This window comes from Panicum virgatum, chromosome 4K (assembly GCF_016808335.1).
Source record: "Panicum virgatum strain AP13 chromosome 4K, P.virgatum_v5, whole genome shotgun sequence".
NCBI lineage: Eukaryota > Viridiplantae > Streptophyta > Magnoliopsida > Poales > Poaceae > Panicum > Panicum virgatum.
In genome coordinates this window covers 37471043-37611016 of record NC_053139.1, presented here as the reverse complement: position 1 = coordinate 37611016, position 139974 = coordinate 37471043, and the positions used below count along the sequence as shown (strand labels likewise).

General features: G+C 48.8%; 10 protein-coding genes and 1 long non-coding RNA gene across 17 annotated transcripts; 2 read left to right on the top strand and 9 right to left on the bottom strand.

Moving 5' to 3' along the window:
- Nucleotides 1-16171: 16171 nt before the first annotated feature.
- Nucleotides 16172-19843, bottom strand: LOC120703831 (26S proteasome regulatory subunit 8 homolog A-like). Its single transcript, XM_039988019.1, has 8 exons — nt 19547-19843; nt 18840-18937; nt 18080-18304; nt 17934-17996; nt 17680-17843; nt 17264-17519; nt 17044-17154; nt 16172-16662 (listed from the first exon to the last, which is right to left on the bottom strand). Exons 1-8 carry the CDS (start codon nt 19758-19760, stop codon nt 16522-16524), a joined length of 1272 nt encoding a protein of 423 aa, XP_039843953.1. The 5' UTR covers nt 19761-19843; the 3' UTR covers nt 16172-16521.
- A 12987-nt stretch (nt 19844-32830) lies between these two features.
- LOC120703829 (serine-threonine kinase receptor-associated protein-like) lies at nt 32831-39453 on the top strand. The gene is made up of 7 exons (XM_039988018.1): nt 32831-33212; nt 35546-35681; nt 36458-36539; nt 37155-37330; nt 37440-37577; nt 37665-37804; nt 38743-39453. Exons 1-7 carry the CDS (start codon nt 33095-33097, stop codon nt 38967-38969), a joined length of 1017 nt encoding a protein of 338 aa, XP_039843952.1. The 5' UTR covers nt 32831-33094; the 3' UTR covers nt 38970-39453.
- A 1450-nt stretch (nt 39454-40903) lies between these two features.
- On the bottom strand, nt 40904-43174 carry LOC120703828 (3-ketoacyl-CoA synthase 11-like). Its single transcript, XM_039988017.1, has 2 exons — nt 42980-43174; nt 40904-42816 (listed from the first exon to the last, which is right to left on the bottom strand). Exon 2 carries the CDS (start codon nt 42813-42815, stop codon nt 41250-41252), a length of 1566 nt encoding a protein of 521 aa, XP_039843951.1. The 5' UTR covers nt 42816; nt 42980-43174; the 3' UTR covers nt 40904-41249.
- A 9815-nt stretch (nt 43175-52989) lies between these two features.
- Nucleotides 52990-66122, bottom strand: LOC120703827. Of its 5 annotated transcripts, none has more exons than XM_039988013.1 (10): nt 65575-66122; nt 65353-65490; nt 56682-56750; nt 56521-56592; nt 55829-55911; nt 55603-55734; nt 55186-55396; nt 54787-54906; nt 54558-54610; nt 52990-53252 (listed from the first exon to the last, which is right to left on the bottom strand). In XM_039988013.1, the coding sequence occupies exons 1-8, from the start codon at nt 66031-66033 to the stop codon at nt 54859-54861; spliced, it is 1212 nt and encodes a 403-aa protein (XP_039843947.1). In that variant the 5' UTR covers nt 66034-66122; the 3' UTR covers nt 52990-53252; nt 54558-54610; nt 54787-54858. The 5 variants fall into 5 exon arrangements, with proteins under 5 accessions (XP_039843947.1, XP_039843948.1, XP_039843950.1 ...); XM_039988014.1 differs by having other exon boundaries at nt 52990-53220; XM_039988016.1 differs by having other exon boundaries at nt 52990-53209.
- Nucleotides 66123-66298: 176 nt separating this feature from the next.
- LOC120703826 (protein FAR1-RELATED SEQUENCE 5-like) lies at nt 66299-70012 on the bottom strand. Its single transcript, XM_039988011.1, has 2 exons — nt 69467-70012; nt 66299-68819 (listed from the first exon to the last, which is right to left on the bottom strand). Exon 2 carries the CDS (start codon nt 68748-68750, stop codon nt 66735-66737), a length of 2016 nt encoding a protein of 671 aa, XP_039843945.1. The 5' UTR covers nt 68751-68819; nt 69467-70012; the 3' UTR covers nt 66299-66734.
- Nucleotides 70013-88084: 18072 nt separating this feature from the next.
- On the bottom strand, nt 88085-89105 carry LOC120703825. Of its 2 annotated transcripts, none has more exons than XM_039988008.1 (3): nt 88817-89105; nt 88633-88729; nt 88085-88555 (listed from the first exon to the last, which is right to left on the bottom strand). In XM_039988008.1, exons 1-3 carry the CDS (start codon nt 88837-88839, stop codon nt 88229-88231), a joined length of 447 nt encoding a protein of 148 aa, XP_039843942.1. In that variant the 5' UTR covers nt 88840-89105; the 3' UTR covers nt 88085-88228. The 2 variants fall into 2 exon arrangements, with proteins under 2 accessions (XP_039843942.1, XP_039843943.1); XM_039988009.1 differs by having other exon boundaries at nt 88633-88719.
- Nucleotides 89106-90027: 922 nt separating this feature from the next.
- Nucleotides 90028-90938, bottom strand: LOC120703824. The gene is made up of 4 exons (XR_005687268.1): nt 90848-90938; nt 90606-90772; nt 90186-90511; nt 90028-90090 (listed from the first exon to the last, which is right to left on the bottom strand). It is a non-coding gene; the product is annotated as an uncharacterized LOC120703824 (long non-coding RNA).
- A 4535-nt stretch (nt 90939-95473) lies between these two features.
- LOC120703823 (aurachin C monooxygenase/isomerase-like) lies at nt 95474-98364 on the bottom strand. Of its 2 annotated transcripts, XM_039988007.1 has the most exons (5): nt 98087-98364; nt 97684-97994; nt 97390-97600; nt 96759-97307; nt 95474-95541 (listed from the first exon to the last, which is right to left on the bottom strand). In XM_039988007.1, the coding sequence occupies exons 1-4, from the start codon at nt 98330-98332 to the stop codon at nt 96771-96773; spliced, it is 1305 nt and encodes a 434-aa protein (XP_039843941.1). In that variant the 5' UTR covers nt 98333-98364; the 3' UTR covers nt 95474-95541; nt 96759-96770. The 2 variants fall into 2 exon arrangements, with proteins under 2 accessions (XP_039843941.1, XP_039843940.1); XM_039988006.1 differs by lacking the exon at nt 95474-95541 and having other exon boundaries at nt 96653-97307.
- A 69-nt stretch (nt 98365-98433) lies between these two features.
- On the top strand, nt 98434-100184 carry LOC120703822 (pentatricopeptide repeat-containing protein At1g31430-like). The gene has a single exon (XM_039988005.1). The coding sequence runs from the start codon at nt 98468-98470 to the stop codon at nt 100025-100027; it is 1560 nt and encodes a 519-aa protein (XP_039843939.1). The 5' UTR covers nt 98434-98467; the 3' UTR covers nt 100028-100184.
- A 3046-nt stretch (nt 100185-103230) lies between these two features.
- LOC120703821 (protein argonaute PNH1-like) lies at nt 103231-123075 on the bottom strand. The gene is made up of 23 exons (XM_039988004.1): nt 122859-123075; nt 109947-110444; nt 109574-109785; nt 109297-109443; nt 109056-109189; nt 108847-108956; nt 108580-108686; nt 108146-108284; nt 107908-108024; nt 107058-107165; nt 106869-106940; nt 106660-106782; nt 106395-106554; nt 106184-106305; nt 105951-106088; nt 105691-105833; nt 105498-105560; nt 105162-105225; nt 104948-105083; nt 104595-104668; nt 103941-104035; nt 103816-103847; nt 103231-103667 (listed from the first exon to the last, which is right to left on the bottom strand). Exons 2-23 carry the CDS (start codon nt 110364-110366, stop codon nt 103498-103500), a joined length of 2886 nt encoding a protein of 961 aa, XP_039843938.1. The 5' UTR covers nt 110367-110444; nt 122859-123075; the 3' UTR covers nt 103231-103497.
- A 14442-nt stretch (nt 123076-137517) lies between these two features.
- On the bottom strand, nt 137518-139068 carry LOC120703820 (auxin-responsive protein IAA23-like). Its single transcript, XM_039988002.1, has 4 exons — nt 138696-139068; nt 138272-138565; nt 138122-138183; nt 137518-138020 (listed from the first exon to the last, which is right to left on the bottom strand). Exons 1-4 carry the CDS (start codon nt 138854-138856, stop codon nt 137998-138000), a joined length of 540 nt encoding a protein of 179 aa, XP_039843936.1. The 5' UTR covers nt 138857-139068; the 3' UTR covers nt 137518-137997.
- Nucleotides 139069-139974: the final 906 nt, after the last annotated feature.

Here is a 139974-nt window from a genome sequence, read left to right as displayed (position 1 = left end):
CCAACTGCTCCAGAACCGCCACAGTGGCGGAGGACTTCCCCCACGGCAAAGGCTCCTGGACGTCAGACATCTCTTCGAGTCGGGGGGGGGGGGGGGGGGGGCGGGAGTGAAGGCTCCGGGATGGCTAAGGTGCGCTCTCTCTCTCTCCTTCCTCTTCCTCCTTTCGCTCTTAGCTGCGGGCTCAGGATGCAGGGGAGGCGGAGAAGGCAAAGTGAGACGAAGGCAAACAGCCAGGTGAGCCCAAACAACCCCCTTCTCTTCGTTTTTATTCACCACGACGGGCGGACCCACCGCTACAGCCCGAATCTACCGCATTGAATGCAGTAGATTTCGCTGTCGCTGACGGGTGGGCCCCACGGCCGCGGAGTCTCACACGCGCGCACGCAGCAGTAACTGCAGCACGGTAACCGGCGGGCGCGGCGCGACTGTTGCGCTATCCCATCCGTCAGCCGCCGGCCACACCGCTTCGTCTGCCCGAGGCAGCCGCCTGAAAAGGCGCACCCACACCGCACCGCACGAATCGGGCCACGTCGCCCATAACCAGCGGAAGACCCGCGCGTGTGACTCGCGACTCCGCACCGTTCTCGAATCATGACAGAATATTCCTTCCGTGGTATCGTTACCCTCGAAGGAATCGCATTCAGAGGCCTTACTGATCAGGGATTCGAAGCCTGGCCCATCGAGGGTTCGACAGGCGCCCCAGATCGCCAGAGTCAGGGACTGCATGGATGTGCCGTACAAGCTACCCTCGAACGCGGAGTTCGAGACATCCTATGCAGTGTTCAAGGCCAGTCGAGGGTGCCTAGAAGGGGGATCCCATCGAGGGAGAGCATCGAGCCCTCGGATCCTATCGAACGGATCCGAGCCCCGACTAGCAAACCCTCGCGAGTGCTTTATGAGACGTGTCCATGGACCATGAGCCGACCCTTATCGAACGGGGCACAGACGTCCGCTTGAACTACCCGCTAACAGCTCACCGAAGCAGCCATAGCTCGCGGCCCGGGCATGGGTAGCATGGTGCGCTTCACCCCTCCTCCCTGCGGAAGGGCGACGAGGGTCGTAATCAAAGTCGAGGGTTCCCCTGAACGCCTTCACACGGGCCTAGGCTCGGGGGTTCCTCGCATACCACGGTTCAGACCGTATCCTCGAATAAGTCGACGACTGTCAATTGTGAGGCTCCACGTGTATGACCAAATCTCCCGCTATTTAACGCACGCTCTCCTGATGGTTAAGCTGAACGCCGGGTCGCTGTACCAGCACGGGGAATGCCGAGGGCGGCTGAAAGAGTGCCGTTGCCAGCTAAAAAGATGATGGACGGCCACCCCGGTGAGGCAACCCAGTGGGACAACATTTATAGCCCTTGGACGAGCACAAACTCTCCTCCAAGGCCTCGGGGGCTACACCCGCGGGTGCGCTGACGCGCCCCCGCGAAGGAGACTTCACACATATTCGAGGACTGTAACCCTCTGCACATCCCTATACCCTCGATCATACTCCCCGTAAAGAAGAAAGGGGGACTTTATTGCTCAATGCAAAGAAAGATTACAAAGGGTTACCGGCGCGAAGCCGTCGAAATGTACAAACACATTGCCACCTGCGTGGCAATTTTCCCTGTCTTGGGGAGGAGTGAGTGACGAAGAAAGGCACCGAGCCCCTGGCTAACGCGACGGCCAGGCTGCTAGGGATGCGAGGAACAGCACCCAGACCGCACGGGTCCGGCGGGATGCTCTCCTCGCAAGCTTTCTTCTAGCATCTCCTCCACCGAAGACTACGCGGGGGGTCGAGCTGGCGGACAACACCCTCCGCACCGTCTCCCCGAGAGCAACCTTGTTGCCGGGGGGACGATGCGAAGAACAGCCGCCAGACCGACCTGGCGCCAGCGCCACGGTCAGGCGTCTCCACCCCCCTTCAGGCTAGGGGATATCGCAGGAGCAGGACCCCACGGGCCCAATGCTCTTCTGCTGATCCCACTGAAACTGAGAGATGGTGCGCACGCCCTCTCCGGTCTTCCCCCGCCAATCGCAAGCATTCTTCTAGCACCAAAGCCTAAAAAAGCCATGCCACCCCATCTGGGGGCCGGACACAAGAGGCAAAGTAAAACATTACAAGACTTGGACAATGCTAGAAGAAAGAGCTGGGAAGTTGGAGAGGAAATGGAACCCAACGACCACTATTTATAGTTGCGTCGAGCACCAAGCTTCAATCCTGTCAAAGGGCAAGGGCTTGGACCGCCCGTGACAGCGCGCCGCTCCACGAGCAAAGGATGCCCTCGGTTACCGCGCCGAGACATGACCGAATGAAATAAAGCGAAGCTGAGCCCCTGGACGCTATGCGGCGCAACATCGGCTCAGGCCGACCGCCCTCGAACGGTGCGCCACAAGGCAACCAGGAGAAGCGGGGCCAAGGCCCTGAGCGCGGGCCAACGCGATGAAAGCGCCAGCTGCCGAGTAGCAGGCGCCATCGTCGCCCTGGCCCCCCCTCAGCGCGCGGACACGTCTTGTCCCCGGAACAAACAAACAAAGAGGCGCGCGCCTCGAAGGACTCCCCCCGTGGACGCAATACCCCAACCGACGAGTTGTTGCATCCGCCGGGCTGGCGCTTAGGCGCGCCTGGCGGGTGCACGACATTGACCGATCACGCTAAGGGAGAAATTGCCGAATTACCCTTTGGCCGAATCTCTTGACTCGACCAAAGCCTCGGGGGCTACTGTCGGGTACCACGATTAGTGATACCCTAATCGGGGTACTAAGATCGCTTTAAAACGCAAACACATATTAGAGCGATTGGGCCCACGAAGGCCCATGGCCTCCCTCCGATCTGGAAGAAAGGAAAGGACTCAAAGAAACCCAAACACGCGGCCCACCAACACGGTGCGGCCCATCCACGCTCACCTCGGACCGCGGGGTGGTTTTCGCCTCGCTCGAGGGCTCACGTCGAGACTCCACGACTGTGCCCCACATCTCCACCTCGCTCGAGGGTAGCGAACCTACCCTCGAGCGGGCGGCACATCTCCGCCTCGCTCGAGGGTAGCGAACCTACCCTCCAGTGGGCGGCACATCTCCGCCTCGCTCGAGGGTAGCGAACCTACCCTCGAGCGGGCGGCACATCTCCGCTTCGCTCGGGGCCACCCCTCAGCGCAAGGGACAAACAGCCCTGCTGCTCACCTGCCCGTCGTATGGAGGCTTTAAGTGCTAACCACTCCTCCACAGTGCTCAGGACAGACGGTGTCAGACCGCCATTTCCCACGATGGCTGTGACCGGAGTCCCATCCGCCAACTCCGGTCACTGCTCCGCCATCCCGGGCGCTGTGGCGATACTGTGGGACCTGCGACGCGGGATGGAGCGTGCCCGGCACTGCTCCCCGTACTATTCTGCCAACTCTGGTCGTCCGAACTCTACATCATCACACGTCTGGCCTCGGGCCCACCTCCTGCTTGGGAGGAGGTCCGGTGTCGCCACGGGCCCCTCGAAGAGGGATGCCCCTCACTCGCAGCCGGAGTCCCGGACCTCCCACCTCGGGGGGTCCGGGACCTCCACGTGTCTCCCGGACCTCCTAGTGTGCACATCAGCACTCCGTCCCCCAGGACCGCCGCGTGCCCCGCCGCCGCTGGAGTACGCAAGGCCCTGACCCGCAGGGCCCGCGGAATGCCACATCTGGAGAACTGTACACCCTACAGCAACGACCACTCCGCCTGCAGGGGTTGGCAGGACGCCGGCGCGATCTCCGCGAGACCAAGGACGATGGCCAGGACGATCGCCACGCCCAACGCCATGCCCCATAGTGTACTTTCTACAGTGTTTGACCACTGCACCCCCACGACTCGGGGGAAAACGGCGACTTCCATGTTCCCCTACTCATGTACCCCGTCCCTCCTTGTGTCTATAAAAGGAGGAGGCGGGCATCCCTTAAAAAGGTCGGTCGACTCTCTAGACACCTACCGCTCAGAGCACACGCACTTGCTCCTAGCTCCGACATCGCCATTCGCCACGCTCAAACCCCTCTTCTAGCAGAGACCTGGGTGCTTCCCTCCCTCTCTCGCCCCGCTTGTACCCCCTACTACAAGCACTCCGGGCGTAAGATAATACAGTGCACTCGCACACCTCCTTTGCTGGACGTACGGCCCCATGGCCGGAACCAGGATAAACCCGTGCGTTACTATGTTGCCTCTTGCATCACCATCTGGGACGAGAAAACACGCGGCATTTACTAGTTGGGATCCAGACCCCCGGGTCAGGACACCGACAAGTACTGCAATGCTTAATTAGAATTTGGTAGAAGTCGAGTGATTCCTGTCACTCGCGAGTTATAGGTCCTTGATTCTAATGGCAAAGTTACTTGAGAATGAACGAATGAGAAAAAGAGAAATAGAGACCGGGCGGGAATGAGTTGAATTATGTTTATGGAATGGATGAAAAGAAAATCTCCGCCTGTGTCGATTGAGAACCATACCGTTGTTGGCAGTGTTGATCAAGTTTAAACAATACTAACCACATGCCGGGAGTAGGAGATAGTCGAAACCGGTAAGCTAATTATCTGAATTGCAATGATACTTTGAATCGCGACCTGCTACTCTGGGAGTGGAACGATGGCGGGTGTTGGAGTGTATGTCGCCTCTGGGTTCTCTGGGAGTTCACCGTAAGGGGCCCTTCACCCGGGCTTTGGCAGGCGTGATTCAGACGTCGGGGTGATGATGGGAACAATTGACGTGTGTGGCCTGATGGGGTTTTCATGTGTCGTGTGCGTTAGGTCCACCTTGGAAGGTTAAATCGGATCGATTCGCCGTCTCTCTCGGTTAAGAGAACCTTGGTCACTTTGTCACATCGTAGTAAAAGATTGAGATAAGATTTGAAAGGTGAGCATATGAGATGTCTTCTGTTGTTTGAAAGATAATGAGATCAACCATGTGTGTTCTAGCTGTTCAGGCAAATCTAGTTGATATTTGTCAAAACTAAATGGAGATAAAATATTGAAAGTAAGGATCCAATATTAGTAGGTTTTCAGCAAAATAAACCCCAGAGCCAAAAGCCTGCATGTCTAGGAGTCGGCTAAGTATATACCATAGTCGGGTAAGTCTTGCTGAGTATTAGTATACTCAAGGTTTGTTGTTACCCTGTTTTTAGGTATTTGTTACTGGATGGAGCTAACCTGGATTCACATCGGTGGGCTTGATGTGACATCCTTACGCCTTCGTAGTTATCATTGTTTTCAAACTAAACTTCTATTTAAATTCCGTTGCATGTTGAACTCTGATAATTTGTTTAAAACTCATTTTGTAAAGCTCTGCTGTAAATTAAATTTGGGAATTTTTGTCTGCTTGTAATCATCTGTGCTAGTCTTCGTGTGAGACTTCCAGTGTTTTTCGATCCTTAACCCGACAGACGACCGGATTATACCGTTTTAAGTGTGCGGTAACTTGATTAACCATTAAGATGATAGTTAGCGCACTTAAGCCGGTTTAATTTGGGCAGTTCTGTTATAGGGCGTCAGCCATCCGGGTCGACATCATCCGCCTCCCCTCGGCGTCGGCGTTCCGCGAGGCCCCCGCGTTCCGGAACGGCGACGAGTGCCCGCCACGGGGCTCCCCGGAGGGCCGCGTTGACGTCGCCATGGCGCTAGACCCCAACTACCTACGGGGCACCATGGCGGCCGTCTTCTCCATCCTGCAGCGCCGGGGCTCCGCCGCGGACCTCTGCCCCGCCGCGCTCGCCGAGCATCTCCGCTGGCCCGGGGATCGAGGAGAAAGGAGAAGGGAGGAGAGAAAAAGAGAGGGGGGAGGGGGAGGGGGATGGTGACGGGTAGGAGAGAAGTGACTTATAAGTCATCTACAACCAAACAAACATGACTTATAAGTCACTAGTTTTAAGTCACCTGACTTATAAGTAGGTGACTTATTTGGAACCAAACAGGGCCTAAGCAGCTCTACCCCAATTTAAAACTTATAAGTCACCAATTTTCGTGTGGGGCCCACACATTTTCCCGTGTGGGGCCCATGGCAACCCTATCCCCCTACCGAAGTCCCCCCTATCGCGCAGACTCTGCCGTCACCACGGGCGCGGCGCGTGGCCGCACCTCGCCCGCCACCGCCACTGGCCCTCTCCCCCATTTCCCACTTCCCCACCTCCAGATCTCGGCGGCGCCGCCGCCCCCCGCCACCATGGCTGGCACGTCGAGGAACTTGCTCAACCTATTCCACGATTCCCAGGCCGGAGGAGAGGAAGACGAGTTCTTCGGTGACGGATCACAAGTCAGCACCTACTCCCCACCGACTGGATTCATCCCTCCTCCCGCGGGTGGAGTTCGTCCGGGCGCGTGCGGGTTCTTCACGCCGGCGGCCCCTGGAGTCGTCTCTCCGGCGGCGGTGCGAGTCCTCCCTCTGCGCCAGGCTAGATTCGTCACCGCGCCCGCTCCTCCCTTCATGGATCCGGCCACGCCGACAGCGGACGGCCTCGATCTCAACACCCAGGCGGTGGCCTTTCCCGGCCTCGAGGAGTACCAGCGCGTCCTGCGGCCCGATGAGCCCCATGCTCCGACGTAGCGGCAAGCATGTCGTGATGACGCAGGGTCACGGCAAATCTGCGGGCTGGGGGGCAGGTGGCTGTGGATCGACAGCCAGCGCCACTGTTCCTCCTCTTCCGGCAAGGTCAGGGACTGCACGCCGTGGAGGAAGTGTTGGGCATGCCAGGTCCCTGACCAATGCCGCACGCGCACAGAGGGCAAGGCCCATCGACATCCACGACGACGATGAGTGCTTGTACGGGAGCAGCAGCGCAATGCCGACCGGTGGCTCCAACATGTTCTTGAACTCTGATGAAGATGAGGCCAACTCCGATGAGGTAATATTTACAGCCTTTCAAACTTGCAATGTAGGTCATAGATTGCATAGTAATCGAGTTGCAATGCATTACAGCGAGGGTATGATACTGCTAAATGGAATGAGCAGAGGCTAGAACTTTTTCTACAATTAGTTGTGCAAGAGATTAATGCCGGGAATCCCCGAACAAACAAATGAACTCTGATGGGTGGAAGAACATATGCAAGAAATTTGGTAGAGCTTGTGGATACAACTATAATGTCAAGGCTATGAAGAATAGGTACACCCAAGCAAAGGTTTTGGCAACTTTCTGGAAAGAGGTTCAGCTGAAAGCAAGTGGATTGGGTCGAGGTCCAAATGGTGAAATCCAGACAAGCGAGACCTGGTGGATAGACAATACCAAGGTAACTGAAATCGTTCTTGTCCATAGTAATATGTTGTTGCATATAAACATGTGCTGAAACTGAGTGTCCAAACTGAGACCTTTTTCTGGCATTTCAGGGGAAAACTGAGTGTTACAAAGTGTTCAAAGACCGAGTGCCCTCCTACCTGAATGATTTGATGCTGATCTTTGACCATGTGGTAGTAGATGGGTCTTCTGCATTCTGTCCTAGATTTGAGGAGGAAGCCAATGTGCTGAGCAGAGAAAAAGACATCTATGGTCTCACTAGAGAAGAAGATGACCCAACAGCCCCATGAGCTATGGTTCCAGGAGGCCTAGCAGCAGCAATGGAAGCAAGAGGCCCAGCAGCACTGCCACAACAGGAGAGAGTCCTACCAAGAGAACAAAGAGCCCCATGGTCAAAGCTCTTAGGGGACTGGTTGCTGAAATCAAGATTAACAGGGAGGAAGGGAAGAAGAAAGAGGACAATTATGCCAAAAGAGAGGAGGCTCAGACCAAGGCCCTTTTCAATGCACAAGCCTAGATCATGGAGCACAATTAAGCGTCAAGCAATTCAAGCTGAGATGGATGAATGTGTAACTCTTGCTGAAGAGTGTGGGGTAGCTGAAGCCTCCGTTGAGATGTTTGTGGCTTCAGAGTTGTTCATGCATGAAAACAAGAGGGCCTTCTTTAGAGCTATCAAGACTCCGGAAGCCCAACTTGTGTGGCTCCAGATGCACTGCAAGCAAAGAGGACTTGTGTAGCTGTTAAAATCATATGTTATGAGTCATGTAGCTGTTAAAAGAGACTTGTGTAGCTGCGGATGCACTTTAATGTCGTCTTGTCATGTGAACTTTAATGTTGTTATGTCGTTTGAACTATTTGTGTTCAGTCAAGTATGGATGCCATGAGTAATATTTGTGAGCCTGTTCTGTGCATATGAGATTTGTTTGCTAATTTCTTTGCTGCATATTTGTTTGTTGTATATTTGTTTGCTAATTTCATTGCTGCATATTTGTTTGCAGCACTGGATTGCTTCCGCCATGGAGCAGTGGGCACAGGAGGATGAAGAAGAGGAGGAAGAGGAGGCCGCAACATCAAAGCGGAGGAGGAATCTGATAATCAGCGCTGCACAAATCATTGGTACGTACCACCTAGAGAACATGGCAAATAGAAAACCGTACCGACAAGCTAAAGAGTCTGGATATGAGCGAGTAATCAGGAACCTCAATGATAGTACTGAATGTTACGACATGTTTAGAATGGAAAAGCCAGTTTTTGATAGCCTGCATAATTTGCTAGTGCAATCATATGGATTGAAGTCGACTAGGAGAGTGACATCAGTGGAATCTTTAGCAATGTTTTTATGGATGGTTGGTGCCCCTCAATCTATTCGACAGGCTAAAAATCATTTTACTAGATCAATGGAGACACTTCATAGGAAGTTTGATAAAGTGTTGGAATGTTTGATTAAGTTAGCAGGAGACATAATTCAGCCATTAGATCCAGAGTTTAGGAGGCCACACAAAAGAGTACAAAATACAAAGTTTGCTCCGTTCTTTGACAATTGCATTAGAGCAATTGATGGGACACATATAGAGGTGGTCGTGCCAAAAACAGATCTCATTACACATTTGAACCGAAAGTCAACAACCAGTCAGAATGTGCTAGCAATTTGTGATTTTGATTTGAGATTCACCTTTACGGTTGTTGGGTGGCCTGGGTCGGTTCATGACATGAGGGTATTCAAGGCAGCACTTGACAAATATGGAAGCCGCTTCCCACATCCTCCCCAAGGTACATTTGGATTTTGCTAAATATTTCTTTGATCAATTCGATGTTTGTCACTTTTGTAATAGTTAACATTACCATTGTAGGGAAATTTTATGTGGTGGACTCGGGTTTCTCTAACCAGCCAGGTTATCTTGCACCTTACAAAGGAACAAAGTACCATTTCAGGAGTACAATCAAGGTCCCCCACCAAGAGGTAAAAAACAAACCTTTAATCATAGACATTCCCAAGTTCGCAATGCAATAGAGTGTTCCTTTGGTGTACTGAAAAACAAGTGGAGGATGTTGTTACACATGCCCTCTTATCCAACACAAAAACAAAGTAAAATTATTTCAGCATGTATGGCTCTGCATAATTACATTAGAGAGAGTAAATTGGAGGATAGAGATTTCGAAGAGTGTGACGAGGATGAGGAGTTCATTCCAATGGTGGATGAGCCCAGTCGGCTACGGCGTCGACGGCATAGGGCACAAACACTAGTGATGATCATGACATGAATGTTTTCCGCGATTGGATAGCCGATGGATTGCATAGAAGAAGGTAATTTGGCATTTGTTTCAATGCCGAACCATGTCATTTGTATTCCTGTGTAAGGACTTGTATGGATTTTCGTATGGACATTTGTATGCATATTTGTAATGGATTTCTAATCAACAATATGAGTTGTACGGGCTGCTGTTTGTAATTGGCAGGAAATGAACCAGGAAGCAAAAGAGGGTGCGGGAAGCTAACCAGAAAGGAAAAGAGGGGAGGTGGGAAAGTGGAGTCATTAATGAACTTATAAGTCATCTAGAACCAAACAGTCCTGACTTATAAGTCATTGGTTTTAAGTCACCTGACTTATATAAGTCAGGTGACTTATGGAAACTAAACAAGACCTTAATTAGACGACTGCCTTATTACTTTAAGTTCTATACAGAGGTACAAACAGCCTGGTCGATCGGATCTACAGGGTCCAAACGAATGCACATCTGAACTCCGCTCGACCGGCCGGCCGGTCTCCAAATGGCGACGACGGCGTCGACCGTCGTCTACGCGTTGCTTGGACTTTGGCGGGTCACGGTCGAGGGATAGAACGCCCTCCAGCTAGCTAGCGAAAAGTGCGTGCGCGTGCAGGGACCGAGCAGCTCGCCGCCGTCGTCGTTGCTTCCGGCCGTAACCTGGCCTGGGCGCCTGGCGGACGGACAGGAAAACACGCGGCGCGTCGTGCGAGAAGCCTGACGACAAGAGTGCCAGGGGCTTTAGGGGACAGCGACGCGACAGGGCGGGTAAACTACGGGATCAGAGCATGTGCGGATGAAGAACCAGTGGCCGCGCAGATGTGTGCTCCTCGTGGATCACAACTTTTTCGTTCCGTCATGGACGATCGAGTCGTCGAGTAGTGCTAGGGGCTAGAGTAGTTTGGTGGCACGATCGAGCTGATGAAGGTGTAGCTAGCGCCTGTAGCAGCCAAGAAGCAGGGAGACGTGGAATGCTTTCCTCCCCTTGGATCTCGATCTCAATTTCGCTTTCGTGTGATGAGATAGTAGCTAGGGTACGTGATGATGTACTCGGAACAAAAGGTCGTATTCTCGCGATGGCATCTTCGTTTATTTCGAGAATTCAGGGACACGAGCAACTAACCCTCCAACTGTGGTGTGTAAGCAAAACACAATGGAGAAATGTGTACATGTGGGTTGGGTAGTGGGTACCCATGGAGTACTACACAAGAGTGTCAGTGCACATAGATGCGATTAGTTTGGCTCCATTGTTACATGTAACAGTGGACCTTCTAGGCTTCTACACACAGTTCAGAAGGACACACGGATCATATATAGTTAACACAATTTTCTTTCGATCCTTCCATGGTGGTACATTTGTTAGGCTTCATGTATAGTAAGAGTCTGCAAATAAAACTTATTTGTTATTTAGTTCAATGCAAAATACCATTTCTAAGGAATAGCGGAGGAACAACGCGCTAAACAATAATAATTCACCACATCATCTAAAAAATAAGGCGATATAGTACAGCAGCAAACTTGGAAAAGTGCACCGTGATAAAGTGAGTAATCGTCTTTCAAAAAAAAAATAAAGTGAGTAATCTGCTGGCTTCGGCGGGCAGGCAGCCACTTGATCAGCAGCTGCACTGGCTTGCGTATGCTTCCACATTTGCTTTCGGGGCCGGCCGGCACATGGCTAGATCAAATCACCCAGCGTCTGAAAGGCCAAAGGAAGAATCGACCTTATTTTCAAAAAAAAAAGGGGGAAGAATCGACTGCTTGGGCTTTCTGCCCTGCCGGCTGGACACCAATACGCATGACGCCATGGATTTCGAGCTCTCTCTCGCGCGACCTATCTGCCGACTTTCTGTGCTAGCCAAGTTTGCTCCGCGTCCCACATGATTTCGCTGTCGGTTCGGCAATACCATCCGGCGGCAGTGATGGTAACAACCGAAGTATACTGGTGGCTATGCTTGCTGAATTGTGTGCTCCTCGTGGATCACAGCTTTCTCGTCCTTCTTCTTCTTACACTAGAGGATAGAAAAAGGTTTGGATTAAGCAACGGGCGCAACGTCAAAATCGTGTTAGTTGGTGGGTACTCTGTGTAGGGAAGAACAGATAGATCCAGGGGAGTAGGAAACGTGGATTCTTTGGTCACCTTTGGTTTTATCTAATCGATCTTCAAATAATGTACATGATACTTGCATGTCCCGTATTATATTCATCATGCATGCATGACTCCTACATTGGAAGAAATAATTCTCAATTCTCAATTCTCATTCATGGCAAGTAAAATAGAGACATTTTCATCTCTTCTTATGTAGAGAAAAAGATAGAGAAAAAAACAAATTTGAATAATGTTGTGTAAAAATGACAAAAACGGATTTTGAATTAACAACTTGACGACAGATACGCATATATCGATACTTCGGTTACATATCTTGTCCATCAATGCCATATTATTTTGCTTATTAATCCTGACGATTTTGAGATCATGCACGCACGCACGCAATCTTTTATATCGATCCATACACATAAAAAATTTGACCCCCCTCGAATGCAAGTTTTGACTAATTGGCCACCCTGACGCTATGGCTCTGACTCTGTCACTGCATGTAATGCCCGATCTTCTTCCATGGCCGGCGGTCGAGATGCACACTTCGGGCTGCAAGCGAGGCAGTTTGCCCTGCATTTTTTCCATCGTGTAGTAGCACTTCTCAGGCTGCACGCAGCAGCAGCAGCAGGGCGCCGAATGCACACATATAAGGCTGGATATCAAGCCGGCTCGGCTCGGCTCGGCTCAACTCGAGCTGACTCGATATGCTAACGAGCTAGCTCGGCTCGGCTTGATACCAGAGCGAGCTAAAACTTTGGCTCGGCTCGGCTCGTTTACCAGAGCGAGCCGGTTCGTTTAGCTCGTGAGTTAGCTTGAGGACAGGAGCCGCACGCGGGCTTGGGTGCAGGAGCGGCGCGCTAGCCGCCGGCTGCGGTGCGGAGCTTGGGGGCGGGGCGCGCGGCGCTTGGCAAAGGCGGCCGCTTGCCCTCCTGAAGCGCTGGAGGCGACGAGGATTGGGGCGGGGACGCTGGCCGCGGTGCCGAACGGGGGGACGCTGGCCGCGGTACGGCGCTTCGTGCGCGCTGGGGTGCCTGCCGGCCGCCGGCCAGGGAGTGCAGGAGGCGTGGAGTTTTGGATCTGGGGCCCCTGGGGTGCGAGCAGCGCCATGCGCCTGTGCAGAGCCAGAAGGAAGGGTGGGGAGATGAGCGACGGGTGGTGTGTAGTGGCCAGGGGTGAGACCACGGGTCTAGGGGCATCACGGGAGGGAGATGAGGGTGGTGACAGACCGAGAGAGATGTAGAGAGAGCTAGACCGAGACAGAGAGCTTAGGGAGAACTACAGCTCGTTTGGGCTCGCGAGCCAGCTCGAGCTGGCTCGCGAGCTGGCTCGTTAATGAGCCGAGCTAAATACTTGGCTCAGCTCGCTAATATTTTCTAACGAGTCGAGTCGAGCCGAGCCACTAACGAGCCGAGTCGAGCGAGCTACCGAGCCACGAGTTTTTCGTCCAGCCTTACACACATATCTGTGGCTGGATGCAAAATACCAGTGTTACCTTGCTCTCATCTGGAGGTGGCTACGGTAGCATTAATTAGCACTTGTGTTGGCAAGACCATTGGGGTAGTCGTTAGCTCCTTGCTGCTGTCTGTCTCCTTGTGTTGGTTGAGAACAATACATAAAAAGGACTTGGATAGGTGAATCAGCCACGAGCGTACCCATAAAGAACTTGGCATTCCAACTCTACCCAACCCATTTACTTGTAAAACGCCCAACTGCCTAGTCTTTTGAACTCGCTCCCAGTCCCAGCGTACAAAAGGAGGAATTCATCTTACAATTCAACCCCGGCAACCCGCTTATTAAACCCAAACTGTTAGCAAGCCTGATCTGCTCCCAGGGTAACCCACCACATCCTTCATCAACGGTTGCTGAATGTAGCCCACCACATGACTCACCGAGTTGAACCGAGAAAACCCAACAAAACCAGCACCGGAACACACAGATCTTAATTAGAGGAGGATGAGACGTTATACAAATAAAAAAAATTGTTTATTTTGATCCGCTGAGATCATGCATACAACCTCTTATCAGTACACATAGCATCAATTACTGATGCAATGGCCGACCTTCCACAGCTGTTTGAGGGGGGCATTTTGGGTTGCAGACAGGGCAGTTTAGCCTGCAATCGGTCTCTGTTGGCCAACATGTTTCACGACTCAGACAGCAGAAGCAATGGATAAAACAATCGTTGCCCGGTTTTTTCTCGCAAAAGATCAGTTTCAACTTGCTCCTATCCAATGAGGAGTTTACTGCAGTAGCATTACTACTTGTGTTGGTAAGACTATCAGGAGAACTCCTCCTTGTGCCTTCGGCTTTGAGAGGCTGCGGACGACCTATTAGTTTGATATTTTTAAGTTCATCAGTGAGATAATCCATGTAAATTTATCACAAATTTAAACACACAAGGATAGCTTTGCAAGAACAAGATGGTGGTGTGTACTTACATTGTGTTGGCCGAGAGAGGCATCCAAGGAGCACAACGAACATGACGATCATCATACATGCTAGACTACCACTGCCTACACCCCTCATACTGGATCTTAGTTTACTTCTTGCTCGAACTGTATCTAAATGTCTAAGAGTAAGATAGGAGATGTGAGAAATGGCCTTGTGCTACAATATATAGGGAGAGGAATAAAATATTCTACGTGAGATCTGTTGGATGACATGTTTATGAACATTGCTTATTACGTGATATATTGTGAGATATGGTAGATAATTCGAGATTACACATTAATTGTAGTATATGCATACTCCTTCCATCACATGAAAAATGCAATCCTACGTCTTAAAAAAATCCACGAAGAGTGCAATTATAAAAATTGGATCTCAATTACCTGCCTAAATAAGTAGTCAGAGTTGATTTGTATATCAAAACTAACCGCATGTGGCAAACAAATGAGGGCATAAGAGTCTTTTCATGCTACCATTAATCTGTCTAAAAAAATTGGAATTGCACTTTTCATGGGACGGAGGGAGTACATAACATGAGGGTTCCTCATGATATACTTCCTCTAATCCCGGTATATATGAGTCATTCAAGACATAAAATTTTGCCAGATATTTTTTAAATTTTTTGTTTCTATAAAGTGATTGTGTGTCATAAATGTCAATTTATGATGGACCTACCTGGCACCTATTTTGTGAACTCGACGTAACCCTGTTGCTATGTTCTTGTACATTTTGCACCAGTGCATGCATTTTTTTAGGTTTATTTTTAGAAATTAACAGTACTATTCTTTTGCCTATTTTAGATACCGGTTTATATATAAAAAATATATATAAAGGAGTTTGGCCAGAAATTAACAGTACTATTCTTTTGCATTCTTTTGCCTATTCTTTTGTTGTATTCCTCCAGAAAAATATATATAAAAAAAGAGTTTGACCAAAAACTCATCCAAAGTATGTCCTAGAGATGGAATCTCAACAACCATTGAAACAGACGATAGCCAGCTACTACAGAATTATAAACCAGCTTCACCTGACGCAACGACAGTAATTCTGAAACAGAGATAGATGTCTCTCTTGAAACCGTGTGCTAGACCTAGAACTAAAGTAGGGCAGCCCGACACAACATCTGGCTGAGCTCAAGCCGTGCAGGTAACCATGTTATCTTCATGCTCGTCCGGCAGGGGCACTGCCCCTGCAGCTGCAATTTCTGCCTCAGTCTTGCATGCAACAAAAAACATTCCAGAGTCAGAATTCAGAAGGCACTCAACATTATAAACTGTATATATTCAACAAGGGCACTATCACTGTCCGGTAGACATGTTTTTTTTTCTCTCGAATAGTCGGATAAACATGCTGGCTTGATTGTTGACTTACTTTTGTTGCACGGCAAGGTCAATGATCATGAACTTGAGGTCTATGTGTTCTGCATTTACAACCATGCATCAAATTGTTAAATGTTTGGTGTCTCTATAGCATTGGGATCGGGAGGTGGTCAGGCAGATTGGGATCGAGGGGTGGTCAGGCAGATGTACAGGGTGGTGCGATGTAGTAATAGAGCACAATGGTGACAATATCCACCCTGCGAGCTTCCTTGCAAGGCAGAGGAAAGATTTCTCAAAGTTGGTAGTTGCTCTTTTTTTTTAACAAACAACACTCACAAGTGTGTTTCTATTGATATAGCAGAAAAAAAATACAAAATTATGTTACTGGGAGACCAGAATCAGGCAACAAAGGGGGAAAAAAAGGAAAAACACCAAAACACGCGGGTTGGATTGGGACATCAACGCACTCTGACCACAACTCAACTCCGGCCAGTTGGATTGGGACATCGACGCAAGCTGCATAATGCATCTCCGCGAGACAACTCTACCCAGTAGTTGCTCTTGAAATCGCAAGATCCCGTTCTTTTTTCAGGAAACGACCAAGCTGTAATTAGAAGCACCTAAGATTGTTTAGTTCATTCTTGCTTCTTTTTAATGTGTATTTCTTCTGATCACCACTTGTAACCTTTCATTCATATGCACCTGTAATGAAAATAGGTAGGTGCATCCCCTATCGATTTGCTTCAACAAAAAGAAGCCTCCAAAGAAAATAAAATAAAGTAAAATAAAATCCAGCTCCAGCTTTTTCTTAAACCCAGTCACATAACGCAGTCGCTAGCAATCATCACGGTCAGTTTGATAATGGAAAATAAGCAAATCCAAAATCCGGGATAGCATTTGGACGAATCCCAGTTTTGATGATGGCAAAACAGTGGAAGACTGCGACACGATAAGAGCACAGCACCAGAGGCATGTGAAAAACTGATTTCCATCTCCACTCCTCTTTGATAGACCAATAAACGAAAGAGAACTTCAACTAGTAAAAGCTATTACAGGTTTGACAAACATTTTCAGAATCTCACTACAGCTAATCTGACAACGCACGGCCATTCGCTTCAGGCCTTCAATTGTTTCGGCATGTAAACGTTGACCATGGAGCGAAAGGTGAGCTTCTCACTTCCACAGTTTCCGCAGGGACATGTTCTTCTCTGTATCCTTCTTCATCACCTTCGCCACTGCCATCTCGAAATCCTCCTGGGTGACGTGCACCCTTCTCTCGCGAAGGGCAAACATTCCCGCTTCTGTGCAAACAGCCTGCAAAATACAGTCAGGATCAACTTGAGAAAATCATATATACACGCTATGTATCTGTTGGTTTCAGATTTTCAGTACATAAATGGTTGAGCAATTGATGGCTGGGACACAGGACTTAAGTTTTACCTAATTGCGCAGCTGAAATGGTGTGGATGAATCAGGAAAACTGCTAAATTTGCACTCTTTACCCAAACCAAGTCTTGCTGGGATGGCATTTTTTAACTACATGGACTAAAATGGTACCTAGAACTGCATTACTGAAGATGCTTAAAGTATTTTTGTGTTTACTGTGTGCTGTCCAATTGCGAATGTAATTTTTCTATTCTTAAATGCATGCTTTGTAATGTATGATGTTGACCTATTAGTGACACCAATACACACCTTCAGCTCTGCTCCTGATGCTCCATTCATCTTCACAGCGATCTTTTTCAGATCAATGTCACGCATCAAGTTCATCCTTCTGGAGTGGATTTTCAGAATATCAACGCGAGACTACAAGAGCAAATGGTTACAGTTAAGTCAAAATAAGAAGCAGATGATTAGGCCAATACAAAGCTAACTGATCGAAAACTAATAGCGTGCTGAGTACTGTGCCACTTACAGTTTCACTCGGATTTGGAAATTCAATCTTCCTGTCAATGCGACCAGGCCTCAGGAGGGCTTGATCCAATATGTCCATCCTGTTTGTTGCCATAAGAACCTTAATCTTGTTTGTTGATTCAAAACCATCAAGTTGGTTCAGAAGCTCAAGCATGGTTCGCTGAACCTCACTGTCACCACCGCCACCTCCTGACCCCATCCTAGCAGATCCAATGGAGTCTATTTCGTCCATAAATATAATGGATGGTGCATGTTCCCTGTCAGAATAAAATGAGGTACTTAAAATAAAATGAGGTACTTAAGTATCTCAGACTATGTTTCTATGCACGCATTTATCTCAAAGAAATTATCTTAGAACCCCATTGAAGTAACACTGACAGCAAAGATTTGATTGCAACATAAACTGAGAGTGGTTACCTAGCCATCACAAAAAGTTCGCGAACCATCCGGGAACCCTCTCCAATGTACTTCTGAACCAACTCAGAACCTGACACCCTAATGAAGGTGCAGTCTGTGTGATGAGCAACCGCACGTGCAAGTAAAGTTTTTCCAGTACCTGGAGGGCCATAGAGAATGACACCCTGAAAGTGAAAGGAACATTAATATTAGTGTCATAAACAGAACAATAACTAGAAATAATGGCATCAAGGGGCTGGTAGACAAATCCTAACCTTTGGTTGGGCAATCCCAAGACTCTCGAACAACTCTGGATGCTTAATTGGAAGCTCGATTACCTGAAGATTGAGTTTTTATACAGAGTGTTAACAGTATAGTAGGAAACAACAAAATGTACTGTGCAATGAAATTCTTTGCGCACCTCCTTGATCTCTTTGATTTGCTGATCAAGACCGCCAATCATATCATATGTAGAATCGGGAACCTTCTCAACCTTCATAAGATTAACTAATGGATCTACTTTACTAGGCAGGATAACATGAAGCATATAGCTGCCGCTTCGAAGAGCAACTCTTGTGGAAGGCGTGAGCTTCGTAATATCTATACTTTTATCAACATCTACGACATATTTGCCTTCTGGATGCACCTGAAGATTGCCATAACCAGTTACATACAAGAGGATGAGTGGGAAACTCTAGCTCCATTATGAACACACATGCAGATATAAATACATCTGCTATAATAATATTCGTATTCATACTTTGAGCCATTTAATGCAAAACAAAACGAGAAGGAAAACAGAAAATAATTCTGTTAAAACTCCCATGGAATTCTGTGACTATGTACCAGATTTAAATTATGGATAATTCCACAGAAATTATAAGTAGTATGTCGTGTCGAGTCATGAGTGCCTAGTTCTGAAATCTAAGATGGATTCCATAGATACAACATCATTCCAGTTCTTATGCTATTCCCTATTTAGTGACATCACCAAGTACTACTAGATACTCGTGTAATATTTGAAATAAGAAAACTCACATCTATCCTAGTTCGTGTGTATTATTTTTTAACAGTATATACTTAGGAAGTTGGAGAAAGGAAGCGATTTTTCTTTTCCACATAAAAATAATATAATGCTCCATCAAGTAACCAGACAAGTAAAGCAAAGAAAGGAGATGTACCTTCACTAGAACCTTTGACGTGCTCATCACCTTCACAACCTCACCAACATGTGAAGCCGGTTCTTGAAGCAGATTCAACTCTTCCCGGCAAAACTTAACTGCAACGAGAATTTGCAAGACAAAATTTGAGAGTGGTCAAAAATTGTAAGAACTAACATAGTGCATTCCAAAATCCCCATTGACAATTTATCTACACAGTAACGTCTAGCATCAGCAGTTCAGCACCTCATCTAAAGAACGGATCGTGGGTGCTCGGCACAGAAAGCAACAATCATGCTAATATATATAGATACCAATATACAACACAACAGTCAAATTTATTTAACCATGGAAGCCTCTGGGAATTGTTAAAATTAGAAGACTTTCAGCAGTTGATTGGACCGAGTTCAGTGTCCTAGCAGTTGGTAACTTTAAATTCTGAAAGGATATGAAACGATCTTCAGGACAATACACTAGCAAAATTCATCAATACCATTATTCAAAAAAAAATCATCAATACCCAGCATGAAACACAAACAAGAGAACAGGACCAGAAAATTCCCCACGGCAAGGGAGACCCATATTTTAAACCTTGACGCCGCGGATGGTCTTTGGGGTTTGGGTACACTCCACACGCCCGAATTAAACCAAACGAGGAGCCCGACCTACGCGCTACGGGGTTGAGAGAAGAGGGTTTAGGGTTTGGGGGAGCCGGCGCGCCTCGATACCTTGGGAGTTGATGGCGTTGCGCTGGGCCTTCTGGCGGCCGAGGTCGTTTTCCCTCTGCGGGATCGCGAGGCGAAGGTCGTGGATGTGATGCTTGTAGTACCGCCCCAGCCCCTCTCCCACGCCACTCCCCTTCTTCGCCGCCGCCGATGCCGCCTTGGCGCCGGCCGCCGGCAGCGCCGAGGGCTGCGAGACGTCCATCGCCACCGTCGCCATCGCGCGATTCGGTTCGCCGCGGCTTGGATTTTTGCTTGCTCGAGTTCGGTTTCGACGAGGAGCGCTGCTGCTGCTTTCGTGGGCTGGTGGGCTGATTCTGTTCTGGGGCCTGGGCTCGTAGTCGTATGGGCAGGGGTATATATATCGGAGGGGACTGGAGGAGCCGACTCGGATGTGCCCCCACACGACCTTCTTGTGGCTGAAGTTGAAGGTCGTGTTTAGTTGTAACAGTAAAAATTTCGCGAAAAAGAAATTTTATATATATGGACTACTAAATTTAGTCTATGTGTAAAATATTTTTAGAAATTAATATAATTTTACGAGTCGAATCTAATGAGTCTAATTAATACATAATTAGATACAGTAATGCTACAGTGATCATGCTCTAATCATCGTCAAATCATACGGTCAAATGTCTCGTTAGGTACAAAATTGCTACAGTATCTATGGTTGAGAAGGTGCTTTTATAATTAGACTAAATTTAATATCTCTAATTAGTAGTCAAAATTACAAAAAATTTGCATCAAAATTTTTTCACCCCTAACCAAACACAGCCGAAGTCTCGGACCGGATCACTGGATTCGATTCAAACTGACTTTGAATGCTGATCCGATTATTCTGGAAGTCGAAGCTGCCTTTCGGGTCGCCTTTTTATAGTGAAGCTGAAGTTAATCTGCGACTAGAAGCCAACCAAATTCTGTAATAACAAACTAATTATGGAAGAGCTCAAGATCGCGTAGCCACTCAGCCAGGACATCATTGTTTTTTTTCACCTTTTTTATTTGCTTCTTTTTCTTCAACGTAATCCTGTGCAAAAAAAAAGTAATTTGGAAGTCCATAATTTCGGCTAGTGCGGGAAAAAAATCATGCATTTTTCAATATATTTGAAGCTTCTCTAGGAAGAGAAATAGACAAAAATCATGCTTTTTCTCACTACTAAAATTTTTTTTTAACAATGTCTCGATTTTTTTTAGAGGCGGACCAATAGGTCACCTGTTTCTACAAATGGGACGCAGGTACTGTAGATCGGAGCCGCCCCTAGAAATAAAATTTGTAGGGGCGCTCACCCCTCAGCCACCCCAGAAAATTGGTGAGAATTTTAGGGGCGAGGGGGGTGTTTGAGCTGCCCCTACAAATGACACTTTTAGGGGCGCCTCACCCCCAACTGCCCCAGGGCCCGAACCGCCTCCGCTCCAGCCCACGCCGCCCCGCCACCTCCTCCTCTTCCTCTGCCGCCGCGCCGAATCCGCCTCCTCTTCGACGTGGTCAGCTCCCTCCCCTTCCTCTCCCTCCCCTTCCCCTTGCTGAGCCTCCCCACGCGCGCAGCTTCGGTGGGCTGCCCAGGCCGCGGGCCCCCACCGTCGCACCTTGATTCCGGCATGGCGCGCCCCGGTGAGCCAGCCATGGAGCGCCCCGCCGAGCCGGCCATGGCGTCGCCGTGCCTCCGAGCCAGCCATGGCCTCCCATTGACATGTGGGCCCTATTGTCGGTCCCTGTTAGGGTTAGGGTTTGGGTTAGAACTTTTTTCATTTCAATGTGAATGGGAGTACGTGAATTAGTGAATTTTTGTTGTACTATAAATTTCATTACTCATATGTTTCATATTTATTTTGTAGTATTGAATATAGCCTTTTCTTAATTATGTTGTACTATTATTGAATCATATGGAATCGATTTATATCTGCTAGATGTTCCTTGGTGGCGGTCGTGACCGTATGCACGATTGTGATACTCAACAGCCAGACATACACTTTCATGAAGCCATTGCCTTGCCACCGGGCAATCGAACGCGCGGATCAATTCCAAATGTTGTAAGATTGATTTGTTATTTTCATATAGTTTTACCTACACTTCAATAATTTCTAAATCTGCTCACATACAATGCAGCATATCAACCTTATTAGATGGCTTAAAGATGTTGTCAAAGATTTGAGTGGTACTACTCCTGTGGTGCGATTCGAGCTTGTTCGACAACCGGATTTTAAAAGAGTACATATTTCTTTTTAAGTATATGTTCGACATGTAGAAATCTTCTCGATGGAACCAGGAGATGATCCAATCTCCTCGACGATACCTATGGTTTCAATTGCCACAATGGGTGGAGAGGCACAAATTTGGACAACTCATGGGTACTTGATGCTCGACTTTTCATATTTTCAAATTAACCAGATGCAAATGTTGAAAGCATGAATATGGGAGGGTTCACAGAGAGGACGAGAGAAGCTGATTCGGATCTCTTTAGTTCTCTTTCTTCTTGTTCTTCTTGCTGTGTTGTTTGATGGATAATAATAACTGTATTAGAATATTGGATTGTTTAAGTCTGTCCACTCAGGAGTCAGGATCGGGGTCTCCGCCCTGCCTCCGGCGGAAAGTTGACCCGTATTGCCAACAGGCCTCTATAAAAAAGCCCCAACACGTTTCGGTGCAGCTCACATCCGCATTGGTTGTCAACCACGCTCACGAGAAGATCAGAAGAGGCCAGGCGTGGGCCACGATGGACGGCCGCTCCCCCGCGATCTATCGCCACCACCAGCTTCTGCTCGCCGACTCCGGTCGTGTCCTCATGCTACTCGGCACCATCGTCATCACGCACCAGCAGGGCCTGAGGAAGGCCACGCCCGGCACCTGCTCCTCGCCTTCATCCTCTGGCTGCTCGGCGTGGCGCTCGCCACGCTGTCCCTCGTCGTCCGGCGGTTCCCCAGGCTAGCCGCCGCCGCCGCCGCTCTTGCGAGGGCGCTGCGCAACTACTTGCTCGGCGTCCTCTGAGCCAGAATGGCAGCCCGCAGGGCCAAGGTGGCAGAGCACCGGCGGACTCTGTTCATCAGTTATCAGTTATCGTCGCGTCGTTCTGCATGCGGTTGCATCCTGCAACCTACATGGCTACATACGACATGCAATTTCTTTCAACCGTCACGTTCGAACTTCTTCACACTTAGATCTGTTTAAACGATAATACAAATTTCTTAATCTATGATGATTTTGGTTCTTTTGGAAATTCTTTCCACGATTTCGTTTTTGCCCACTAACACGAATACAGGAGTTAGTAGTTCTCTGAGTGCGGTGAGGTCAGTCCTGAGGCCCATCCGCCCAGCCCAGGGAAAGATGGATTTTTTTATGAAACAGGAAAAGGCCCAGCCAATATGTCCTCCACTTCCGGACACTACCCGGCCAAAAGGCCCACAGGATGGCAGTACATCTCGGCCCACCAAAACAATTACGGAAAATCCAAACCGTCAAATGATGATCCAGCGGCATAGGCACTAATTAGTTTATCTTCAGAAAGTTTCATTGGTCAGGGCATAGGCAGAGCTAGTGGCACATTGGACCGTGGACCACCTTAGAATTCGAAGAATGTTAAAAGTAGAGTAGATATATTGTCTAAATTATTTTGGGGTCGCTGCTGAGGTAATGCGCGTGACTGTGTGCTGCCCAGCCTATTGTTGCACGTGCAGAGGCCAACGGCCGCAAGCGCATTAGCAGCGCATGTGCAATTAAAATTCGAAAAGAAGTTATAGTTCACATACCAAGCGTTTGAATTAAATTTTAAATTTTTAATGTATTTGTTTCGATGAGATCTTGAAAACGAAACCGTAATTCAATCTATTTTGATGATTTTTTCTAGTTGGAAAAATTTCATGGTGAAGTTAGAATATACAAGAGTGGAACAGCTGTTTCAACTTCAAAAGCTGAAAAATGTTCAGGAACAGTGTCCCCAAAAAAGTATTTTATATAAAAATACAAATATTTTGTTAGAAAATAGAAATGTAAAAAAGCAATTGTTTTAGAACAGATGTACATGTTTATCCTATATACCTTATCATCACTTAGTAGTGATAACAATCCCACAAATTTCATATTTATGTATGTGTGTGAGTTTAAAATCAAATCTCTTGAGCACACATGTAGGGAGAGTTATCACTACCAAGTCGAATTTTTATGGTGCTTATCCAATCTTTTACAAGTGGTCTTAATGGTGGATAAAAAACATAAAATCCAAACCAAGTTAGCTATTTACACGTGTGTGAAGTGCTAGCTTGGAATATGCTTAATTTCCATATCTTTGTAGAGTTGTCATCAATTACCAAAAAGATGGAGATTGAAAGGCCTTTGTTTGGTTTTGGTAATTGAGTGACAACTTAGGTGGACTAATAAGTGTTTATGTTGAGATATACGGGAGATTAGTCCACACAAAGACACTAGTATGAGCAACATGTGCCATGGAGGAGAAATAGCTAAGGGTTGATGCTATGCTCATACAGTGTGATCGAGGAGCTCATTGCATATGAGACATGACATGGAGTTATGTGACCAAAGTGGAAAAGATCAAGACAAGGCTTGACTTGATGGACTGGTTGTAATGGAGAAGGGCAAGTCAAGGCTTTGAAGCGAGGGACCACGAGGTGGTGAAGCTTGGGCAAGATTTGGCGCCGATGGACCGAGGCAATGGTGAAGAGCAAGTAAGGTCAAGATCGATGGACCAAAGAGGTCATGTAATGATATGGAGTGGATCGTATCATTCAAGAAAGATCAAGCCAAGTGTTGACTCATGATGATGATCAAAAGGCTTGATGGAGTTTAGTGCTTGTGTGGCATCAATATTTGGGAAAATGAAATGGAATGCGCAAGGCAAAGGTATGACTTGTAGGGCATTTCATTTCACCGGTCAAAGGTTGTGTAGAGAAGTGCATGACCAGATTTAGGATAGATGGCCATACTATCAAGAGGGGCAAACTTGTTTGCATATCGGTCATCTAGTGCCACTTGAGCGATCTAACATTGTGATGTTGCTAGGATCGAGTGGCGTGGTGAGATCAAGTGAAAATCCTTTGAAAATGTTTGTGAAATGCTAACACACATGCACATGGTGTTGTTCACGTGGTGTTGTTGGCACATTTGTAAAGGAGAAAGAGTTGGAGTTGATGTTTATCAACTTGGGGGAGCAAGAAAGGATTTTCGGTGTTCTTCGGAGATTAGGTTGGCTCTTGGAGTGAAATACTGCTTTGATCTATTGTGTTTTGGATCAAATATTCAGTTGGGTTGTGTAGCCCTCTGAATAAGCTTTCCATAGAGTCCAAGATCACTAAATTTGGACATAGGAGCTAAGAGTTATGGCCGTTTTACCGAGATATATTTCTGCTGGAAATAGACCTGCGGACGGTCCGCCCCTGGGGGGCGGACGGTCCGCCGTTATCTCGGATGAGCTCGAACAGAGCCGTTTTTTGCTCTGTTGGTGGTCCAAAATGAACTGCGGACCGTCCGGTCCATGGGGGCGGACGGTCTGCCTTTAAAAGCTGAAACGGCGCATAAACTTGGTAGTTCTGTCTTGGGTGTCCAAATTGTACTGCGGACGGTCCGCCTCCTACTGAAAATTCTGGGACAGAAACACTGCGGTTTCTATGTGTGTTCACTTTTTGACCGGCGGACGGTCCGCCCCTGGGGAGCGGACAGTCCGCCGGTCACTTCCAAATTTAGTCAGAGACGTTTGCAAATCGGTTAGTTCGAAGTTTTGAACCGCGGACGGTCCGCCCCAGGGGTGCGGACAGTCCGCCCGGGGCTCTAACGGTCGACTCTGACACATAATCATTGCAGTTCTAGCCGTTGGTTTTGAATGGCGGACGGTTCGGTCTCTGTGAGGCGGACAATCCGTGAAAACTCTGTTTTCACGGGTTTTGAGTGTAACGGCTAGTTTGGGGCCTCCTTCTATAAATAGAGGGTGTGGCCGGTCATTTGAGGTTACTGAGCACTTTGGGAACTTGGTGTCCATGTGTGAGAGTGCTTGAGAGCCCTCTACTCACTCTAACTTGATAGTAATCATCCGATCGAGTGAGAGAGCGATTCTAGTGCGATTGTTTTGAGAGATTGCATCGAGTGGCACTAGGTGATCGTGTTGCAAGCCGGTGTGCTTGTTACTCTTGGAGGTTGCCACCTCCAGACAGTTTGGTGGCAAGAGGCTCCGTTGAAGCCCGCAAAAAGATTGTGCGGTGCTCCGGAGAAGAGATTGTGAGGGGTATTGTGCTCACCCTGCGGGAGTCGCGAAGCGCAACTCTAGTTGAGCGAGACGTGAAGAGCAACAAGTGGTCCGGCCGGATCGTGTGCTAGAGCTCGGTGTGAGCACTCCACGTGGAAGAGTGTGACTTGAGAGTCACCACTAGCAAGAGGATCGGCGGCAACCTTGGAGCTTGTCTCAACGGGGATTAGCTTGGTAGCAACCAAGTGAACCTCGGGATAAAAATCACCGTGTCAATTTTGTCTACTCTTCTCGGTGGTTTGCATTCTCCAAATCATAAGTCTTGTATTTACATTCATCTATATCTTGTGTTTGTGTAGTTGCTCTCTAGTGATTAGTTAGCTTGTGTAGCTTGCTAATCATCTTTTTGTTTGTGTAGCTAGAAGTAGAGATTCTAGTGTAACTAGTTAGCTTGTGTAGCTTAATTAGTTGCTCGTGCTTAGATTGTGTAGCTAAGCAAGTTGAGCTCTTGGATTTGGATTGTGTATCCTTGTCCTTGAGCATCTAGTGAGCTTAGGTTTGGTTTTGTGCTTTTGCTCATTCGAATTGTGTAGGAGCTCCCCCGGTTTGTGAAGTACTAGTGCTTAGGCTTGTGTGACTTGGCATTAGAATTGTTAGGATAGCTCTTACTAGCTTGGCACTCCATTTGCTTTGTGTAGGATCTTTTTGGAGGTGCCTTAGAGTCATAGTTAGAGGGGTGAAGTCTTGGCTAAGCGAATAGTTTCAATTCCGTATAAGTTTCGGTTAGCTGGCGCAATTAGTTTTAGAAAGGACTATTCACCCCCCCTCTAGTCCGCCATCTCGACCCTACACTGTCGCCGTGGGAGAGAGAGCAGGGAGATGCCGGGGCGCCGCCGCCGTGTGAGCAGGGAGACGCCGGGGCGCCGCCGCCGCTCGAGCAGCAAGGTGGAGGCCGCCGCCGCCGGAGTGCAAGCAGGGAGAGGCCGCTGCCACCGCGCGAGCACGAGTAGGAGGCCGTGTTAGTGGAGGCAGGCTACATGCTGTTTGGCAGGTCGCAGGTATAAACTCACGCCAACTCCATGATGTTATCTGAGTGCCATATCTGAGCCACCAGCTAGATGATCAATTCGATCAATGATTTATGTCTAGAGTTCTAGATGGATGATGTGTGCTTGATTCTGGTTCATGTGCTCTTGATTAATGGACTTTTCATCGACCAAGTATAGCATACAAGATTAATCATGAGCACCAATAGGATAGTGCCTTTTGAATCTATCATTGCTTATTTTAGTTTGAACTCCAGGGCTTACATTACTGCTTGCTGCTTTGCTGCTTTTATGAAACATGATTTGTGTTGTTTCAGTCTTCCAATGCTATTTCTGAGATGATGAAATAGGTGTTTCTGATTATTACAATTGGGATTTTTTTTCAGAAATTCGAATATCAAGCATTTCATTGTTGTGGAAGACAATGGCAGAAGTTGATAGGAAGATACCTGAACTTGGTTTGAGGTTTAACAATCCAGATGAGGGTTGGTTGTTTTGGGTGGCATTTGGTGGCCGTATTGGTTTTGATGTGAGGAAAAGATGCACAAATAGAAGCACAATGGATGGTAAGGTGACTTCATACATATATGTTTGTTCCAATGGAGGTCATCGAAGAAAAAAGGAATCAGAACATGTGACAAAGTGTTTCAGAGATGAAACAAGAACTGATTGCAAAGCTCGGATGGTTATTTCATTGGATCGAGGTGCAGGAAATTATGAGGTCATTGATGTTGTGCTTGAACACAACCACCCACTCCACTTACCACAGACTTTCCACTTGATGAAATCACAACGAAAAAATTTCATAACTCCAAGCTTTCGAAATAGAAACAGCTGATGATTCTGGTATTAGGCCAAAAGCTGCCCATGAGTTAGCCACTCGTCAAGTTGGTGGACCGCTTAACCTTAGCTACATTTGCCGTGATCGCAAAAACTATTTGCAAAGCAGACGTCAGAGAGAACCGGCCAACTCACAATCAGTTTACAGAATCAATTTGCCCAACTCTAAATCAGTTTACAGAATCAGTTTGCACTGTAAATTCTACTTCCAATTAAGTCTGCTTCCCAGATCAGTTTACACTAGCAGCAGATCACCACGCGGCTCGACGGCCTGCACAGCACTGGCTCGATGGCCTCCAGCGCCGCCGGCGGCGGCAGGGCTACCACGGCCACCTCCAGGCGCACAGCGGCGTCCCAGCGGCGGATTCAAGCGCCAGTGGCCCCGACGGACTCTCGCGGCGCCGTCCCCAGTCCGTCAGGGGCGTCCTCGGCGGCGTCCTGTGTGGCCTCCCGCGGCGACGAGCCCGGCGGAGCCCCGCGCCAGCAGCCCCGGCCTTCCACAACACCAGCCATGGTGGAGTCCCACGGCGGCGGCGGCAGCTAACCTCCTAGCGGGTGTGGCGGCGGCTGTGGGGGATGACGAGCGGCGCGTGGACGCGCTCTGGCGGATGTCCCCGCTGCGCAATTAAAACGGAGGTGCCGCCTGCTCACGATGGGATAAACCGGGGCGGCGGGTCAAAATGGAGGCATATGTGAGGGCCAGCACAGCGGAGAGTCCGATGCTCCTTCGACGATTTAGATTTCCTAAATGTTACATGGTGACATGATGTGGCAATGTCACTGAATCCAGGTCCCGCTGTTGAGTGCCGCCGCTACTGCCGCGAGCCGGCCCGCCGCTACTGCCGCGAGCCGGCCCACCGCTGCCACGCTCTGCCCTCTCAGCATCTCCTCCCTCCCTCGTGCTCAGCTACACCTTCTTCCTCCAGACGCCATTGACACAACTCGAGCAACTCGCCTTCGCCCGCCAAATCCGCGTGGTTCCATCCATGAATTTCAAATCCCTCCCCAACCCCTCAGACCCGAGCTCAGCCCACTGCTTCACCGGGAATCAAGGATTCCCCGGCTTCCAGCCTACAGTTCAACCCGAGCTCCACCTCCACATCGACGACCTACCTCCAGCCTCTCTCCGATCGACCGGTTCCTTCACCCTAAATCTTTTGGATCGTTGATTTTAGCATAGGATTTTATTTCAATCAGAGGCAGTTTAGTCATTACATTCTCATCACAAATAAACCATTGCTGATTTCTTGCGTCTAATTCCCAATCGGCACCTGCGTGCGTTTCTTCCCCATACCATACAGACTCTTCTCAACTAGTATTTTCAGAAGCCTAGTGCTGCCACCGTTAAAAGACAAATCAGAAATCACATTATGCATGATGTCCGGTGATGTTCGCTGCAGGATTCATATCTTCCAGTCATGTTGTCCGATCGGAGGTTCTGAACATTGCTGGACTCTGACTGAATAACTTGTGTCCGCGCAGCGGCAGAACTGGGGGGGGGGGGGGGGGGGGGGGCTGGAAGGGCCATGGCCCCTCCCCCCTAACAACAGAATTTTGTTCAGCCCCATCTAATTTAAGCTTAATAATAGTTCAAGTTTTTAAGAATTCTTTAATCTTAGCTTAATATTAATTTAAGTTTTTAAGCCTCTCTTAATCTTAACCACTTCAGCCCACGACAGAAGCCCACGATATCATTCGGTTCCTCAAAAATTCACAATTCACCCTGATCTCTAGCCCGGGAAGTTCTCTCCGTTCTCCGCGCACGGCTGCTCGCTAGTCATAGCTCATCAGTGCCTCAGCGGAGGGTGCCAAGTGGATTCACGTCTCACGATCGAATGCATGACAAGGTGCCGACGCTAAGCAGATAGGCGACCATAGCCGAGATGGACGGAAACAACAAACCCACATGCTCCACTAATGCAATTGCATTAGCCATCACAGCCAAGTCATGGCTTCTGTCTATACTTCTCCAATTTAAACCTATATAAATATATTATTGTTGATACGGTATGCTCTATTAGCATTGTTGATTTCGTATTGCATAGTAGAATAAATTTTTAAATTAGCTAGGAAATCGGAAAAACAAAAATGAACAAGATATACGGACTCCCTCTTCTATTTTTCTTTGTGATTTTTTGTTGCATGATTAAATAATATATACCGTGACTAGCTAGTGTATATTAGTGCGGTTAATAAAAAATTAGTGCAAATTGTAAAATTCTTGTATCTACAAATATTATCAGAGTTTTGAAATTTCTTTCTAGTTCCGCCACTGTATACGCGAATTCGCTGGTGTGCTGCTGCATCACAGATGCTGAAAAAGTCTGGGAAGGCCCGGAGCAAGAATAAGGGCAAGAGGGCGAAGCTCAAAGATGAGATCGTGCCATCGTGGTGGTGGGCAGCTGCACGTAGCGCTGGATTGCGTCATCCTCGTCATCGTCCATGCTGGTGGCCCCCTCTTCCTCTTCGTCGCCTTCTCCCTCGTACTCACCGTGGTGGTCCCTCCCGCTCCTGTTGGCTTGCCGTGCTGATCATGGCGCGTCGCCTCCCCCCAGCCGGGAGCCCGGGAGTGGTTGGCGCAAGCCGGTGGCACCACCTGCTCAAAAAAAAAAAAAAAGCCGGTTGCACCACAAACCAACACGTCCAAGTCCCACAAAGCAACCACGGTCAAGTTCCGGTTGCACCACAAACCAACACGTCCAAATCCCACAAAGCAACCACGGTCAAGTTCCGGTTGCACCACAAACCAACACGTCCAAGTCCCACAAAGCAACCACGGTCAAGTTTTTGATAAGGGAAATTTGTGTGTGACATACCGTGAAACTGTGGTTTTGTGCCACACACATTGTAAAAGCTAATTTAGTCTTCAACACATCGTGAAAGAGTTGTTTGGTCCGCAACACATTACATTGAATAAACTAACTATTTTCAATTGAAAGGAGGGGCAAAAATACCAATTTACCCTTGCACCCACTTGTCACCTCTCCCTCTCATTTCTTTCGTCCTCTAATTCCCTTCTACCGGCCCCTCTCTCTTCTCTCTCTGCCTTTTTTTTCCTCCTCCATCGACTGCTATGCTGCAACTTCACTTCTGCTGCCGTGTGTGCTTCTGCAGACCAAGAAAAAGAAAAGTTGCAAACACAGAGAGCAAAAAAGAATAAGCTAGTAATCAATTTGAAAATGAGATAACAAAAGCCTTGTTTAGATCCCAAAACACAAAATACAAAATTTTTGTAAATCGCTTGCATGGTGTACTAAATGTAGTCGAAAAATAAATCGCATTACACAAATGGATTGTAAATCGGCAGACGAATCTAATGAGCCTAATTAGGACGTGATTAGACACTAAATTGCTACAGTATTACTACAGTAAACATGCTCTAATGATGGATTAGTTAGGCTCATTAGATTCGTCTCGTAGTTTACAGACGAGATCTATAATTAGTTTTGTGATTAGTCTACATTTAATACTTCAAATGTTGAAGATTTCCATACAAAAAAATACAAAATACAAAATGAACTGAATAAGACCTGAACTGAGGGCACGGTACGAGAGCTTTGACATGCAGTGCTGTTGCTGAGTTGCTCACTGCTAGTATAGCTAGCTATCCGATTCACTGCCTGGGCTCTCGGCGTCGTGTCCCTTGCTGGCTGCTTGCCTGCTTCTGCACTCCCGCACCGCCGCCGGCCAGGAACTCGGCCGCACGGCACAGCACTGCAGCCACAACGTTCACGAGTACTCCCAGGAGTTACCGTTGCGTGGAGAGAGGCAGAGAAGGAGTGCGACTGTGCGAGAGCATTTGGTGAGTTTTCGATGGTCATCAGGCATGCAGAGCAGAGCTGGACGGGGGGAAGAGAAGATGAAAGAGCACAGGAGGAATATGGTAAAGATGATATGAGGTCTAAGGGCAAAATAGTCTTTTTATAACTCTTCTCTGCTGAAAATGATTTACTTATGCAGACCAAATCGCGTTTTTATGATGTGATGGAAACTAAATTTGTTTTGGTGGTGTGTGTAGCACAAAACTAAGTTTTCATAGTGTGCCACGGATAAATCTCCCTTTTGATAAACGTCCCCAGACCTGTATAAAAAGGCCACGCTTTTGGGGGGAGTTCCCCGCATCCGCATTGGTTGTCCACCAGCACAACACCCACGAGAAGCCCGCGATATCGATGGACGGCCGCGCCCCCGCGATCGATCGCCACCAGCGTCTGCTCATCGACTCCGGGCGTATCCTCATGCTACTCGGCACCATCGTCATCACGCACCAGCTGGGCCTGAGGGAGGCCGCGCCCAGCAACGCCGAGCACCTGCTCCTCGCCTTCATCCTCTGGCTGCTCGGCGCGGCGCTCGCCATGCTGTCCCTCGTCGCCCGGCGGTTCCCCACGCTCGCCGCCGCCGGCGCCGCTCTTGTGAGGGCGCTGCGCAACTACTTGCTTGGCGGTCTCTGAGCCGGCATGGGGCCCACGGGGCCGAGCAGGAAGAGCACCTGCGGAGTGAACTCTGTTACTCAGTTATCGTTACGTCGTTCTGCACGCAACTGCATCCTAATTCCTACATGCCATATGCAATCTCTTTCAGTCGTCACGTTCGAACTTCATCACACTTAGATTTTGTTTAAACAATAATAAAATTTCTTAATCAATGATGTTTTTGGTTCTTTTGGAAATTCTTCCGACGATTTCGGTTTCGCCATAACATGAATGAATCTTCACTGGAGTTCTCTGCCGAGGTGAGTCCTGAGGCCCAGCCGTCAGCCCAGGGGAAGATGAATTTTTTTTTTATGAAATAGGAAAAGGCCCAGCAAATTATAATACGTCCTCTTCCGGACACTACCCGGCCCACCATCATCTCTGAAGCAAACGGCCCACACGATGGCAGTACATCTCGGCCCACCGAAACGATCACGGAAGAAAATCCGAACCGTCAGACGATGATCCAGCGGCTCACGACGACCCCAGCCCGACAAGGCGACAGCTTCCCACTCGCGCAGTCCGCGTCCCGCTGCGACCGCGCTCGAGCGCGTGCCGCTTCGGAAAGGGATCCGCCGTCCGAACGAGATCCGCTGCAGTTGAGTGGCTTGCAGTGGTGTCCCAGATACGTGGGTCCCACACATGCAAGCCCACCTGTCAGTGGTCCGCTGCCGAACTGCAGCGGATCTCTTTCCCCGTATATAAGCACGGCGCCCGGGTTCCTGACCCCTCCCCCACCCTTCTTCGCCCAAGGATCCGGACCCGCCCAATAAAGCGCCTGTACAGATCCAACCCTCAGGATCCGGATCGCCCCGCCGCGTGCCGATCCGCGCGATTCCATTCGATTTTTCCTCCGGTTTATCGCCCGAATTTTTTTTTGCGGGTTCTCTCTCTTCTTCGATCGGAGTGCTAGGGTTTGGGCGCGCGAGGGGCGGCGCATTCCGGGGCCATCGTCGCCAGGTGCTAGGGTTGATTTCTCACCGGGTGGAAGGGGACCGGACCGCAGCGATGGAGAAGAAGAAGGTGGCGATCCCGCTCGTGTGCCACGGCCACTCGCGGCCCGTGGTGGACCTCTTCTACAGCCCCGTCACGCCCGACGGCTACTTCCTCATCAGCGCCAGCAAGGGTAAGCGAGTCCCCTACATCCACTCCCGAGCGATGTAGTTTCGTTTCAGTTTTGTGATTGGTTTGGATCGGATTGTTGCTTGTGACGCGATGGCCTCCTGTTAGCTATATGCGTTTACGAGATGTTGGTTAGACTGTATATGTCTGCGTGTGCTTAAGTGATGATTTCGACACCATTAGTTTTAACTTGATGGATCAATTGGTTGGTAACTTGGTATGCAGTTTGTGGCATAATAGTTCCATCATGATTTACCCGCGTAGTTTGGTTGGCTCGTGGTCTAAATTTTTCTAAACTATACCTCTAGTCCTGCATGAATTGGACACTGATCTTTTGAACTGCTTCACTAAATGTGCTACATACCTGTCTTGATCAATTTAGTAAGGAATCCATCATTTAAGAAATGGAGAGTTCAAACGACACAACACCATAGTTTCCTTTTTCTGGAAAGCATCCACAGTCAAATGGGCAAAATCGATTGCCAATCTAGGCATGTCCGAGCCTTTTTTTTCCTTCTAGCCATGTTTTAAAGCGCTAGGTGGTCGTTGGGTTGGCGTGTAGTGTTATTCGCTGATTATTTGAACCTGGCAACCGCTTTGTCGTTTAGGCACAGGGCACTTGGTGGTATGGACTGTAACGGCTAGACGTGCTATTTGGTTGACTTCTGGAGAATAAGACATTTTAAGTGTTTCTGTTATCAGCCCCACTCTCTGATTTTCATTGTGATTTTCCTGCTCCACCTATACCCCTATACTCCACATTATGTTGGTATATCAAACCTCTACTTGTTCCTTCCATTCATCTGCTCAAGTAGCCTCCAATGGGTTATGTCTATGAAGGGTGCTGATATTATGTAATTTGTGTTGCTGGTGTGGTGACAGCAATACGCAATTGAAACCTTATGTTTATGTGCTTTTGATGTGTAATGTTAGTTATCCGATGCTATCATTAAAGGTATTTGGGTTGGTGTGGTGCAATTTTTCTGAACTTCTGAAGTTTGCAGTATTGAACTCAATTGGAGGATGAATTAGTTATGTGTGAACTTGTAGTTTATACAATATCTTGACAATTCCTTTTAGAAGCCCTATTGCTGGGTGCTGGCCACTTATGAATCATAATTGCACATGGGTTCCTCTTTAGAGCTTGTCAATGATATTTCTGGTACTAGATATTTGCATGAATAGTTAATTTATGACAGTTTAAATGAGTATTATTAAATCAACACTATGTACAATTATTAAATCAACACTATGTACAAGTCAGCATTTTTTATAGCTTCATGTTTTGAACACCACATTGACAAGGGATGGGAAACAAAATGAAATGGTTAGATATTCATGGACAGAATATTAAAAGCTTGATACAGAAACGGATATGGGTATTAAGTACCTTCTAGGATTCAAAATTTGTCCCAAAAAACAAGTCATCTTACACTATTTAGAAAGTGCATATGCATGCAAGAATCAATTAATGCCTAATATGGATAATAAACAGGGGCAAACATGGTCATTTTACCTTGTTAATTTGTCCTAAAATTCCTAGGGTGACTTATTTTTTGGGCCGGGGGGAATAGACATGTGTGTGCATCTTGGTTGTGGATAACAATACATGGATTACCAAATGGCATCTTGCTTTATAGGTTCATGGTGAAGATAATACATGTTTTTTTTTAATTTCTGAACCCTATACAAGTAGGAAAACAGATTGCATGCCAGCTTTTGCGTACCAACACCCTGCCCCCATATGGGTAATTTTATATTGTCATATCGTATCATTGCCATATCATATTCATTGGGAGTATTCTCACCTCATTTAAGGTTTACATTTGAGCTTCCTTACGAAATACCCATTTCCCTTGTGATATTAGATGCACCCCCATTTCGTAAGGATAGAATTTATGGTCTACATTTGAGCTTCCTTGCAATTGCTTTTTGTAGTAGGCATTGGGATTGATTTATGAATGATATATTGAAAAGTATCTTAGATGAAACATTAGTAATTAGCTTATGTTATGTGTTCTTTGTTGTAAGCAACTAAGCATTATATAGCACTTTGCCTCAACTGGATATTATGCATTGGGGAAGAGAATGGATAGATACTACGCTAGGTCATGGTACCAAGCAACATTCGAAAAGGAATCAGACCCACGTGTCATGAGAGAGGGAGCTGGTGGACATGTTGAAGGTTTTTGTTTCCTCGGACACGTGTGCATGTCCTACGTCAGCCAGCATTGAGTGTTTCTATACTAGTGAACTTTGCAGTAGGACAATCATATCTGCCTTTTGTTATGTTGCTAGCTATTGAATGAATATTTTGCCATTTGGTTTGTTCTGCAGATACAAACCCAATGCTTCGTAATGGTGAGACCGGTGACTGGATTGGGACATTTCAAGGTCATAAAGGAGCTGTTTGGAGCTGTTGTCTTGACAGAAATGCTCTGCGTGCTGCATCTGCATCTGCTGACTTCTCAGCGTATGGTTTTCTTGCCTTTCGAAGTTCAATTTCCTTTTGTAGAGAGTTGGATCCATCTTGATTACCATATCAAATCATGTTTATTTGATGGATAATTTCTATAAATGCATTCTTGGTTTGCATTAAGACATGTATTACTGTACATGAAGTTAGATTCGTTTTCATCGTGCTAATCTGATATGCTAGTAACTCTGAACACAATCATATGTATACAGTGCATGTTTGTACCAAAATGTGTTTGGTTAGGACAAATGATTTGTCATTAATTTGTAGCCTGTACTAGACATCCTTTTTTGCCCAACTATTATATGAACATAGGTTACAATGAGTATGCGGAACACTGCATCTTTGTTTTGTTCTTGTTTTGCATCTTATAAGATCAGAAGTATATAATAGCTATATAAAATCTCGCAACAATCGATTAGGATTGCAGAATTTTAGTGAAAGGACCATGAAAAATTATTGGGTGTAATCTTTTCTTAAGATTTAGGTGGTAAGTGATTTACCATTTTAATTACCATAATCTATTGAGGAACATTGTGGATCATACACAACTGGGGTTAGCAAATATGGTGGTTCTAAATAGGTTTTTGCTAGTTCAATATAATATCCTTGTTTCATGCAAAACGATAACTGCCTAATTGGGAAGCTTGCATGAAAGTGTGTCCATGGGCAGGTGTACGTTCTATACCATATCCACTACAAGACATGTTTCAATGTCCATTCCCACTATTAATTTTCTCTGTTAGTAACTATCATTTATACCGTTTCGCCAGTAAAGTATGGGATGCACTGACTGGTGATGAGCTACATTCATTTGAACACAAGCATATAGTACGGGCCTGTGCCTTTTCTGAGGTAATGCTTGTTACTTGTCCCCAAAACATGATTGTCAGTTTTAGTCTTAAGGAGTGTTGTTTCACCCTAGAAATGATGTGCAGAATTTTTTTATAGAATTTCTTTAATATGATTAGGCATTGTGCTTTAAGTTAACTGTTGGTCAGTTACCTTAAAGCTTGTTCTAATATGTTATGCTTACTGCAATTATTGACCATCTGAAAAACATAATGGTAATATGGTTTGTTTATATCCTTGGGCGCATCTTACTTATCAGTAGTATTTGTTCGCCTGCTTTACTTTATACTCCTGTTCCAAGTTAGTTGCCATTTTAGTTCCATGTTTATAGAGCTATTTGTTTTCACATGGCCTACCCTTTTAATTCCATTATCTGGCACTGCTACCGAAAAAGCACAGGGGAATTTGCTTCATCTTTTTTCTTTAAAGCCAACAGATATGTATGTACAAATTGAAATCAATTTGTGAAATCATATGGTTTTTTGGCTTGGGGCAACTGCTTTACATCTGATTCTTCGAGATGTATTTTTTACATGCTCTTCTACACGATTAGTGCTGCCCTTTATGTTAATAACTTTGAACTTGACCTCAAGTCCTCAATCGCCAAATACGCTGCAGGATACCCACCTGTTACTCACTGGAGGCATGGAGAAGACTTTGCGTGTGTATGACATGAACCGCCCTGATGCAGCTCCAAGAGAGCTTGACAAATCACCTGGTTCTGTCCGAACTGTTGCTTGGCTTCATAGTGACCAAACTATATTGAGTTCCTGCACTGATATGGGTGGAGTAAGGTGTGTGCACAAAAGATATGCCTCAGTTAATAAAAACATGTACACTGGTTGGCCGTTTTGGTTTACTACAGCCTTGTTCCTCTTAATTAATTTGTATGGCTCTATGCAGGTTATGGGATGTGAGAACTGGAAAAATTGTCCAAACTCTTGAAACCAAGGCTTCTGTCACTAGTGCAGAAGTAAGCCAGGATGGCAGGTTCATCACTACAGCTGATGGCTCAAGTGTAAAATTTTGGGATGCAAATCAGTAAGTTCTTGAAGTCATCATTTTTCTTAACAACTTTAATTGATCGATCCTTTTCCAACAGATATTTTTATTTTATTTTTTCAACAGCTTTGGTCTTGTTAAAAGCTATGATATGCCCTGCAATGTGGAGTCAGCTTCACTTGAACCAAAGTCTGGGAGTAAATTTGTCGCTGGAGGAGAAGATTTGTGGGTTCATGTATTTGATTTCTTCACTGGTGAAGAAATAAGTAAGTTTATTTATTTTATTTCTTAATTATTCACAATACCTGCGCCATAGTACCCATGGTGTAGTATTGCCCTATACAAATAGAAAGATCAGCATATAACATAGCATGTTTGTTTAGCTTTGAATGCTGTATTGCTGTGTTATCAATTATGTTCTGTTACTCTGTCTTTCACTGTTTTGATGTAATTGTCAGTTATATTCCGGTATTTTTAGCCTCAACGCCATTCCTAGCCCACAAGTCAGTAGTACAATAGTGCTAAAAAAGGGCGTACCCAGTGCCGTAGGCTTCCCGCACTGTGCGGGGTCTGGGGAAGGGTTGTCTTTAAGCCCCAAGCCTTACCCACACAAATGTGCAGAGGCTGGGGCTCGAACCCGGGACCTTCCGGTTACAGACGGTAGGCTCTACCGCTGCACCAGGCCCGCCCTTCAGTAGTACAATAGTGCTGTGAAGCAAAAAATTGTGTGCTTCTAAGTAATCCAAACTCGCCCTTTGATTACCACTGGCACATACACTCATAGATTAATGTGGCAATGATTAACTCTGGGAGTGTTGCAGGAGTTTTCAACAGTTGACACCCTGAATCACTTAGTATTTTCAAATAGTTTTGATTATATTCACTTGATAATAGCTTTAATTTTGGTTTATTGAGAAATATTAGACAGTATCTTGATGGCATTTGTATTCTGTTTTATATTTTCCTTAAATTGCAATATTTTTTATCGGTAAATAATTGTAGATAGTATCTTGATGGCATTTGTGTCCTGTTAATATTTTTCTTAAATTGAAGAGCTTTTATTGTGGTTAAGGTTTGTCTTTAGAAATGTTCTTTGTACATTAGTGATTTCTCCTCCGATCTCTGGTATTTCTAAGGAAGATATTTATTGTTTCATTTCATTACATTTGCCAAATGAATTGATGAATGTTCTTCTAATATGCAGCTTGTAACAAAGGGCATCACGGTCCAGTCCACTGCGTCCGGTTCGCACCTGGTGGTGAATCATATGCATCAGGGTCAGAAGATGGCACCATCCGGATCTGGCAGCTTAGCCCCCCTAATGCTGATGACAGTGAGGCGGCCAATGGCAAGGCAACTGCTGGGGTGAATGAGGTTACAACCAAGATCGAAGGCTTCCACATCCCCAAGGAGGGGCAGACCGAGGGGTAGGACTGTATCGCATCTCTGGCGTGCTTAGCGGTGCTTGGTTCGTATTGGGAAGAGATTGCCATCAGAGCCGCCGTGCATATTCAGTTTCTCCCTTCCGAGTCATCATCAAGGCCTGTTTGCAATCCAAGGATAGCCTGGCTTCTCGTGTCATCATCACAGCACTGGGGGAAACCATATCTATCCCTTCGTGAGCAATTGGTGGTGGGTTTTTGTATGGAGCCCTCGCTTTGATAGGACAATATCAGCATAGCGCATTTAGTGTTGGGAATAAACCAAGAGAAAAAGCAAGTTGGGTAGCTTAGGTACCGTGTCTGCGTTCAGAAAGGTTTGAGTATTTTGTACTGCCGCTGGTAACCGTGGTTGTGTTGACCCATATTTTCCTCGCCGTTTTTTAGTCCGTACAATACAATGCATGAGGGCTTCATTGACCTGTAAGTTTTGTGGCCTTTTTAGTTTGAATGCCGACTTCCGAGGTTGCCGAACATTTCCTCACCCTGAAGTGGCTCAGTAGCGTCGTGCTGCTCGACAAGTGAGATAAGGTTCCTCCTGTTCTGATGGCTCTCTCTATTCGTGACATGCTCTTGTTATGGTTGCTCGGAACGTGCGGCGGTGCTGATCGGTGACCAGATCCGCGAAACCTGCAGCAGTATTTGCACGCATGTTACTGGTCTCGCATCTAAGGTCGCAATTGGTTCCTGTATCGCATAAAGATACTTTTTCTCGGGGTCTTCTAGAAGATGGCATTGGCGCATGCATGTTGTGCAAGAATGGTACTCCGTAGCAGTCCGTCCTCGTCACGGCGTTTCGCAAAAAGGAATCGCGTCACATGCCCCGCCATGTGAACCGGCCCATGGCTGCGTGTATCTGATGGGCCTTTTCTCCGGCCGCGGCGTGCATGTGGAATCACTGTTCATGGCCATCTCATGATTGGCGCCAGACCACCTGTTGTATGCGGTACCCTGGTACTAGTATTGGACCATAATGGTCTACAGCTTCAGTTTTTTTCCCCCTTTCCTGAAAGAAAAGAACCTCAGATCTGAGTGTCTAAACTAAACGCACACAGCAAATTGTTTCTAAGAAAAATGGGCACTGCAATGGACAACCTTGCAGTCATGACCTTGTCTCGGTGCCTCGTCTTGTACTGGCCTCACGTGGTGCCAGTGTCACAGGACATTGTAGGCTTCTGCGTCGCCCCCTGCACCAAACAGCAGACGGGAAGCGCCGCTGGATACCGATCCCGTTGCCTGCGGCGCGCCTGGACGGCAGCCTGGCCAGCACCGCTTCCACGAGAGGAGCAGGAGGGGGCGTTTCAGGATGTCAGGATGGGGTTGGCGGCCGGAGCTGGGAGCTCACGCCTCTGCAGCCACAGATGCAGGCGCGCGCGCCAGGCAGCAACAAATCGGCTGGATGCAGATGCCGGGCACGGGGGACCTAGAGAGCGACGAGAGCCCGGGGTCCGAGGACCTCACCGAGGTTCTGACTCCCTGTGTAGTGCACGCTTGGCTGCAGGCTGGATTGATGTGCGTGTTCCATGCCCAAATTCCTGTGCCACGAAGATGAAACGCATTGTTCTTAGGTGCTACTGGGCTCTGACAGAGCACGAATTTCCTGTGTAAACGTAAAGAGCATCCAGTGATGCCAAGATCACGTGGTCAACTCCGGTTTCATTTTACTTCAAAATAGTGCAGAGACAGGCCATCACGCAATAGTTCGACAGCTTGGACAATTGATTACAAGCATGAGTGCATGATTGACAGGCGCTTCCACCTAAAACCACCCGAGCAAAGCTCAGATCCACATCACAAACAGCTGACGGGGGATCGCTTCTTGGAAAATCATCGCATCCTCCACGCACGACTGGCACATCACGCTCAGCACCTCCCCCACAACCACCTTGGCAATGCCAAACGATGATAGTCTAGAAGGTTTTCATCAGGACAGAACCGATCAATCAATTGAACAGGGGAATTCAAGTATCAGCTGGGCCTGCAACTGAGACATCTCGATCAGGCGGCAAAGAATGTGATACCGATACTGAAAAGCAATTGCTTTCCCCAATCTGAATAAACTGGACATATCAGACATTCAGGCAACCCTAGCGAAGAAACCACACCCTCTACCTAATCAAATCGTCTACTTCAAGTGCTCCACACAGATGCCATGCTACTCAACTGAAACCAATAACTGACAGCGCGAACGATGGGATCATAAGCTTAAACCTCTGCCTTGGCAGCGGACAATGACCAACTCCAATTGCCACCTGGGAACAGCCAGTGTTCTTCACGCGTTGCCAACCTTTGAGATCCTTGGAACATCCACCGGGAAGTTGTCGATCTCATCCATCCAGGGGTTCTTCTCCTTGGCCGGGTTCACGGTCCGGAGAGCCTTCCAGACGGCGCTGTTGCACTTGAACCCGGACCCGAAGGCGATCTGCCAGATCCTGTCGCGCTTCCTGATCCTCCCCTTGGCCTCGGAGTACGCCAGCTCATACCAGAGCGAGCTGCTCGACGTGTTGCCAAACCTGTACAGGGTCATCCTCGATGGCTCCATGTGCCAATCAGTGAGCTCCAGGTTCTTCTCCAGCTCATCCAGCACCGCGCGGCCACCAGCGTGGATGCAGAAGTGCTCGAAGGCCAGCTTGAAGTCGGGGATGTACGGCTTGATCTTCATCTTGAGCAACTTCTTGGCAACCAGTGTGGCCATGAAGAGGAGCTGCTCCGACAGCGGGAGCACCAGTGGCCCCAGCGTGGTGATGTTGGTCTTGAGGGCATCGCCAGCGACCGCCATCAGATCCTTGGACAGGGACACGCCGATCTTGCCAATCTCGTCCTCCTCCTGCGTCACGCAGCCGAAGCACTTGTCGTCGGCGCCCTTGTGCGTGCGCACCGTGTGCACCAGCTCATACTTGGACCTCCGCCTGTCGGACCGCTTGTTCGAGAGCAGGATGGCGGCACCACCCATCCGGAACAGGCAATTCGACACGAGCATGGACCGGTTGTTCCCAAAGTACCAATTCAGCGTGATGTTCTCCATGCTGATCACCAAGGCGTACGAGTTGGGATGCACCTGCAGCAGATCCTTGGCGAGGTCGATGGACAGCAGCCCGGCGCTGCAGCCCATCCCGCCGAGGTTGTAGCTGACAATGTTCCCCCTCAGCTTGTAATGGTTCACCACCATGGCTGACAGCGACGGCGTCGGGTTGAACAAGCTGCAGTTGACCACGAGGACGCCAATGTCCTTGGGCCTGACCCCGGTCTTCTCGAGCAGCTGGTCGATGGCGCCGAACATGACGGCGCGCGCCTCCTTGCGCGCCTCGTCCATGCACGGGTTGGGGGGCACCCGGAGCACGGCGGCGGGCAGGTAGGTGTCCTCGCCGAGCCCGGAGCGCTCGAGGATCTTGCGCTGGAACTCGAGGTTGTCGTCGGTGAAGGAGCCGGTGAGCTTGGAGCAGTGCATGAAGGTCTCGCGCGTGCACTTGCGCTCCGGCTCCGGCTTGTAGCAGGCGAAGTCGAGCAGGTACACGGGGCGCGGGCGGGTGAGGAAGTAGACCGTGGAGAGGAAGACGAGCAGCGTGGAGCAGGCGACCACGGAGAGGAGGTTGAAGCGGAGCTGCTCCCACAGGTCGGCGAGGTCGCGCGGGGAGACGGTGGAGAGCTGCACGGCGACGAGCGCCATGAGCGGCGACAGCAGCAGGTACATGCCGTGGGAGATGAGGTAGTGGTACCCCAGCTTCACGTACTTGAGCCGCACCGACTGCTGGAAGTCCGGCATCCGCCGCCGCGGCTGCGCCGGCTCCGCGGCCGGCGGCGCGGGCGCGGCATTGGGCTCCGCCGCCGATGTCCCCATTCTGAAAAGAAAAACAAAGATGCCCGTCAGGAAATCCCAAATGCCAGGATCTCAGGCAAGAAACTCTGGATCTCCGGATCGAGGTCTCAGATTGGAACGCCCAAGAGAATCTAAATCTAACGCGGCTGGCTAATCAGGAGAAAGAGGGAGGCTTTCGCGCGTACCAGGCGAGGGATTAGTTTCCGGGGGTGGAGCAGGGAGGCGGCGGCGGAGGGGAGAGGAGAAGGCTTCAGCCGGCAAAGCCGCCGCCCTTCCCTCTCTTGTCTCTCGATCTCCGCGCTAATGCGGCCGCGAGCGCCACGGGGAGGCGCCCAGCTCGGTGGTTTAATAGGGGGCCAAAGGAGGCCACGCGAAATGAACAAACGGAGAAGACAAGGCCGGAGAAGAGGAAAAATTTCCCTTGCCCCTCTAAATTGTTCAATTCCAATCTCGATCATGAAGGATCATTTCTTTGCAAGCTAATTTCTGAGCTGGCAACTGAGCATATTTACCAACTTCTTTTACCAAGGCATGTTTCCATAAGGAATCATTTTCTAAATGCACATTTGTCTTTGTATAAAAAAGTAGCTCGCTTAATTGTATAGAAATCTCCTTTACCAAAATATATATATATATATATATAGAAATCGTTTTCTAAATGCACATGTGTGTTTCTTTAAAAAAAAAATAGCTCGCCCAATTGTATAGGAATTGTTTTGTAAATGCACATGTGTGTTTGGTTAAAAAAATAGCTCGCATAATTGTATAGGAGGCGATCACTTCGTATTCACGGCACTGATGGACCAAATCTTGTTCATCTCCCTAAGATGAATCTTGTTCATTTAGTAAGCCTTACAAAAGTTTCGATCTCGATTTTAGTCTTTTGAGTGTATGACTTCTAAGTAAGAACAATTGCTTTTTATATACTTTTAAGGATTTTAGTCGATTAAGCTATCAAATGTAACCATGCTCTTCTCACCTCAATGATAATTGACAGCTATACTAAACTTAAATTACCGGATAGTTTGTAGTTTCGCTTGAAACAACAATAAATAAAGCAACCTAGACACTTCAACTCCAATTCATCAAATTTCAAACAAAATAATATTTCAAACAACTTAAATTCCAAAACAGGTAGGACCGATTGCCAAAATTGCAGGGAATAGCTTCCCATAATTTGGCACAAGTTCCATGAAAAAAGCGTGTCTTTCCTGTTTGTTCCCATGCCACAAAATTTTCTGCAAAAGTGGGGGGCCAAAGTGCGAAGCAGACAACCCTTTACGCAACGGTTTATGCAATTATGCCTGCACAAATTCTGCGCGTTCTTTGGCAAAAAAAGACGAAGAAATTCTGCGCGTGCAAGGATCAACGGCTGCCAGTGCGGCGCGGGCTGATACGGACGGCTGGATCGGGGCCCAGACCGGTAGCAGGCGCCCACTTTGCGCAGGTTTCCCATGGTGCCCGTCCACACCCTTTTTTCCCATATACCCGTAGCCTTTTTTCCTTCTCACGTGCATGTGGGGCCCACGTGGTGGTGCCAGTAGAAGCAGCTAGGACCGGAAAAAAAGCTCGTTAAGCTGGCTCGGTGGCTCGTTTCAAAATTGCTCCGATTACGTTCGTTCTTTTTTTAAAATAAAGATTAGTTGATTTGGAACAAAAGTCAATTTTGGCAGGTTCGGCTCGGCTCGGCTCGTTATGCTCGATTTGAAGTTGCATATCAAACAACGCGGGAGACTATAATAAATACGAATATATTGATTTCGAAGAAAGCTCCAAAAAAGTCGAGGCTCGGCTCAATTCCACCCCTAGAAGCAGCTGTACTGAACAACTGGGCTAGACGGAACGGTCGGGCCCCTCTGGCTGGCTGTGCTCAGCAAGAGGAGATAGATGACTCAAAAAAAAAGAGGGGATAGAAGTGTGGCATTTGAAAATGAAGAAAGATGTTTACTTAAAAATGGTAAAATAGCGAATTCGTCCTAGATCTATCATATTGGGCTTAATTTCGTCCATCAACTATAAAAACGTTCAACTTAGTTCTCGAGCTATCTAAATCCAATTTCATCCATTTGCTGAGGTGGCACACCATGTTGGCTCGTCTTGTTACCTGCTCAGTAAACTAAGGTGTAAAATACTCTTTTTATCCTCCATAGAGCGCCAAAGGGTGCTAGACCGGTTGATCAAGGCACTCCGGCGGCACCCAACAGACCTGGGGTTCGAACCCTAGCTGGCACAGATGTAAGATAGTTGGATGATTTTCTAAATTTAGCCTAGTTCTTTGAGCTAATGTAGTCGTTTGCAGGTGTGCAAAATGATAAGATATTCTGCATAATTTTGGCCTACTGATTGGAGCTAATGTAGTACTGTGATGACTCGCATGATAATAATTGTAAAGTTTAAAACATTCCTAATAATTAGGGTTCCAGTTGACATGGCTGCCGTGATATGCCTGATGTGTTCCCAAATTCTACTCCGTGTGGTCTCCCATTTTAATTTTTACAAGTCAAAGAGTGGCAAGGTAAAGTGGAATTATGTATGGCCAAAATCGGCAATAGTTTTTCACGAGCACACTTGGTTTGGATGCTATTTTTTTAATAAATATAGTATGTATATGTATATGCTTACACATGTACCATACAGACACACCCCTACCACTATGAACATTTATAGCAGGCTAGTAGAAAGATATTGAGGTTGGCAAAGGTTCCGTTTATTTCAGCTAATAATCGATTTTGAAGGCTCAATTATGGAAAATTTAAAAGTCAGATAACTCCTGGAATCGAGAATCGAGAATACAACTGATTATGGATTCTCAATTTCTGGATTCTTGGAGTCCGGACTTTTGGATTTCTCAAAATCGAGCTTTCTCCGCCATAAGCTGAAACAAACAGAACCAAAGCCTTACATGAGACTTGTTGCCAATGGATTGTTTCCCACTATTAAGGGCATGTTTATTTGAGCTTCTGAATAGCTTTTCAACGTGAACAAATAGCGAACTTCTAACGCAGCTTCCTAAAAACCTAAAGCCTAGAAAAACTAAAAGGTGAGTTTATATAAAAAGCTGAAAATTAAAGCTCAGTTAAGTTTTTTTAGCCTTTTGAGTCCAGAAAGTTAAAAGCATCGTCTAAAACCTCAGCACAACTTTTCAGAAAAATTTCAAAAACCGCCATTCAAATAATAAATAGGCTATAAATTAGATCACAAAGACCCTAACACGGAAAATATTTTAATCTCAATGAAGTGCTCTCATTTTCTATTATATTTTTTTAAAAAAACTTGAGAACCATAGACATTAGGGTTTTATATATGAATATTTTGTGACTTAGTATCGAATTACAAAATTGATGTGTTTGATGCCGTATCACTATCTAAAACAAACCTATCCAACAAGTAAAAAGGAGATGGGGGCATCAAGTGTGGAAATTTCTGCATTCAAACCACCAAAATTTTAATCTACTGGCGTTAGTGACGCGTACTCCGTCAAACGACATTTCCGGCAAGGACACGTCGCGCAGTGAATTAAGACGGAGCCCAAGTACCAGTGGACGCGGCGGCGGTACGGTGCTTTCCGTGCCGAGGACGCTCGACAAGTGTAGAGCCATCACAAGCCTCCAGACTTTGAACCGAACGGAGACGCGCGCCACGTCTCAGCTCGCCACGGCCGGCACGGGCGCCGGTGGTTGATGAGCCTGCGCCCTGCGAACCTGAAGGTGATCGAGTACAAAAATCGATCCATCATATCGATCCGTGGTTCCTACTTGCCTGCGGCACCTGTCCGTTCATCACGGCCTCCATATTTACCGGGGGCGTCTATTCATCGCTCTCTGCGAATAGATTTCAGACCTACCGCCCCGTTCGCCCCCGCCCTCGACCGCCTCCCCCGGCCTCCGCCGCCGCCCTCCACCACCGCCACACTAACCAATCTCGCCGTCGTGCTGTCCGTCCACCACCGCCGCCGCCTTCTCTCTCCCCCGCCGCCGGCCACCGCCCACCAGTTGTCCGGCCCCGCCCGGCCGGCGGCGCTCCCGCGCCGCCTCGCCCTCCGCCGGCCGCCACCGCCGGGCCGCCGCCGCCCTCCACCACCCCGGCCGCCGGCGACCTCGCCGGCGGCCGCTCCGCTCACCAACCACCCCTCCTTTTCCCCTAGCTCGCAACCCCCGCCGGCGGCCGCGCCCCCCTCCCCTGCTCGAGGAAGACGATGAGCAGTAGCGACCGGCGCTTTTGCGATGGGTTAAAAAAATATCGCATATGCAATGAATAGAAAAGCCACATTTACCTCGCCCCTGGAGGTAGGTGGTGATGAGGACTTGAGGAGGTGTCCCAAGCGAGGTCCTTGCAGTTAGTCACGACCGATTGGTTGGTGCGCCTTGAATGCCAGGCACCATGCATGACTTTTTTTTTTCTGTCCACCGAACCACGGTAAATGATTGGGTGGGTGTGTACCGCACTGGTGCCTTGTGAGACCAGTTTCGCGGGAGTTTTATAAATTTTTTATAGAAATCAAATTTTATACCGCACCAGTAAAATTTGCTACAGAAACATTAAATTTTATATACCATATTAGCAAAATTTGCTGAGATAGCAGGGTCGTTATAAGAGAGGAAGAAAAAATCCATAAGATGAGAAAAAAGTTTCATTCCTATTTAAAAACAGTGAAACCATGCACTGAGATGGACCATATAATTACGAGCACCTCTATGTTGACGAAGTCACGTGGAATAATCGCAATAGAAGGGAGATAGTTACTCCATCCATTTTAAATTATACTTCATTTTATTATATATATAATATTTTCTATATATCTAAAATTATATATATCTAAAAAATTAAAATAATATTTAATTTGGAAGGGAGAGAGTAGCATTTAATAGACTGTTGTATCCGCAATTCAATGATCGATATCGAAGTTTTGAAAAAAATAATGATCGATGTAGAAAGAAGTTATTAAGGAAAGAGAAAGAAATTGTTTCACAAGCAATGAAGAAAGTGGTACCTATGTGTTGGGGGCAAGCAGTGGTGTTTCTCACCACTTGTTTTCTGGGTCCCACGCTTTGAGACCGTAGCGCCTTGTCATCGCCCCTACCCTAGAGCTCAGCGGCGTCCCGGCATGCGCATGAGAGAGTTTCAAAGGATATTTGGTGAGATGATAGCTATGGAAGCTGTATTATTTTAAGTTAGAATTGCTCTAAGCTCATTTTGAGAAAGTGTTTGGTAGCTAGGAAGAACTTCTTTTGATTTGGGGAAGGCGATATACATATATTTTAGTTGGGATAGTTTTAGAGTTCGGTTTCCTTATATATATAAACCTTGTGTCACTAGGCAACAATCTCTCTCTCTCTCTAATAGTCTAATGACGGCCGCAACTCCAGTGGAAGAAAACCTTTGATGGTGACAATAGTCCAGGTGACCAGGTGAGAGTATACAGGCCTTGTTTGCTTCGGCAAGATTCCCAGCGCGCACGCTTCTCGGAAAAAGAATTTCACATGCATGAAGCACTAAATGAAGTCTATTTGCAAAACTTTTTTAGGGATGGGTGTAACTTTTCGCGACGAATCTAATGGCGGTAATTAATTGATGATTTGCTACAGTGATGCTACAGTAACCATCCTCTGATCGCGCGGTCAAAGGCCTCATTAGATTCTTTATGGTCACTAGCGCAGGGGTTCTAAAGTTGGTTTTGTAAACTGACTTTGTTTGACACCGTAATTAGCTGTCAAAATTGTTACTATTCCTAACGCGCTACAATTCTAGCATCAACCAAATAAGGCCACAGACCGAGACTCCATAGTCCAGACACTACCATAGTACTAGTGTACAGTTCGGCCGCTATTGCACAAATCACCCAGAGCGCGACGAAACCGTTATGTTTTTTTTTGAAGATATGAAACCGTTATGCTGCCAAGCAATGCAAAGGATCAATCCGCCGTGGGTTGGTGGTGGTCTGTCCCTTGTGCTGCAGCTGCAGGCCTGCAGGCTGCAGCGGCACCCGCATGCCACGCCCGGTAGCTCATGTAAATGCGCCCCCGCCCGGCCACCGCGGGCACGCCGCACCGCAAGCGTGAACTGGCTGGCACATGACGCGGCAGCCCATGTGACCCCTCTGCCTGTCCCCGGCCTGTTCTCCAGCATCTTCTTCAGTTCTTCTCCTCATCTCCGTTCGTTCCCCGCTCTTCAAGCTCAACTGAACCACCAACAATGGCCACCTACGGCATGGTGTAACTCCAACGTAACCCAAGTCTTTGGTCCACGAGAATTGAGACCCCATGGCTGGCAACGAGAAGGCGTGGCGAGTCATCACCACACCAGAGATGCAGTGCTACCAACCATGACTCGAGTTCTGGTTTAATTTCTACACAAAGAGGAACCATATGGCTGAAAAGCATTTAGCAGTAAAAAAGTGTAGAAAGTACAGAGAGACAGAGGGGCAAGCAATGCGATGAGCAAGATCACCAAATCCTAAATGCAGTGGTCATCTCCCTGATGGAGGGCAAAAGGGAAGGTAGTACAGTGGTCAGTAGGGCTGGCTGGCAAAGAGGGAATCCATTTCACCATTTTGCCTCGCATGTGCACTGCTGTACCTTCATCCCGGACCGGACCACCCGGGCCAGATGGCAGGGAATGGCAGTATGGCACTGCCTTTGCCTCCAGGGAGGCCCATCTTGAATTTCTCTCTCTCTTTGATAATTTTCTCTGGAGATCCGGCCCGTAGTCAGTGACCTGGATGGTCCTTGAGGGTACAATGTACAGGCTACAGGCGTACGTACGCCGCCTATAAACACGCATGCCGCGCGTAAAAGACATACAAGTTGGTGCCTTGTGATGGACATCAAATTTCAGACCACTGTGCAGCTGGGTATGTCTCGCTGCAGCACCAGGGAGGCATGGTGGTGCCCATCCCAACTGCCCAACCACAGGAACTACTCCACCCAGCAACCACAATGTATATGGACTAAGAGGGTGTTTTGAAACAGGGACTTAAAAAAGTATCAGGGACTTTTTAGTATTTAAAGTATTAAATAAAGATTAATTATAAAACTAACTGCAGAACCCTGGGGCTAAACTGCGAGACGAATCTAATGATGTATCTTAATCTATGATTAGCAAATGGTTACTGTAGCATCACTGTAACAAATTATGAATTAATTAGGCTCATTAGATTCATCTCGCGAAAAAGCACTCAGCTGTCAAAAAACATTTATAAACAGATTTTATTTAATAATATAAAATAGTAAGATTCCTTTTGATGTGATAGGAATTTCTGAAAAAAATTTGGAACCAAACAGGGCCTAAGTAGTCTATATGGACGGCTTTTGTGTTAGTAGTCTATAGCTATTGTTGTTGCCACAATATATATGGATATGTCATGATGGAATCTATAGAGTGAGAGAGGAGATGGAAGAAAGAGTAATATTTGTTTATTTCTTATGGGTAGTCCATAGCACTATGAATACCTTTTGCTATGGACTGCTATATGGATCACTTCTACTATATTTCAGCCAGCCTGTAGTGAATATTTTAATATTATGGACTATCTCATGGCAAACATTGCGGTGGCTAGCTCTATAGATGTCCATGTAGCCCGTAGCCCGTTAGCCCGCCCGAAGCACGGCCAATTTGGCCCGGCCCAAGCACGGCCCGGCCCGGTCCAAACCGTGCCCGAGCTGGCCCGGCCCGCTCCCCGTGCCCGGGCTTGGGCCGTCACCCCAGCCCGTGGGCTGGCACGGCCCGGCACGGAATTAGCAGGCCGGCCCGGTAGCGGCCCGCTAACTCCCAAGGCCTACCGAAGTATTAAACATACAGCCCAGCCCACAGCCAGTCAACCCTAGCGCCCCCATCCCCTGACACCGTCCGACTCCTCTATACCCCGACTCGACTCCCCGCCGCCTCCTCGCGCAGTGCTCCTCCCCTCCGCGGCTCCGGCGCTCCGCCCTCGCGCAGCAGGCCCCGCCCCACCCGACTCCTCGACTCCGTCGTCCGCCCCGCCACCTCCTCTGCTCCGCTGACTCCGCCCCGCCGCCTCCTCCGCTCCGCCGACTCCTCGACTCCGCCGCCTCCTCGGCTCCAGCCCACCGGCCGGCGGCGGCGGGCTTCCTCGGCTCCGGCCCGCTGGCCGGCGGCGGCGGGCTTCCTCAACTCCTCGACACCGCCCCTTGCGCAACCCTAGCGGGCTCGGCTAGCCCCTAGATCTAGCGCCGCTTCGTGGGCTGCCGTCGCCATGGCCGCGCCTCTCCGCCGCCACCGCCGTCGCCTCGCCGGTCCCGCGCCTCCTCTCCGCCGCCGTCGCCGCCTCGCCAGTCCCGCGCCTCGCCGGTCCACCGCGCCGCCTCCCGCGGCCGAGCACCGGCGCCCCCATCGTGGGCCACGGGGGGCCCGAGCCCGAGAAGCAGGCCGGGCTTTGCGGGCTGGCCCGGCACGAAACAGGCCCACGGGCCCGTGCCTGGGCCGTCAGCGGAGTCCGTGGGCTGACCCGGCACGGCCCGCTAATGAATAGGGCCGGGCCGGGCCGGGCGGCCCGAATGGACATCTATAGCTAGCTCTACCATATTCTATATAGCAACAGCTACTTCACCTTTTTTTCCCTTCAAGTACATGTACACATACCACACTTAATGTCTTCTAGTACACGCCTACAAAGAAGCTAATACAAATTTTGAAGAAATCACATCGGAAAAATGTGTGAATGTGTTGTTGTTAGGAGAAATTTAGATGCAATCTAATACAGATTTATCTTGCCCTGAGGTACCTAGATTAGATACACTGTTTCAACCAAAATTTAAGGTTCAATTGGGATTTGGGAGCCAGGTCAAGGACCCTAAGATCACGGATGGTTCCTTGTAAACTTGTGTACGCATTTGGTAGGGCCTTTGAAAGAAAAATGAACTAGGAAACTCAAGTGTTTGTTAGCTATAAAGAAGATTGTTGTGCATGCGTGCGCATGCCACGGAAGGAATTGAAGCCTATTTATGGAAGAGCTGCTCTCACAGTGATGGCGCCGCGCCACATCATCAACTGTTCATACGCTGACCCATCGACGGCCCTGCTTACCGAAAATAACTCACAACTTCCCTACTGCTAGCATAGCTACATCACATGTTATGACAAATAAAATGTAGTAGGTGTCTTTCAATCTTGACACAACTTCTTGAATAGTTAGGCCAACAAAAGCTTTTAAGAAATAAGAAGGGACATTTTTTACATCAGAAGAAAGATTATGGCAGTCAGCTTTCAGAGTTTCAGTGTTGACTTTTATGCTTGTTTGCAATGTGAGCCCTGCCCCATCTTTGAGTTTTGTTACAATGATTGTAAAGTACCAATGGGTACTTTCATATACTTTTGCTTTGAATTTTTTTGACCATTAATCATTGTAAGGTGTTTACAAAACTGAAATTAAATTAGTATTCGGTCTCACTTTTTGGTACTTGGTCCCCATATTTTTGTACCACCAGGTAGCTCAGCCTAGGTACTTTCTACATTGACCACCATATGATTCTATTAGATGGACGGCTCTTATTTTTTTCAATTATTGTAAAAATTCTCCCTATCTTTACCTTTTTGCGCTGCATACTCGGCATTGGGAAGTGGATAGGTTTTCAAGTTTCAACACGTAAAGATATCAACCTTCTCAGAAAAGGCACAGATTAAACGACCAACCAAGCAACAGGCTTGACTTGAATTTTCATAGTTCTGAGTTTTGACAAAGCAGCATGACAAAATCACGTGTCATACTAATATAAAAAATGCGCCGCCTAACTTTATCAATGCAACCATTGACTAAGCACGACAAAGAACTCTAAGACATAATTTTGGTGTTATGTATGAAAAGCAGCCAAATTGTAACTTTGGAGTACTTCTGATGGAAGGTATCTGTATGTCTGATGTCATGTTCCTGGCTTTGTTTTCCAACTGGTGATCCCACTCTCACCTGATAAGCAGTAGCTTTCATGTGATCATTCAGCCATTCACGGAGCAAGACCAGATGGCTGGGATTTGACATGTTTTAGCTTGGAATTGCACCAGAGTACATGAAGTCAGACGACTTTGATTATTTATGTATTCCCCACGCACCATGTGCAATTTCTTGCAATTTTCAGATAATAAAGTTCCTTGGTATTCAAGCCAAATTGTGCTAGTTCTCCATGTGCAGCTCCTTTTCTTTATGTGTAAAGCAAGATACAAGGACGCTTTAAGACAATATTCATAATCCAGGAGAGGAACTGAAATTCAAACATCACTTGGAGGGTTTCAGACTTTTCTAAGTTTTTGAAATTAAGAGTTCAGTTCCACAAGGAAAAATGACACACTACATCCACAGTAATAGTACACTCAGTGCGGGCCTAGCCAGCTATATTCATGCTACTCACGCCGCATGAAACATGAAACACTGGTTCACTCAACACCATGCCGTCATGCGTGAAGGCCTGTCCATTGGCTTAACGCACAAGCGAAAGATGGATGAGAACACTGGCACAAATCATATGATCTAAGTTAGTTATCAATTACGTGTACAATGTATAGTTCTTTAGACTGCCTATTTCCTCCCCCTAGTTTTGCACTCTTTCACATATCTTTTGCAAATAAACATAGATACCTCATTATAAGAATGCTACACTGACCTGCTTTTGTGAAACAAATGCAAATAAATCAATGTTACAATCAAATTTAGTTCCCTCAACCATCTTGTTACATCTTCTTGAAATTCTCTATTGCAGCATTACTTTGATCAAGTATATGAAGCAGGTAGCAATATCATCCTCATCGACGAGTTTGGGGGTGTTATATTCGAAGTGTTACCTCCCAGGGTTTCTTAAACCTTTTCGGTTACCTACGATTGCAAACGGAAAGGGGATGAATGGTTCTGGAGGCATCGTCAGTTATCACCTACTACTAGGAGTACGGGTTGCATGCCTGGAGGGGAAGGACAGCTTGACAAGGATACAGATACACCAACCTTAAGCATCTATGGGCAGTGGGCACAGACTGGATTTGCATGCACGCCTGGGGCTAGAAAACATGCAATGCAACAATCCCTATCTGACCAAACATACTTAAGGTAGTGCTGAAACCTGATTTGGATGATGTGTTTGGTGGTCAGTCAGAACTCAAAGGAGGCAACTGCATTTCATAATTAGACAACCTGTATATTCAACTTGCCAGATTATGCAGATTCAAGCCTCCACCGAAATGGCCCATTTATTGTATACTCCCTCCGTCCCAAAATACTAGTCATTCTAGGAATTCTAAGACAAATTAACAAGAAGGTAAAATGATCATGTTTGCCCCTATATATTATCCATATTTGGCACTAATTGATTCTTACATGCACATGCGCTTTCTAAATAGAGTAGGGTGACTTGTTTTTTGGGACAAATTTTGAATCCTAGAATGACTAGTATTTTGGGACGGAGGGAGTATGCTTTCCGACAGTGCATGGCAAGTGTATAATTATTGTTATCAGCTAAAGCCTATGGACAAGCGTTGAATTCTAGTTAGAGCACAGTCAGTTCTGCTAAATATTCATAGTCAGGGAGCCCTAGTTCAGTTCAATGTTCAGTGTTAGATTGTACAGGGCCAAGTTGACCCAAAAACAGATCAGATCAGTGCACCCAGGATGTGACAACCCAATCCAATTGTAGAAGCACGAGAAGTTAAGGCCCAGGTTAAGAGTATTTCTGATCTACCTTCATTCTAATACCTTTTTCTGTCAATTCAAAATCTGCTGTACAAACATAATAGAGTGATCTATTGTTTTATCATGTAGCTTATTACCTTTCAGAATTTACATTTACATAAAGGACATCCACCCATCAACAAGATTTGCCCTGCACAGAAACCAAAACCAAATGCAGCTCAGGCTCAGACAGACTGAAAATGCAGCAGTAACAATGATGCACAGAATTTAACATGTAAAAAATGTTTCAAATAAAAATGATAAGTAGCCATACATGACATCTAGTTCATGTGCAGGTGATGTTCACAAACAAAATATCATATTTACCTTTCTAATGATGCACTGAAATATCCAAGCCCAACACCTAGTGTTACATAAATCTGTTGCCAGCTATGATGATTACAATTCCAGTGTGAACTCATTGAGCCGTATCAGCACCTCGTTCCTCTTTGGACAAGAAAGAGCAGACTTTTAGTTAAAAGGAACAATCTAGAATACAACTGTTAAAAGATCAAAGTGGCTTTTTTGGAACCGTGGGCAGAGATGGGAAATGCAATATCCTAGAACATGATCAATCTAATTTTCTGAAGGAAATCCATGCAGTTTTCCTAGAATTATGAGAGGGGAATTCATCTAGAATTTCATAAATCAACATAGAAGGTACAAAAATTGATTAGTTTCATACATTAATTTAAACTAAAATGGAAGATATACAAGGAAACATACCATTAAGAAGCTCTTTGTCCTGGGATCATTATAACGCGCAAGCAAACAACCTTGCTGAGGCTTCAGTCCATCTTTAAGTAATTGGGAGCGTAGATCCTTTTCCTTCTGGAGCACAATTTCTTCTTTTGGTCGTCCACTGAATTTTTTTACTGCAACAATGCCTCCTTCTACCTTCCGCAAAGTAACCGCTTCTGTATTTGGAGCTGGTAAACTGATATAGAAAATACCATTAGCCACAAAGTAAAACCATACAAATTATTAAAAATATCCCCTTCATTTACCTTATCAAAAAATATAAAAAGCACACCCTAAAAATGTAAAATTCAGAAGAGAAAAGTGGAAAGTGGCAAAACACAAAGGAAAATCGATAACAAGAAATAGGAGACCTGGAGCTGAGATCTGAATCCCTGGATATACCTATTCAAGTCTTTGTTCATCGGCAGAACTATCTGGATGGATACATCTGAAAGTGTGCCATCAGAAGCTTGAGTGAAGACAGGTGTAGTCATCGGAATCTTTTCGGATGAAGCATTCTTGCCAAATATATATCTACATGTATAAGTACGTTGGGTGTTGAGACACATGGAATTTCGAGAATCCATGTGACATATTTACTGATACTGTAACGTATAGAACAACTCACCCAGTTACATTATTGAATCCTGAAGATCCTGTCAGTTTATCTCCTTTTGCTTCAACTATTAAGAATGGTGAATAACTTCTAACCTGAAATTAGTTATGCTCATAAATTTCACCTCCTGCAGAAGTATGTGAAGAACTAAAATTTATAATTAACCTTTCTACTGACTACTACTCTAAAAGTGTGGATTATGAGGGCATGCTAGCGTTTGCTGTATATTTATAAATCAACATCAACACATGGAATCCATGTTTTCAAAAATATAAGAATAATATTGTTATTCATCTTTGAAAGAACTGGAAGAAGTGATTTGGTTAGACATAATAGTGCAGAGATATCTGAAATATATTTGTCCAATATAATAATTACTGATAAGCACCAAACGAGTATGGGCCATTAGATGCCAATTGCCAACAACCTAAGGCTTAGATAGCTCTGAGTCCACAAAAGTTGTAGATGAAGCAGATTGTCAATCAGTAAAGATGATACATTATAGTGCTCTGAGTACTCCAAATAGTAGATCAAGCACATAGTAAATCAGTAAGATGATATATTAGATTGCTCTAGGTACATGAAAATTGTAGATCAAGGGCATAGTAAATCAGTATAGATGACACACAAGATTGCTGAGTACATAAAAAATGTAGATCAAGCACAAATCAAATAAGAAATCAGTATAGATGATGCATTAATACCTCATAATGTGCGGTCCTCTTTAGAATAAGGTAATTTGGTGTTTCTATGTCTGGGGTCTTGTAAAACCGTAGCTGTGCAAAATGCAAAAAAAAAAAGAGTCTCTAAATATTTGTAATGTGTGAAAAGGAAAATATAGGTTGATGAAACTATGAAAGATTACCTGCTTGAAAACATCCCATAATCCTTCGAAAGAGAAGTATTCATTATTTTCGATCGAATCCCAAAGATCCTGCACTTCAGCGTATCCGAAAATTACAGTACCATTTAATGAAAAACATTACATTGCTGATCATTACAATCTAAATGAAGGATATTTGGCCAGCAAAAAACTACTGTAGCCCATGTAGCAGGTGACAGCAGGACCAATACGAATCACTGAGGTGGCAAGCATTGTCATATCTCAGCGAAAGCCTAATGTACCGGTATTTTTCCTTGGTAAAGTATTGAAACTAAACTGCTAGTGTAGAGCTTCACAAGAGGGGTAGACAAAACTTGACAACTGGGAAATGATTATCCTTGGCTTTTTCTTAAATGAGGGAATACCAAACCTTGATATAGTAGATGGCTTGGCAATACAGAGATAGGTAACTCGCCCTCCCTGGGAGGCTCTGAGTTGTTATGATCTCATCTATTGCTTAACCTTAAACCAAATCTGCCGAGCTCCTTAAGTAGCTGGCTGTAACAAACTATCTCCTAACAATACTCAATGTTTATCCTTCTAACAAACTCTGAAAATGGACTAACAAAAAGGAAATCTAGCCACTAGATGTTGTTGCCGTGGACGTCTTCTTGAGCCGAGTCCGCTTGTACGTGATGCCCACGAATGCGTCGGCAACACTTCCTCCCTCCTTTCGAAACAACTCGTCCTCAAGCTGAAATTCAGGGTATGCCTCCCTGAATTCGTCCAGCTTCTCCCAAGTGGAGTCGGAGGCATCACGCCCGACCCAGTGCACGGAGAGCTCCCAGACGCCATAATTGAGCCGAGCGCGCTTGACGGACGCCGGCGTGGGAACGACGCGACCGTGCACCACCGGTGGCAGAGGAACTGGAGCTGCTGGAGGGGCGCCTTGGTGCTTCTTCAGAAAGACCACATGGAACACATTGTGGATCTTGGCGCGGACTAGCAGCTGCAGGCGATAGGCCACGGAACCCACCCGTTCCAGGACTTGATACGGCCCGTAGAAACGGGGCGCCAGCTTGCCAGCGTTCTTGTCGACGATGCCGGCGGCGGAGCAATGGTGCAAACGGAGCCACGCCCAATCGCCCACCTCGAAGACCATGTCGCGGTGCCCCTGGTCGTAGTAGTGCTTCATGTGATCCTGAGCATGGAGCAGCCGCTCTCTGATTTCCTGCAGGAAGGCATCCCTGTTCTGCAGTTGCCTATCCAGCGCTGTGACCCTGGCCACACCAGGCTGGTAGAAGGCCATGTACGGCGGCGTTCGGCCATAGACGACCTCGAATGGCGTTGCTCGCAGGGCCGTCTGGAAGGAGTTGTAGATGAACTCTGTCCAGGGCAGCCAGCGGAGCCAACTACGAGGCCGATCGCCTGCCAAGCAGCGGAGGTAGACGCCCAGGATGCGGTTGGTCACCTTCGACTGCCCGTCGGTTTGCGGATGGAACGCGGAGCTGAGGCAGAGCTTGACGCCGGCCAACTGGAAGAGCTCTTGCCAGAAGGAACTCGTGAACACCGGGTTGTGATCACTTACTATGGAGCAGGGGATGCCGTGGAGGCAAACAATCTGATCGAAGAAGGCCCGAGCCACCGTTGTCGCCGTGTACGAGTGGCCTAGCGCGATGAAGTGCGCGTATTTGGAGAAGCGATCCACGATGGTGAGAACCACCGATTTCCCGCCGACCTTGGGAAATCCTTCCACGAAATCCAGGGCGATGTCCTGCCAGACCGCCGTGGACACGGGCAATGGTTGGAGCAGCCCCGCCGGGTGCAGATGCTCTGTTTTGTTGCGCTGACAGACGGCGCAACTCTTGACATGATCCGGTACCAGGCGATTGGCATTGGGATTGTAAAATGATGCCCGTAGTCGATGCAGAGTCTTCTCCACACCTTCGTGGCCGGCACCGTGAGCGGCATCCAGGATCTGCGGCCAAAGCGAGGAGGACGACGGCACGAAGATGCGGCCGCGATGCATGACGAACCTGTCCACCAATGACCAGGCGGCGCCGGCAGTGCCGCTCTCAATTTCGGAGCGCTTGGCGATGATCTCCGGCAGTGAGGCGCACTCCCGGCGAAAGGTGGCGAACAGCTCGATGTCGGGGCAGGACAGTGCGCGAGATTGCAGCTCGACGGCGTCTTCCTCGCGACGCGACAAGGCGTCGGCGACCACGTTCTGGCTGCCCGGCTTGAATTCCACCTTGAAGTCATAGCCGAACAACTTGCTCACCCATGTGTGCTGGGGAATTGTGGAGAGGCGCTGATCCAGCAGATACTTGAGGGCGAAGTGATCCGTGCGCACTGTGAAGGAGCGTGCCCAGAGGTACGGACGCCAGTGCTTGACCGCCTTGACGAGGCCGATGAGTTCGTGCTCGTAGGCGGCCGGCTTGGCGTGCTGCGGCGCCAGTGCCCTACTGAAGAAGGCGATTGGGCCGTGGCCCTGATGCAGAACGGCGCCGAAGCCGGAGCCCAATGCGTCGCAGTCGATGACGAAGCCCTTTGTGAAGTCGGGCATGTGCAGCACCGGCCCGGAGGTGAGCGCCTTCTTGAGCTCTAGGAATGCGGCCGCGGCCTCCGACGACCACAGGAACGCCTCGCGCTTCAGCAGCGCCGTGAGGGGTACAGCCATGGCGCCGTAGCCGTTGATGAAGCGGCGGTAGTACCCGGTGAGGCCGAGGAACCCGCGCAACGCCTTGACCGTGCGCGGCTGAGGCCAAGCTTGCACCGCCTCGATCTTCGCCGGATCCATGGCGACGCCGGCGTCGGAGATGATGTGCTCCAAGTAGGCGACGCTGCGCTCGGCAAAGGAGCACTTTGATTGCTTGAGAAAGAGGCGGTGTGCGCGCAGCACCGTGAACACAGCTCGGATGTGGCGAAGATGATCGGACCAGAGCTTGCTGTATATCAAAATATCGTCAAAGAAGACGAGAACAAACTTGCGAAGGTAGGGGCCGAGAACCTCGTTCATCAATGCTTGGAACGTGGAGGGCGCGTTGGTGAGGCCGAACGCCATGACCACGAACTCGAAGTGGCCGTGGTGGGTGCAGAACGCCGTTTTGTGGATGTCCTCCGGGTGCATGCGCACCTGGTGGTAGCCGCTGCGGAGATCAAGCTTGGTGAAGAACGTGGCACCCTTGAGTTCATTGAGCATCCACGACTGGAATTGGGAACAAGTGGCGGACGGTCTTGGCGTTCAGGGCGCGATAATCGATGCAGAAGCGCCATGAGTTGTCCTTCTTGCGCACGAGGAGCACCGGCGACAAGAACGCCGACGTACTGGGGCGGATGAGGCCCTGGCGCAACATGTCTTCGCACTGGCGCTCAATTTCATCTTTGACAGCTGTGGATAGCGGTATGGCTGTACCGCGACAGGCGCCGTGTTGGGAAGGAGGTGAATACGGTGGTCCAGCGGCGTGGGGGAGGTAGCTCCGTCGGCGCGGTGAAGATGTCCGTGAACTCCGCGAGCAGCAGTGATAGCAGATCCTTGTGCTGCATCGCGCGGAGCCGGGGCGACGGGGATGATTCGGTGCCGACCCAACGGACGTGGTGGCCGTCGCGCCAGAACGCCATGGAATGGCGGTCGAAGTCCTAGAGGATGGGGCCGAGGGACTTGAGCCACTGGCAACCCAGCACCAGCTCGTAATCGCCCAGCGATAGCACGTACAAGTCGATGAGGAAGCGCTCCGTGCCGATGGTGACCGGTGTCGCGGGAAGAACGCCGCTACAGGGCACGCGATCGCCGCTCGCGACGCCCACTGACAAATCCGAGCGCGGCGCGATGGTGGCGCCGAGGAGGCGCGCTGATGTCTCGGCGATGAAGAAGTGGGTGGAGCCGGAATCCACCAGCACCTTCATGCAAGTGCTTGCGACGGACGCCGCTAGGTGCATGGTGTCGCCGGTTTTGATGCCGGTGATAGCGTTGAGGGAGATCTCGATCTCATCGTCGGAGGCGGCGGCATCCACCAGGGCGCTGTCGTCCAGCTCCAGTAAGTAGATCCCCTTCATGGAGCAATGGTCGATGTGGCCGGGGGTGAACTTCTCTGGGCAGTTGAAGCAGAGGCCGTTGCTGCGCCATCTCCTGTGGCGTCAGGCACGTGAAGCGTACGCCGGGCTTGGGAGCCAGGCGGTGTGGCGCGCTCTGCGTGTGCTAGATGGGGCGAGCCGTCATGGCACTAGGCGTGCGCGGCGAGGAAGACGGCGCCGAGCGCGGTGGCACGCGCACGGGCGAGCGGACATCGTCGTCATCGTCGATCTGTAAGCGACGCTCGAAGGCACGCGCCAAGCCCATGGCGTCCTCGAGTGTAGTGGGTCGCTGCATCTCGACGTCAATGCGAAGGGGGTTGCGGAGGCCGGCGGTGAAGATGTCCACCTGCTGGCGCTCGGTGATATCATCGCAGCAAGCGAGCAGTTGCAGGAAGGCGTCCTGGTAGGCCGCCACGGTACCCGTGCGGCGCAGGTGGGTGAGCTCCCCCAATGGGTTGCTGCGCACGGGCGACCCGAAGCAGCGATTGACGCCGTCGACGAACTGCTGCCAGGTAGGTACGCCTTGGTTGCGCTCCAGGCGGTAGTACCATTGCTGAGCCGGTCCCTCCATGTAGAAGGAAGCGGTCCAGACCTTCTCGTCCTCTGGCGTGCGCTGGGAGCGGAAGAACTGCTCACACTTGTGGAGCCAGCCGATGGGATCGTCGCTGCCGTCGTACTTGGGGAAGCGGAGTTTGTGGGTGGTATGGGGGGTGGAGGAGGAGGCGGAGGGGGTGGTGGTGGTGATTCGTCGTCGTTGTTACCGCCGGAGGATTCTGACTTATGCTTGTCGGACTGGAGGCGGTTGACGGCGACGGTCAGGCAACTATGATCGCCCTTGAGGGTGGTGAGCTCGTCGCGGACCGAGGTGATCTCGGCGAGGAGCTTGTCCATGCTGGCTTTGAAATCGGCGGCGGAGAGATTTCCCATCGTCGAGATGGCGATGGTCGATCGGAGGCTAGTGGAAGGTGTGTGAGGGGTGGGCGAACAGGTCAGGATCGGAAGGGTGATACCAGATGATATAGTAGATGGCTTGGCAATACAGAGATAGGTAACTCGCCCTCCCTGGGAGGCTCTGAGTTGTTATGATATCATCTATTGCTTAACCTTAAACCAAATCTGCCGAGCTCCTTAAGTAGCCGGCTGTAACAAACTATCTCCTAACAATACTCAATGTTTATCCTTCTAACAAACTCTGAAAATGGACTAACAAAAAGGAAATCTAGCCACTAGATGTTGTTGCCGTGGACGTCTTCTTGAGCCGAGTCCGCTTGTACGTGATGCCCACGAATGCGTCGGCAACAAACCTTGTCTGGCCACAGAAACCGCTAAAACCAGTTCTCAGGGAGGTAATTAAGAAGCACTGCAATGTAGGGGGAAGATGTACCATGAACACTGACTGTGATAAAAAAAGCCTTTGTGTGGCATAACTACCAACTACAAATGGGCACGCAGCACAGTCTGAGACTTCGTTTCTGTTGGAAATCTTGCAACACTTGGGTTTTGGTACTGCTTGGTGCAATTTGGTCTCTCGTCTACTCACAACGGCATCCACAAGAATTTTGGTTAATGGAGAACCTGGGGAAGTAATCGGACATCAGCGTGGCCTCCGGCAAGGCGATCCTCTATCGCCTATGCTATTTATTTTGGTCATGGACGTCTTAAACAGCCTATTCACCAAGGCATAGGGGCTGGGTTTGTTACAGCCATTTACAAGAGGTAATGATGGACAATGGATTTCTTTGTATGCAGATGATGTTGCATTATTCATTCGGCCAACTGAAGACGAGATGAATCTGACCACGCAAATATTAGAAGTGTTTGGAGAAGCATCAGGGCTCTGTACCAATTTTCAGAATAGCTGTGTCATTCCCATCAGATGTGAAGAAACTGAAATCACAGATATATCTTCAACGTTGGCCTGCTCAGTTGCCGAATTCCCATGTACCTACTTGGGTCTACCAATATCCGACAAGAAACTAAGGAAAACGGACCTTTTGCCTTGGGTGGAAAGGATCGGTGACAAGTTGCCTAGTTGGAAGGCTAATCTGATGAACATGGCGGGTCGAGCAACTTGGGTGCGGTTTGTGATCTCAGCTCTGCCAATACATGTCCTGATTGCACTAAATGTCCCTAAATGGTTCATCAAAGCGATTAACAAGATTCGAAGAGCTTTTCTTGGTGATATCCTTTGGTGTATGCTCTTTGCTGATGATGTGGTGCTAGTTGACGAGAGTAGGGCAGGGGTTAATAGGAAGTTAGAGTTGTGGAGACGTACGTTAGAGTCGAAAGGGTTCAGGCTTAGTAGGACCAAGACCGAGTACATGATGTGCGATTTCAGCGCGACTATGCATGAGGGTGGAGATGTTAGTCTCAAGGGGCAAGTGGTGGCCCAGAATGATACTTTTCGGTATTTATGATCAATGCTACAAAAAGATGGCGACATTGATGAAGATGTTAGGCATAGAATCTCAGCTGGCTGGTTGAAATGGCGTCAAGCTTCTGGCATCCTCTGTGACAGGAGGGTGCCACAAAAGCTAAAAGGCAAGTTCTATAGGACAGCGATTCGCCCGACGATGTTATATGGTGCTGAATGTTGGCCCACAAAAAGGCGACATGTCCAGCAACTGAGTATAGCAGAGATGCGGAAGTTGCGGTGGTTTTGCGGGCACACAAGAAGGGATAAAGTCCGGAACGAAGTTATTCGGGAAAGAGTAGGGTGGCACCAATTGAAGAGAAACTTACCCAACATCGGTTGAGATGGTTTGGACATATCCAACGGAGGCCTCCTGAGGCGCCGGTGCATAGTGGGGTTCTAAAGCGTGTCCGATAAGGTAAAGAGGGGTAGAGGTAGACCTAAACTGACTTGTGACGAGTCGATTAAGAGAGACCATAAGGATTGGAATATCTCTGAAGAGATAGCTTTGGATAGAAGCGCTTGGAGACTAGCTATCAGCGTGCCTGAACCGTGACCTTTGTGTCTTTTGGGTTTCATCTCTAGCCTACCCCAACTCGCTTGGGACAAAAGACTATGTTGTTGCTGTTGTTGTTGTTGGAGAGCTTTTCTTTGGAAGGGAAGGCGAGAAGTACAGGGTGGCTGCTGCTTGGTAGCTTGGAAAAAGGTGCAAAGACCACTAGAATTGGGTGGCTTGGGGATTTCGAATCTTGAAATCATGGGTTGGACTTTACAGGTGAGATGGCTTTGGCTCAGAAAAACTGATACAAGCAAACCTTGGCTGTCCCTGGATATTCCTATACACGCCAATGTGGCTGCACTTTTTCAGATTGCTTTGCAAACTACAATTGGTAGCGGATCTACTACTAAATTCTGGACAGACAGATGGATTCATGGTAACTCGATCAATGATCTCACACCAATGGTGTTTGCTGCGGTCCCGACACGTGCTCGCAACATACGCCTAGTAGTAGATGCTTTGGTTGATCACAGATGGGCGCATGACATACAAGGAGGTTTATCTTTAATCGGGCTATATGAATTGTTCCAGCTGGCAGATATTCTATCTGATTTCGTGCTTACTCAAGAAGATGACATTCACATTTGGAGATTGGATGCCTCAGGATAGTATACAGCTAAGTCAGCATACTTGGCCTTTTTCAATGGGGCAACTACATTTGAACCTTGGCACAGAATCTGGAAAACATGGGCACCTGCAAAGTGCAAAATTTTTCTGTGGTTAGCTGTAAGAAATAGATGTTGGACAGCATACCGTTTGGCTAGGAGAAATCTTCCTCATCCTGAACGCTGCTTATTTTGTGATCAGGAAGCCGAAGATATCCAACATATACTCACCACTTGCGTATTCACCAGAGATTTCTGGTTTCGCGTCCTATCAAGTTTTGGTTGGCAGCTTTGTGTCCCCTCAAGACATAAATTCTCTTTCTCAGATTGGTGGGGGAAGAGTGCCAAAAAGATCCAGAAAGACAAACGGAAAGGTTTCAATACATTGGTTGTGTTGGGTGCTTGGATCATTTGGAAACATCGAAATGCATGCGTCTTTGAGGGTGCCAGACCGAGCTTGGACAACTTGTTTCAGGCTTTCAAGGATGAACACCATTTGTGGTGTCTTGCAGGCGCTCGGAGCCTTAACTCCTTGAGTGCTGGTCAAGCCATTGGACTAGGATAAGTTTTATTTTTGTCCAGAGTGGGTCTCGTGGTCAAGTGTTCTTTTACTTTTAAGAAACCAAACATTCTGTATCTCAGCCACTCACAGCTCGGCTCGGAGTGAGGTGTGCTGCTTGTAAGGGGCCAACTTATTCTCTCTATTAATACAAAGATACGCAGCTCTCCTGCGTATTCGAGAAAAAAAAACTATTGTGAAAACAGGCAGGCAACTCGTCGGAGAAATCTCTAATAATTTTTGTGGTGTGATAACTAGTTGACCCGACAACCAACCCATAGTCCTAATATTGTTTTTTATATTTATTACTATTGTCCATGGTCCACATTGGTATGTACGTATATGGTTTATCTTAATTCTCAAGGGAGGTACCAAATAATGCAAATACTGCTATACTAGGAAGTAGGAACTGCGTAGAGCACATAATGGCTTGCGTGAGCTGCACGACTATTTTCTTTTTCTGGAATCTTCATTGTCCCTTGATAAAAGAAAACAGTGCTTACCACATGGCTGTTGAACTTGAGATTCTGCGGGTTGAGGCCCATGATCGACAGCCCGGTGAAGACCAGCTCCGGCTTCCACGGCAGGAGCATAAACTTCATCACCATGGTCCACCTCGTGGTGAGCTCGTACGGCCCTGTCTAGAACCAAATTCAGCAGAGTCAGTATCCACCACGGGCAGCGAAATCCCGCCGCGTCCTCGCCAGAGGCCGAGCGCGCCGAACCTGCTTCACGGCGTGGAGGTAAAAGTCGGGGCGGAAGAGGAGCTTGAGGAGGCGGATGTTGAGGAGGTAGCCGTCGATGGTGTCGTGCCGGGTGATGGGGTCGCGGAACCGCACGCGGTCGTCGTACGCGGACCGGTCGATGCCCACGTCGTCGAACAGGTGCGGCAGGTCGGCGCGGAGGAACTCGCACAGCCTCTCCGCGTCGGGCGCCGACAGCCCCTCGTCCCCGCCGCTCCCATCCTTCTCCTCCTCCTTCGCCGCCGGCGCCGACGACGACGACGCAGGGGCCACCGCGCCGCCGGGCGGCGCCGCACGTGCCGCGAGGCGGAGGTTCCTCCTCCAGGAAGAGGAGGGGAGTACGGAGGCGCGTGGGCGGAGACGGAGGGAGACGGCGGCGTGGGACGCCGGCGGCGGTGGGAGGATGAGGCGGGAGCGGAGGGATGTGGTGGTGGTTGCCATTCCTGCCGTTTGGTTTCGTTCGTATTCGAGCCGTTTCTTATTTTTCGCTCGCTTCACTTTTTTTTCTTGATTTTTTTCCGTTTGCAATTTCCTCGATTCATTTTTGGGCGCGTGTTAAAATTTGGGCCAGGAGATCTCGCTGGTGGGCCTTGCCCAATTCCTGGCCACAGGCCCGGAGTGAACGAGAGTGAAGTTCTACAGTCAACCACTCAGGCCTCATACTTTGCCCTTAAAAATGAACAGATTCTACTTAGAAACGGACCAATTGAACAAACAAGCTTAAACTGCAGAAGGCAAGAACACCGTCAGTTGTTGTTTTTTCCACAAAAAATAAGATAAACTGTACAAGAGCAAGCACACCATCCTGTATATCAGTAATCAGTAGTTGTGATTCGTGACGTCATAAGCACAGAGGCAGCACTCAGGCACTCAGCCAGGAGGCCAGAAATACCCCCAGAAATTACTAGCTGGTTGCCACAAAAAGTCAGGTGGAGACAGAAGGATGCACTGTAGCATTGATAGATGCAACTCGATCAGCAAGATTGGATTTTCTTGACAACAGCCTGACATGTCGATAGGTCATCGTTGCAAGCAGGTAAAGACGTAAAGTGCATCCTCATGGTGCGGCAACAAATTCCTCACAAAAGATGCCCAAATCAACCTCTCACATGCCCTCCAAAGCATCAAGTTGCTGCTATCTGCTATCTACTTGCTGCAGAGTGCAGAGCATCCTTGTTCAGTTTCTCCCCAAGACCCTTGATCTCCATGAACGCCTTACTCAGCACTTCCTTTGCAACTTTGAAGGCGCCGGCTGATACAGCTCCTTTCTCGGCACACTTCATGGCGTCACGAACAAGATCATTATATCTGGAAACCACTGAATCTGCGCTGCCACTTTCATTTCCGACATTAAGCCCAATCAGTTCCGGCCCCGTCTTGGCCTTCTTTGTCCATCGCTTCGTGATGCATGGCTCCGGAAGCATGATGACACCATCCAAGACGAACACCCCAAGGACATGCCTGCAAAGTATCGCTGAGAAGGCAAATTGGCAGCAATCGCACCAGGCCTTCTTCTCAGCTACGTTGTAGAAAACAGTATGCCTGGCAGGAGAATCACCATCTCTTTGGACGTAGTACTTCATGTATGGTCCGTCCTGAACTTTGACAGCATAATGCTGCAATGCTTCAATCAATTCCACCTGGAATGTTTCAAATGCAGCTCTGGTGTAGATGCTCGCCGCTTGTTTTTCCAAGACCGTGTTGGTTTTCAGAAGTTGTTCAGGAGGAAATGAAATGATGTCTTTCCGAGCTTCACTTGCATATAAACCGTCCACGTACTGATCAAATCTAGTGATAAAAGTACTCAAAGAAACCCTTGCAGTGAAGTTATTCCTATGAAACCTGCTGACTGTTTCTACTCTATGAGTTAATGACAACTCGGCGAAGAAGGAGCTGGTTAGATATGCAGGAACCCATTTGTGCCTTATCTCATACAGTGACTGCAGCCAAGTATCATCTCTCAGGCCATACTTGTCAAGAATGGAGCACCAGACCATGTCAAAAACAGGCACAGTATCACACCCGTTGATACATCTCTTTAGCTCATCATGGAACCCAGGAAATCTCGTGTAGACATCAGTCAATTTCTTCTTACATCTGGACAAGATTCGCCATCTGCAAAGACGATGGAAACATTGAGGAAATACTTTGGCAACTGCAGCTGCCATTCCCTTGCCATCATCGGTAGTAAAGGAAAATGGCAATCGTTTATCCATTGCTGCCAACCATGTCTCAAAAATCCAACCATATGAAGATTCCGTCCTGTCCAAAATTAAGGCACAGCCAAAAGCAACAGTGTCACCATGGTGATTCACACCTGTGAAAGCTGCAAAGGGCAGCATATTCTCATTTTGACTATAAGTAGTGTCGAAATAAACAGCATCCCCAAAGTATGTGTAGGTCATTCTAGCTCTTGCATCAACCCAAACTGCATTGCTTACACAGTTCTTACTGTCGACTTGTATAGAACAGAAAAAACCAGAGTTCTCTGACTGCATTATCTTGAAGTAATCAAACAGTCCTTGTGCATCTGTATCTCCAAACACATTTCTTCCCACCTCCTGCAATTGGTTCTCATGCTCCTGAAATTTCCCAGAGAGGCGGCGGAGTTGGACCTCCCGTGCCCGGTCTGCACTAGCAATAACATGGTTGTGCTCCAGCACCAACTTCGTGATAACCCACTTATCTGGGCCCCTACGCACAACCTCCATCATCGCTGGGCACCCATCCCGTATAGAGAGGCGCTTCCTCTTTTTCTTGTTGCTAGGCTCCACAGGCTTCTTCTTGTGATGTCCCTCTTTTAAGCACACAAAACGCTTCATAATGAGCACCTCAACACCCTTTCTCCGCTCACTACGGGATCGTGCAACACGGATCCCAAACCCAAAACGTAAGGCATATGCGTTGTAGAACGCCCGAGCAGCTGCATCAGATTCAAACTCCATGCCCATGCATGGTTCATCATTTTTGCCCACCACATCAGCTGCCATCAGCAGCTCATTTCCAGTTGTTGGCATGGTTCCATCAGAGGGATCAATACCATGAATCTGCGAAGCCACCACAGCAGTTCCTTGGTCAATATTCTCAGTACCCATATCATCCTCAACATCGATGAAATCTTCAACCAATTCCTCATCTTCACTTGACGAATACTCCATTCAACAGTTCCAAATGTCTAAAACTTCCAATTTTCAAGGGAGATGCAATCCTTCGAGTGCAATAAATCACTGCAATAATCAGATAGCCCGGCCAGACAGGATAAGAGATCAGACATACATTTTTGCTTGAATTTCAAGAGAGGTGGGGTGGGGGGGGGGGGGGGGGGGGTTAGCAAAACATCATGGATGTGGCACAAATTGGACAGCTAACATTCACCATTCCTAGCAGCAGCCAAGAGCACCCACATCACATACCGTAGCACGACTAGTTTCAAATTGCTCTAACCATCACTATGCCTACAGCTCAATCTTCGGGCAGTTCAGTTGCACAAACCACTCAACTGCAGACACATAGCTGGGGGGTGTTTGGGGGGGGGGGGGGGGGGGGGTGGCACTGGGGGTACAGTTAAACCCCAAAACTTAGTGGAACATAAACCGCACCTCGGCACCAAGTTTCCTACTGACCCAACTGAAATTGATCTCTCGCAGTGAACAAGAAGGCGGTGAATCCAATCAAAACCATGGGCTGATGGATTCCGTTGGCACGGTGATAACTCAGCAAGGTGAGCCAGCAAATCCGCAACTAAGCGAATAGAGAGAGGAAGTGCCGGAACTAGTTGCAAACAGAGGCACACAGCAGCACACGCTCGCTACAACGAGGTCCCATTGAGCGAGACGAACTCTTGAGCAACCGCAGGACAGGGGGTGATTATTACCAGCTACTGGAGGAATCAGCTCGGAGCCCCGGATGGATCTCCACTCTGCGCGCCGACCGCCGGCACAGATGGCGGGTCTGAGACGCCTCTCGACGAGAGAAAGCCCGGTGGATGGAGGTTACGGCTCGCGGTACGCCGTCGCCGGCGGTGAGGGGCAGGTGGCGGTGGGGCACGACGGAAGGAGAAGGGAGTGGCTGAGGGGGTGCGTTCGCCACCGCTCTGAACCTGCTCCCCGCCGCTCCAGCTCCAGCTCCACGCTGCTCCTGCTCCCAGCCGCTGTAGCCCGTTTGGTGGCGCTCCCTCGTGGCACCAGCTCCGCGCACGCCCGCGATGGGTCAGCGAGCAGCAAATCGAGCTGCTCCTTCCATGAATCGACCTCGTCGAGTAGCAAATCGAGCGACCGCCTAGGGACTGGGGCCGAGCGGCGGCCCTGCTGGCGGGGGCGCGTGCGGCCGGCTGTGAGGGAGCGAGCGGCGGCCCTGCAGGCGTCGGGGCTGGTCCGCTGGTGCGCGAGCGGACGGATGCGGGGAGCGGAAGAGAACTAGGGTGTGTTTGCCTTTTCGGTCTCCGGGCTAAAAACTTTAGTCCTTTTTAAAAAAATTAGTTTCTTTCTGTTTGATTTGGAAACTTAAACAAAGTTTAAAGTAATTAAACAGGGTTTAAAGTCATTAAAAAGTCCCAAGAAGTCTCTCATGGAGGTGTTTTTATTTTTAGTTCCAACAGCCCAAAAAATCCCTAAAAATCCTTCCTATTTAGTTCTTTAAGGACTATATAGTGGGACTAAAGTGTAGGGACTTTTGTATAAGTCTCATGAACCAAACAAGATCAGAGCTAATTGTCCGCGCAATGCAAGCTCTGCTAAATGAGTTTTTTTTAAAGTGAAGTGACTCTATAAATAATTTTATAAAGTGAACTGCGAGATTGGAAGTTAAGTTGCTTCTTCTAATTCTATAAAGTAATTCATCATTCTAATTTTAGTAATTTACTCCTTCCATCATAAATTATTAGTGGTCTTGAATTTTCTAAATATATATTTTTTATTACGCATCTTGATATATATACTATTATATCTAGATGTATATCAAAATTTACGTATCTACAAAAGTCAAAATAACTAATAGTTTGAGACGAAGAGAGTATATGATAAAAGCATAAAAAATCACTTTCAGCAATAAAATCATTTCTCTCAAAAAATCAGCTCTCTTAAAGAATCGAAATCCGACGGAACTTTACCAAACAATAAGATCTCATTAGGCAGAAGCCCACTATTTTACCAAACACAAGCTCTCATTAGGCAGCAGCCCACTGGATGTCAGGTGGATCGATCCCGGCTTAGGAGCCGGTGCCATTTTTCACATTTGGTCGTCTTGGCCGAGGAGCCGGTGCCATTTTTCCGTTTGGGAGCGCTTCCTAGAATCTCATGTGGAGCGGAGGGAGCGTTGCCAAACGGGTTTGAGTGCAGAAGTCTTTTTTATTCTTTAAGATAAGAAAAACAGCATTAGCATGAATATAAATTTTTTAATAATTTAAATATTTTTAATTTTCTGGAAAGAGATTTTCATAAGTTTGGGTTTGGTACTGATGCTGGAAATTAGGAAGCAAGATGAGACTAATCCTTGCGCTGCTGGGCCAAGACGCTGGGCGGCACGCGCACAGGCCGCCTTGTGCCCGTCGCCGCGATACTATGCGAGGCAGATAGAGAGGAGACGCGAAAAGGGCTAGCCTAGTGGTTACAAAAAAATCTCGGAAGCATTTGAAGTTTTGAGTTTGACTTCTAGTATTAGTAAGTGATAAGCGACGTCCCCATTGACAAATAGGCATCTGTGGTGAATTTGTCAATCTCGAGAATTTGATGACTCAGTCTTCAAAAATGTTTATAGAAATAGGATTGAGTTGTATTGTATAATCTAAAAAAAAATACAAACTAGTACATACTATTTAATATGTGTTTGTTGGTGTTACCAGAGGTGCTAGATTAGATTTTTCTTGAAGTTGGACACGAGTTTCCCTGTCTCTGGGTATTACGATGAACTTCAATGAACTCATGTAGTTCACGAGCGCGAGCTTTATGTATCGCCTAGAGCAGAAATGGATAATTAGCAACAATAATATTTTAAACTCATTGTGGAACTAAAGTAGTAGAGATGCTTTCGCTTTTCAACCAGTCATGAGCAGACCATTTGGTCATCGAAATAGAATTGCAGGTATTGGACATTTCTACAATAAATCGAAATAGAATTGCAGGAATTGGACATTTTTAAGAGTATCTCCAAAAACTCTTGTATATTTGATGAGTTAAATGAAAGTTCAGAAATTTCATCAAAATTCGGATCCGATTCTGTATTTTCTTGGGGGTGGGGGGGGAGGCGACCTGCCCGCTCGCCCGTCTTTTTTGCAATTTTAGTTTTTTTCGCGAAAGAATTTCACATATAGACTCTTTTTGTAAGTTTTGTGAAAATGGACCCCTGAGGTCGGCGCCGTAGTCCACGGCACCGAGCTAACAAGTCTCGGCGCCACGGAATACGGCGTTGAGGTGCCACACCCGTACAAACTAGATGTCTGATGTGGCAGAAGGCTCGGCGCTGCAGATCTTGGCGCTGACCTCGGCGCCATGGATCCCGGCGCCGAAATTTGTGGCGCCGAGCTCGCTGCCATATATCCCCCCTTCTTTCCGAGCTTCTATCATTTGTTTTCCCCCTTCTCGATTTTTATCAGAACCTCCACTCGCCCAAACCAGAAATTTAACCTTGGGAAGATCGATTAAAAGCACAGATATACAAGAGCAAGGTATCCTCTATGCCCTCTTGATTTTTGACGCATGGATTTTGTTTGGAATATGTGCATTGTTGAAATAATTGCTCGTCATTACGTGCACTACACCAAAGCACCAATGTCTTCCTCGGGATCAACCTACATTCCATGGAGCAAGCATGAAACAACCATACCTGAAGGAACTGATGTGCCAATGTGTTTCTGCGGTTCGTTGTGCAAGTTAATAAAATCAGATGTTTAGGCGATGATTACGGGATGAGGTTCTTTATGTGTGAGAACTACGAATATGATCCACCTAAGCGATACGGCAAAGACCGAGCTAAGGTAGCACGACAACATACGCTTTTTTTTCTTTGTGTTCTAAATACATTGTATTATGATTCTAACTTTTGTTGGACATAGTCTCCTCCGCCTCTTTGTGATTTTGTGCAGTGGTTCGATACCGTGCAGTCGCAGCAGTCAAAGGACTTTGTGGAACAACATGCAAGGTGGATTGCGGAACATTGGCGCCGAATGAAGCAAGAGGAACAACAAGAGGAGAAGCGCAAGAAAAAGCAAGAAGAGATCCGCAAGAGGATGGAGGAGGTGGATCGTAAGGTGGCGGCGGAACGTGAAGCTGACAGAGAGAGAAAGCGAGAGAGGACACGTCGTGCGAAGGAAGCAGGGCCCGAAGCAATTAGTGAGGGCAAATATCCTCGGTGAACTCAGTAATTTACAACCATGTAATCCCGGCATTTAACATTCTCTTAGGCATGGTAGGATTAGATGCAACAAGAAGTTACTTGTTGCGTGCATATGCCACTTCAGTTAGTTGTTTATGTTTTCTGTTAAGAGCTTGAATCTGTGTGTTGTAATTTGTCGCATTAATTTACAGTTCTAGCCGGGAATCTATTGAACCTTTGAACTTGCCTTTAATATTTTCGGAGCTTTTCAGGTGCCTAGAATACTGTGAACCACACATCAAATATAACGGTAAGAATGAAGAACTAAGAACTGCATTACACAATATAAACCATCAAGATTACATCATAATACAACGGTAATGAAACACACATCACACATGTAGTGACATGGCAGAACCCGTTGCAAACTAGGATAAACAGATTCTGAACTAACCTAACATGCCTTAGGTAATTTAAGAAAACACAACAAACACAATGATGCAGCATGTCACTAGCACTAGGGTAGTCTTAGTAGCCGTACCCCCACATAGCAAACTGTATTGAGCCTTTACCGCAGTATCCACCCATTGCAGGTGGTGCAGTCGGTGATGGCGGAGATGAAGGGCCCTTCTTCTTGTGACAAGGGCAGTTGCAGTAATGAATTGTAACATCCCTAAAATTCACTAACCAATTTCACTCGCTAAAAATCATTTTCAAAATCTATTGCAAAAACTTATCTTTTGGGCTCAAACTCCTTTCTCATATAATTTTCACCATGCATCTAATCTACCTCCAATTATCTTTCCCGTGCACTTTCTATCAAGTTAATCCTTTTTTTTTATTCTCCATAAACCCTTTGCTCTCTTTTCCCCCTCCACATTCTTGTGCTTGCACATGCAAGCTGCACACACACAGGCCATCCACAGCATGCTGATCACCTTGTTTCAGTAGTTGCCGCAGCGTGCAAGCCATCCAAGCCAGGCCCCCTCTTGTCGTGCCCATCTCGCCATGCTCGAGCAGCTCTCTGTCGTGTCCACGCCTCTGCAGCTCGCTTGCCCGACCCGTCCCTTCACATGTGCTCTCACGCACGGCACGCGTAGCTCCTTGTGCCCCCACGCGCTCCACGCGCACCCGCTCCACGCGCACCCGAGATGCTCGCCGCGCCGCTCGGCCCCCGCACGACCCGTCGCGTCATCCTGTGCTCGCCTCGCCTTTCGCGCCGCCGCTCCGTGACGCCACGCCAATGCCGAGCGCCATTAATGGCCGCTGGGATGCTTGCCGGCCAGCCGACCACCGCGCCCCCCCTCCACCACCTTTCAGTGCCTATAAAAGCCGCCCCAACCTGCCGTCCTCGCCATCCCGAGCTCGCCAAAGCCATCATGCTCGCCTTCTTCCTCGCTCCTCTGTTTTCCCCAAGAACAGAGTCACGAACGCCACCGTCGATCTCCCCAACCAAGCCATCTTAGCTCGATTCCTCCTATGGTGAGCACCCCCACACCCTCCTCGACCCTCCCCAAGCCGTCACCTTCTTCTTCCTTGCCGGAGTAGAGCTCCCCACAGGCTCCCATGGCCGCAGTCATGACTGCTCGGGGCGGACCGCCTTCCACACCATCTCCCACGCCCGGAGTCTCCAAAACTGAACCCCCTCACTCTCCTCTCTTTCCCCATGCCCATCGGATTTGGAAACGGTGGACCGTAGCTCGATCTCGGTGGAGCTCCGGCGAGCAGCCACCGTGGGAGCCGGCGGCGCTACTGTCGACGGCCTCCCTGCCCCCTGTTTCCCTTCCTGAGCACATAAAGCTCATAGACCTTGAGGCCCAGGTGCACATGTCACCAACCAGCAGCCCACTCGAGTTTTTAAAGCCCAACACGACCCCCACCAGTCCAAAAACTAAAGCCCAGCCAAATGACCCATATTCTTTTTCTATTTTCGACATATAAACAGCACCCAACTTTGGAATCACATATCTTCACCATCCGAGCTCCAAATCACTTGATTCTTCTTCCTAAATTCTCCTAAAAACATATACTATATATTCCTCAAATTTTCATCTCCTCTTGAGCTCATTTTATTTTATGTTTGTGCTTGTTTGTGTTTTGTTTGTCCTAGTGCCATTCTCGCCCGTAACCGACGGAGTGACTGAGGAGAAGAACGCCGAGGAGTACGCGGAGCAGTACCGCGAGCCAGAGCCCGAGAACGAGTACCGCAAGCAGGAGCTCGGCTTTGAAGACGGCAAGTTCAATCCCATCCTTTGATGCATATTTTGTCCTGGTTTTTATAAACACAACCTATTGGCCTGTTTTACAAACCTGCATGTGTTTTGATTGCTAAAAACATGGTTGGATAGCCACCCCTTGATTTGTTATGACCATTCCTTGACACCTAGATTAATGTCTGAATGTGATTTGTTTGGACGTTAATCACTACTAGAACGCTTAGGACCTTATACACGGTACAACTTGTTTTATAAAGAAAATGCGTGAGTGTGTGTGGGAAGGGAAAATGTGAAATTTTTGAAAGAAAAGTTTAGACAGGATGGATGGCACTTCTGTGTGAATTGCCAAATGGTGTGCTCGTGCCTGTGTGGTTAAGCAAGGAAGGGAGATATCCATCTTGTCACAATTAAGGACCGAGTTGGTGTGTCATCTCACCTAACTCCACTATCGTACAAACCACTCGACCATTGTATGGGCAACGGCTTAACATAAACCCCACTAGTTAGTCTGATAGCCATCAGGAGAGCTGAGAGCAACGGGTAATCAAGGAGAAGGGATTAGCTCTGTGTGACTTATGCCCCGGTTAAAACCTCTGTGATAGGTCAATGACCCCTTGGTGGATCCCGTGATGGCTAGTAAGGTCTAGTTAAGGTGGGTAATGGCTTTGTTGGGATCTGCGCCGACACTAAGGTGATCGAGTTGCGGTACCCCACTTGTGGGTAAAGTTGCACACCTCTGCAGAGTTAAGAATCTATTCGAATAGCTATGCCCACGGTACAGGGCGAGTTACGGTTTGGTCACACAACTAGTGTTTCTTCTGGGTATGGATGGGTTGGCGTGAGTTGTTTTGGGAAAATGTCCGGCAGCTGTGCCGTGTGCTACGGCGGATGAGGAGTCCGGTAGCAACTTAAAATTGGGATCCTGTGTGGATCAACCCTACGTGTTACTCAGTGCAAGATAATGGCTTTTGAAAACCCCTTTCTTTCAAATAAACCCCTGCATAAAAATTAGCTTTCTGCAAATTAAACCCTAGCTTTATCTTTGGTTTATCCTGTGCATTATATTCTGTTTATACCCCCTCCGTGGGTGTGGTTGGACTTGCTGAGTACGTTTGTCTCACCCCATTCTTAATTTTTATAGAGGAAGATCTAGACTTCGTTCCCGAAGACGTTGAGTAGAGGTTCCGTCCTGCACCCAACCTTGCCTGTGGATAGGGTCACTCGCAGGAAGTTCCGTATGGCGCAAGACTCTGATGACCCCCTCTTCGTAGTTAATATCGTTGTGTGGGTGTTAGTTGTTATCCTCGCGATAGTGGCGCTTCACTGCCCACTTCCGCGTAGAGTTGTACGGTGATGTATCATATGATGTAATAATAGTGTTATCAGCCTCCTGGGACTTATTTTGCATCCCTTTTAAGTCTTCTCCTATGACGCTTCAGGTGGTATCAGAGCCGTAGGTTGGCCGTAGGACGTGACCCTAGGATCGAGACCCCTTTTTCGAGCCTTTCCACATTAGGACTTTTCTTGCTTAATCCTTTTTCTACTCATACACTCACCATTGACTCTTGCCCTGTTCCAGATGGCTGACAATGGATGGAGTGGCAGAATCTTCCACGCAGAGCCCGGCCTTCCTAAGTTATTGATACTCAGCCTGGAACGCATCGGAGTGGTGGACCCACCAGAGTAGGTCTACCGGGAGTACAACTCCGGGGCACTCTTTGATGCGACCTGATGATCTTCGTGGGAAAGAGCACCCGCTACCCTGACGTGGACCCCTGGTTCATCTCCACCACTGGCTTTCGCTTCCCTGACACCTACCGAAAGGCTGCCCGTAAAGCCCTGCGACGTCTGCGTGTGGTTTACAAGCATCACCTTCAGCGGACTCCTATGGGATTTTTCCCGCCTACTGAAGGAAGAGTACGCTCATGGATTGCCCGGATGAGAGGACTTGGGAGAGAAGAAGAAGACCTAGAAGATACGGTCTCCCACCTATCCATCTACCTCACCGGCCTGGATGAACTTTACCGTGAACAGGCGGCACAACTGAAGCACCAAATCCACAGGGCAAAAAAGGCAACCCAAGAACTGGAGGAACAACGGACAAGAGCCGCACGCGCCGAGTATTCCCTAGCCGCTCTCCAAGCCCAATGGCAAGAATACGAGGCTCGCAGAGGAATAGGTGGGTGGATAGAGGAAGAACCCGAAGAAACCCATTGGGATAGAGGTACTCAGACCGAAGATGATGTGATGGATCAGTGTCTTCCACCAAAGAAGCGCCCTATCCGGATCGAGGAAGAGTCCCCATTATAGGAGTAGCACTCCAAGCTAGAACCCTATCCTAATAATCATGTATCCATGGAAACTGTACCCCTCCATGTTGTAATAATAAGTATCATCTGTCCCCTTTTGTATCCAAATACTTATGCAAAGTTTGTTCACCCTATCTTTGTTTTCAAATGGCTGGGGAAGGATGGACCCAGGGCAATTGCCAAGCTGCACCTGGCTTCCCCAGCCTTTTGATCAACACCCTGGAAAGCCTTGGCGTTACGGAACGCCCAAGGTACTACAGCACAGAGTACGAGCACCATGGTACTCTCCACTAAAGGGTGATACTGGTCATCGCCAGAAGCGACCGCTACCCCGACATCCAGCCATGGCGAGTGACTGCCACAGGGTTTAGGCACCAAGACACATATCCCTTGGCCGTCAGGAAGGCACTCCGTTATCTGTGCCAGATTTTTGAAGGACACCTAGCCCCCACACCAATGAGATTCTTTCCTCCGGCCATCAAGACCCCAGTTTTGGAAGCTCATATGAGAAGCCTAGAACGGCGCCGCCATGAAGAAGACCCCCTGTACCAAGTGGCCACCTACCTAACCTCTTTGGATCAGCTATTTGATGAGCAAGCCAGCATCCTGAGGGAGCAGACCCATCGAGCCGAGCAAGCAGAGCTCGCGGTAAGACTACAATAGAATCGGGCAGTCCAGGCCGAGGCAAGAGCCGCAGCCGCGATTAGCAGTGAAGCGGTTGCCCAGGAGAGCCTCAGGCAGGCCCGGGACCAGCGTATGCAAGAATGGACCAGAAGTGGAACGCCAGTCTCGGTAATTGGGGAAGACCATGTTCTACTCGGGACGCCCGTCATAGGATGGGGACCACTCTTGAGAACCCCACAAGCCCCACCCGAGAACCCTGAAGGGTCTACTGCCGCCGTTGAAGGGGGAGCTGCTGGACAACCCTTGGAAAACAGGAACCCAGAGAACGGCGAGCAAGGACTGCTCGCTCCCCTGGAAGCACACTCCGAAGAAGGCTTGCCCCGTGAGTAGAATACCCGACGCCACCCTAGTGTTGTACCCTCCAAGCCCCATTGGCCTAAGTTGTACCCTTAAATGTGACCCTGTACCCGGACGTGTAGTACGCGGTTTGTCTTGCCCCGTGTTGTACCCTCACTTGCAATAATAAAGTTATTTGTGCTTGTTGTTTGTCATGTTGTGTGCTTGTTAGTTATGTGCTTTCCGGCAGAAGGTAGATTCTGCCTTTTCAAAAATACGAATTAAACAACTTAAACATCACATAATCTTAATCCCAATCTCACAAAGACTCTACTCGATCTACAGATGGCTTCCCGAAGCAGTACGAGGGCCTCCTGCAACCGGACTCCTGCAGCCGCTGATGCAGGAGTACAGCATAATGGGCAGAACCCTCCTAAGGAAGAACATGAAGTGAGCCAAAATAGAGGAGAAAATCAAGGAGAAGTGCCACTGCCACCACCACCACCCCTCGGGGACCTGACACAGATAATACACAACCAAACCCTCGTACTGGAAACACTGGCCAATGCCCTCGTCAACAAGCGGCCACGAGAGCAGATCATGAATGACAAGCTGACAACTTTTCTGAGGACCAAGCCACCCACCTTTGCCGGATCCAGCAACCCCTTGGATGCAGACGACTGGCTACGTGTAATCCAGAGGAAGCTCGAGCCGTTCGAATGCCAGGATCGAGACAAAGTCCTTCTGGCAGCCCACCAACTCACTGGAACTGCCTTAGCCTGGTGGGAGAATTATTGTGCCGCTGCCGAAGATGCCTCCACCATCACTTGGAAGGAATTTGTGAAGGAGTTCCGCCGCTATCACATCCCCTCGGCCACGATGAAACGCAAGGCGGATGAGTTTCGCGCACTACAGCAAGGAATCATGTCAGTAGAAGAATACACCCACCAGTTCATGGAGCTGGCCCGATATGCACCAGAGGAAGTGGACGATGATGAAAAGAAGCAGGACATGTTCAAGAAGGGATTGAACCCAGAACTCCGAACCCTGCTTACCCCTCAGATCTACCCGGACTTCAACACTCTGATGAACAAAGCCATTCTCATAGAAAGGGCCAAAGCTGAAGAAAGGAAGGATAACAAGCGTAAGTTTCTGGAGAGCAAGGCCCGCCAGCAGGACCGCTTCCAGAAACCAAGAAACTCCAGCTATACGGCACCAAGATATCAGGCCCCAATGTAGTATAGGACCCAGTCACAAGAGACAGGATTCCAAACCTCTAACACACAGTTCAGAAGCTAGAACCCCACGAAGGCCCCGCAGAGCAATGCCAGCCAAGTCACCACCAACAGCAATGCTAGGGTCTATTTCAACTGCCGAGAGACAGGACATTTCATTGCTAACTGCCCATATGCCAAGAACAAGCCTGCTACATCAGCCTTCTCCAACACGGTGAATGGACCAAGGCCAGTTATGTCAGGTGCCAACCGAGTGCCCATCCGCAACAACAACACCAACAACGACAGTCAGCAGATGAGGCAGCCCCAGCAGTCATTTGGACGAGCCCGCGTCAACCACATCAACGTGCAGGAGACTCAAGGAGCTCAAGGCATAGTGCTCGGTGAGTACCTAGTCAGCTCAGCTCTTGCAACAGTACTATTTGATTCTGGAGCATCACACTCGTTCATATCCTAAAGTTTTGTGGAAAAGCACAATATACCAACAGTACTACTAAAAACACCCCTATTAACCCGAACGCCTGAAGGTGACATCAAGTGTCAACTAGGTTGTCTACGGGTAAGGATCAATTTAGGTGGGGTAGAACTTCTAGCAGACCTAGTAGTACTTAAGTCTAAAGGAATAGACGTGATCCTTAGAATGGACTGGTTAAGCCGACACAATGGTCTCATAGGTTGTTCTGACAAAGTGGTACACCTGACGAACCCAGAGGGAATACGAGTAACCTGCCATACCCGGGGAAGTGGACCAGACCCGATGGTGTTTAGCATGGAAGCTAAGTCCTTGGAAGAAGTCCCGGTAGTAAACGAATACCCAGATGTTTTCCCTGAAGAACTTCCCGGAATGCCACCAGATAGGGATATAGAGTTTGTCAGCGATCTTGCCCCTGGAACCTCTCCTATAGCCAAGAGACCCTATAGGATGGCAGCCTCTGAATTGGCGGAATTAAAAAAGCAGCTGAAAGAATTACAACGAATTGGCTTCATCAGACCAAGCTCGTCGCCTCGGGGAGCCCCAGTCCTATTTGTCAAGAAAAAAGATGGGAGTATGAGGTTGTGTGTAGATTACCGGGCACTGAACAAAGTTACCATCAAGAATAAGTACCCTCTCCCCAGGATTGATGACCTTTTTGATCAACTAAAAGGAGCCAAGTACTTTTCCAAGATTGATCTGAGGTCAGGATATTTTCAGCTCAAGATTAGAGAAAGCGACATCCCAAAGACAGCCTTCGTCACCCGTTACGGGCAGTTTGAGTTCACCATGATGTCTTTTGGACTAACTAATGCACCTGCTTATTTTATGAACCTCATGAACAAGGTATTTATGGACGAGTTAGATAAGTTTGTCGTAATCTTTATCGACGACATACTTATTTACTCCAAGAGTGTCCAGGAACACGAGCAACATCTGTGGGTAGTATTAGAAAAGCTGAGAGTACATAAGTTATATGACAAATTCAGCAAGTGTGAATTCTGGCTTGAGAAAGTAGCTTTTCTTGGTCATATTCTGGCCGCAGAAGGAGTAGCAGTGGACCCTGAGAAGGTCGAAGCAGTCTCCAACTGGCAGCAAATGACCAATGTTAGTGAAATCAGAAGTTTTCTTGGATTAGCTGGGTATTATCGGAGATTCATTGAAGGATTTTCCAAGATAGCCCGGCCCATGACAGAGCTGCTCAAGAAGGATAAGAAATTCACCTGGACAGAGTCATGCGAAAGAAGTTTTCAAGAATTGAAGAGTTAGTTGAAAACCACCCCAGTGCTGACCCTACCGGATATTCATCGGGATTTTGTCATTTATTGTGACGCATCCCGACAAGGATTGGGTTGCGTACTCATGCAAGACGGGAAGGTAGTAGCTTATGCTTCCCGATAGCTCAGGCCTCATGAGCAGAATTACCCAACACATGATCTGGAGTTTGCAGCCGTAGTGCATGCCCTTAAGATTTGGAGACATTATCTAATTGGAAATAAGTGCGAGATCTATACCGACCATAAGAGTTTGAAGTATATTTTCACACAGCCAGATTTGAACTTAAGGCAAAGAAGATGGTTAGAACTGGTCAAGGATTATAACATGGAAATTCATTACCACCCTGGTAAAGCTAATGTGGTAGCCGATGCCTTAAGCCGGAAATCTTATGGACCCAAGAATGTCCATCTACAGGAAGAAATGGCACGATTGAATATGCACATTGTCCCTCGAGGTTCCATTCGCAAGATGAGCATTCAACCCACTCTGGAGGATAAGATCAGAAGGGCCCAAAGATCGGACAAGAACTTGATGGAAATCCGAATGCAGACGGGAGAAAATAAGGCACCGGATTTTAGAGTGGATAATTAGGGAACTTTATGGTATAAAAGTAGGATTTGCGTGCCCCAGGAAGGAGACTTACGGCAAATAATCATGGATGAAGCCCATAACTCAGCCTACTCCATCCACCCAAGATCCACCAAGATGTATATGGATTTAAAACAAAAATATTGGTGGAAGGGAATGAAGGCGGATATTGCACGATTTGTCGCCCATTGTGATACATGTCAAAGGATCAAGGCCGAACATCAGAAGCCAGCAGGATTGTTGCAACCCCTACCCATCCAAGTTTGGAAATGGGATGAGATATGAATGGACTTTGTAGTGGGTTTGCCCAGAACACAGAAAGGACATGACTCCATATGGGTAATAGTGGACTGACTCACTAAAGCGGCTCATTTCATACCCGTGCGGACCAATTACAGTGGAGAAAAGCTAGCTAAGTTTTATGTGGAAAATATAGTAAAGTTACATGGTGTGCCTAGCAGAATTATTTCAGATAGAGGGACCCAATGCACCTCTAGGTTCTGGAAGAGTTTGCATAAAGCCATGGGCACCAAATTGGATTTCAGCTCCGCCTATCACCCACAAACGGATGGTCAAATAGAAAGGGTGAATCAGATTATGGAGGATATGTTGAGAGCTTGTGTCCTTACCTATGGTAAAGATTGGGAGCAGAGTTTGCCCTATGCAGAATTTTCAGTTATCAAGCAAGCCTGGGCATGTCACCATTCGAGGCTCTTTATGGAAGAAAATGCAGAACTCCCCTGATGTGGTAAGAAATTGGAGAACGTGCACTAGTCGGACCCGCACTCATAAAAGAAGCAGAAGAAAGAGTGTCCAAGATTAGAGAAAAGTTGAAGGCCGCCCAGTCTCGACAGAAGATCTACACAGACAAGAAGAGACGAGAAATAAGTTTCAACCCGAGAGAGTTCGTCTACCTTAAAGTTTCACCTATTCGGGGAACTCGAAGGTTTCAAGTTCAAGGAAAGTTGGCCCCTCGGTACATTGGACCGTACCAAGTTCTGAAGAAAGTCGGAGCCGTAGCATACCGACTGGAGCTATCAGAAGGAATGTCAGATATACACCCGGTGTTCCATGTATCCCAGCAAAGGAGATGTTTGAGGGTACCTGAGAAAGAGCATGTGCCAGAAGAAGAAATAGATCTGCAAATAGACCTTCGGTACCAGGAAGTACCTGTCAAGATTTTGGACACTGTCACTAGGAGGACAAGGAACTCAGAAGTACGGATTTGCATAGTGCAATGGAGCAGACACGGAGTAGAAGAAGCTACGTGGGAACGCGAAGATGCTTTGAAGAAGGAGTTTCCCCATCTCTTTAGGAACCAGCCAAATATGAGGACGAGACTCATTTTAAGTGGGGTAGGTTTGTAACATCTCTAAAATTCACTAACCAATTTCACTCGCTAAAACTCATTTTCAAAATCTATTGCAAAAACTTATCTTTTGAGCTCAAACTCCTTTGTCATCTAATTTTCACCATGCATCTAATCTACCTCCAATTATCTTTCCCGTGCACTTTCTATCAAGTTAATCTTGTTTTTTATTCTCCATAAACCCTTTGCTCTCTTTTCCCCCTCCACATTCTTGTGCTTGCACATGCAAGCTGCACACGCACAGGCCATCCACAGCATGCTGATCACCTTGTTTCAGCAGCTGCCGCAGCGAGCAAGCCATCCAAGCTAGGCCCCCTCTTGTCGTGCCCATCTCGCCATGCTCGAGCAGCTCTCTGCCGCGTCCATGCCTCCGCAGCTCGCCTGCCCGACCCGTCCCTTCACCTGTGCTCTCACGCACGGCACGCATAGCTCCCTGTGCCCCCCACGCGCTCCACGCGCGCCCGAGATGCTCGCCGCGCCGCTTGGCCCCCGCACGACCCGTCGCGACGTCCTGTGCTCGCACCACCGCTCCGTGACGCCACGCCAACGCCGAGCGCCATTAATGGCCGCCGGGATGCTCGCCGGCCGGCCGACAACCGCGCCCCCTGCACCGCCTTTCAGTGCCTATAAAAGCCGCCCCAACCTGCCGTCCTCGCCATCCCGAGCTCGCCAAAGCCATCCTGCTCGCCTTCTTCCTCGCTCCTCTGTTTTCCCCAAGAACAGAGTCACGAACACCGCCGTCGATCTCGCCAACCAAGCCATCTTAGCTCGATTTCTCCTCGGTGAGCACGCCCACACCCTCCTCGACCCTCCCCAAGCCGCGACCATCTTCTTCCTTGCCGGAGCAGAGCTCCCCACGGGCTCCCATGGCCGCAGCCATGGCTGCTCGGGGCGGACCCCTTCCACACCCTCTCCCACACCCGGAGTCTCCAAAACTGAACCCCCCTCACTCTCCTCTCTCTCTCCCCATGCCCTCGGATTTGAAAACGGTGGACCGTAGCTCGATCTCGGTGGAGCTCCGGCGAGCTGCCACCGTGGGAGCCGGCGGCGCTACTGTCGACGGCCTCCCTGCCCCCTGTTTGCCTTCCCGTGAGCACATAAAGCTCATAGGCCTTGAGGCCCAGGTGCACATGTCATCAACCAGCAGCCCACTCGAGTTTTTAAAGCCCAACACGACCCCCACCAGTCCAAAAACTAAAGCCCAGCCGAATGACCCATATTCTTTTTTTATTTTCGACATATAAACAGCACCCAACTTTGGAATCACATATCTTCACCATCCGAGCTCCAAATCACTTGATTCTTCTTCCTAAATTCTCCTAAAAACATATACTATATATTCCTCAAATTTTCATCTCCTCTTGAGCTCATTTTATTTTTGTTTTGTGTTTTGTTTGTCCTGGTGCCATTCTCGCCCGTAGCCGACGGAGTGACTGAGGAGGAGAACACCGAGGAGTACACGGAGCAGTACTGTGAGCCAGAGCCCGAGAACGAGTACCGCGAGCAGGAGCTCGGCTTTGAAGACGGCAAGTTCAATCCCATCATTTCATGCATATTTTGTCCTAGTTTTTATAAACACAACCTATTGACCTGTTTTTCAAAACTGCATGTGTTTTGATTGCTGAAAACATGGTTGGATAGCCACCCCTTGATTTTTTATGACCATTCCTTGACACCTAGATTAATGTCTGAATGTGATTTGTTTGGACGTTAATCGCTGCTAGAACGCTTAGGACCTTATACACGGTACAACTTGTTTTATAAAGAAAATGCGTGAGTGTGTGTGGGAAGGGAAAATGTGGAATTTTCGAAAGAAAAGTTTTGACAGGATGGATGGCACTTCTGTGTGAATTGCCAAATGGTGTGCTCGTGCTTGTGTGGTTGAGCAAGGAGGGGAGATATCCATCTTGTCATAATTAAGGACTGAGTTGGTGTGTCATCTCACCTAACTCCACTATCGTGCAAACCACTCGACCGTTGTATGGGCAACGACTTAGCATAAACCCCACTAGTTAGTCTGATAGCCATCAGGAGAGCTGAGAGCATCGGGTAATCAAGGAGAAGGGATTAGCTCCGTGTGACTTATGCCCCGGTTAAAACCTCTGTGATAGGTCAATGACCCCTTGGTGGATCCCGTGATGGCTAGTAAGGTCTAGTTAAGGTGGGTAATGGCTTTGTTGGGATCTGCGCCGACACTAAGGTGATCGAGTTGCGGTACCCCACTTGTGGGTAAAGTTGCACACCTCTGCAGAGTTAAGAATCTATTCGAATAGCCGTGCCCACGGTACTGGGCGAGTTACGGTTTGGTCATACAACTAGTGTTTCTTCTGGGAATGGATGGGTTGGCGTGAGTTGTTTTGGGAAAATGTCCGGCAGCTGTGCCGTGTGCTACGGTGGATGAGGAGTCCGGTAGCAACTTAAAACTGGGATCCAGTGTTGATCAACCCTACGTGTTACTCAATGCAAGATAATGGCTTTCGAAAACCCCTTTCTTTCAAATAAACCCCTGCATAAAAATTAGCTTTCCGCAAATTAAACCCTAGCTTTATCCTTGGTTTATCCTGTGCATTATATTCTGTTTATACCCCCTCCGTGGGTGTGGTTGGACTTGCTGAGTACGTTTGTACTCACCACATTTTTAATTTTTACAGAGGAAGATCCGGACTTCGTTCCCGAAGACGTTGAGTAGAGGTTCCGTCCTGCACCCAACCTTGTCTGTGGATAGGGTCACCCGCAGGAAGTTCTGTATGGCGCAAGACTCGGATGACCCCTCTTCGTAGTTAATATCGTTGTGTGAGTGTTAGTTGTTATCCTCGCGATAGTGGAGCTTCACTGCCCACTTACGCGTAGAGTTGTACGGTGATGTACCATCTGATGTAATAAAAGTGTTATCAGCCTCCTGAGACTGATATTGCATCACTTTTAAGTCTTCTCTTATGAGGGGATGCTTCTGGAATTGTGCATGATTCATCCTGTGAAGCGACCGCATTGCTGGTATCATCATCTTCGTCGGCTTTGTTACCCTCGCTCACTTCCTCATAATGGTTCACCTTGCATTCCAAAACAAAGATCTTTATCTGGAGGAACTCGATGAACTCCTGAACTGAATCAATTGGTGCAGTGCAGGATCGACCCACCTAGTAAAACCACAGTTTTTTGGAACATCGGAAGACTGCAAAACAAATTTCATGTAAGGTGTCTCAATGAAGATAAAGAAATGAAACAACCGAGAATTACCCATGCGTGTGGGCATTTGAAGAAACGCCGACCACCATCCATCCCGTCGGTGCACATCTGCACTAAGCAGTCCTCACCATGTCTGCATTTTGGCCACGGTTCTTTACGGTCATCATATCGTCTAAGAGGAGTTTTTTTGGTGAATTCACTCTTGTGTTGTGGTGGAAACTTAAACACTGGTTCCGGAAAGGAATCAGGTCCAAGAGGCCCGTCCCATATTATGGGATCTCCCTTTCTTCCCCCTTTTCCTTTCCCAAAACCGTAGTAATTCTTCCCACTAGACCCACCTCCAGACATTGGGTATACAATGAGCTTCGGTGTTTGAGTGCTGCTGCGAGTTCACAAACTTGGGAGTACTTATAGGTGCACAAAGGTCTAATACCCGGAGTGTGGAGTGTAAATGCAACTGAAAAGCCTATATGACAACACAGTGAAGAGGCTAGCTGACCGGACACTGAAAAGGATAGATTCGATTCTCGAACTGACTACTCAATGCATCTCTGTTCATGCAGAGCTTCTAAGTGCATGCAGACTCACAGCACTGCATCGCTGCCGTTCGGTCGATCGCGCCTAGATACCGCCTTCCCCACTACACGCCACAGACCTTCGCTGTAGAACGACAGGCCCGCCGTCCTCGCCAGAGAGCCTGCTTTGAAGATGAGCTGGTGTGGTTGCCGTGTTGTCACATCTTTTTGAAATAGTGAAAGGGCACTGATATTGGGCTGTCATCTTTTGTCACGTCTGTCTGGGCAAACAACAGCACATGTGGGGAACCCATGATCGTCGTGCTGAGCAGTGGCAACCTGTGATCTCGTACTCGTTGCTAGCTGAGGAGGAAATGTTTCTATGATGCAGCCATCGGTTGGTAATGACCCAGTGCCCTTAAGTTGGTAGACATGAGGGGCACTTGTGCAGGGACCACGTAAGATGGCAGCAAATTAATAGCAGTCCGTGCATGTAATTACGTCTAGTTAACTCTATCATGTTTTTTTCTCGTACTTTACTCTTTAACCGTTGCAAGTAAATGCTCATTTCATCTATATATATAATTTTTTATTAATACGAGAAAGAGACGATGCTATACTATTATCAAGCATGAGCTGTATTAATTAATAAACAGCAGTCGAGTAACTCTATCGATCACATTATCCAGTCTAATGAAGTGGTATTCTAGTGGTCACAACAAGTAGACAGTAGCCGTTTCTATTCATCTCTGAGACAGTGACAGGCAATGCAAGCTCTCTACGCATAGGACAGTGCGCGAGCAGCCGGCCATGCATCTCGAGTCGATGCCAAAAAGAAGCGCGTCCAAATTAGCAAGAACAAAGAGCACAACAAATAGGTGGCTCCGCTATGCCCATGCCGCTGGCGCCACTGTCATCATCGTCGGCGGGATCCCGGCCGTGAACTCCTCCCGCAGCTAATTTGTCCTTGATTAAATTATGTAAAAAATTCGCAAGAACTTTCTTTGTTTCACGAACATTATGGAACCCACAAACATATCAAGTTCACATCAGTAGTATCCATGAAAACAAATGACAAGTAAAGTACCACAATCATAAAGAATCGAAATCCGAACGGTCGAAACAGTCCATAGTGTTCAAACAACAAAATAGCACAAACAGACAGTCCATAAAGTATATATGTACAACCCAAATAATCTCTCACTGCTTGCTACTCCTAGTCTTGCCCTTTCCAAGAGCATCCGTACCTGGAGTGTACCGTTTCTTAGGACGGCGTTGCCTCTGCACACGAGGTTGTGTCTGCTGTGTCGAAGAAGCATCCTGCAACTGAGACATTCCAATCTCCTCAGGGCCGTAGTCGAAAGTATCATGTGTATTACGGGACGAGCTCTGTCCTGCTGAGGTTGCAACGGAGGGTGTAGAAGTGCCAACGCCTGGAAAGGTGTGGCTGACGCCGTGCACGTCCCTTTGCACCGAAGTCTTGCGTCCAAGACGGCTGGCAACACGGCGTAATCGTTTTGCAACTCTCTATATTGAAGCATTTAGTAAGTTCACAAATGTGATGAATAGGTTGTTCTAAATACATGTCTGCGTAGCGTACTTACTTCCAAGAATGTGTTAAGTGTGGTCTCGTTCACATTTCGTCGTGGAAAGCCCTCGATGTCTTCAATTGTTCGCCTCAACGAGTTCCCCTGAAAACAACTAAAGCGAATCGATAGTACCCATATCTAACCGAACTATGGTAACGAGTTCAATTGTATGAAAAAATGTAGATGCAAGCTAACATACCACACGATCGAACATAGGTCCATCCTCAACAACTCTGCCCTCCCGAGTAGAACGGTCGTACACGGTGTCCTCGTCCTCCGAAGACTCTATGTAAGCGTAGTCCACTCCTGTCCACTAATGCCGTAGCCTCGTGCGTGTCACCCTGGAGTACCAAGCTAGGTACTCACGAAACTGCTCGTTGCTGTGAGGCTGCTGATCATCCTCCACCAGTTCTGTGCCCTGGTCCCACAAATCGATGTACTCTCGGTGCACGTGCTCGAAATCGTGAGTCTTCTTTTACTTCTGCCGATCAATCCTCCAAGAAAAAAATTATGCTTAGTTCTAGCTTAAATAATTTTAATAGATGATCAATGTTAGATGGAGTAAGTGCAACTTGAATGCAAACAAGATGTCTAGTCTTTGAAACAAGTAATCCAAAAAGACTTCTAAAGATGAAGTAAGTAATCGAAACAAGTTTTATTATGCATATTTTTCAAGTCTTGGAAACAAGTATTCGAAACAAGTTCTATTATGCATACTTTTCAAATCTTAGAAACAAGTAACCGAAACAAGTTCTATTATGCATACTTTTCAAGTCTTGGAAACAAGTAATCGAAACAAGTTTGCATTGCTACTTACTTGTGCAATTCCACAGACATCGACATCTGACGCACAGGCCACTCCTGTCGCAACCCAAACTGTCATGCAACTCTGTGCGGCAAGTGCAACTCCACAGCATAGAAGCAAATCAATGGGCAGTTCGACATCGTGTACATGTCCTCGTCCACATGGCACATGGAGCTTAACTATAGGAGCCCCAGTCTCTCCTCCGTGAACGACTGCCATATCACCTACAAATATTGGAAAGCAAATTGTAAGTTACGAATACCAAACTCTTATGATCGTGTTAATACAAGGAATCTTACTAACCATGGAAGGAGTAAGTGTGTCCAACTCGTTCGTGTACTTGACATAAGCGCGCTCTGGTCTGGCCCAGTTAGTGCGGACCTGGCCCCAGAAGTAAGCAGCAGTGGGTCTGAGGCGGTGGCCGACGACCTCAAACCACGGCTGCGGATCAAGAGTCTGCGGTCGGCCAACTGGTAACCGAAACCAGATCCACACCTGAAGAAGAAACACACAACCCCCAATGGATGGGTTCCGTGGAGTGCGACGACATGCCTCGCAAAGGTTGCGGTACAAGAAACCCAAGACTGCAGCCCCCAGCTGTACCCCCCCCCCCCCCGCAGTGTCCCAATCAGTCAGGCAAGGGAGGTACATCCAAGAAGCGGTGTCACCTGTGCCACAAAGAACACAACTCAATTATTGCAAAAAGAACAACAATATTACCGAATCCAGTAAATGTATGTTGCAGAGAAACACGAGGTCTCACCAGTGCTGTCCGAAAAGAGAATAGAGCCAAACAAGTGGAGGATCCAAGCTCTGCAGTAGAAGCTCACAGTCTCGGCGTTAGCATCCTCCGGACATTCGCCAAAGTTCTCACGGAGCCAGGAAAGAGGTACTCCCGAGGTCCGGGAATTCGGCGCCGCTTCGGGAAGAGCTCTCCCAAGGAAGGCCTCCACTCAGCCCCTCCAACCCCGAGACACACACGTGCCGGTGACTGCACGCCCTCTAATGCTGAGATCAAGGATCTTCTGCGCATCCTGAAGTGTCACTGTCATCTCACCACAAGGTAGGTGGAAACTATGAGTTTCCAGCCTCCACGTACACAAAGACGCACATGTTTAGTACAATGTGGTTATGCTCGATTCTGTAATTGAGAAAATAATAAAATAACTGTTTAGTCTTGTACCTGTCAACCAAAGCTGTGATCGCCGTGGGGTTGATTTTAGGCAACCCGCGGCGAACCTGGTACGATACAACGTCCAGGCCAGCCCTCGGCAATAGAGGGGTGTACCTATCGTCGTACCGCATCTCCAAGAACCGGTCATGGGTTCAAGGACGAAGGAGGGGCAGTACCTGCACAAATGCAAATTACCCGTTACTATCGTACGACATAGTGCAAAAAAGACAGTGAGCGGCAAAACCAAATACCTCCCCCGCTGCAATGCGTCGTCCTCGATGGTTCTCCTCGTAGTAGTGCTCCAGCAGGTGGGGTAGCGCCATCCTACAAAAAATGATTAACTTGTTAGACGCATATTTTTGCAATGAAATTACATGATAAAGCATAAAACAATAAGAATAATATTGAAATTAATGGTAACAACTAGCATAATAACAACTGTAGAACTTGTATACAAGGTTTATTGGCACCTGACTAAGAGTCCAAAAGCATGTTCGTGAATTGTGCCCTAGCTTGCCGCAGCGGCCGCACTGGTTTTGCTCGGGCTCTTCCACAAAGGGCCTCGCTCTTCCCCTCTTTGTCCTGCCGAAAATCTGGTCCATAGCCATACCATGTCTAGACCTCTTCCTGCTTCCACGTTTGTCCCAACGGCATGCTCTATCGGCAATGTATACCGGCCCCGTGTACTGTGGCCACTGACTCTCGTCGAGGAAAGGCTCGAATCGCGGAGACCAAGTTTGCACAAGTTTATCTACAGTGAACTCTGGGGGTATGCTCCTCATGTAGGAAAAATTGCGGTTGCGCGCTGCTGCAATGTAATGAGAGCATGGAAAGTGGTACTGCCTCGGTCTCCCACATGTGCATGTAAAATTTGATAGAAGGACAACATATTTTCTTGGAGGCCGCACCTCTCCGTCGGACGTTGTACCTCCCCGTTCCGTGACCTCATATTTTCCCGTACTAATATCGAACAATCTAACCTCATGTGTGTGGGCAAATCCCTTCGCATCGTTTAGATGCTCATTGGGTTTTGATGGCAACAAGTCACCTTTGTTCTGAAGTTTGACAACGGCTTCGTGTTTGCTACTGAACATTGCTACTAACTTTGTGAATGTGAACTCTACAATAGCATTTACCGGCATGCCACGTATACCCTTGAGCACACTGTTAAAAGACTCAGCCATGTTGCTAGTCTGAAATGAGTATCTCCACCCAGCTTCGTCATAAGCTCTTGTCCATTTCTCACGGTGCCTCAACAGTCCTCTTAGCCAACTCCTGCCTTGTTCATTTGTGGTCGTCTTTAATTGCTCAAACTTCTCCTCAAATAATTGCACCTCCAACTGTCGAGCTACCAACTCAAATAGTGCAAATTTATCCTTGTCACCATCTTTCTTAAACAAATTCTCAGCAAGATGACGAGTGCACCAACGGTGGTGCAACGGTGGGTAGCCCGGAATCTGCTCCTCTACAACACTAAGTATACCCTGGTGCCTATCTGAAATGACACAAACCTCTCTGCTAGGGCCTACAACATGTCTCCGAACAAGCCGCAAGAACCATCCCCAGCTGTCTTTGTTGTCCCTCTCCACCAAAGCAAACGCTAGAGAAACCAACGTATTATTAGCATCACATGCAATGGCTATCAATAGTGTGCCCATATCCTTGTCGAGGAGAAATGTACCATCAATGGAAAACACCGGCCGACAATGCCTGAAGGCCTCCACAGACTGCGGAAAACACCAGAAAGCACGGAAGAAAATCTATCTCCCATTCCTCCATTCATCCGGTTTTGGGATGTACTCATAATGCATGCCTGGATTAGCTGCTTTCATTGCATTAAACAGTGCTGGCAACTTCTCATAAACCTCCTCCCAATCCCCATATATCATCTTCCAGGCCCGTTGCTTTGCCCGCCATGCTTTTCCATACTTTATCTTGTAATGGAATAGTTTCTCTGTTATTTCAATAATTGAGTTAACCTTCATATTGGGCTGTTCCTTCAATATGGAGTTCAATCTTGCTGCAATAAGGGTAGATGTCAGCTGTCGATGCCTCTGTTCTAGCTCTTCCTCGGCACAAGTGTGAGGTTCTACGACCTTTGTGATCTTGAACTTTCACGTGACCTTCTGTTTTCGAGCACAGACCCGCCAATTGCAATTTGCCTTGTCGCACACAACTGTGTAATGTCTCTGCATATAAGAATGCTTGACCCTGAAAAGCCTTTTCCGTTTCACTGAGTACTCCTGCAACCACCTCCGCAGTGTAGGCAGGTCCCTTAAAACAATGCCCTTCTTAACTTCAAGTACTTCGTCATCACCATGCTCACGACACTCTAAGAGATCAGCTTCTCTTCCTTCTGCATATGCCTTGTCAAGATTTCGGACATCACTGAATTCTGGCACGTCTGGATCAATATCAGGACAAACTTGTCTGATGAGCTCTCTATCTTTTGCGCTCAATGGGGGTATAGGACGGTCATCATCTGAATCTACAGCTCTTTCATTCTCATAAGGCTCCTCTTGATCATGAATCGACCATTCCACATTATTAGAGCCCCACACTATTTGGACTAGTGCTATCTCTGGAGTAATATCAATATTATTAGGGAAATCTCCTGCATTCCGACCACAAATAGGAAAAAATATGTTGGTACCAACAAATGGAATTAAGGGTCAAGTCGCAGCAGGAAAATGAAAATATTTAACAAAGCGACTTACTTGGATGATCTAGATGATCCTGCCTAGTAGGTATCTCCTGAGGAGATACACCAACATCAAGAACAATCCCAGTTTGATTCGGACCGGATTGAACATCAGGGACCCGAACCCCATCATCATCATCGATATGAATGTTTGGTAAAGACAGATCTGTGGGTGCCGAATTACCCCCTTCTTGCGATAGCACATGAGGCATTGGCTGATCATTACGAGGTGGACACACTAGGGGGTGGGATCTTTTGAAACCTTCCGCATAACCAAATCAAGACATTGTATCTCATTTTTCATGACAATATTGACATACCTATCCCATCCAACCTCAGATGCAATTCAGACTTGCCGGCTAAAAACTCTTCCTGATTTACCATAATGCAATACCCTTACAACTGAGATATCATCATCTGTTGAATTCTATTCTAGCTCCTCACAAGCCATAGCAATCAGCTCACTAAACAGCGGTCGACTATCAAACATCAAAGAAACACTGTCCATTCCAACAAATGTGACATTTGAAAATTGATATGTCTCCACAATTCCTCCATGATAAACAGTTACTACATTGTCCATCTAGTTGGGATGCACGACACGAAACTTGTAATTAGATTGACACATTTGTAAACTAAACGTGCTCATATAATTAACAAACTGTATAAACAATTGTATCAGTAAATTAAATTGCTAGCTATAGTACTTTCACCTATGATCCTTAAATAAATTGTTACAGGGGTGAGGGGTATCCTTATGAGAGCATATTCTGCCTAACTGGCTGATGTATGCCCGCATGACCACAATAGATTAACTAGGGGCGCAAGCATGCCACACTTGCTTATCATTAATCATGTGGATACTTTTTCCTACATAAGCATGTTAACCACTTGCATTATGCAATTCCCACTAGTTCTGTCATGTAGTTTTATTCAATACAATGTTATGTTTATTAGTTCTATGTCTTTGTATGTGTGATAATTAAAACTTTATTTATCTACAAAATATAACTTAGTTCCGCCATCAGTGTGGCATGCTTACGCCCCTAGTTAATCTATCGTGGTCATGCAGGCATATATCATTTGTAAACATTCAAAACTAGCTATACTGCTTTCAAAACTAAATAAATTGTCTGCCTAACAATATGTAAATAAATTAGAACTACAACTTGATAGCTAACTATAGTAATTTTCTAACAAAACTAAATATCCTCCATTCCAACCTTAATTTCATAAATTAAATTGATAACTAAACTACATAAGAACATAGATAAGTACATTTCTACAAAAATTTCTAATTAAATATCAACTAATCTAATTGTACTAATCAACTACAGTGACACAACTAATTAAACTAAATTTGAACTATTTCTATTATATCAACTAATTAAACTATAACAACATAACTAACTACTTCGCAAAAAAAAGCTACCTCGGAGGGAGGCGCCAGCAGACAGACGGCGGCGTCGCCTCCCCCTCCCCGGCGTCGGCTCCCTAGAAGAGCCTATGCGGCTCGGGCCGCGGCGCTGCAGGCGCCCGCTCAATGGAGTAGGGTTTCGGGGAGGGGAGGCGACGAGGAACGACGACGAGGACCCGCGGACGAGGACGACCAGGAGGGGAGGCCGGGCAGGCGCCCCCGGCGGCGGCGGGGTGGGCAGGACGGCGGCCGCGACGGGGTGGGAGCGGGTGCGCGGCGCAGTGAAAAGTGAAAGTGAAAGGCGCGGTCAAAATGCGGGCCGGGGCCACAACTGTTAAAACGGGTCGGCGCCAAAATCTGTGGCGCCGAGGTCGACGCCAGGATCTGTGGCGCCGACCACCTCGCCACGTCGGCTGACATTTCATCGCAGACGTGGCACGGCATGCGAAGCTCGGCGCCGTATTCCGTGGTGCCGAGACGTGTTAGCTCGGCGCCGTGGACTAAGGTGCCGACCTCCAGAATCCGTTTTCACAAAATGTTAAAAAAGGGTCTATACGTGAAATTCTTTTGCGAAAAAGGCTAAATTGCAAAAAAAAAATTACGGCCCGCTCGCCATCTTCCGTGACCCACTCCTCCGCAGTCCGCACACTTCCCGCAGTCCGCTCCCCCGCGCGTGTCCCGCGCCTCCCATGCCGTCGACTCCCCCGCCAGCGAGCGCCGCAACCCCCCCCCCCCCCTCGATGTGTTGTACTACAAAAGTTAGTTTTAAGCACCTTCGTTGCGGCTGCTCCTTGGATTAAAATTCGTCAAAGTACAACACCTTGAATTTCTAAGGTTTTTTTATCCATGCCATTATAATTTTCTAACTTCTAAGATACGTCATTACAATTCACCTATTTTGAAACTTGCCATTACAATTCTTCGTTTCTTTGAATCGTGCCATTTTATACGTCTTTGATGCCCTTAGACCCACCTACAGACTCTCGTATTTTCGTATGGCCTAAAATGCCCCTACTGCTTCTCTCCCTTCAACTCACTAACGTGTGAGCCCCACACGTCTGTTTCTTCTTCAACCTTCTTCCTCTTTTCCACCATGCGCTACTCACAATGCCGCCGCAGGACTGCTCCCCGCCGGGAGAGCCCCTCCACGGCCCGCCGTCGTGGCTGCATCCCACCAGGGACGCCGCCGCCCTCGCGTGGGCCCGTCGCCGTGGCCGCCTCCCTGCCAGGGACGCCGCGCGAACCACCTGCTCCCCACTCACGCCGCCGCCGCCCGCATCCCCGCCGTCGTGTCCCACGCCCTCGCCAGGCACCCGGACCCCTTCCGCCGCGTCCACCTCACGGCCACCCCCATGGCCGCGCACCGGGACGAGCTCCCGCGCTGCCTCCAGCTCATTGCCGCCCAGGGCGCCCAGGATCTCGTCCTCGTGAACCGCCCGACCCCGATCCAGGCGCACCTGCAGCTCCCTGGCGCCCTCCTCGCGTGCGCGGCCTTCCTCACGCCGGAGGGGGAGGGCGGAGGGGAGCAGGCCGCCGGTGGCAGCAAGCCCGCGCAACTGGCCTCCTCGCGCGGCGTCAGCATGCCCGCCCGAGGGCGCGGCGGCGGCCAGCCCGGGCGAGGGCGCGGCGGCGGCCTGCCCGCGCGAAGCCAGGCGGGGGAGGAGCTCGCCCTAGGGGGGGCAGGCCGCCAGCGGCGGGAGGAGCTCGCTGGGGAGGGGGTGAGGGCGGAGGGGAGCAGGCCGCCGGCAGCGGCGGGGGAGGGCTGAAGTGAGCCGTGTGGGGAAGAAACAGCACCCAGAGGTTGAAGAAGAAACTGACGTGTGAGGCCCACACGTCAGTGAGTTGAAGGGAGAGAAGCAGTAGGGGCATTTTAGGCCATACGAAAATACGAGTCTGCAGGTGTGTCCAAGGGCATCAAAGACGTATAAAATGGCACGATTCAAAGAAACGAAGAATTGTAATGGCAAGTTTCAAAATAGATGAATTGTAATGGCGTATCTCAGAAGTTAGAAAATTGTAATAGTATGGATAAAAAAAACCCAATTTCTAACACGAATCACAAACTGCCATCCTCGGCGGTGGGCACGCCTCCGAAGAACGGCATCGTCCTCTGCCGCAGCTCCAGCGCGCCCTCCGCGGTCGCCGTCCTCGCGTCGAACCCCTCCGCCTCGCCGTCAACCGGCAGGCCCTGCTTGATCCGCCCGAGCCGGCGCGCGTGCAGCACCTGCGCGGCCACCACGGGCCGCCGCGCCGCCTCGTACTCCGCCAGCGCGCGCCCCGCGGGCGTCGGCCCGGAGCCGGCGCCCCACCGCGCCAGGCACCGCCCGAGCGCGCGCGCGTCCGCGACGGACATGTTGGTGCTCCGCAGGCCGTGCGGCGTGGTCGGGTGCGCCGCGTCGCCGACCAGCACCACCGCGCGGCCGCCCGCCCACGCCCGCCGCGGCGGCGGCGGGTCCGCGTCGTAGATCACGTTCACGAACGGCGCCGCGGTCTCCCGGACCAGCCGCGCCAGCTCGGGGCACCAGACGCGCTCGGCCTCGTCCCGCATCCGCGCCACCATGGCGCCGGTCGCCTCCATGGTCACCGAGCTCCCCTGCCCAAGCGGATCGCGCCGGTGAGATCTCAAGGAGAGTGGCACAGTAGCTAGGACGGCGTGAAGGGGACGGTGCTGTTACCGTGAGCTCCGGTTCCGGGCCATTGATGTACCAGAGCCAGTTGAGCCTGCTCCTCGGCAGCTCGTAGAGCACGGCGTGCGTCTTGTAAGCGAGGTCGAAGTAGAGGCAGTTGCCGAGCTCCGGGTAGGCTCTTCGGATGCCGACCATAGTGTCGGAGCTCTCCTTCCCGGCGAAATCGAACACGCCTCGCCACGCACAGTACCCGGCGTACCTGCACCGGCCACGGCGAGCGAGAATTGGGCATCTTTCTCCCGGAGCCAATCGATGGATTCGTAGGCTTGGTAGGCAGCTGACCTGAGCTTGAGGTCGGGGAGGAGGCGGCGGCGGATGGACGACGTGGAGCCGTCCGCCGCGACGAGCAGGTCACCAGGGACGTGAACCGTTTCCCCCGTCCGCAGCACGCGGGCCGTCGCGACGACCCCGCCGGCGTCGCCCGGCGCCTCCTCGAACGACAGGAACTGGTGGCCCCAGAGCACGGTCGCCGCGGGCGGCAGCGCCTCGTGCAGCCGCCGGTGCAGGTCGCCCCAGTGCGCCGCGCGGAAGTTGAAGCCGTCGTCTCTGGCCAGCGTCCGCGCCGCCTTCGTCACGCTGTCCGTTGCTCTGTTCTGCGGCGGCCGATAGCAAAGAGCAGCGTCACGAAGGCTCGCACCCCAGATCCGAGCGCGGCGCGGGCGATTCGGAAAGCACGGCGGCGTACCAGATCGACGGCGAGCGGCAGCGTTGCGGCGTCGAGGCCCCACCCGGGGATCCAGCGGGCGAGCGTCTCCATTGACTGTGCGTCGAGCCCCAGCCCGGCGCCCGTGCCGCCGCCCCCGGCCGCCGGCGCCGGCGCCGCCGCCTTCTCCAGCACAACCACGTCCCATCCCGCGCCCGCCACAGCGTGCGCGCACGCCAGGCCCGCCACGCTCCCTCCCACCACCACGGCCACCCTCTTCTTGCCCATCTCGCCAACAGCTAACCCCAACCATCCGTGTCGCCCTGGCCTCCCGTTTCTACACGGCACCCAAAAAGATTCCGCCTTGGCGCCTTCCTCCTACCCACGCGTCCTCCTCCGAGGGCGACGGCGTGCCACCACGCCATGCCGCTGCGCGACTGCAACGTGCTGATCAGGACCCTGGCCAGGCGCGGCAGCTTCCCGCACGTCATGGCGGTGTACTACGACCTCCGCGCGCGCGGCCTCGTCGCCGACAGCTTCACCTACCCGTTCGTGCTCAGGGCGATCGGCGTGATGAAGCTGTCCGTCGAGGGGCGCAAGGCGCACGCGGCCGCCGTGAAGACCGGGTTCCGGTGGGACGCGTACACCGCGAGCTCGCTGATCGACATGTACTCGATGCTGGGCCACGCGGAAGTCGCGCGGAAGGTGTTCGACGAAATGCCGCAGAGGTTCCTGGTGCTGTGGAATATGATGATCAGGTGCTACATCAGGAGCGGCCGCTTCAAAGCAGCAGTTGCGTTGGCTGAGGAGATGGAGAGAAGCGGCGCCGCACCTGACAGGATCACCTTGGGGACTGCCGTGACCGCTTGCTCCAGGGCAGGAGACCTGAGCTTGGGAAGGAGGATCCACGCATACATGGATGCAGTCTTTGGATTCAGCCTCCCAGTTGCAAATGCGCTTCTGGACATGTATATGAAGAACAGTTGCTTGGAAGAGGCAGTGAAGATGTTCGAGCAGATGCCGGAGAGGAACATCATTTCTTGGACGATCCTCGTGTCGGGATACGCCCTTGGTGGTCAGCTGGACAAGGCAAGAGCACTCTTCTATCAATGCATTGAGAAGGATCTAATTCTGTGGACTGCAATGATCAACGCTTGTGTGCAACATGGGAGCTTTGAGGAGGCATTGGCACTGTTCCGAGACATGCGGTTGCAACGGGTGGAACCGGACAGGTTCACTGTTGTCACTCTCCTGACATGCTGTGCCAATATCGGGGCTCTTGATCAAGGTGAATGGATCCATCAGTATGCTGAGGGGAGGAAGATGAAGATCGATGCAGTTCTCGGCACAGCATTGATTGAGATGTACTCGAAGTGTGGGCATGTTGACAAGGCACTGCATGTCTTTGAGCGAATGCAGGGCAAGGACGCTGCTGCCTGGACTGCCATCATCTGTGGCCTGGCCGCACATGGTCAGGCCAGTAGAGCTCTTGAATTGTTTGAGGAGATGCAGATAAGCAAAGTGAAGCCTGATGGTATTACTTTCATTGGGGTACTGAGTGCCTGTTGCCATGGTGGCTTGCTTGATGATGGACGCAAGCATTTCCAAGCCATGAAACAGGTCTATCAGATAGAACCGAGAATCGAACACTATAGTTGCTTTGTCAATCTTCTAGGTCGTGCCGGTGCACTAGATGAAGCTGAGAGGTTGATCAATGACATGCCTGTAAACAAGGACACTATGCCACTGTTTGGTGCACTCCTCACAGCTTGCAAGGCTCATGGCAATGTTGAGATGAGCGAAAGGCTGGCCAAACGAATTGCCGAGCAAGATTCCCGAAACCCTGGTGTTAATGTCCTCATGTCTAATGTGTATGCAACAGCTAGTCGATGGGAGGAAGCAATAAGAGTAAGGAGCGAGATGGCGCACCCCACTGTCAAGAAGACTGCAGGGTGCAGCTCGATTGAGGTAAAAGGATGCTGAGATGGAACCAATATTGGGATATATCTAATGTTTCAGAATCAGAATGGTTAAGCATTCACCACGTTCAATTAATCACAATGTGTTGACCAACAGCATGCTTGATCATATTTTTTTTTTGAAACGAACCAGGCAGGAGAGCTGCCGATTATATTAAAAAGAGGAACAACGCCCAGATTGGGCACCACAACAAACACAACGACGCCACCACCGGCCAAAACGTCCGTCTCAAACTCAACTCAAACAACAACCGGTTGGAATGGGACATCAACACGGTTGCGCAACTCAACTCAACTCCATACAAAACCACCACTCCGCACCACCACCCAAGAAGAAGCCGACAAGCGGCCCACCTCGCGAGCGCCGTCGTCCCCGACGATGTCCCACGCCAACCAGTCGCTGCCATGCAGGACTGGCCGCCGCAGTCCGCTGCAAGCCAAGTAGCCACCACCACTCCTCCACCATGCCGTTGTCGTCTTCAGGTCACGCACACACGATCGCCGATCTCCCAACTCCTGCCGTACGTTAGCAGAAGTCAGCAGAGGAGCCCACCGTACCCCACCGACAGAGCCACTACCATGCAGGGCCCCTCGCCGAAGTACCGCTACCGCACCACGCACCCCAAACATCCGAGACAACTCCTCGGACACCACCTTAAAGCGAGTTGCTTCGCCATCACCCAGGTCGGATTGGGACATCGACCCAGGCCACAGCTCAAGCGCGTGGGGGCCTCGCCACATCCACCGCCGCACACCACTCCTCGGACACCACCTTAAAGCGCACGGGGGCCTCGCCACTCCCGCCACTGGACTCTCCAAGGATCCGGACTTGCTTCGCCATCGAGGGTGACATAGTACCACTAGGCCACTCCAAAACCTCACCTTCGTCGTGCCACCGCTGAAATCTCCGATGCACCACCTGCGCAGACAGAAAGCCTCCAGATACACGGCTCATCCCCACAGCCCAGGTCGGATTCGGACATTGACCCAGGCCCCAACTCCCTCTGTCCGGTCGGATTGGGTCGTCGACCAGAGCCTCTGCACATCCTGCCTGGTCGGATTGGGTCCTCGACGCAAGCCACACCAACACAAGCAACGACCAAAAAATTTAAAAGAAAAGAAGAAAGGAAGATAGAACACCATGTCGATGGCTGTCGCCGCCATCCGGATTTGCCTAACGTCGCCTTCAAGAAGGTTGTGTCGCCGAAGTGCCGCCGACGCCAGCCCGCAGTGGGTTGGGTTTTCAATCGTAGCATCCGGAATGGATAGGCGGAGAGGTGCAAAAGGACGCCTCCAAGGAGGGAGCGGCGTCCACAGATGTCGCCGTCCAAGCTTTCGCCAGCACCTCGGACAAGCCTCGGAGAAACGGCAGCAGGCCAGAAAGTGACCGCCGACCGGCCGCAGAAGCCGCCGCACCCCAAGCCGCGCGCAGCCGTGGAAGCCACTGTAGCCGCGCCCCACCGGCCGCCCCGGCCGCGGACGCCGCTGCCACTGCGCCCCAGGCTCCCGCAGCCGCGGGGGCTGCTGCAGACGCCGCCGACACCGCGCCCAGGCCGCAACGGGCTCTGCCGCAGCGCCCAGGCCGCCGCTACCGCGCTCCACCTGCACCCCGGCCGCAACAGGCGCCGCCGCTGCCGCATTCAGACCGCCGCTGCCGCATGCCGCCGATGATGCCGCACCCCACCACACCGAGGCACTGGGAGAGCGGATCCGGCCGCTCACGAGGTGGATCCGGCCGCTGGGCGTCGAGGGAAACTGTCGCCGCCATGGACGGGCCAACCGCCGAGAGGGGGTGGGGGCGGGAAGGAGAGAAGGAGTGGGGTTGGGGGCCCGCCGCCGCCTTCATCACGGCCGCGCGGACTTCCGGCGGCCACTCAGGCGGCGGCGAGACGGTGGAGCGGGCCTGGGGAGTGGCGGCGGCGCTCGGGGTGAGGTTCCGCCCGAGCCGCCGAGCGACGCGGGGACGCGGAGTTTGTTTCGTCCTCTGCTTGATCATATAGTCAAAGAAATTCAACTCAGTAACAGTTTTAAACAATTTAGTGGTCAGCCTGGTTTATCTCCCAAAGCTATTAAACCAAAATGGCCATAACACTCTAGATATTGAAGTGCCCAGAGTTTCTCTTGGACGAGAAGTAAAAGAGTACTAGACCTGTTGACTTACAAAATAGGATCAGGGGTCTACTAGAAACAGAGGACAGCGAAAATTAACTGGGGAGAGCATTTTAGGGCATTGTGTAGTTAGTTAACTGAAGGAACATCAGGGTACATTGCTGTATTGATTGCAGCATAGTCCACAGCAAAGCACCGTGTATGTTGTCATAGTCATTAAGTCCTCTTCGGTAACTCTTTTTTTTTCATTTTGCTTGAAGCAGTTTATCGTGGCAAAATGCATGGCATTTTCTGAAATATGCAAAGTAAACCTCACACATCTGCAAGGAAAATGGCGTGCATTTCTTTGTATGGAGGGTCGTCGCCCAGGTCATCAGCACTACTGCCGAATGTACTTATAACAGACCATTCTCTTTTTCTCGAACGTAGGAGGATTACTTTCAATCCCAAGATGGCATTCTCAACAACAGATAGAATTCTCGACTCCTAGCGTAGCAGTCCTAATTACTTTCAATCCCAAGATGGCATGCCAAGTTATATGCTATATCTTATAAGACCTCAATGCTCCTATGTTACATGGGTTAGGCTACTCCCAGGATTAACAAGATGTGAGGCCAATACTTGTTACCAGCTGGTGGTTGACTGTTAAATATTGTAGTTCGTCTATTCCATAAGTCCGGAGTAGGTGAATTCAACCCAACCGGAGTTCAGTTTGCTAGAATTGACCAAAACTGTAGACCCCTGAATCCTTGATAGATCGAGTTCAGAGTTCAGTTTGCTAGAATTGACCAAAACTCTAGACCCCTGAATCCCTGATAGATCGAGTTCAGAGTTCAGTTTGCTAGAATTGACCAAAACTCTAGACCCCTGAATCCCTGATAGATCGAGTTCAGTCCGTTTCAGTTATAGTTTCAGACATTCATCCTTACTTGTTTACAGACTGGTCCTACAAATCGAACCAAAGTTACTGCATTATAAAATTTATTATGCCTGTTTGGTATATCCTAAGGTCACAAAAAGGGATCATATATGCCTTTTTTTTCTTGAAAATCCTGCTGCATTGGCAGGAGATCAATCATATGCATGGATCTTAAGCAGTTCTGTCAGCTGTCAACAAAATCGACCAGAAAAAAGATCTGCAGGTCTGTACACCGTCTTTGATTCTTAGTGTACTTATCAGATTGGATGACATCTGGTCCAAGAACTATTATACAGGCGCTTCAGAGTACTTTACATAGGCAGTCAACAGATTGGTTGTTCAGGATCCAAATGCTCCTCTCTTCCATTCCCGGAGAAAGCTAATCTAATCGCTACTAAACTCTACCAAGTTAGCTACAGCATGTGAGTGGTTAAGTGGTTTCCTTGTCAGCAGTAGAACATCACCCTCTTCACCTTCTCCTTCAGAGCGGGCAGGGGTTTCACCGAGGCTCCATTGGTGCCGTTCGAGCTCTTTGATGTCTGGTTCTCTGACATCTCCGGTTCCATGTAGAACCGAGCCCGGAATGCTGCCAGGTGGGCATAGTATGCAGGCGGGACTGTTAAGAAGCAAAAGATACAACATAACAAGTCAGGGTTATTTTTTGGATAGGTACGAGCACGCTAGAGTCAACAACTAAAATAGAGAACTCGCAAAAACTTTTTTTGCGGAACTGAAAAATGTTTGTAAAGTACAGAAGAACATACCAACAGAAACCGAGCGTGTGCACCGGGCGTAACTGCATCAACATGTACATCAAGCTAAGAAAATTCTCAAAAGACAAAGTCCTAAGTGCAAGGGTCAAAAATAGCATATAGCAGAAGTGCCTTACGTGTAGCAAAGGTTGTTTGTCAATGTCTGCATTTCGTCTGCTGTGAAATTGTTCTCATCCCAGAGGACGTGGTAGTGAGCAGGCCTACTTGTTCCCTGGTAAAATCACACATCAGTCATTCTAGTACAGCACCGAGAATCCCGCTATATATTCCCATGCTACGGAACCCAAGTACCAAGTACCATAGTTGTACAATCACATGGTTAAAAAGCTGACCATAGGATTAGGCCTTGTTTAGTTGCCTCCAAAATTTCAAAACTTTACAAAATTCCCCATCACACCAAATGTTTCAACACATGCATGAAGTATTAAATGTAGCTAAACAAAATAACTAATTACATAGTTTGTCTATAATTTGCGAGATGAATCTTTTGAGCTTAATTAACCCATGACAAAATAATAATTATCAAATATAAACGAAAGTGCTACAATATTTTACACCCAAAAGTTTACGCATCAAAACAAGGCCAATCTGTTTTTCTTTTAGCATGTGGCCTTCTGCCCTTCTCTAGGTAGCCAGGCGTAGTGATGGAATAGACATATGACAAGTCTTTTCAATACTATTTAATCAAAAATGACAAATTCAGTACGGTAGAATATTCCAACTGAAACGCTATGTCAGGATTCCACGAGGGGCTATCACATTATTCTTACCTGAATTCCAGCATGACTGCAGAGGTAGAAATCAAACTCTGTTGGATGGCATATCTTAGAATCAACGACTGTTCCTGTTTCCATGCAACAAGTGAGCAGTCAAAACAAGGTGCTTAACACACACACCCACACCCACACCCACACCCACACCCAAAAAATAAAAAATGACTATCTCAAAAGAGTGGCCAGATTCTTAACAACTTGACAAGGTAAAATTTTTGAAACATCTTCAAACTTCAAAGCACTTGTTAGTTGATGAAATAGTATATCTGATAGATACCATTTCTTTAAAATAAATATGTGATTAGATACACATCTAAAACAAAGAATTAGAGGAATGAATCATTGATTACCAGGCAAAATATTTCCACTCTTGTCCATGCTGCTTCTATCTTTGTGATTGTTTGCAAATAGTCTTGTATGGTGACGTTTTTGAACCACAACAAATGTTACAGGAGGCTGGTAATTTGGTTCTAGGGATGCACATGCCTGAAAGAAAGCACGTGTTAGTCAACTCTAAGAAAGCGATTAGAAGAACGATGTAAGAAAACATAAAGTGTATCCAACCTTACGGATAGCATCTAACTCGTAAAGGAGAACTTGATAGAATTGACCTTCACTAACACCATCCCTGAAAGCGAAATTTAATGAACTTAACATAAGCAATATTTAGTGTTTGCAAGGAAATGAATAATTTAGTTGCAAAATAACGGAGTGTTAACAATGGCTACTTCCGCTCTATGATGCATCGCTAGCCTACACCCTAATGTATTTAGTGAAGATTCACATGGAATGATTGAAATAATAGTCATCAGCAATATTTGACTATTGCCATCTTTTTTTTTACAGTGACTATTGCCATCTACCAGCTTGAGACAATTGTCAGCATTTACACAAACATACCTGTAGAAAATTATTCTCAATGGTTTCTGCCCAGTGGCTTTCCTGAAGGATATTAACAGCTCCCTGCAAAAGAAATATCACAGAAATTAAGTTCAATACAGACAGTTGGATTTTTTATAATTATGCTAATAGATAGTACTTCATCTAATAATATTTTCCACTTTAGAATGTAACGTTATTCGTAGATGAAGACCTGATCATGCCGCCTGTTACAGTCCCTCTCTGAGGATCATGCCATGTCTTGTAAAGGTCCTGAATGAGCTCCTGCCGATGTGCCTGAGCACAAACCAATCCGGCATACTTTGTAACTTCTGGCCAGTCTTGAGATGCAACAACCTGCAAGCAGCATATTAGAAAAAAGAGACTCCGGTTTTTTATTTTTGATACCAAGATAAGGATATTATGATGAAAAATACTAAGTGTAGATGCAGAAGAAGCAGTAATGAGCCTCACCGCAGCAATTGATGGACTTGAGTCCTCCCCGGTTTCAGGATGTGTTACATCTGCACCAAATATAATCGTTGGTATGTCACTGACCAAAGGAATTCTCCAACTTATAGCATCCAAGAGCACGGTGTTTCTTCCTCCCATCTGAATTAATGGCACCATTAGTCAATAATACTGTGAGCTGTCTTATTGATTTACTGTTCTATACCATATTTGATGCATAAACAAGTGGTAAGTACCTTAACATTAATTTTCAGGGAGACATTTGCCAAGTACTGCTTGCTGATCTTAAAAACATGCTTTGTTAAGCAACATTGCGATATCAGTCCCAAATCAGTTTCACAAATACGTTTGATGTCACCTGAAAATATAAAGTTATATCTGGGAAAATACATAAGTGTTCGAGGAGAAGGAACTATATATGCAAGGCAATTAGCAGATGACACTTACCATACAATGGACCATTGTTGTCAGGGAGGATGGCCAGAAGAAGCTCAAGTTCTTTACCCTTGAGTTTGTTCAATGCAATATTATACACATGTTTAAGTGCCTTTACTACTTGATCCGGTCTAGCTGAATATATTGGTATCACAGGCTCACTATTAAATTCCTGCAATATTCATTCAGGAGGTCAAATTAAAAGATGCACATAGATTCAGCTTACACAGAAACTTGTATTGTGCGTAAATGTGAGCAGAAATGAGAGGTATAGTACCATGCCGGAAATCTGGCACATTTGTGCCAATTCCTGGCAAAACCCCCGAGCAGTGGCTTCTGGAACACTCCGCGAGAAGTTTATACAGGCCCAATGGCTCACCTTGCATCCGTTGATCACTTTCTGCCAAAATGAGTTTCTTTTCAAGTGCAAAAGTAGTTGGATCAAACACCATAATCGCCAAACATGAGACGCACAACAGACTGTACCTTGTTTACCATGTTCCATTGACCAACATGTGGCAAGCACTCTTTCTCTTTTCCAGTATCATGATATTTCAACTGAATCCATAAAAAATCACGTTTAATGCGTCAACAATGAGCAACTCCTCATGAATAATAAAGTAAGGTACTCTCGAAAAGAAAAAAATGAATAATATGGCATAAGATTATTCGTACCCAAGGTGCAGGAAGGACTCGAGCTTCAACAGAGGTTAGCTTCTCACTTATGTTGATCCCAAATTCCTTTGCATATGGATCTTGCTCATATCCATTTTGATAAACTGTCTGAAAAGCAATAATTGTTTTTAGTCTTTTGAACCATTTTAACTAATAGTGTGGATTAATAAATTCCATCACTTACGAAAGTGAAAACCCTAGCAGCATTAATGGCTGTCTATTCAAGGTCCACTGCATAGAAAGTTTGGACCACAGGCAAATAAAAGTAGGGACTCCTAGGGTAAAACTACGAACAGGCATAGTGTGTGAGTTGCTGTCTTCAGGTTTGTTCAATTAAAATACAAACCCTAGAAGACTAGTACATCTAGCTATACATATCATATGTATTATGTAAGTTTTCAACAGAGAACATTCAGTTAAGCCCTAGCATAAGTAGCTCAAGGCCATGTTTGGTTCATAAGGTGAAAAAAATTTCACAAAAAGACGAATGCATGCATGGAGTACTAAACGAAGTTTATTTGCGAAATCTTTTCACGGATGGGTGTAACTTTTCGAGACGATTCTAATGAGCCAAGTCCCACCATGATTTGGCTACAGTGATGCTACAGTAACCACACCTAATCATCCTCCGATCATGCGGTCAGAGACCTTATTACACATGCTACAGTACCATAATTGTGAAGATTATTTTTTTATTAGACTTCATGTAATACCTCTAATTAGTGGTCAAAGGGGCGAAAAGATTTTATGAAAACTTTTTCACCCCCTAACCAAACGCGGCCCAACATATAGCATGTGTGTTGAAAAGTTATTTCTTCTTTAATAATGGAGTTAAAATTAAAAAGTTCACCTGAAGAATATCCATCTCCTGTTCTCTAGGTCTTTGGCACGTAACCTTTAGCAATGATGTGATCTGTTTTTCATTCAGCCTCTTCGTGTATCTCTGGCCCTCAACAATCTTGCAGGCCTAGTATGAAATGTCTCAATCTCAACATTGCAATGTTCACCACAAGAGTCTGACACTAGAAACATAACAAAGAATTGACAAGTGAGCATAAGTTTGTGACTTCACTAGCAAACATACTGACCTCCATCGGAAGATAGTTTGCCTTCTTTTGGTTTCCAACCTGAAGGCACGGAAGGTGAGGATGCTGAATGGTGAACCCGTACATTTCCTTGAAGTACTCCACTACGGATTTCATATTCATTTGGTCATCAATTGGGAAACTGTCAATTAGGAAAAATCGATTCCATGATTTAGAAGACTGCGATTAAAAGCCTTTTCAACGGCATGTATTTTATTAGGTCAAATCTATTTCAGTGATAACATGGATTAGGTAAGTCAAATAACCCCAAATTGGGCTTATACTTTAGAGGTGGCATGACCTTCGTTCCTTTTGTATGAACAGGTTATACCATTCTTTTATGTTCATTGAACCAGGTTAGATCATGTACCAAAACAGATATGCAAACAAGACATGGTCAGGGGCTAGTAAAAAAAATCAGTAAGATCAAAACATACATCAGTTCATGAGTTGGTTGTGTTGTCAGTCCAGAAATGCGATACTTCCGCCTTACATTTCCTCGGTGAGTGACCTCAACTTTTACGCCTCGCAGTGCCTTCTTGATCTGCTTGGCATAATAAGCAAATTACGCAGTTAAATACTATGAATTACCGTACTTCATTAGGGAAAGCACAAAACTGTAAGGACATAACCAGCTAAAATGGCAGCTGTTACATGTCACTGTAGCTCTATGCTAGATTCCTTGCTCCCTACAGTAAGCTTACCTTGATTCGGTTAGCATCGGACAACGGCCTTGAAATGACATCCTTCCCTAATATCTGGGCCACGAACTCGATCACCGGCAGCGGCTCGATAAACGCCGTAGACGACATGTCTAGCGTCCACATCGCCATGTAAGCATCAGCCAAAGGACAAACAAGAAATCACATGCATGAGGGCAACAAATATTCCCCAGCCGGAGCACACAACTCACCGATGTTAAGCGACAATCCCATCTGGGTCGGCCGGATGCTCTGGTAGAACCCACACCAGGACTGGAGGCCATCGCCTAGCCGCTGCGGCTTCCTGATATCCGGCGAGTAGAAGGACCGTCCTATGGACACGTACCTAAGAACGGGGAAGAAGCGCCATTAGCATTGGCTTCCTCAAAGCCAAGAACGCCAAGGGGCAATGCGTGGCGCTGCAATCAATGCACGCGCCGGTGGAGTAATTACCTCTGGTTGGCGAGCTCCCGGAGCACGATGTCGAGCACCTGCAGGGCCTCCTGCGGCGCGTCCGCCTGCCGCCCGGCGATGAACTGCCGGAGGTGGTGGAGGTCGGCGCGCGCGGCGAACTTGATGGCGACCCTGTACTCCCTCTCCCTGCGGGGACGCAACGCAATCTCGCGAGTCAGTACGGCACGGGCATTTTCAAGATCTTTAAGAAAGACGTACGAGGCGGCGGCGGGCGGCGCAAGTGGTGGTGGAAACAAATGCGGGCGGGGACGCGTACCGAGGTGGGACGCCGGTGCCGTCGTCTTCATCGGCGAGGCGCACGACGAACATGCGCGCGTCGAACGGGAGCGTCCCGGCGGTGTAGAGGTTCTTGCGGCCGTCGTAGGCCGGGAGGCGCATCCCGAGGTCGGACGCGCGGTAGAGGCGGACCAGCTCCGCCATGATGGCCCGGTTCACGGCCCGCGAGCTCACCTCCGGCGTGATCTTGACCTGCGAAACCCACCCGCGCAGAAGAAAATTAAAGGTCTCACCTTTTGATCTCAATTGCGCCCGACCGCCGTGGGTGGAACCATGAACGGAGAGAGAGAGAGAGAGAGAGAGAGAGAGAGAGAGAGAGAGAGAGAGAGAGAGAGAGAGAGAGGGGCGCTTACGTCGTACTGGGTGAGGTCCTTGTCGGGGAGCTCGGCGAGGAAGTGGTTGGCCTTGACGACGCAGCGCGCGCCGACGGTCCCGAAGCCCGGGCGCCGGCAGAACGACAGGCCCTTGCTTGGCACGGGCGGCCCGATGACCGTGCGCGGCGGGGGCGCCCTCGGCTCCGCCGTCGCCGCGGCAGCGGCCACCGCCTTGGCTCGACCGCGCCCGCCGCGGCGCCTCCCTCCTCCGCCGCCGCCGCACCTCTTGCCACCCTCCGGCGGCGCGACGGCCGGCTCCGCCTTGGGCTGCGCCACGCTGCTCTGCAGCGGCTGCTTCCTCCCCGGCGCGTGGCCGCCGCCGCCGCCGCCGCCGCCCCCGGCGGGCCCCTGCTGGTGCCGCGCCTGCGGCGGTGGCGCCATGTCCAGGACCTCGAGCATGTGACCGGACCACTGGGGGGCGGGCGCGGCGAGCGAGTTCGTTACCCGACAGCCGCGGCGGCAGCAGCAGCAGCACCCCTGCGCGAAGGCTTATAACGTGATCAGCGGGGTAGCGAGAGAACGCGCGAGCAACGGGCCGAGAAGCAGAAGCCGCCGCACGGTGAAAACGAAGCGAGGCCGCCGCGGTAAAAATAGGCGTCCGTCCCCGTCCTCCCAGTCCCCACTCCTCTCTCGCCGCGAAATTAATGCGGCGCGTGACAGAAAGGCATTAGAACCTCTCCCTCCCCCCCCCCCCCCCCGGCACGGCGCTGATGGGCGGCAGCCGAGCTGAGCTGCGCGGAGGCGGGCAGGTTTGACCTGCTGGGGCCTGGGCGAGGGCGGCGACGCGGTACTGTAATAATCACACTAGCACAGTGAAAGTGAAAGCACACGAAGCGCGGAAGCGGGCAAGCGGCAGCAGCCATGGAGTTGAATTTCCTCATCTCCGCTCCTCCTGCTTTTACCAAAGGTGGCAGGCGTCGGAGAACCGGGGATTGTGCTGGTACTACGGCGCCGCCGTGCAGGCAGCCGTGGTGCGGTGAGGGCGCGGGCCGTAAAAAAAACGAGCTGGGGGGGGGGGGGGGGGGCGCACGGCGGCACGAGACAGCGGGTGGGCGCGGCCGGGGTGGGGCGCCGCGCCGGGCTTGGGACGGTGGCGTTCCCCAAGCGGATGGACGGAATGGAACGGGGATGGATGGGGATTTTTTTTTGAAAAGTGCAGCGCATGTTCGTGTGGTTGGCGCCTAGCGTTCGCCGCCCCGTCGTGTTAGGGGGAACGCTGTTAAGGCGCGGATCGTGACAAGGCGCAGCAGGTGTTCGGTCCCGAAGCGTACCACGAGCCCCATTTCCATTTGACAGAGCCAGTGAACACCAAAGAGGCGCAACGCAACCCAACCCAAAAAAGAAAAACAAAGATGCAGTGTCCCGGTTGCAGGCCCGGAAACGAAGAGCTACGGTACCCAAGGCGACTGGAACGAACAAAACGAAGTGATAGAGTGGTGCTAGTAGTAGTATAGTAGTTTAAGGTGCCGGCCGGCATGGTCCGCGGATTATTGAAACGCCCATGCGAAGCTTCAGGCCACCAAACCACCGGGCTGGGCCTGGGCGCGAGCGGCGGCGGCAAAGGAGGAGCAGCGCAGCTGCGTGCGCTCGCCTCCTCTGCCTCGACGGCCGTGCGCGCGCGCGCTTTGGAAGCGTGCCCCCGACAAGAAGGCGCTCCACTATTGCAGAATAGAATCGCCGCAGAGGCAGAGAGAGGCGAGCCAAGTTTTTTAATAGCCCGCGCGCCCGTGCCCGGCCGCGGCTGGCCGGCCGGCCCAAGCAGGCAGCAGGGCCCCTGTCCTCGCAGCCGCAGCCGTCTACGTAGGCGCCTACGAGAGAGCATGCGCACAGGACGTGCCGTCGCCCGTCGCAGGCAGCAGCGGCGTGCGCGGCGGCCTGGCGCCCCGGCCTGCTGGGGCGGCACGGGACGGCACGGCAGGCCGGCAGACGGAGGCGGCGTACAGCAAGGGCGTGCGTGCCGAGGCTCTGGGGTCGGGGGGGCGGGACGGGCGCCGAGGGACAAATCGGAGCGTTCGGGCAAAGCGGGGCCCCCGGCGTGCAGCGCGCAGGCAGGCGGGAGCAGCCAGCGTCGCTGCCGCCGCGCGGGGCCCGTCAGCCCTGGCCCGGCTGCCGGTGCCGGGGGACCAGCGGCCACAAAGGCCAGCGCGCCATGCCACCGGAGCCAGCCAAGCCAGCGGCCCACCAGTCCGAGGCCGGGCCGGAGGCTGAGGCGCCGCCCGCGCGCATGTGTATTGGCGATGCGTGTGGCGATCCCTCCTCGCCCTGTGCGCGTCGGGCGTGCGTTGTCCTCCGCCGCCGCCGGTGGCTGGTAGTGCTGGGGGCCGGCCGGCGGGTGGTCGCTAGCTGCCGGCCGGCCGGCCGGCGTGCTGCTGGTAGAGTACGTTTGAATGACTTGAATTGGTAGGCATGCATGCGCCCTGCTGGTGCTTGGCCGCTCAAAAGGCGCCATCATGTGGCCTGCCCGCCGTCGACCGGCTGGGGCCGCGGCTTTCCTCCGCGGACAGGGGCGCGCAGGCGCAGGCGGGCGGGTCCGCCGCCGCTCGGTTGCGGATGGGTGGGTCAGAATCAGCCACGCTCGGCTCAAACACCGTCAGAGTGTAGTACGTACTTAGACTGTCTCCAATAACGCTACCCATATGCATTTTGGGTTACGCACAGTCGTTTGGGTTGCCAGAAACCGCTTCCAACAGGGTACCCAGAACCATTTTGGGTACGAGCTCATGGAGAACGCAAAACTGCGTCTTCGAAGGAGACGACCCAAATGGCTGGCGCTCCTAGTGGTGGGCACGGCGGCCTCCGCCTCCACCTCGGCCTCGCCGCGTGCGGCCTCCGCGCCGCCCTGACGTCGTCCCTTCCGCCATCCCACTCGGCCCCCGACGCGGCGTCGCTTGCCCTCCCGCCTCCACCGCCGCCGCCGCCGCTCGAGTCCTGCCGCGCCCAGACCGCGACAGCGATGAGCACGGCCCCCTCCACCGCCTCCGCCTCCGCCTCGCCGCGTGCGGCCTCCGCAGTGGTAGGACCGCGGCAAGGCGAGGTGCGGCCGCCGACGCGACGAGGAGCATCAGCAGCGAGGCGAGCCCGCGGCGGGCACGGCCGGTGGGGCGAGGCGGGGCCGCGGCGGGCGAGGAGCGGGGAGCCTGGCGAGTCGGGGCGGGTCACGGCCGGCGCGGGTGAGCGGCGAGGCCCTGCGGCGGATCCCGGTGAGGCTGCGCCAAGGCGTGGCCCTGCGGCCGCCCGCGCGCTTGCCTGCTCGCCGCCCGTGCGCCTGCCTGCTCGACGCCCGCTCGGCTGCTCGCCGCCCGTGAGGCCCTGTGGCTGACCGGCGAGGGGGCGCAGGAGAGGGCACGAAGGAGGGGAAGGCGGCGGCGGCGGTTGGCGCTGGGTGAGGGATTTGGGGCTTCTGTTGGAGAAAATAAGATTTGGGTGAAGGATTTTTCACTGTAACGTGACCTATACATGGAATGGGTCTGGTTTTTGCGTCGCCGTTGTTGGAGTCAGTCTTAGCAGGTGGAGGGCTCGTACGGAACGGCCGGGACAATGGGGGGATTAGGCACGGATGCCGGGGCAAACGACAAGACAAGCAATTGACTGCGCAGATCGCTGTTGCTGAGTACCCTAGCAGCAGCAGTAAGTGTTAGTATTGATCTCCACCGGGCCAGTCCAACTACTGGGCCAACCTTGACTCGCGTCCTGATCGGGGACGCCCAGCCCAAGATGTGGCTGGTGGGCTCCCGTCGCGCAGCCCTATAAAGTGGAGCTGGGAATTAGAGGCTCAGATTATGAGGTTCGCCGCCGCTACAGTTCCCATCTAGAGGGAAGGGCTGCTGCGGCGGGAAGCGCCACCAGCGACGCACCATCGCCGTCGACCATGCCACTGTCTTCGCAGGACGTCATCACCACCGGCACTGGCACTGCAACTTCTACATCGCCCGTCGCTACTTGTGCGCAGCCTCCATCAACTAACGTTGCCCTACCATGGAGGTCACAGAGTCTAAAGCAAGAGCCAGTCTAGTGTGTGGATCGAATTGGGAAAGACGATTCGACGCCGAATCGAAAGAAAACAGAGACATTTCGATGCAAATCGAAGAAAAGAACTCAAACTAACCCTAGCTGTGAAAGGGGTTGGCACCGCTCAACTGCTCCCGCCATGCCCATCACCGCCGTTGCGCGGGACAGCCTTGAGCCGCCACCCGCCGGGGCGCGTCACAGAGACGAACCGCCGCTCGCCGCCTGGACGCCGGAGGTGCGCTCGTGGGGGCCCCAAAGGGCACCACCGAGGTGCCGCTCGACGGCGCCGATCGCGGGTCCGGCCGCACGCGTGCACCGGTGAGGGGCGCCACGGCGGCGCCGCCATCTCTTGCGCTCGTTCGGACTCGCCGGCCGCGACTGCTGAGGTGTGCTGCACGAAGGAAAAGAAGGAAGGCTTGGGTCACCGACCGGTCACGGCGGCGGACCGAGCAGCACATGCGTGCGGTGCGCCCCGGCCATGGTTGCTCGGTCCCGCGGTGACCAGTGCGCACGGCACGGCGGGATGAGCTCCGGCGGCGACGCCAGCATGAGAGAGGGGAGAGAAGAAATGAAATTAGGGTTCTGAGAGGAGGCGCTGCGTCGGGGTTTTGTCTTGGCGAGATTGCCGGACAGCCGTCCGATTGTGATACGGTCAGGATCGGCCGGCAGCTGACGGGCCGTGTTGCGTGGCTGGGCCGAGATGTCATGAGCGGGCCGCGGGCCGCCAGGCTCGTGCGCGCTAGAGAGCTGCCGGGCTGAGCTGGGCGCGCGCGAAGAGTGTGGGCCTTGGGTTATTTTCGCGACCAGGCTACAAGCATAGTAGAGAAAGCTTTTATTTTTTCTGTTTTCAGAAGCCTTTTTCATTGATAGTTTGATGAATTTGATTATATTTTGTTCTTCATTCAATTTCGCACCAACGTGTATGTTGTATAGAGAATAAAAGAGTATAGAAATGCTTCTGAATATGGTTTTTTCAGGTTTCCGCTGCAAAGTTATAGTTTCATCCTCTATTTAAATTAGAACCAACGGAACAATTTAAATAGAGGAGAAGAAAGATATTGGTTTAAAGTTAATTATGGTATTGTTATTTTCTGACCAACGTTGATGATAGCAATATTATAATTTTTATTATGAGTTTAAGTTCAATATTGAATTTCTGAATTGCATCGAAGTGATCAATTTTTCAGAGAATAGAGAAAGACAAAGAAAAGCTTATGAAAGAAAGAAAAGTTCTCCTCTGTAATAAAGAAAGATAAACTCAGATGAGTTTTTCCTTGTGGGAAAAAGGAGCCTGTAATTTTAAGGTTGAGAAAAGCTTCCGCTGTTGAAAGTCAAAGAAAGGTTGTTTTGGCACCATTTTACCATTGTAAGTGTCAAGTTGAGCATTAGTTTGCTCTTAAAAGAAAAGAAATTGAAAATCTATTATAATGTTATTATTTTCTGACCAAAGTTGATGATGGCAATATTATAATTTTTATTCTTGTCATGTGTTCTATTTCTGCCCAACGGTGATATAGAATTGAAAGTAAAGGAAAGTTGTATATTTTAATTTTGACCAACGTTAAATTAAGACATACAATTCTTCCCAAATAGAGAGAAATTAACAAATAAAAGTTGATTCTGATCAATATTACAGATAAAGTTTTAAGGTTACTCAGCTGTATAGTTGAGGTTAAGAAAGAAAAGTGCTTGTTCCATTCTGATTTTTAGTTGATATGGAAAAGAGATGCAACTTATTCGGAAAGGTTTTTGGTTTTTCTCTCACTGAAGTTTTTTGTAATATAGAGATTTGTTAAATTTTCTGATTAAATTGGAACCAACGGGAAGATTTAATTAGAAAATAAAGTATATATGCATGTTTTAGTCATTGCGACCAAAGTTTCTTCGTCCTTCAACAATAGTAAAGATAATGGTTGAAATGAGTTTGACGCATGTTCAATTTGACCACCGTTGAATTAAACATGTGTTACCAATGCATTTAAAGTTTATTACCGCAAGTCGGAAAAGTTTTGGCACTTGTACCATTCATATCCTGCATGACAGGGAAAGTTTTTGTGATGACTCACGTGTGACATGAGTATCACATAAAAGTGAAGAAATCTGGGGGAGCTTTTAAAATTATCCCAACAATTCTCATGCACTACTATAGTGGCATGTTGGATAGTGACTTGAAAAGAATCGAAGGACAAAAAGAAAGTTGTATGCGAACCAAAATTGCAAGCATGACTTGCAAAAGTATAGCAAAATGAAGAACTTGATGAGTTCTTGAAAGTGCAACAAATCAAGAACTCTGAGGAGCTCTTGAAAAGAAACAAGAAAATAGTACTCCCATTATTTTGTGTGACTTGGTCATATGAATAAAGTTCTAGTAATGAAAGGCTCCTCGTTCACAAGTGTTAAAAATAGTTTCGAAATTATGGAAATAAAGTTTGTGCCATATTTCGAGGGGGAGAAAGATTAGAAAGACAATAAAGATTAAGATTTAGAGAGGATTTCCCCGCAAAGTTAAATGCGATGCATTTTTTAAAGCAAGAAAGATCTATTAAAGAAGAATATGACCGAAAAGGGAGTACAACGGTCATAACATTGATACCCCAATTACAAAAACAAGTAAATTTATAGAGTTTTCAGCTCCAAATAGGATGAAAAGATAGTTAAGCCTCAAATCAACCGAAAGGAAAATGTGGTGCTTGAAGCACCCTACGAGGCTTGTAAAGACTGAACTCAAACACAAGCTTTACAATAGATGGGATAATCTGGGGGAGTAAGTATGCCAAGAACTAAGGCTTGAAGAGAAGTGAGACTGTATGTTCACTCCTATGATTCAAGCACTACAATTGTCTCATCATATGTTGAGGTGTTGATTGAATGACAGAAATTGAGGTGTCTCATTCATCGAGGTGGCAAGAAGCCATAAAAGATGTCATGAGACCTAGAAGTTTCAAATTTATTTTGGAACATAGAATAAGTTCCTAACAGAGCCAAGACAGTAGGCAATAATGGATCTACAAGATTAAATGTGACTTCAGAGGGAACATGGAAAGTCGCTAAGTACGACTTGTGGCCAAAATATTTACGCAAAGACAAAGGATACGTTCTAATGAGACATTTTGTACAATCTCATGAAAGAATTCTTTTAGAATCATAGTGACATTGGCGCATACTACTTTTAGAATTGCATCAGATGGATGTTGGTGAAATATCTTCCAATGAAGATTTGTACGAGAAAGTGTATATACATGACATAACCAAATGGTTTTGTTGTGGAAAGAAAAGAACATCCGAATACCATCTAATGAAATCAGAATAGTGGTATCTAAAGTTTTATGAGAACAAAGAAAGTTTTGGGTTTTAATTAAAGGTCAAGACGACAAATTGCAAATATGCAAAGTTTGAAGATGGGAAATTATTTTCCTACAAAGTTCAAAGAAGGTTATTATGACCTATAGTTTTGAAAAAATAATCTCGGTGAAAAATCATTCGCTCTAGAAATGAAAATTCACTGGGATAAAAGTAAATGGGTATTAAGGATTATCTCAGAGAGCATACTTAGAAAAGAGTTAAGAAAGATATATAGTATGCATGCGAGTAAGCCTACGCCTGTCTTATTGTCAAGGGTAATAGTTTTGGAATTTTTAGGATTCCAGGAACCGTTATATGATCGATCAAAAGAAAAAGGTTCCATGTGCTTCAGCTGTTGGAAGCAAAATTAGTGCTCAAAAGAATTTACACTGACATAGCGCAAGTATCCGGGACATTTTGGCAGAAGTCCAGTCCAGCAATAGATCACTGGAATGGAGTTATAGAATGTATTGTAATTTTGCAAAATATTGTCAGCCTCATGCTAAGTAAGAAAGAAACATTTACTCTCAAAAGGTTGTGAGTAAAAAGAAATCAAGTTTTGGCGAGTTTAGTGAAGCCCACAGTAGTAGCTAACACTCGAGTTTGGAGTTTTATTGTGGAAAAACTCCAAAGCAAAATAGTTGTGATATTGTGGGTCGTGTACCCAAAGTTTAGCATTATATGAGGCTACAGAACAGGCAAAATGGTTAAGGAAATCATTACCCGAAATTGATGATGGTAGACAACAGCAATATACCATTCGAATGTTTTCACTCCTATTGCAACATGTCAAGTATGCTGCCAAATACATTGACAATGGGTTATGTGTTGCAAAGGAGAAAATCCAGAATCATATGAAATCATGGAGCACCAAAGTATCAAGCAAGTGCTTGCGGATCCGCTTACCAAAGGCCTACCGCCCAAGTCGACATGGGTTTTACGGGAGGGCTATGATTTCTGGATTACTAATGGGCCCAAAGAAAGGTTAAGGTCTTGTTTTAATACAGAAATGTACATTGTGGCTGTTAAGTCTGACGGTAACTAATAACCATAATGATGAGGCACGCTCTATGTACTGATCTGCAATGAGATAAGGGTAATAGCAAAGCAACTAAAAAGAAAGTAAAGAGTTAAGTTTAAATTGAGAAATTTTAAAATACAAAGGTGAGATCAAGGGGGAGAATGTTAGTATTGATCTCCATCGGGCCAGTCCAACGACTGGGCCAACCTTGACTCGCGTCCTGATCGGGGACGCCCAGCCCAAAATGTGGCTGGTGGGCCCCCGTCACGCAGCCCTATAAAGTGGAGGTGGGGATTAGAGGCTCAGGTTATGAGGTTCGCCGCCGCTACAGTTCCCATCGTCCTAAACCCTAACCCGATCTAGAGGGAAGGGCTGCTGCGGCGGGAAGCGCCACCAGCGACGCACCATCGCCGTCGACCATGCCACTGTCTTCGCAGGACGTCATCACCACCGGCACCGGCACTGCAACTTCTACATCGCCCGTCGCTGCCTGTGCGCAGCCTCCATCAACGAACGTTGCCCCACCATGGAGGTCACAGAGGCTAAAGCAAGGTACTTCCTCACAATAAAAGTCATTTCATCCACTCGATCCACTCCTAGGTGATCCAAAGTGTTCTAACAATAAGGCCTTGTTTAGTTGAAACACAAATTTTTTTTGCAAAAGAATCTTGCTAATTTGAAGTACTAAATGAAGTCTATTTACAAAAAAAATTCATAGATGGGTTGTAAATCGCGAGACGAATCTAATAATGCTAATTAATCCATAATTAGCGGGTGTTTACTGTAGCATCACTATTACAAAATCATAGATTAAATAGATTCATTAGATTCGTCTCGCGATTTACAGTCCATCTATGCAAAAAGTTTTATAAATAAACTTCATTTAGTATTTAATGCATTTGTCGAAATATTTAATGTGACGTTTTTTTGTGTTTACAGCGTCTGGGGGTGGGAACGGGCAGTAGAGATGGCTCGATCTTGTACGTGCAGGCGGCAACGTGGCCGTCGCTGGGCGCTGGCCCCGCGCGCGCGCGCCAGGTGTGGGGGGGGGGGGGGGCGGAGTAGAATACGTCGCCGCCGTGCGACGCGCCCATGATTGATCGCGTGACCGACCGCCGAGACGGAGCCGGGCGCGCGGCACGCGCCGCGACGAAGGAAGCGATGGCCCGGCACGGCCCGCTGGGGAAAGGAAGAAGGAAGAGAGACGAGATCGCCTCGGGTACGGGCCATCGTGAACGCCGCGGCGCAGCTTTGGTATCCAGGAGGCGTGGCGTGCGATTCGGTATCTGCAGATGGCCGAGCGCAGCAATCATGGCCCCGGTTGAAACAGGACGCCCATGATGGCGAGCAGAGCTCGTCCCGCCGTACCAGGCCACCAGCCAGCCGTGCATGCATGCGCTTGCGCTCCGATCCCGCAGGCCAGGCGAAAAGATCCCAACAACTGCGAGTTTTTCATTCACGCATGCGGATGTGGTGGTGCCTGTGGATCTTACAATAGCGCGGCCGCGTCACGTGCGTAGTGGCCGGCCGGGCCGGCGCCGCACTCGCGGCCGCCCCCACGCCCGCCCATTTCACCCGTGCCTTTTTGCGTGAGTGGTGGTGGCGAGGCATGGCCGCGGCGGGGACAGCGACGCAACGTGCAGGCCGCACCAAAAGAGCGGAGCACGCCGACGCCGGGGGGGGGGGGGGGGGGGGGGGGGATCACGCGCGCGTGCACGCGCCATCTGCTCCGCCCGTGCCCGGTCGGCCGCGGCAGCTGCCGGCGCGCGCGCCACCCCCACCCTATTCCACCAACCAAACCAGCCGGGATCGCACGCCCGCCCGCCCGCGCACGCCGACGCCGCGCGTGCCCGTTCCACGCCACGCCCACGCTAAACTAGATGATGGTGGTGATGGCGCTAGCTGGTCCCGGCCGGCCGGCCCCGGCGGACGGACGGAGCACGCCGCGCGAGCTGGGGGAGGGGTGGTCCGGCGAGCTCCTTTTTGCCCCGCTTTGCGGAGCACGGCCACGGGCGCGTTCGTTCCTTTCGGGGAACCCCCTGCCCCTTTCTAGCCTTTCGCTGATGTTACGGCAGTGCCGGTTGCTGAAGGCGTGGTCTAGGAATGGGTATAGGATGCCATGTGCTTTACTAGCCTCTCTCATTACTGCATTATCCATTGTTCTTGGAATCACTGTTGCAAAGCCGTGCGTGCGGCGTGCCACCTTCGCAAGCATCTCCGAGCATCCCCCTACCCACGTCGCGCGCCATGCCGTGGCCGTACAGGCAGCCACGCCGGAGTGGCTGCTGGCCTGGCGGGGGCGATCCGTGACCGCAGCAGCAACGGCCGCCGCGGCGGGCGGCAGAATCCAGCCGTCACGTCGGCGCGGCGCGGCGCGGCCAGGAGGAACGCGGCCACGGGCGCATCGCGTCACCGTCTCAGGTCACGGCTAGCCGCATGCCCGCATCGCCACCGGAGCTTATCATGCCACGGTGACGCGACGGGCGATGCCCCAGCAGCCCTGATCGGCGATGGGCGGACGGGTGGATGGGACGGGTGACCGGTGGCAGGCAGGCCAGTCACTCGCTATGCTGTAGCCGGAAGCTTTACCCCGCTCTCTCTCTGTGCTGCTCTGGCTCTAGCTAGGCGGGCTGGCGAGAGAGAAGCTTTTGGCCCGGACCCATGAACCCCCTAGGGGTTTTGTTTAACCGTCTTGCTGTGGTGGCCAAAAGCGGCGTGCTTTTGCATGCGCTCTCCTCTTTTCCCCTCAGAATTCCACCTTTGTTTTCCTTTTACGTGCAGAGAGGAGATGCGGAGAATCTCACATGATCTACCAAAGGCTGTTCTTGTGTATTGATGAATGATGATCCGTGTAACCACAACGAAAGTGGCTTAGATTTGCTAATAAGACAACACTTTCCCCCCCAAAAAATTAAAATGCATCGGTTCGTTTTTTTTCAAATACGATTTATTCTTTATAGGAACACCAGAAAAAAATGCGAGTTCTTTGCTTGGCCACATTCATCTCCTAGGGCCCAACCCAAAGGGTCTCTACAAATGTTTTCCTCACCTGCTAGCTAAGCTGCCCACCAGTGAGTGTCGCAGTGAGGGCCATGTTTGGTTTGGGATGGAAAACATTTCGCGAATTTTTTTATATAATTTTGACTATTAATTTAGAGTATTAAATAAGTCTAATTACAAACCACCTGCAGGATCTCTGGTAAATTTGCGAGACCAATCTAATGAGGTCTTTGACAGCAAGATTAGAGAATGGTACTGTAGCATCAATGTAGTAAATCATCGATTAATTATCGTCACTAGATTCGTCGCGAAAAGTTACACTCATACCTAAAAAAAATTTTGTAAATATATTTCATTTAGTACTCCATACGGATATTTGTTTTTTTTATGTAATTTTGATGTGATTGGTAACTAAACACGGCCGAGAGGACAGACCATTGGCGCTGGCACGCGAAGGAACAACGAGGGTGGCGAAAGGGGCCAGCAAAAAGGACCAAGGATCAGTTCGGCGGTTCGGGCGATGGCGAGCGAGCCCCTCCTCGCGCCGCGACGGCGAAGCGCGGACGGAGGAAGACGACGAGCGGGAAGGGAACAAGCCCGGCAATCATGAGCTTGTAGGTGAAAGTGGAAAACGTTGGCGCGCATTGATGGCCGGCCGGCGGGCAGGCTGCAGGGGAGGGGCGGCGTGCGCGTACGCCGGCGCTGACGCGTGACTAGGATCTCGACAGTGCAGAGAGAGAAAGAGGACTGGGAGGTAGAGAGAGAAACGGGTGAGAGCGAGAGTGAGGTCGCTGGCTTCACTTCACGCCAGCGCGGGCTGCTTTGGGGCCGAATGAAGCAGGTTTGCTAGCTCTCTAGTCGCTTCTGCCTGCGGCGCGCTGGCAGGGCACAGGCTCGGGCTCAGCTCAGCTCGCGCCTCAAAAGCTCCGACTGACCCGAGCCACGGCCACAGGTCACAGCAAGAAAGAAGAAGCAACGGCCGGCGGCCGGCCGGCCGGTCTCAAAAGAGATGGGGAGGGTGAGAAGGAAAGGGGGAAAAAAATCTCAAGGAGCATCCCTGAAGGCCCGAACCATGCATGCGATGGTAGCCTGCAGAATGCGCGCCCATAAATGCCACGGCAGCGCGGCGTGCACCAGCAGAACAGGCACCAGTGCTGCCCTATTCCAGTATCCCTGCCTAGCTATCCTTTCTCCCACCAGCAACGGCAACGGCACAGCAGATGCGCGCGCCAGCAAAGGCACGGATCAGCTCGGCTGCCGCAGCGCGCCCGTGTGATTCCAGTGCCAACTTTTTTCCTCAGGAAGAAAATCTTCTGGCGAATAGGATTAGGATTCACTGCCGTGCTGTGCATGGAAGCTGCCCCCGCTCACTTGGGTCAGCTAAACTAAACTCACGGCCAGCATTTTCTTTTTCGAAAGATAAAAACTCACGGCCAACATGAAAACGCAAGCTCTGCATGAACAGTTTATTTGTCAACATCCAGCTTTGCACGGGCACAAAGAAGCTAGCAGCAGCGCACCTGAAGAGTCCGGCGAGAGATGATGGCGGTGGCGAAACGGGCCTTCAAGATGAGCTACCAACGCTGCCCGGAACTCCCAAGCCGGTTGGGTTGTGGACTCGTAGTCTTGTAGAGCAGCAGCAGTTCCTCCTTGGAGCAAAGCTCCTTTCTCTTCTCCGTTGGGCAGCGGCAACGGCGACGGCACTTGGGCTGCTACAAATAGGCTAGGATGCCATCCGGAACGACGCGGCACGCGACGGAGCTTATATAAAGCCGTGGGGGAGAAAAGGAGAAGGGCCCAAAGCAATTAAGCAAAGCAAAGCGCCCGGGCGGGGTCGCGCGCGCGCACGCTCCCGGAGGCCGTCTTTTTACGTGCGCCGCTTCTTTTCTCGCTCGCTCGCCGCGCCCCGCTTCCTTCCCTTTTTTCTTCCCGGAGTTACCGCGCCTACCGGCCGAGCCCCGCCCGGTCGCTGCCGTAAAAGCTCGAGAAAGACGTGCGCGCCCGGCGCGGCGCGAGGGCCGAGGGAGAGGGCTGCCGAGGAATGTCTTTTTTTGGACGCGAACCTGCCGCTGTTTCGTGGATGGACGTTGGAGCGGAACTCGAGTCGGCTGCTCCTGCTGCCCGTTCCTCGATACTATACCTGGTAGTGCTTCCGATCCGCTGCTGACGGCGCCGGTGCGGACGTGCGGTGCCTGCCGCGGCGGCGGGGGCGGCCGGGCCGGGCGAAGGCGGCGGCGTGGCCAGGGCAGAGCGACTCGGCGAGAGGCTCGCTCGCGTGCATGGCGTGGCAACATGCCATGCATCCGCCGCCGTACGCACGCGGTGCGCGGCCACCGCGGAGGCTTTGGGCTGTGCCCGGCTCTGCGTCCGGTGTTCCCATCTGGTCCGGTCGAGCCGGCGCTGGCTCCGCACGGCATGTGGGGGGCTGCCGCTCTCCACCGTCTCGATGTCTACTCCCCCCTTTCGTTTTCATCCGGGACGCGAGCGAACTGTACAGAGAAGCAGGACCGGAGCTGGGGCAAACAAGAAAAAGCCACACCGGCTTGTCCCGGAGGAGCCGCCGCCGTCGCTGCTCCATGGGCCCAGAGGCCGGCCGCCGCCCGAGGAAAAAAGTCGACCGCCGGCCGCCCGGCCGGCGCCGCATGGGCAGCTCGCTCGCCGGGGCCCTTTTCATGGCGGAAGTGCGGAGCACCACGGGAACCGGCCGTCGGGCCACACGCCATGCGCGCCAACGTTCGAGCGCTTTCCTCCGGACGACGGCGAGCTCTCGCTCTCGCCCTCGCGCAGACGCGCACGCCGAACACCGCGTGCCCGGCCCCTGTCCGTCTAAAGGGTTCGGCGATAAAAGGCAAAGCGAGCTTTCGTTTCTCATCTCATCTCGTCTCCTTTGTTCGGGATCTGTTGCTTTGCTGTTCCCAGAGTTTTGGTCCAAAACGACCATCAACCTTTAGTTGAACCCAAGGAACAAAGCACAAGCCTTTTTCTTTTCTTTTTTACCCGGGTCCGATCGAACCGACTCGAAATTTCACCGCGGCGTACCTTTTCACATGGTACGTATGTGCAAACTTTGATGCGTGCGGGGGGGATTACCGTGAGTACTTCTTGGTGCAGATTTGCTGCCCACACGTACGAAAGTAGCGATGGATATGCAACAGAATGCTCATGGTCAGGCTTCATATCGTAACACACACCGTTTTTATTTGGAGACGAGGAAACATTGGGCATGTAGTAGCTAAAACAAATACATTTTTGCTATCTCCTTTTTCTCCTTCTTCGAGCCAAATTTTATCGTTTGTATGATGTTAACTTTATGGTTAGGCAGTAGAATTTAACAACAATTTTTATAGCAACAAAAAAAACTTAATGTTTCATAGTTTCTGATTAAACACTTTTTTTTCATCCACCTCTTCGAGGTTCAGAAACATTTATCTTTCAAATCCAGTGGTTTTTCGATATGTAAAATGTTTGAATCATGCCTTTATGTTCACGATAAAGTGAAATAAAGACATGGATTTATATGGAAAAATATCTAAGCACTCTAAATGTATTATATGAACAAATCAAAATATTATCTGAAGAAAAACAAAAGAACATTAAAATGTCTCTCCACATTGGATTTGATCTTAGATATCAAATTTGTTCTCTTAGAAATCTCAATGGTGTCTGAATAATATTATTACCCTCTCGGTTCGTTATTATAGAACTTGTTTAGCTTTGTCATGGCAAGCCTTTGATCAACTATTACTCTACGAGTACATACATTTTTAAACAAAACTAATATTATTAGATCCATATTAAAAAATGCATAGTTACACATGGTTATAAATTTGCACCACATAATTGAAATATAAATGACATTGAAGCCTACTCGCAATGGAAAAAAATACTGAACGTTCAAAAAAAAAAGACAACGGAGGAGTAATTTTTGATCGTCCGCTCAAAGCATGTACTCCAAACTCCAAAGTTCGCGCAAGTTCACACAACACCGCGACTGAGCTTTTGGTGGGTGGTCGCTGTCGGCCGAGACGGTGATCAACGAAGAGGGCACATGTCTCGAATTGTTGACTGCACTTTTTTGCCATTTCCAACCAAGAACAGAGCTTCAATCTGAGCCGATATTTCTCCAGCAGCACACTGGATCATAACACTATCATATCTCTCCCTACGAATTCTGGCCAATTCCGAGGCCAGGGAAGTAGGCCACGTCGTCGGCCGTCGGATCGGCCGGGTGGACGGCCCAGATCGTGCTTTTCCCGGTCATTTTGCAAAAAAACCTCGAATTTAAGAGAAATCAACCCACGGTCCAAGTTTCTCTCTAAATTTTTTTTGCAAAAAAGCCCTCAGCTTTTCTTGAAATCAACCCGCAGTCCAACAATACTGGTTGAAGAAAATTTGTAAATAAAACCTTAAGTTCTCATAAAATCAACCCGCCGTCCTTATCCTCTCTCAGGTTTTTACAAAAAAACCCCCTCAGATTTTAATTGAATCAAACAACAACCCGTTTCATCCATTACTTCCACACGAGCAACATTATACGTACAATATAAACACCAAAATGTGTTGGAATCAAAAGTTGCTCAACATAAAATTTAATCAAGAATTCAAAAACTACAACTTCAATATAGAGCAAATTTTAAAATTCAAAATGCTTTCGCAATTCATTTAAACAAACATTTACATGCGACCTGTTGCACCTATAATTTTGACACCAAAATATATTTAAATAAAAAGTGATCAATATAAAAGTTGCCTAAAAAATTAAAATCTACAACTTCACTGTATAGCAAAGTTTTTTAAATTCAAAGCATTTTCATAATTCATTTAACATAACATTTTAATTTACTAAAAATATAATATTGTATCATCATTCTTCTATAGCTCCTCATGCTACCTCCATAATAACATGTCATATTTAGTACAACCATCGCTCTCTTATAAAAAAATGCGCTACTAATTGCAATATAATTTCGCAAATATATTAAGCACACGACTAATTGTGCTCAAACCTCCTTAATAAATTATCTAACCCTTTTTTCACCAAAATTATTTTCATAATCCATTCAACAGAGCATATTATTTTGTTAAAAAAATATTGTACTACCGTTTTTTATGGTTCCTCATGCGATCTCCACAATAACGTGATATATTTTAAAATATCTACAACTTTCTTAAAAACATCACATCTATTAATGATCACATGATTTCACAAATTATATTAAGTATCCGACTAATTGTGCTCCGCGCCACCACCCTCCGTAATAAATTATTTTACTCTTTCTTTCACCATAATAAATACAGCAACAAATGTCATACCTCCATTTCGATACCCAAAATATTATAGTACTTAAATATTAATGTCACGACAATTGAATGCTCAAATCATACCAACTGCAACAGCGGGCTGCAGACCATGACATCTATGCGAAAATAATGGAACAGTGGATTCAACTTAACTACGTTGTTTTTTAAAAAAAGTTATACATTTGCCTGTACACAACAACTACATGCATGAACTAAAATCCACATCAACTATCGTACTACAACGCGGGATACAGGTCCACGCAGCAAGACCGCGTCATTACTAGTACAATAGCAACATTATACGTACAATTCGATCACCATTCTTCTATGGCTTCTCATGCTACCTCCACAATAACGCATCATATTTAAATGTAACCACTACTTCCTAAAAAAAATGACACCTCTACTAATCGCAATATGTTTTCACAAAAACATTAAGTATCGGACTAATTGTGCTCCGCGCTCCCTAATAAACTATCTTATCCCTTCTTTCACCACAAAAAAAACATTTCGATACCCAAAATAATATTCAAAGTTTCATACAATATAAAAAAATTAAAAATCAGGTTGTTCCCAAATAGTTTCTAATAGTTATATAGCCTTTTAAATTTGCAAAACATAACTTACGTTAATACTATCATGCGGCATCACCGGACCGGCTCAAACTGGCGCACCAATGTGCGCCCCGGTTTCTAATAGAGACAGAGAGGGAGCCCTAGCCTCCAGCTGCACTCAACGCCTAGTCTGATGATCTCCCCGGATCCTCCTAGATCCGTTTCCCAAAAGCGGATCTTTGATCTCTTTCCCGGGGGAAGCTTTGTTTAATCGCATGAGCTCACAGGAGCCCGGTGGCGCATCAATGGCGGCCGTGCCCTTTGCTGGCGACGCGCAGCCCCGGCCCCACCGAGTACCTCCAGCACTGTGCAGATCGGGGGGCACGCTTGGCTCTGCCAACCGCCATTGCCATCCATGGCAGGAGGAGGGGTTTAAGATTATTCCCGCGAGATCCAGATCGCCCTAGCTCATCATTGCAGCCGGAGGCTAAAGTACGCCCCGATTAGGTTTACGGGTGTCATGACTCGTGATGATGGGGCATGATTACTGGTGCGAACTCACTCGGATAGCGGCTTTATTATTGCACAGTGCGCTGTGCCTACCAGCATGCTGACATATGGGGCCGGCCGGGCGCTGCGACCATGCATGCGTGATCAACAGTGTGGCGTCTGCCACGCTTAGGGGTGGTAAAGGGCCCAACATTTTGAACTAGAAAATCTAAGGATCGGGCCCTAAAAGGGCCGGGCTCTAAACATATGTATTTTTGAACTAAAAATTTTAAGGGTTTTATTGGGCTGTGAAGAGGCCATTAGGGCCCTGGCCCATTACCACCCCTAGCCACGCTTGGAGATACACGGGAGATTTTTGCGTCTGATGCTCAGCTGCCTCAGCATAAGATCTTGGAGTAAGGTCATGGGCATCTCAAAACTGTGTCCTCCCGGCACGCACTGTTTTGGGTCGGTAGCGGTGCAGTTAAGGGCTGTTTGACAGGGCTCCGGCTCCTCCGAAAACAGCTCCAGCTTTGGCTTCTCCGGTGGAGCGGCTTCTCTGGTAGAGTTGGAGCCGTTTTGAAAAATGTTTGGCAAAACGGCTTCACCTATTGGGTTAAGGTAGTAAATTGTCTAAATTACCCTTCTTTGTATTTGCTTTTTTCTTTTTTCTCTTTTTATTTTCCCCTCTCCTTTTCTTTTTTTCTCTTCTGTTATCTTTTTCTTCCCCTCCTCTCTTCCTTATCCATTCCGCCGTTGGCCTTCTCCACGCCTCTCTTCTCCACGCCGCCCGCAGCCTCACTTCTCCATGCCGCCGGTCGTCTCGGGGCCCCGCCGCCAGCCGCCTCGGGGCACCCCGCCGCCGGCCGCGAGCTCCCTCCGCCGCCTCCCTTCTCCACGCGCCGCCGGCCGCGGGCTCCCTCCGCCGCCTCCCTTCTCCACACGCCGCCGGCCGCCTCGGGGACCCCTGCCGCCGCGAGCTCCCTCCTTCGCAGGCCGCCTCGGGGCCCCCTACCACCGCGAGCTCCCTCCGCCGGCCGCCTCGGGGCTCCCCGCCGCCGCCTCCCTTCTCCTACGCCGTCGTCCTCCCCGCTGGGCCACGTGACTAGGTGTGGTGTGGCACGCCGCCGCGAGCGCTGCGCTGGCCTCCCCGCTTGCCTCCGCACGCGCCGCGCCTCGCTCCCTCCGTCCACTTCCCTCGCGAGGACAAGGGTGTCCACGGACGGCAGGAGCTGCGTGGAGCTACCTTTCCGTGGCTCCGCCTCGCGCGTGGAAGCCGCGAGGGGCTCCAGGTGCAGCTCCAGACGTGGAGCTGCTCCAAAATCCCCCATTTGACAGGGCTCCGGCTGGAGCCGGTTTTGGAACCGAAGCCGGAGCCCTACCAAAGAGGGCCTAAGTCGTCAAATGTTTGGCTGGCTTTTCATTATTGCTGGATTCAGATTTCAGAATTCTTGAAAAACTGATGAACTGTGGCATGCGAAGTTTATGTAATTATTTGCATTCTAGATGGGGCGTTAGCATGTCAAAATATGTTGCTTTTTTTCATAGCAGGACGAACTCGAATTTCATTACTTAGAGCAACGAAATTACAGAGGTTCAATCACCTTCAGTTTTGAGCAAAATAAAAAGTCGCAGCAGCTGGAGGTCGTCGCTGGAAATTCTAGCGAGAACGGTATCATAGAGATTACGACCTACTTGTAGTTTGCATACTGTGGAGACTGGCCCAATAAGAACAACTCCAGCATTTAAAGGGTGGAGTTAAGAGAAACAATTCCAGCAGATCTTCTACTTGAGTTTCCAAACTAGGAAGTCCTCCAAATCTCCTCTTCCACTCTCTAGCCTGGGGGTATATTTAATGTGGATTCAGTTCCCACGCTGTAATAATTTTGGTATTCAAAATTTAGATGATCCTTGGAGGTAGGGCCCCAAGCTGTTCTGAATTTGGATTGCGCGTGCAAGCATGTGTCCAAATTGCAGCAGATTTTGTCTAGAAATGTTTTTTTTGTGCGTGTGTGTGGATAAGTCTAGAGACATGCAATGCAACCTTACAACCGTGAGATTCCACCCTGCACTCCCTTTCTCTTTCTTCCTCGTGTGACTTTTGACGAGAGCCATGAGATGCCTGCATGGACTCGAAATGCGGTGATGGCCACTGCCATTTATAAAATCGCCGCAGAGTCTACACATGGTACCTACGGCGACATGGACGCATGGACCAAAGGAGAGGAGGTCCAGGCCCTCCTTCCCTTGTCACTGCTGCCGCCTCATGTCGCTCATCCGAGACCGGGAGCCTCTCTCTGAACGAGTCATCGCACTAAAGCAGAGATGCTTTGGAGCCTTTTTCATCGATCAAACGAGCTGCTGCTGCAGCAGCTGCCCTGCTGGAGTCGTGGCCACTTGCCACTATGGCCTGCCTGATGGTGAAAGATGGAGGGAACCCATTTTTATATGCCTGTGTGGCCTCATGTCCCCATTGCAGAAAGCAAGGACGGCTTGGCAACCGTGAGAGCCTGATAGGAGGAGCATGGGAAATGGGGAATTTTCATTCAGATGGCATGAATTGGCCCCAAACAGGTGCCAGCAACCATGACATTTGAACCTCGGGCCATGCTTGGGACTTGGAAATCTCAAAAGATCATTTGTGGCAACTTCTATACTGTTTGATGTGAATTTCCTGTAAATTTCGTATGCAGGTTCATAAGTTCTACCATAAGCTATTAGTAAGGCCCCAATGTCGGTGATTCAGTAGCGCCGTGTGCATGTTCAGTGACTGTTCCCAAACGGTGTGAAGTGTGAACCACCTGGGGTTGCATCCAAGATGGGGCTTTTGATGGGCCATCACCTCCACTATGGCCGCTAATGGGGAGCATGTCTCGGTTGCCTGCGCAGCGCGGTCCTTTTCGTCCATGCCGCCATCATCGGTTCAGTTCATCAGTGCTCTGCTGGGTGCTGGGTGCTGGGTGCTGGGTGCTGCTGCTGCTGTGTGTCGTTCGCAATTGCGATGCGTGCAGCTCTGCACTGTACCCACTCCTGAAAAAATTCAGAGGACAGATAAAATCTCGGAGGGGGCTCGGAGTGGATTGACTTGGTCGTGATTGATTGAGTAGTGGCCTCCAGTGAGAGATGGCCATCATGCAGGCAATCATGCAGGTAACGGCCACTGATGTGAATGCGATGCGACGTCCATGTCCGATGGCCAGATGTTTCCTTCTGTTTACTGAGTAGCTGTGGCGTGGTGTTAGCGCTGTTGCTGGTGGCATGGAACCCTATAAAGTGGAGGGGGGGAGTGTCAAACGTGATCTTTACTCAAGAACGTGTCTGTTGGCAAATGGTGCGCAAGTCTGTTATAGATTCAATTATCAATCACCAGGAGGGGGACTGCATCTTTGCGCTAGCTACTTCTACTTTTAGGCCATGTTTAGTTGCCTTCAAACTTTCAAAATTTTACAAGATTTTCTATCACATCGAATATTTCAATGCATGCATGCATGAAATATTAATGTAGTTAAACAAAATAACTAATTATATAGTTTGTCTATAATTTGCGAGACGATTTTTTAAAGCCTAATTAATCCATGACGAGATAATAATTACAAACAAAAGTGCTACAGTACTTTACACCCAAAAATTTACGCATCTAAACAAGGCCTTAGTTTGTTGCCACTGTATTTGACATAAACACTTGCGAATGAGAGAGACATGAAGGGTGAGCAGTCTATGATCTTTAGAAGAACAGCTTTGTTTATTTTCCGAGTGTCATGGACTCACGGGCCTGCTTTCGGATGGTTTCGGCCTTACGGGCCACTTGAAAAGATGTTGCAAGTCTAACAAGAACCGGACGTATAAGCCCTGTTTGGATGGCATAAAAGTGAACAACTTTTACGGCGCACAATACTATCATACACTACTGTCTGAAAAGAACTCGTATGTAAACATCAGACAGTCAAAATTTATTCTATACTACTGGAACACCGATTAGTAGTATGAAATAATATAGCTAGGTAGTATAAGTGGTATAAAGGTAATATGAGACCAGGAACCCGATGTTCAACCACTCTTCAGGTCTGCAAGGGAGGAGGCAAGCGGGGCGAGTGTTGACGAGGGGCAGAAGGGCCACATGTAGAGGATGGGGTGCAAATTGTAAACAAATAAAATAAAAGTTAGCGAACGAGCATTAGCTCGGTTGGTGGGCGCTAGTAGTGTCCAGGCCACCCGCCTAGGTTCGAACCCCGTCGGGGACGATCCTGTGTGTCGCACCGGGGATTAATCCCCAGAGGGGTAGCGGGGCTCGTGTGTAAGCCCCCCAGGCGCGTCCTAGATTTCTCAGTTGCCCACCTGCGTTTGAGCGCGCGGTCGGCGCGGGTGCCCACTTGAGTTTTTACATGATTCCCCAGTGCTCCTAGGTGTTTTCAAAAAAATAAAATAAAATAAAAGTTATCCTTAATTTATACTAAATTATTAATGACAATCTTACCTCTTCTAATGAATCCGGTTGGATCTTTTTTATACTACAAAATGGTAATAAAATAAACATAAGCTAATTGTGAGCTAATCAAGACTAATGGGTTCTTACGGCCAATTAGCCATTATTTGTGAGTTAACCCATGATTAGTCTATTTTTACTACTCCTACTTAGCATCCAAATTGAAGGACTAAAAAAAAATAGTCCTAAGATCCAGGGGCGAAGCCACATGGGCTTTCCTTGGTGCACGTGCACCACTATAAATCTTCTTCTCTCTAGTAGTTAATTGAATTTTACCATATAAAGTCTACCAATTTCCTTCTTTGCAATGGAGAGTGCACCAAGGTCAAATGGGACCATAGTGCTGTCCAGAAAATCCCGCGCTTCCCTACATAATTTGTAATGCCCTAATATCCAAGTCAAGTCAAAAGTTTTTTTTTGAAGGGTCAACGGAAGAGGAGAGAATCCCCACCTGATTTATTCATTCATCGGCCCCAACCGGCCCGGGTGATAATAAAACGGTTTTTGATACATTTTTGTTACTCGCCAATTTTTTTGCTCATTTGTCCATGTGAGACCGTCGTGAATTTCTACGCTCCAAAGAGAGCATAGCAATTTAGAAACCAGCTGCACTCTGAATTTTCGTCACGGTGCACATGAATGATTGATTCATTGGTTCAGGCGTTTATTTCTTCGTCCTTTTCCATCACAAGCAGTGACACCTAGATCCAATCGTTGCGGGAGGCAACCATGACTGAGACGGTGAAAGCCAGCACTGATAGATTGACGGTGAAAAGATGAGAGGCCTGTTTCATCAGTTGATGGCTCGCTGGGCCCTCATCGACAACCTTAGCTACGACGCATCACAGATGAATTGAGTTCACTTCATGGTAACTGATACGTTAATCTGCGGTTACTTTTCTGATGTGATCTGCTCCATGAGGTGATGGTGAAAGGTAGCTCTGCGCTTGTGATCCATGGCAAGGAAAAAGAGACGTCACTGAAGAACTTATCTGCAGTTACTTCTCTGACGGCTGCATATGGAGCTGAGATCGGATCAGGATCTTGCCCCAGAGTTGTTTCCAGTTAGATACAGTAATTGTTTAAGAGCGTCACATTACGCCTATCTGTGTTATCTGATCGTGCTTGATCAGTGTTTACTGTTTATGCTCTTAGGGGTTGTTTCGTTTCAAGGGCTAAACTTTAGACCATGTCACATAAAAAAATCTTAATATTTAAAAGTATTAAATAAAGTCTAATTATAAAACTAATTGGAGAACTCTATGGCTAAACTGCGAGACAAATCTAATGAGGCATATTAATCCACAATTAGCGGATGGTTACTATAGCATTACTGTAGCAATCATGAATTAATTAGGCTCATTAGATTCGTCTCACGAATTAGCACTCATCTGTCAAAATATATTTATAAATAGATTTTATTTCATACTCCTAAATAATAAGAATCCTTTTGATGTGATAGGGCTAAAAAAAGCTCCTAGGAAACAAATAGCACCTTATTGAAACTTGGTGGAAAAAAAACCTTTTATGCGCAGCACAGTTACGTCTTCCTGAACTTAATATTTGAAAGCATGGATCTTTTAAATATCTGCATAATTGCTGTTTGATTCATGAGTTCTTAGGAACAGCAATTCATTGTTCAAATCTGTCTTTCATTCTAGGGAAAATTGTAAGGTTGCCTTTGTTTTGAAGTCCAATTACACGTTTGCCTCTGTTTTTTTTTAACTTTGCATGCTTACCTCTGGTTTTAGTCTTTCAATTGCATGATTGCTCCTGTTTTGAGGTCAAACTGCACATTTTCAGGAGCACCCATGCAATTGGAAGACAAAAAACAGAAGCAAACATACAAAGTAGAAGCAACCATGCAAAATTTAAAAAACAGGGATAAACCTGCAATTGGACATCATCGACAACCTTAGCTACCAAGCATCACATATGAATTGAGTTCACTTCATGGGAACTGATCAGTTAATCTGCGGTTACTTTTCTGACGTGATCTGCTCCATGAGGTGATGGTGAAAGGTAGCTCTGCGCTTGTGATTCATGGGAAACGAGACGTCACTAGTTCCCAAAATTTTTTTTACGGTACCCGTGACCCGTGACATCGAACGTTCGAACACATACATGGAGCACTAAATACAGTTAAAAAAACTAATTATACAGTCTAACTGATTAGTGCGGGATGAATCTTTTAAGTCTAATTAGTTTATAATTGGATATTATTTGTCAAATAACAACGAAATATACTACAGTACCAAAACCAACAACTTTTCACCAACTAAACTAAACAGGGCCTGAAGAACTTATCCGCGGTTACTTCTCTGACGGCTGCATGGAGCTGAGACCGGATCAGGTACCAAAGCTGGTTTGATCACAAGTGTCGCTACAGTTATTTAAAACCTTGTAGTGATGGTCACCTGATTTCCCTTGGTTACTTGACTCGGTGAAGATTGCAGTAATACCGGTGTACTGTTTCATCTGCATTCGATCCTGTGCCTACTCTTACTCCGATCGACCGTGAGACCGCTCTATCCATGTGGCCCCAAATCCATTTTCTTCCTGAAGCCTAACTGCGTGCCAGTACCCAGCACCCTGCAGTCCTGCAAAGCCGTGGCTCTAAACATCTTCCGTCATGTTTGATGTTTCTATGCGCCATCGCTCGAAGTGTCACTGCGCCATCACCGTACGATATGGCCTCGTCGTGCCACCACTGCCGTGTAGCCGCGCGTCGCCGTTGCGCAGAGCCGCAGATTAGTGCCGCCGTTCAACGTGGCTCTGCACCCTGCCTCTCTCTGAATCTTCAGCTAGGCGCATGGTTTTCCTGGGGGGCAGTCCGCAGTCGCACGGAGGGTAGACCGTCGACTAGGGCCTCATGAGGCTGGACCAGTCTGCAGCTAATTATGAAGCCTGTTGGCTCACTGAGAGGATGATCTGATTGAGTTGAGGGTGGCCGGTAACGGTGTAACATCGTAGAGCAATCGGGCTGCCTTGCTACTGATTTACAGAAGTTATACTGAATGACGTAGACATGTGGAGGAACATGGCGCTTGCGCTTCGAATGCCTGTGATCAGATAAGATGACAGATGCATCCTTAGGTTTGACAATTCATTGGTCACTGGGGAAACTCTGGTACCTGCTTCACAGTCACAGGTTATTCTGCTCAATAATAATTTTAACTCCAAACGAACGCTGGTGGTCTTGCCAGCTTCTGATGAAAGAAAGGTGGTCTATGGTTAAGGTAAGTTTCTTCATTTGACTTCCAATTTTTGGTTAGTACTCCACTAGTGAAAGCAGGTCGGTGTACAGTAGAATCAGGAGAACATGACATCAATAAAAGGAAACATGTCGCAGAACTGGGAAGGGCAACACATCAGCACCAGGTGTGCATGCCTACCCTTTGATTGCCTGATTGATATCGGCAGATTGTTTTTTCTTCCATAAAAGATTAAACCTTTTACAGTGTTTACTGTTTCAGTTTCCTTGTATCATTCTCTTATTCAAATTTGGTGAAAAAAAAAGCCTTTTATGCGCAGCACAGTTACATCTCACTGGACTTAATATTTGAATCCATGGATCTTTTAAATATCTGCATAATTGCTCGTTGATTCATGAGTTCTTAGGAACACCAATTCATTGTTCAAATCTGCCTTTCATTCTATTGCTTCTCTCATTTAGGGGAGCTGTATTATGCAGCCTGGCTCCTACTTTCTTCAATGTTTAGCAGATTGCCAGCTGAAGTTGTTGCTCTCAGAGACCAGAGCTGTAGAAGATCATGGATCAGTAGAATTCGTGAATATTTCACTATATTGTAATTCTGGCTGAATTTGCAAAAATACAAGGATATTTGAGCTACATATGTAATGATTCCACTGCATTCACTCAGTTAGCATTTAGCAAGACAAGGATGTTGGTTCATAAAAATACCCTTTCATATTTGTAGGAGAGCAGTACTATTTTTTCTATGCCTCTACAGGCTGATGAGTTCTCAATCATATAGCTCCTTAAAAACTGAAAAGATTGGCAAATCGTGCCTCTTTTTATAAAGTTTTTTTTTCAGATACATGGAACAGGTACAATTTTTCACAGTTTATTGTTTCAGTTCACCTATACACGCCTGCAAGATTTGTGAATTAAATATAAATGATAAAGAAAAACCTTTTACTCTAACAACTTTTGAGCTCAGAACTGAACTTTAAGTAATATGTAATCATGTTTTTTAAAGAAAAATGTTTGGTAACCTATGGTGTATGGCTAATCTGTATAATAAAGTTTATCCACTTCATCCTTGATTGCAAGATTTGGGAAGAGCTTGTCATTCTGCAAAAGATTTTTTTTCTCAAATAATGTTTAGTATCGTGCTATTGTTGCATTTTCTCAACAAATGTACATGTCTTTTCTTTACAAATCCTGTAGTAGTTATATATAACGTAAAAATGGCGCGTGTTTGCCATGTTTACGACTTACCAGGGAAACTAGCTTCTGAAAAAAAAAACAGTCTCCGCAGATTTGAAAAATGTAATGTTTAACAGATGGCTGATGTTTTCGTCATGAATGAGTGAGTCAAGCAAGAATATTAATTTCAATGGGAGTGAAGACTATTTGATTTACATCGGTGACGTTAGTCCTCCAGAAACACAGGAATAGCAATGCAGCCGCAAGATGTTGCTTTCGGCAACAGACATTCTTGCGCAACCGCCGGTATAGAGACATAATCCAAACGCGATCCTTGGACATTGCCATCCGAACGAGACTACTGCACTGAGCACTGCTCCTGTAGCACCCTTACTAAAACAATGGGCCGAATCAGAGCTGGTGGAGCAAAACGACCGGGCAAAATGATAGAAGGAGAGTCTTCTGCAACAGGAAGTCTGAACTCTGAAATGCTAGGTTAAGAGGGAAACATTCGGACTTTGTGCTTCCGAGCCTCTGTTATGATAGTTCCCCCGACAACATAATCTCTGAACGAATTTGAAAGTTTCTAGTGATATAATAGGAAATGTTTAAGACGAAATGGTAGAACCAAATAGAGTGCAGTCTCCTCAAGGGCTATGCGCAGTTGTGAACTGCACTGAAGGATCAGTTCTTTGGATGAACAAGGTCAGGTGAACAGCAGATTTAGGCAGCTGGACCTTTCAACATTCCACTTTGGGCTCAGTCCCTGCGCAATTTTCTTCACTGGATAAATTGTCCAAGCTGCCGCAAGCCCGCAATCCCATTCCTAGCACACAGCTTCCCACTACCATTGCTCCCCAATCTTCCACAGCAATCGGCATCCACCAAACCGAGCTCAGAATTTTCAAACAATGGAACAAAACACCACCACATACACATGTCAGTATCAGGAAAGGATGGGCAAGAACATCAGGCTGCCGGAATTGCAAGAACAGTGACAGTTGTATTCTTTGACCTTACAATGGAAACAGCACACAGCATGTACCATATTCGTGTATACTACACATCAACGCCCCTCGAGACAAGATATGACCGAGGGCAAACATGGACTGGCATGGCATGGAAGCCCAAGTCTGAAAGAAACTGAAAAAAACGGGACTAACAATCTAGCTGACAAAGTGGCGGCGCCGCCCTTCTCGCCGGCGTCCAAAAACCAAACCGTCCGGCCGAGAGGAGGGGCACCTGGAACTGAGACAAGTTCCCATGGTTGTGTGTGGCCTGTACAGAGCACAACAACAGACTGAACATCTCTGATCCTAAGGTGTATAGGGTGCATGGAGGACCTGAGCAGCCAAGCCTCTTCCACTGCACGCTTTTGTTGTGAACAAATTCAGACAGATCAACCGCCTTGCGCATATGCGTTCGGTCGATGACAGCAATCATTGGGATGATGCCCTTGGAGCTGCATCGAGCAAAGAAGAAACGTTAGCACTTGTGTGATGATCAGCCAAGTCTGTGGCATTTTTGTATCTGGGACATGGATTGCAGGATTTGGGTTCTTACATAGGTTGCTGGCCTCGGAGCTCTTCATGAGACGGATCCGCTTGCACGAGTCGACGAACATCCTGCGTTGATGGGGAAGGAACGGATTATTAGCACGCTTGACAATCCAAGTGGATTAGCAAGAAGAGGAGGAGGCAAGTTATTAATTACTTGAAGGGGACGTCTCCGACGAGCATCCAGTCGCCGTCCTTGTCCTCGTAGGTGGGCACGTACTCGGCGCCGGTGGCGGCGTCGACGAGCCTCCCGGCGGCGCCGACGCCGAGGCAGGAGGCGAACATGCCGCGCAGCGCGCGGAGCAGCGCCGCGTACCCGTCGTGCGCCGCGAGGTCCACCTTGCGCAGGTACGGTGCGCCGTCCACGGCCACCTTGACGAGCTTGGCCTCGTCGTCGCGCAGCGCGTTGCGCCGGTACGCGCGCACCGGCGGCCACCCCACGGCCCGCGCCCTGCACGCCGTCGCCGCCGCGTCCGGGGTCAGTCAACGAGCAAGCCGGAGATCGAGCTAACGCGCGCGCGGTGAGGTTGGCTCGAGCGAGGGGAAAAGAGGGGGAGAGGATTGGAGGTGGGGGTGCTTACTTCGGGGAGGGCGGCCTGTCGTGGTCGGCGTGGGCGCGCTTGCGGTCGTCGGCGCCGGCGGAGGAGGAGGAGCCCGGGAGGGCGAGCGTGAGCGCCGTGTCGTCGTAGTCCAGGCCGGACACCGCCGGCGACGCCGCGGAGTTGGCGGAGGTCGTCGACATCGTCGTCAGTGACGCGTCTCCGTGCAAGTGCTTGCTGCTCTGGTCCTCTCGGTCTCGGCTGTCTCGCGCCGCGTGGCTCCGGCCGATACGCTCAGGGCTGCACAGAGAACGGAGGCGGCTGCGGAGGAGAAGAGAGGCGCCGGGGCCGGGGATGACGACGCGGTTGCGCGGTCGCTGTCGGAGGCGAGGGCGAGCGGTGCGGTGGTGGTGCGAGTTGTGGGGTGGCCGCGCCGCTTGCCGCTGCCTATAAAGATGCGCGCGGTCGGCGCGGGGCCCGCCGTCCGGTGTGGTGCCGCCACCCACCTTCTGGGGCTCCCAAATTTTTACTGCCACTGTTGCTGCCACTTGTCAGGTGCCGGCCGCCGCGACTCACACGACACGAGCTTGTTGAGCACGTTCATAGTCAGTCACAGCACTCGCGTGAAATTCGATCAGGGTGTGTTTAGATCCCACAAAATCCTCCAATATCCAAATTTTCCATCACATCAAAATCACATCGAAACATTAAATATAGCAAATAACCCATAAACGAAGTACTAAATGTAGTTAAATAAAAAACTAATTGCATAATTTTGATGTACGTTGCGAGACAAATCTCGCAACGAATCTTTTGAGCCTAGTTAGGTTATAGTATGATAATATTTACCACAAATAAACGAAAAATACTACAGTGCGCTACAGTGTCCGATGCGACTTTTCGCATCTCTTTACCCTCCATCTAAACACAGCCCAAGACTCGATGTCAGCACGTTCTTCTACTTCTTGCAGTGCTGTGACTGACTAGGAACGTGCTCACAGCACTCTACCAACTGGAAGGCGAAGAACCTTTCCAACGGTAGAGTGAAACTCTCGTTCAGACTTCAGAGATCAGAGCAGCAAACAGACAAGCTTGCAGTGCAATGCAAGAGAGGACAAAGGGAGCGGGGCGGACAAGACGATCCGTGATCCGTCCCCACTCCGGGGGTCCCGATCCGGCTGACAGGTGGCGCGGGGGGCACGTGAGACCCACTGGTCAGGATCCGGGACCACGCGGCCGGGGTGCCAAGTCGCCGCCGGAGCCTGGCGTCGCGGCCGGGGTATCGGAAGAAGAGAGAGAGAGAGAGGAGAGGGGGGGCAGT

Excerpts from the sequence above, each read along its gene's own strand:
- LOC120703829 (XM_039988018.1), top strand. The coding sequence starts at position 33,095 with ATGGAGAAGAAGAAGGTGGCGATCCCGCTCGTGTGCCACGGCCACTCG. Across the intron at positions 37,331-37,439 it reads ACTGATATGGGTGGAGTAAG|GTTATGGGATGTGAGAACTG; the intron begins GTGTGTGCACAA and ends GGCTCTATGCAG. Across the intron at positions 37,805-38,742 it reads CTTCACTGGTGAAGAAATAA|CTTGTAACAAAGGGCATCAC; the intron begins GTAAGTTTATTT and ends TCTAATATGCAG.
- LOC120703828 (XM_039988017.1), bottom strand. The coding sequence starts at position 42,815 with ATGGGGACATCGGCGGCGGAGCCCAATGCCGCGCCCGCGCCGCCGGCC.
- LOC120703821 (XM_039988004.1), bottom strand. The coding sequence starts at position 110,366 with ATGCTCGAGGTCCTGGACATGGCGCCACCGCCGCAGGCGCGGCACCAG. Across the intron at positions 105,226-105,497 it reads TTGAGAATAATTTTCTACAG|GGATGGTGTTAGTGAAGGTC; the intron begins GTATGTTTGTGT and ends TTTCGCTTTCAG. Across the intron at positions 103,848-103,940 it reads ACAAACAACCTTTGCTACAC|TTACGCCCGGTGCACACGCT; the intron begins GTAAGGCACTTC and ends ATGTTGATGCAG.
- LOC120703827 (XM_039988013.1), bottom strand. The coding sequence starts at position 66,033 with ATGGCAACCACCACCACATCCCTCCGCTCCCGCCTCATCCTCCCACCG. Across the intron at positions 65,491-65,574 it reads ACCTCCACGCCGTGAAGCAG|ACAGGGCCGTACGAGCTCAC; the intron begins GTTCGGCGCGCT and ends ATTTGGTTCTAG. Across the intron at positions 55,397-55,602 it reads ATGAACAAAGACTTGAATAG|TTTACCAGCTCCAAATACAG; the intron begins GTATATCCAGGG and ends TTTCTATATCAG.
- LOC120703826 (XM_039988011.1), bottom strand. The coding sequence starts at position 68,750 with ATGGAGTATTCGTCAAGTGAAGATGAGGAATTGGTTGAAGATTTCATC.
- LOC120703820 (XM_039988002.1), bottom strand. The coding sequence starts at position 138,856 with ATGTCGACGACCTCCGCCAACTCCGCGGCGTCGCCGGCGGTGTCCGGC. Across the intron at positions 138,184-138,271 it reads GTCGGAGACGTCCCCTTCAA|GATGTTCGTCGACTCGTGCA; the intron begins GTAATTAATAAC and ends CCATCAACGCAG. Across the intron at positions 138,021-138,121 it reads CTCCGAGGCCAGCAACCTAT|CTCCAAGGGCATCATCCCAA; the intron begins GTAAGAACCCAA and ends TGCTCGATGCAG.
- LOC120703831 (XM_039988019.1), bottom strand. The coding sequence starts at position 19,760 with ATGGCGACGGTGGCGATGGACGTCTCGCAGCCCTCGGCGCTGCCGGCG. Across the intron at positions 18,938-19,546 it reads CAACGCCATCAACTCCCAAG|TTAAGTTTTGCCGGGAAGAG; the intron begins GTATCGAGGCGC and ends TTCTCGTTGCAG. Across the intron at positions 18,305-18,839 it reads CGTCAAAGGTTCTAGTGAAG|GTGCATCCAGAAGGCAAATA; the intron begins GTACATCTCCTT and ends GGCAATCTTCAG.
- LOC120703822 (XM_039988005.1), top strand. The coding sequence starts at position 98,468 with ATGCCGCTGCGCGACTGCAACGTGCTGATCAGGACCCTGGCCAGGCGC.
- LOC120703823 (XM_039988007.1), bottom strand. The coding sequence starts at position 98,332 with ATGGGCAAGAAGAGGGTGGCCGTGGTGGTGGGAGGGAGCGTGGCGGGC. Across the intron at positions 97,995-98,086 it reads TGCCGCTCGCCGTCGATCTG|AACAGAGCAACGGACAGCGT; the intron begins GTACGCCGCCGT and ends CGGCCGCCGCAG. Across the intron at positions 97,308-97,389 it reads GCCCGGAACCGGAGCTCACG|GGGAGCTCGGTGACCATGGA; the intron begins GTAACAGCACCG and ends CCGCTTGGGCAG.
- LOC120703825 (XM_039988008.1), bottom strand. The coding sequence starts at position 88,839 with ATGGACCTATGTTCGATCGTGTG. Across the intron at positions 88,730-88,816 it reads GACCTATGTTCGATCGTGTG|TTGTTTTCAGGGGAACTCGT; the intron begins GTATGTTAGCTT and ends GATTCGCTTTAG. Across the intron at positions 88,556-88,632 it reads CACTTAACACATTCTTGGAA|AGAGTTGCAAAACGATTACG; the intron begins GTAAGTACGCTA and ends GCTTCAATATAG.